The following is a 144,179-nucleotide window of genomic DNA, read 5'->3' as shown; positions in this document are numbered from 1 at the left end:
TCCAATTTTTCCAGAATTGCTTGATCCTTGTCATGTTTCAACTCTTCACATAAGACCTCTAATGTGGTATTATCTGGGCTTGCATGGTTTGTAAAGTGGTCATGAGCATCTGAAAATCTCCTGGACCAATCACCGATTGTTTTCCTTGAGTCTTTCCCTTTCCTTTGTCAGAATCTCCAGGTTTCCTATCAACGTCTTCTTCAACTTCCTGTGGAGCGGAGGCTTCCTTCCCTCTCATGTCCTTAATGGATGATTCCTGTATGGTTGTGGCTTGATTCTCCTTTTCCTTGTGGAGAGCTTCCCCCAAGTGTTGTGCATTCTCTAGCGACTCCTCGATCGCTACGTGGTGCTCTGTCTTAAATTTTCCTTTCTTACTCCTTTTTTGACCCATCTTCTTTAGTGAACTCTCAACACTTGGCTCTTGTTCCTCCCTTGGTCGTTTGTCCTTCAGTTGACCCATCTCAGCAACTGCGGGTGTCACCTGAAAGGGCTCGGAGAGTCCCAAGGCTGTGGTGATGACCTTAATGAGTGCACCACCATAATTTATCATGCATATCTTGGCCTCAGTAGTGGTGAGTCTCCCTTCAGGAGTTTTAGGAAGAGTCTCATGTGCCTTGGCAAGGGATTCACAAATCTGATCCATCCAAAACTTATTTAAATCCTCATCAAGTATCCTGTCTGATAAGATATCTTCCATGAAGCCCTTGGGTATTCTCCCTGCACGAGTGCTGGTTTTATTGTAGGTAAACAAATGGTGAAACACATGTGCAGTGGCTCTAAGATCCAACTCCTCAATGGCAGAGAATAATAGACCACCAGTAGTAACATTAGGCTTACCCTCCCACCTTTGATCCACTAGATGAGTTTTACTAGCTTTACCATGCCCTCTTGACCCTTGACAAAGACCTAAGGCTTGTTCTATCAGCTTAGAAGTAAGTGCTACCTCCCCAACTTTTTGCTCTTTTTCATCCCAGTAGCTCATCCTACTTGTTTTAGTCTTAGGATCGTAGTTTTGAACAAAGTTGTAGCAATTGGCAAAGTGAATAGGCCCAATGGTTGCTCTAATATAGTCGGTTAGCCCACATTTAGCCACCAACTCCCCAATTTTAGGATACTTGTTGACAATATTCTCCAAGTTGGTAAGTTGACAAAACTTCAAGGCCCCAAAACTCCATATGCTGGTCTCTAGACCAAACTCCTTGCATTGCTCCATAGTGAATACTCCCCTATCCTCATAATGATGATCCTTGACAGCCACCAATGTTGACATTGTAGACATTTCAAACTGTGAACCTGTCATCTGCTTAATCAAAAGATAAGACCACATCTTGAGAAATTTCTAGCTAACCATCACACAAAATATAAAAGTCAAACTATACCTTTGCCTTTTTATAAAAATAATGCCAAAATGGATTGCCAATTGCCCTCCTGCAACAAAAAGACCTAGCAAGCTTCCTAGCTTGCAGGGGTAAGCGACAAAGGACGGAAAAGATGACAGGGCAACACAAAAAGGAAAAAGAAAAAGAAGATGAAGTATGGACAAAGAAAATGGAAAGACAACTAGGTGGACGGGGAAAATGAAGGAAGGATGGACATCCACCAAGCGTAAAAGTTGGGGTTATACTCCAATTCCGCAAATGTATCAAGGTCAAATGGCCGCATAGCCAAACCACACAAATAAGTGGTAATATCTGTGAGGAGACATGGACCAGCAAAGCGACTAGCCACATGTAGTTCTTCCGCCGTTAGAATTTTATTAAACAGGGGATGGCGTTGCAAATTGGAAGGCACTTCTAGGTCACGAGCCAAAATGATGGCATGGAGTGAAACAGGAGAATGATATGTAGGATCAGACCGAAGGTTACTAATGGCGCGATGTTCCTCGGCAGTGGTCATCAGACGACTGCCAACCTGAGCAATCTCAAGCTGATGGTTATACCAGAGGCGTAAGAAAAGACTAGAAGTGGTTTGTTTGGTGGTAAGAGCTGCAAGCTCGGCGGAATCAACACATTTGGTCACTGGAGCATAAGAAGAGATTAATCGGGAGGACTGGAGATGCTTCTGAGGAAGAGTCTTGACGTACTCAGCCTGCACCAAGAGACTTTTGCGGAAGAGATGTTCATGCTCCTCCCACGTGGGATTCCATCGAGTAGCAAGTTCAAGTGCCTCATTGTCGGCAAGGCTAAGGTCAATCATAGCAAACAATTTCGCAAAGGTGGTAAACATAGAATCAAATTGGAGTAACCAACTAGCGTCGGAGGAGTTGTCCTTCGTGGCCAAGTCCGCAGCCATGCCACTAAGAGAGCGGTAAATGAGCAGATGTTTTAGACCAGAAGGGGGATCAGGAGCGGTGGAACTAATCTGAAGATGAGGTGGAACCGGGTCCCCGCGTTCATGTTGGAGTTTAGCTTGGGCTGCCTGATCCAACTGGTGGACTGGCCGAGAGAGATTGGAAGAGGAGGATGCCTCAGAGGAAGCTGAGGGCCCAAGGGAAGGTGTGAGAAGAGGGTCAGGAGGGGGTTCCGGAGTGAAAGATGGAGATGAGGAGACAGAGGAAGGTAGTGGAAATGACTTCTTATTAGGAGGTGGTTGGTTAAGGGAAGCGGAATGGGGCGTAGACTCTGACTCATCATGAGATGGGGTGACTGGAGGTAGGAAGGAATGAGAAACCCGCGGATAAGACATTCGGCGCTTCGAGCAGCCTAGAGGAACGGTGGACGAAGCCCAAGAAAAAGGGATAGATGAGAAGTTAGATCGTTTGGGAATCCAAATGTAGGTGTTACCCTGGTAATAGCCCTGAGCCTCCAAGAGAGCACATGCCACCCAACACAAGGAAATTGTGGGCTTTGGAGGAGTTCGACGACGTCGACTCGGTTGCCGATGCAACGGCTTTGAGGGTGGTGAAGGTGGAAATGGAGGTGGTGAGGGGAGGCGAGGTCGCCACTGGAAGTGAGGAAACTTCATAGGCATGGGTTTTGAGGCGCGACTAACAGGAGTAGCATGGTGATGTTGGGCTTGGAGCAACTGATGAAATAAGGAACTACTGGACTGAGAAGGGGTGGGAAGAGGAATTGGCATTGGCCCCGCAGAAAGATCCCCTTTACTGAAAGCAGAAACTACATGGGCACCTGGAAATTGCAATGTAATGCGCTGATCAACATAGTTGATAGTGCATGGAACCTGATACTTGAAAGGTCGGCCCAAGAAAAGTTCCTTGCCCACATCTTCGCGGTTCGAAAGAACATAAAAAAGAAGAGGGATGCTCTCAGTTGCAATAGTAAGCAAAAGCTTACATTTACCCAAGAGCGAGTAAGGTTGGCCACCATAGGGGTTAAGCTTAGTGTGAGTGGGTGTCAAGGTGGGTTGGCCCAAATCCATCCAGAGGTTATATGGAAGGGTGTTGAAGTCAGAACCTTCATCAATGAGAGCGTCAGTAGTGACCTCCTTGGCAGCAGTCAACTGGATTCGAAGGAAAGCCGGGGGAATGACAAGGTCATCCTCAGGGTCAAGTAAAGAAATGGAAACAGCTCGTACATTAAAAAATGAAGAGGAATTCTGTGTGGTGCTAGATGAAGCCAACTTATGAGCATCTGCCTTCTGCTCAAGTTGCTCATACCAGGTTTGTTCAGCCACCATGACCTCACTGACAGGAACATCAGGAGGGTGCATGGGGCGTTCATGCAAATAATGGTTTGGGGGGTAATACTTCTTAATGCGGCTGCCATTGAAATGTCCTATGCCTTCCCCCTCTAGGGTTTCAAGCTCAACATTGCCCGTCCTGCTAATTTGACGAACGCGATACGGTACTAGGCCGCGAAGTTTCAATTTCTGTTTATGGCCCTTAAGAGAATACAAGAGCACCAGGTCACCTTTATCAAAGGAACTCTATTGCACATGTCGATCAAACCAGGCCTTACATCGGGCCTTTTCAGCAAGGAGAGCATGTGTGGCCACATGCGGGTGCAACAAATATAACTACGGGTGATAAATACAATGTGCACGAGAGTGAGCCCGGCTCTCACAAAATAATACAACCATGATAGTCTGATGATGTCCATGAGTAAAAAGTAATACACAAGTGCCCAAAGTAATACAATGAAGCTCCACAAAATAGTAATCCACCAAAAAATAGTATCCAGCACTTGTGCTTTCTGCAGCCTTCTCAAAATATCGTTAACACTCTTGCAGGACTAGATGTGTTGGCTTTGTTGACCTTCAACATCTGTAGCTATTCTATGATCCCATCTATCAACTCCTTCTTTATGCTTGCAATTGAATTGGATAGGTAGTCCTTCAAGTTTTCACCTCCTGGAACAGTTGTAGTAGGGTTTTGGGAGGCCTCTATAATCACTACATAAACTAGCTGGGTTGATCTAGAGGGTCCTCTCTTCTAGTTTTGATTCAAAGCTCCTATTGAGACTAGGGATTGTTAGTTCCAATTGATAGGGTTCCACTGTTGTTGTTGAGTCGCCATAGGGGGAATTGTTTGAGGCCATTGTTGTTGTGGTTGAACCATCATTTGAGGCCATTGGTAGGGTTCCACCGTTGTTGTTGAGTTGCCATAGGGGGAATTGTTTGAGGCCATTGTTGTTGTGGTTGAACCATCATTTGAGGTATGCCATCTGCGGCCACTGTGGATTTCATGTACTGTACTACGGCATTGTTTGCATCTGGGGGTAGAGGTAGGGAATTGTCCCTAGGACTTCATTTTGTGGGTATATCATTCATGGCATGGGAGGAGGTAGGACTCCTCTTCTTGAGGTCATTGACAACCTTGCTTCAACTTCATCATACAGTCTCGCACCTTCCATTGTAGCTTGCAAATTGACTTAGTCTTCTCAATTCCACAAACTTGCGAACTTCTGAATGTAGGCCTCTAAGGAAAACTCCCTTCTGGATGCCTTCATCGAAATGATGATTTTGTCCCATGTGCCAAAAGTTCCTACTGCTTGTCTCCCATACCATTGAAATGCCGCGCCTTTGAAAGTGGCAGGAAATATTGGTAACCAATGCTCAGGGGTTTTGGCATTGTTAGCTACACACACTATCATAAACTTTGCTATATGAAGATCAGGGTCTTCATTGTACTCTCCCTTAAAGATGGGCAACGGGACTACATTTGCTAGCCTGTCACATTAATATTTCTAGGATGGATCAGACTAGGAAAGGTATCTTGAGTCGCCATGGGGACTTTTGTAAAGTGTGCTACTAGGGCATCAAAAGAGGCTTCTACTACTAGCTCATTCTCGGCTTTGATTTTTGCATTCTCTCTTCTCACATACCTCTAGACTCGTTCTAGTACTTGCCTCTTGATTGCATCATTCATCAGGGAGTTAGCTCCACCCAATTTGTCTGTGCTCAACAAAACAAAATCAGAGGGGGGTTTTAGTCTTCTCTGGAAGACGCTCTTGCCAACATCTCCTCTACTTCTTTCTTTTCAAAGTCTCTGAATTCAGCTTTCAGACCACTACAGAGGGGAAGATATTTCATTCTAAAGGTATCAAAACTCGTTCTTTTGAGGATCATTGTGGTGCCATCATCATAGTAATGCCAACTTCTAATGGTTTCAACAGTGTATGTTGTAAAGAACACTCTGTCCACCAACTTCTAGTGGGTTGCTAATTGGATAAACAATAGATTGTCAATGGACCATGCGTCCCATGTATCCTGCTGTTGAGCATCCACGGACAAATTCCAACTCTTTTCTTTCTTATTCTCGTGAACCTCCACTGGCCATGACTCTTGAAGTTTCTTCACGATCTCCCACTTGATGATGTCTGAAAACTTCTCAATGAATGCTAAATCTCCCATGGATAATCATTCTCTTTGTTTTTGCACTTCAATTTGCTCCCAAACAATTTGCTACCAAGATGCATGTCTCTGTTGCTTCAACATGAAGAGAAAATAGTCCACCACATAGAGTCTGCATTATGATGGTAATATATTTTTGCCATCATGGGATGAACTTCTTGTAAAAAGTGGCTTTGGCAATGAGATTCTCTGATTCTTTAGTGGTAGAAGGAACTTTGCAAGCATCCATTAAATTATTCTCCTCTTGGCAATGCCATTTCCTTCATTTTCAACCTCTTTTGATGCTTGTTGATGCTAGTTTTCCCTAGCTGTGTACCAAAAACATGGAGCCCCAAGAGAAAAACCAAGAAAATAGGGAATCTACTATAAGAAAATCTATCTTATATCATCAACAAATATCTTTTTCATATTTGGTATGTCCACAACAAGGAAAAGAACACCGAGAACAAGAAATCTTCACACAGCTTCATAGAAACAATTCTCCCACGGCTTTAACTTAAACCAAATTGATTATACTCTTCATATTCTTCATAGAATTCATCAAGAAACCACAAATATACGAGAGAATACACTACTTTGAATGGAAATCATCACATAGTATTCTTTTTCAAAAGTTCCATAGCTTTCTCTCATACTCTTTCACTCATAAATACATTATTTTGCATAGAATTGGCTATCTCACACACACTCTCTCTCTTTCATACATACTCTCTCTCAATAGCACAATGAGATAATCAAGAATAATATTTCATAACCCTTCTTTGTTCGTGGATACCCCTCCCAAGAGATATGTCCATTATGAAAGGTCGCCAGGACGAGCTCACAATTGTCATTGTCACTTCAGTCTTTACTTCAAGTCTTCATCAAGCTACTTTTTCAACTTCTTTGAGCTAATTTGAACTTATATTCATCTCTTCCCAAGATTGGAAAACTTTCCCAAGCTACACATTCATCCCATATCACACTTACAGAGGCATACAGAACATAACATAACAGAGGCTCTACTAAAGCTCAACAGAGGGTTTATAGAACCATATAGAAGGTCATGAGAAAGCCTTTAGCTCACTTAAATCACTCAAAACCATCAACAATAATTAATCAATAAGCTTCCAAAAACTCTCAAACTTCATCAACCATTATTCCAACCCCTCATACAAAAGGAAAACAAAGCAAAATAGAAGGTCAATAGACTCAAACAGGAACAATCTGACACTAATAAGACATCAATAGAACATGTCAAAACATCATACCTCCACTATAAACCATCATGAGCTCAAACATAATCAACCTCCTCCAAAACACTCCCAAACACTTCCAAAACAACTAAACATTATACAAAATCTATCAAAAATCAACCATTTAGTCAATAAAAACAACAAAAATTGACCAAAAAATCAAGTCATTTCAACCCTCAACAGAAGAAAATGCAAGGAAAAGGAAAAGAGTGAAGTATAGGAAAATAATGATGATCTCAGCATTGTGCTAGCAAGTCTAGCATTAAGATTAAGGAGATTAATGTGGTACAGCTTGATGTATCTGATGATCTTATATTGGTAGCCTCTTCTTTGGATGCTTCACAATTGACTATTGCTTTGTCAGGATATACTCAGTGTTGCTTGATAGATTTAGGGGCTTCCTTTCTTGTAATTCCCTATAAAGAGTGGTTTCACTTCTATTGTAATATGTCTAGATCTATCCATTTGGGTAATGACCTGGCATTGGAGATAGTTGGTATTGGCGATGTCGAGCTGCATTTTGGTTCATGCAACATGTTTATTCTTCATGATGTACGTCATGATACTAACTCTCATGAAGAGCCTTATCTCTACTGTCACCTTAGATGATGTAGCTTATGTTGTCTCCTTTGGTGTTTTTCAATGAGTGCTCAAGTCAGGGTTTGCTCATGATGTAAGGCTTTATATATGAACTGCCAAGGGAGTTGTAGGTAGGAAGGGATGACTAGTTTGAAAAGACCTCTCAATCAAGTGTAACAAAAAATCTACAACTGGTGAAGCATTTGGTGTTCATGTTTTCTAACAGGTTCAAACAATAAGTTGGTAGCATGGTGGCATGTAGAATGAGAGGGGCCATAGCATATTTGTCAATACTTGTGTTGATATCAAAGAACAAAGGGTGGAGTCCTTCCTCCCTAGTGCTCTCTTCTAGTTTAGTAAGATCAATAGGAGCTTGAGTTAGTTGCATATGGCAATGAAGTTTGCATCTGAGAAATTGTGGAATGTATCCACAAATTGTTGAAACTTCGGCATCAAGTCCCTTTCTTGGAACTTAAGATAGTCATCTAACCCTATGGCTCTTGCATTGTAGATCAATGGGTAGTGATATTTCCCATGGATGTCAAGGTCATAATCAACTCCATGCCTCCTAGGGTAAGGTAGAAAAGAGGAGTTTCCTCTTTTAGCTAATGTAGCATCGTAGAAAGCCATCCATGCCATGTTGCTAGTTTCTAGAATTGGATCTTCACCAGTGGTTTTTAGAAATTCTAGTCAATATAGCGATGTCTTAAGGCTTCCCAAGTTTGGATCACCTATTCCATGACATTGACAGGGAGGGTCCATTTGAGCTTCCTGCTTGTCATGTCAAATTTAAATTGCATGGGCATGTCCTCTAGCTTAGCTCTTCTCAAGGTGGCAATCTCATTCTCCTAATGATTTGAGGATTCCTCTTTCATCTTCTGAAAGGGGGTGTTCGATACCTCTTAGGTTGTCACCTTTTGCGCCATTCTCTAAGTTTAGTTATCCTTGCAAGTCTCTTCTACTTTGGGTCTAACAATGTTCCTGATCAAGTAGATTGATTTGACAAATTCCATATGGTAGGTTGGTCAAGAGGAGGGGTGTCTTTGATATCTGGCATATTGTACTCCTCCACATTTAGTGGCAAGGGTGAGAATGGTGATTGTTCTATCTCCAGGAAACCCTATTTGGTTAATTGCTCATCTGAGAAGTCATATGCCTCAAGTTGATGCACTACCTCATCTCTTGTGGGCTTGTACTTTGGTAACTATGGTAGAGGTCCCATAGTATTCTGAAGTGCCTCTCTAGCCATTTGTGCAATTTTCTTTTGAGGTCTTCTATAATGTCTTCTTCTATGGGTTCTATGACTTCAATCAATGTCTTCATGAAACTCCTCTACTAAATCTTCATTATTATCTATGCCACTTCTTCCCTATCCAAGGCCACTTTCTTATTGCCAGCTCTTGCATGGGTTCTTCACTTCTTGCATCTAGTTCTTCCATCTTCTTCTTGGCTTGTTCTAACCCTCTGTTTTGCCACTTCATTAAGGCTTCCAAAGTGGTAGTGTGATCCCCTATATTTTGCTAAAGTTCTTCTTTCTCCTTGTTGAGATCTTATATTCTTTGATCAAGGTTTTTCTTGTTCCTATTGGCTTCCTCCTGTTGCCCTTCCAACTAGAGCATCCTATCCTTCACCAGTATAATTTCTTCTCTATCTTGTTACAATTGGCTAATTTGGTCTTCTTGTTGCTTCACCTTCTCTTTTAGTTGAGCCATGATAGCCATGGCCTCCTTGTGCTACACTTCCCATTTTTCCTCACTCTTCTTCTCTTATTTGTGTTGCTATAGTACTTCTTTATACTTGTTATTGTCTACACCTCTCTTTGTTAGTGAAGCTATCTCCTATTGGGGGTAAAGGTGCCTCTGCTTAGCCGCCCGTGTATTACTACACTAACAGTTACCGCCAATGCACACTACAGGTGGTGGGCGCCTGTCACCATCACTTTATTCTTTATTCTTTTAGTAATAGTTTGAATAAAGGAAGGCCCGATCACACATTGTGAGTGTTGGAGTTCCCATTTGTGTCTCTCTCTGTTCTTGCTCTTGCTCTCCGCCATAGCTCACTTCCAAGCAAGCTTCGATCCTTCTCACTTTCAACTGGTATTAGAGCTTTGGATCAGAGCTTGATCATGGAGCTTGGCCTGGCATGGAGCTTCAATGCCAACCATGGCTTCTTCCCCCCAAGGTAAGATTTCATCTCTCACCTCTCTCCGGCCCTCATAGGCTCTTTGCAAGTGTTCCTTTGCTTCATTGGGCACCTTGTATGCCCCCATTCGTCCCCTTATTGACAACACCTAAAAACATGCCATTTATTGAAACAATTTTTTGGCAAAACTGTATACAATTGACACCTTATTACTAAATTTTTACATTAATTTAATGCAGATGCGGTGTTCGTTGTTGCTGTCTTTGGAAGCCATGTCCTTGCAATCTGGCCAGGGAATGTAGGTACAAAATTTAATCTTTTGGCCTATCTACAATCACAGGAAACTCTTATATCTCATTTAGGAGGCACAGGCTTTGGAGACCTAGAATTAGAGACTATAGGACTTTGCAAAATGGAATCCTTTGAGTTTATGCAATCCACATCCTTAGAGCCACTAGAAATCATGTCATTCATGGAAGATTATGCAGTTCTCTTTGAGCTTAATGAGCCTAGGTTACAACAAAGGAGAATTGTGTTAAAGTCCTCAATAGAAAATTGAGATGGCACTAAAGGTACAATAGCATTAAACAAAGATGATCCATCATTGTGGATTCCCACTCATAAGATGTCTGACCATTCCCTTAGCTTCTAAGGATATGAATAACGGCAAGAGAACCTAGAAGAACTAAAGAGAACTCACTAAAACTCAAAGTGTGCCAACTGTATGAACCATAGTAGTAGCACTAGCTAGCAATATCAACCAAGCCACTTAGTATTTACAAAGGGCCTTTTTGGAATGGATATATCCAGAGACGTAGCTGCAGTTGCACATGAAGTACACTGGGCAGCAAGATCATAGGATTCAAACATTGATTTGCAGAGGCCATTTGGTTCTTTAGGCAACATGAGTTTACATCCCACGGCAAAGGGGATCAAGTCAATAAATTTCTTCCAAAGCTTCAAACTCAGGCCATGGTATTTGTAAGCCATGCATGAGGGATTACCAAATGGCGTGGAAAGCAATTGCACAACCACAACTATCATGTACCATAACCTTTTGCAAGTTAAAATGCACAAAGGAGATTCCTTCTTTGCTAGGTAAAACACACCCCACATTTTCTCTTATTAAATTAGTGTTACTATCCTTGCTAGCTATGAATATGTACCACTTTGCCTCAATACTCCAATATTTACTATAGTGTGTGCATGAACTTCAACTCTATCTATATTAATTTCCTAAAATGTGTGTGCAAAAAGTTAAAATAAGATAGGTTGGGGCTTTCAAAAAAATGCTCTCTCTCAACCATTATTAGAGGGGACATAAGTTCAATATACAATAATTGACACTCTTTGCACTCCTTATGATCTACTCTCTCCTTTGTCTAATCCAAAGAGAAATACACATGATATAGAAGGCAAATATGACCCTTATCATAGGTCATAGAAGGCTACCAAGACTAGGCATACTATAATGAAAGCAACCTCTATATTGTCTATGATAATGCATTGGACTATTCATATGGGTGTGGTAGTTATGCATGGGAAAGGGGGGATGCGAACTACCGTGAGGAGAGAGAGGAGGTGCCGATTGATGAAGGAGGGGGAAACGGTTAAGAATGAGAAGAAGAAGGAGAGCGAGAGAGAGAGAGAGATCAACACTTCCCCCCTGCCTTAATGGCTGTCGTTGGACCTGCTGGGCCCGTCTCGTTCCCCCCGTGACATCCCCGAAGAGCCCACCAAGACCACCTCCTCCATCATTGAGAAAGCTGCAGGATTCCTTCAAGACTTCCAGCCCATCAAGAGAATCCATTCGCACCTCTGCGCATTTCACTTCTATGCCTACGACTTGAAAAGACAGAGCCTGTTATGCTGTCGGGCCAACGCATGCTTTGATTTCGAAAACTCGGAATATTATTGTTCCGATCTTCAGATATCCTTCAGTCCTGTAGATCATAAGTTACATCAGTTGAATCGAGTGCCTTAGAGACCCAAAAGAAATCTCAAGCTCACTCGAAAGGGCATGTCAGGTCGAGTTGAAGACACTGACGGAGAGAGAGAATTGATAGAGAGATATATATATATATTTATTCACTCTCTTGACATGTCAGTTCGTCTGACGCACGATGGCCACAGCAAGTCTATCTACTAATCTATCGCAGGAGCATTACCGGGTGGCTTGGAGCAGTGCATTGATGAGGATTGCATCATATATAGTGGGATTGGAAGCTTAGTCTGGTGCAGTTGGTGTTCAGGGCAGCGCAGATACACACAGAGAGAGAGAGTCTCTTGCGGCCTCACGCACCTATCTTCCAGCATCCTGGGGCTTATGCCAAGAATGAGCCTACAGCGGTGATCTATGGATATAATTGAGTTTCAAATTCAGAATGTCAAATCTGTATGACCTGCACATTTGACTGTTGACGATTTCTCAATTGGAGCTGAAACTCAGACAGAGAGAGAAGGCAAAAAATTGATGCCTCAAGGGGGGCACCATGTTGCCGTGGAGGGGAGAGAGATCATTCATTGACAGGGGAATGGCAATCCTCATCGTCATCTCTACCATCATCATTGCCTTCTCTTCCTTCCCATCATCGCTTGACCTCAATCGATCAGTGCTTGTCATTCTTGTGATCATTGCCTGCAATGGACTCGCGTAGATCATCATTCCTGGATCAAGGCAACAATAAACTCCATCGTTTTTCATCATTCTTGGAAGATAAGAAGATAATAGTTTATTACCTCTTCTACACCTTTGATTAAAAGGCTTAATTAAAAGAACTATAATATAATGCCAATCCATATGCGGGGGGAGTAGGATCATTCTAACATGAACAATGGTAATTCAAGCTAATGCAGTGGGATGTTTGGTAAGCTGATATCCCTTGTTGGACTGCGAAACGACCTCTTGGAGACAACGACTATGAACTCCCAAAGTTCCAAGTTAATGATGAGCCACACTTTATGAGAATGATTTTTAAAATCATGTACGCCATTGCTTATCACTTGAATGCATCGGAATTCCAAGAGAGTGTGATGGTTATTGTATAAAATACAATGGCTGGATAATGGCTAGACAGAAAGAGGACACGGTCTCCAAGGACGGGACGACCCGCGGTTTTGCACGTAAGTGTCTTAATTCGTTTATCTAAAGTAAATGATATGGCATGATAATTTCTTTAGTTTAATATTTTTAAAATATGTCTTCAAACCTGTTTTCTCATGCTACATGGTTGTTTGCATTTATTTGAACTGGTTTTTATTTATTAAAAATCAAAAATAGTCGAAAACACTAAAAAATGACTCAAAATTATCATAAATAAAATTTTATAAAATTACTGACTAAAAATTTATAAGTTATGATATTTTTCCTATAAAGCTTATGAGTCAGGGAATTTACTGAATTTCTATCAAGATTTTTAAAGATGTTTTGTTATATTTAAAAATTAGAAAAGAGTTATATTTAGGGAAAAAGCATAGTTTTCCTTTACGTAAAATGTGTTATTTATTGATATAAACTATGGATTCTTAGTCAGATATTGGAAAAAAAATCTTTGATTTGTTAGTGCATTTATGTTGTAAGGGTTAAAGTAAAGAAATAACAATTTAATAATATTTTACTAAAAAAAATGTTTGTATAAAGATATGGTGTTTTGGTTTTGATAAGAGGAATTACACATGTCGTGGACATTTATGAAACATGGGAGGGTACAAATAAATTAAAAAACTTAACAATACTTTATAATAATTAATAATGTTGTGTTGCTATTATAAAATTTAGTTTAAATTAAAACCAAAATAAAATCAAACAATTTGATGATTGGATGGCATGGGGGAAAAAGCCTCAGCATCTATTAAATTTTTACATGTTATTCATTTTACAACCAATTTCTTAAATACATGGAGTGGAGGGCCACTAGGATAATTTAAAGAAAACTAAGGGGATATACGGGATTTAAAATGAACGTTGTATGTGAACCATAAGAGTGTGGAAAGAACTTGTTTTATCATGCTTGATACTGGTTATAGAAGAGGAAAAGAAAGGACGTGATTTTCGCAGAACGAAAAAATTATTTAAAAATTAAAAGCAACGACGAAATTTATATACGGAGTGGGAAACGTCTACCAAGGGAGATTAAAATTTAAGGGTTTATGGTACGTCAGAAAATTTGATTTGAATGTTTGTTTAAAATCAAACAAATAAAAAGAATTAATTTTAATTAGGTGGAGAAAAACATAAAAAGAAATTTTAAACGGAGATATACAAATAGATCTAAGAGATCTATATCCCTGAAACAACCTTTCCAAAGTAAAACATTAAAAACATTTCCTGGATAAACCGCCACTAGCATGGCAGGAGAACATTATGAGGAGCTGCCCCTGAGAGATGGGGAGAAACCATAATCATCTTAGGTTTAGCAATTTAGTGCCTAGTATAATTTATTGAAGTTTAGAATCTTTGCAGTTGGACTACTACAAACAACGTTGTAGATATTAGGGAAGGTTAAGTCGAATTAAAACAATTAGTGCAATAATCACTTGTTTAGTGCAACAACTCTTAGGAGTTGGCTTGTTGACCTGGGTAAAAGTGGCTTGGTCTTTGGCCAGTCATTTTTTGGTGCGTCTACCGGGAGCCAAGTGCGCTCGAACGAGTGATAAATCTTCCGAGGGTATTTTAGATCCTAAGTGTTATTTATGAGTGAATACGCAGTCTCTTTTCTAAGGGACTATTTTCCTAATTTGCCCCAGGAGTGCCAAAGAAAAGTGCTAGACTGGGCGAGAGATACGGAGTTAGTAGAGGGAGGCACATATTTTGGGCCACAATTAACGGTGGACGTCGAACAATTATCCTCTTGGAGCTGGGGTTATAACGACTGTGCGCAAACCATAGTTCTATTAGCGACACACTTTGGGTTAATAGACGCAGTGGAGTTAAATACAATCAGTGTATCGTACCACTTTGATTGGTATCACCGCACAGCTTATCGGACGTTTAGAAGAGTAGTGTGGGATGATGTGTTGCCTTGGATACGTGTATCCAGAGGTTTAAAATTTGCTTTTGACACGAAAGACGTTAGAGAGGTTGCTGAAATTCTAGGCTTAATCCCCGAGCAAGAAGAAAAGTTACCTTTTGGGGAGATAGACCCAGAGTTGCCGACTATTTTGAACCTTCTAAGTGCGCATACAAGCGACAACCTAATTTTATAGCTTCCAATAAAACGAGCGTAATTTTGAAGTATGACAGTAAAAGCTAGTTTAGTACTCGTGGATGAATTCAGAAGAGAGACGGAAGCAGCAAAACGAAGCTAGGGATCAGCGAGTTAGAGAACGAGCAGTGCGACAAGAGACTTGGCTATTAGAAAGGCTAGAGAGGGTCAACGCATTGCTGAATTTGGGAGTAGACGCTGTGTCTAACTCAACGGTAGAACCTCTTCAGCCTAGCTTATCAACTGATAGAACACTATCAAAGGAAAGTGAAGCAGCTTCATATCAATGGGATCAAGTTGTGTCCAGTACTAGCAGTGTCACTAGGGAAAGAGGTAGGCAAAATAGTGAAAATAGGGAGAGTGAAGCTAATGCTACGGTCGGGAGTATTGAACTGCTCTTTGACTGGGATTTAGAGTCAAATTTCGGATTGCGTCAATTATTTAAGGAACCTCAAGAACCTCCGTGGTTTGATACTATCAACGATTTAGGGTTAGGGCTATTATTTAGAGAAACAATGGCTTGCAACCCAGTCAGATTAGCTGATTTCACGCAATTCGGGGGGCTATGGGACGAAGATCTCGATGCCCATTCGCAAAGATTTGAGGTGACTTGCGTCGCCAATGAGATAATAGATGACGACCAAAAGCCTCATATCTTCCCTGCAACATTAAAAGATGAAGCAGCGAAATGGTATGGGAATTTAGATGCTCAACATAAAGGGACCTATGATGCCTTATCAAGAGCTTTTCTAGAAAAATTTAGACGACAAGGTTTTCAAGATAGATTGGCTCTTCAACTGGATTATCTGTCCCAAGGAGCAACTGAAAGTGTTGAACATTATATTGAGCGCATGGAGACAATCATTCGTAAGATGAATCCTGCTCCTGACGATCCCATGCAAAAACGTAAGTTTACTGATGGACTTAATCCTGAAGTTCATCAGCATGTTAGTTTACAACGACCAGCTACGTTGGCAGATGCTAAAACACATGCTAGATGGTGGGAAGAAGTGCAGCTTAGTCAACAACGACGGAGAGATCTATTCAAAGAATCTCGAACAGAATATCCAAGCACTTCAGGTCGGGTACCTAAGAACGTGTCTTATGTGACCGTTCCTGTAAATCCCTCGGTAACCGCAAGCTCAAACATGTCAAGTGTACCCTTAAATCCATACACTTCAATTCCAGCCTATATGATGCAGACAGGAATGCCTTCTATGCCGCAATCTCAATCTCCTCTGGATGAAGCAAAAGTAGCAGATATTATTGCGAAATCTCTAGGAAAATTAAAGGAGGAAATTATGACTGCAGTTCAAGTGCCTTTGAAGGAAATTCGACTTCAAACCCACCTCGATCTAATATCTGGTGTGGTAAGTGTCATGGTTACGGCCATGTGGCTACAGAGTGTCCGACGCCTTCAAGGTTAATGCCCGATCATCCACCGTTTTGCTCTTTTTGCCACAAGACTGGTCATTTAGATATAAATTATTGGCATAAATTAGGTCAAGAGCAACAACAAGCTCGTTCAATGCAAACGAATTATAATTACATGGATCGTAATAATAGGACTTATGAGATTGGACCACCCAATCAACCTTTTAGGCCACGAGGATTGCCCACCCAGGGTAGACCCCCAGTGCCTCGAAACAATTACAACAGTGATGGCAATCGAGGGAGAAATTCTCCTTTTAGAAGAAATAATGGAAATTTTCGTAATCCAATGGGACAAGGTGGTCGACAAAGACCTAGGGGACCAGTAATTTGTTATCGATGCCAACAAGAAGGTCACATAGCCACATATTGTCCAAATGCGCGTAAAAATCAAGACTATACTCCTCTTTGCAGGAGGTGCAGTGGTGAAGGACACTATGAAGAGAATTGTCCTAAGCGAGAGGATAATAAAATGTCTGACAAAGGGAAACAAACCTCTAACGAACCTTCAACATCTCCTGCAAATTTAGTTGAAGTAGAAACAATAAGGAAAGATATTGGAGTTAAGTCAAAATTTATACCTCGCAAGGTGACTTTTAGAGCTGACCCGATGATTGGTGTTATTACTCGGGCACAAAAGCAACAGCAAAAGGAGCAAGGTTTAGAGGAAGAGAGTCCACAATTAAACGGAGCAGTGAAGGATAAGTCTAAGGACATAGATCCTAATATAGAACTACCTGAATCGGATTCTCCGCAGCATTCCTTTGACCATCCATTATTACCTGTGCCCTTAGTAAATCCTAAGATTCAAGTGGGAGTAGCTCCTTTTCCCGAAAGATTGGTTCCTCCTAAGGAAGGGAGTAAAGATTTTGTAGAATCCGTAAATAAGACCTATGATCTTTGGGTTGCATTAGAAGAAATATCATTGACTATTAACCTTCGGCAATTACTAGAAATAGCGCCTGTTTGTCGGAAACAACTTTACCATAAATCAGTTCGGCGTCGAAGGAAGAGGATTGAGATAAACGCTTCTAAAGTCAGTGAAAATTCTTCCAAAGGAAAAACAACTAAGGATGTAAAAATAGTAGATTTATTTGTGGACCCAGGAGCTTCAGTTATCGATACTACTATTAATGGCCACTTGCTACATGAAGTGCAGTTGGATGGCGGTTCAGCAGTTAATTTGATGACAGAACAAGCTATGCAAGAATTAGGGTTGAAGGATCTAGAACCTACTCATATTGTTTTACGTGTGGCTGATCAAAGGAAAGTAACTCCTTTGGGGTTACTACGAAATGTGAAATCTGTAGTAGCCGGATTAGAATTTCATGTGAACTATTTGATCGTTCGTTCGCAATAAATATTTCATCATATTCTGTCCTGTTGGGAAGACCTTGGTTATACCAAGCAAGATGCATTCAAGACTGGTATAAAGGTTCAATTGTGATTGGTCCTCGAAATGATAGGGTTAAAATACAAGTTATTTCAAAAGGATTTTTGAAAGATTCAGGAGATGAAGCAATTAGTGGAATGGATGAGAAATCCAACAGTGAGTTTTATGATTCAGAAATGGAGAGGACTGATCATGAAGGGCCTTATGCCTGGTTATTTAAAACACCACACCCAGCAGGAGCAGAGAAATTGGAGGTCAATATAGTAAATCAGCCTCACAAGGTAGAACAGACGGGTATTGGTGAATATGCCGTAGCGTTTTCATCTGACAATGATTCGGATAGCGATATTACTCAGTGGTTATCTACATCCGAAGATACAACCCTCGACTGCTTAATGCTTTCAGCAGAAGAAGCAGAATATCTTGATGATTCGCTTGAAACATGTTTTCAATTATCTACGGATCAAGAAGGAAATAATCAAGAAGATGTATTTTCTGCTTACAACAGGTCGGAAGTGATTTCTATGGATGAATTAGAGGAGGAAGAAATGCCTGAGTTAATGATATCTGATGTGGTTGACATTTCAATAACCTCTTCAGAAGGTATGGGAGAAGATGATGTTACTGATAATCATAATAGTATGCTTGAGAGTAGGATTTTAGAAGCTCTTCCTTATGGGGAAAATGCTTTACCCTTTGGATTTGGACAACTGCCAGATAGAGCTAAAAGGATTTATTACTATCAGCTAGAAGCGAAGGAAAGAGAAAGGAGAAGTAGGCATAGGTGCAAGCCCTTACAAAGACCACTATCTCGTGAGGATGAGGATGATTCAGCTTCGGCTTTTAACAGGTTTTCACAGACTTCTCGTGAACATCATGGTAATTACACTAGGATTATTAGAGAATTGGAAGAGGCATTGGAAGTAGAGCGTGAGGCAGCGTTGACTGCTGTAAATGAAGCAATGAAGAAGATTACTGAGTTGCAAAAGGAAAAGGCAGAGTTTCAGTTTAGAGAAAGGCGATATCTAGATGAAATCTCGCTTTTAGAATTTTATTTAGAAGAGGAGAAATCTAAATTCAGTAGGGGTGAGTTACAGATGGACCAAGCGTTATCTATGGATACAAATTATTGGGAAGAACATGAAGACACTGATAGGTTTTTGGGAAAAAATAAATTTAAGAATACTTTTGAACCAGAGACTCAAGAGAAAAACCCTACAAATGTTCCCTGGTTGTGTCATTCTTTTAGGCGTTCGACCAGAATTGCGCAGAAGATTTATCGCTGTTCTAGGGGACCGATAATTGGTTATCAACGAGTCCAATCTGAACCTACTAAGGTTAAATTGCACAATATGCAAGCGGTGGTGTTGCCTCATCCAAAAGAAAGAGTAATGGATTTTACTATTTATGGGGATGGGCAAGAGCCACAACTTAGATGGTTTGAACCTGCAGCACCTAGGAATTTTGTGGAACTGAAACAAGTTATACATTATTTGGGCTGTCGAATTCAGGGCGAGGAGGATGAGAATCTACATTCATTAATTCTCAAGCTTAAAGATAATCAATGGTTTTGGAGTTTAGATGATCAGGAATGTCTAGAAAAGAATAACGAAATTTTACGTCGATATCGCCATAGGTTACATGCTCAATATCCATGTAATTTAGAGCAGATACCTAGCGTAATTGACTCTGTAAGAACCTCATTTACCATGAAATCTCGTAAAAATGTAAATGTCAATAATTGTGATTTAGATAAATATGGGAAGAGATATACTGAAAAATCCTTTCTTGAGTTAGTAAATGTCTATGGAGTAGAAGTTGATGGTGCTACGCAAGATAACCTGGCTATTATTCCTTATAGGGCTTTACCCTTAGTAAATTCTGTGAATGTGGGAGAAGAAGCACTGGAATCAAGTACTAAGAATAACCTGCTTGAAAATGTATTGATGCAGATATCCGAAGATGTGCCCACAATTAAGCCACGAAGAATAGACTCTCTATTTATTGAAGAGCCTGAAGTTGAAGTAGTTAAGCTTAAAATGGCAGAAGGAAAATATTTAAATTTAGGAGACCAATTGGAATCGCCACATCGTGAAAGATTCGAAGAAGTCTTACAAGTGCATGTTGATGCTTTTGCTTGGTCATATAAGGACCTTAAGGGTATCAAAGCTGAATTATGTCAGCATTTTATTGATCTAGAACCAGGCACAAAACCTGTATGTCAACGTCAACGACGAACAAACCCTGTGTATGCAGAGTTAGTGAAAGCTGAAATTACTAAGCTTTTAGATGCTGGATTCATTTATCCTGTTGCATACAGTGAATGGTTATCTCCTATTGTGGTAGTACCCAAGAAGAATAGTAAGAAGATTCGCATTTGTGTCGATTATAGAAAGCTGAATAGCAAAACACGTAAAGATCATTTTTCTTTGCCATTTACTGATCAGGTACTTGATAAGGTTACTGGTCATGAGCTGTATTCTTTCATGGATGGATTTAGCGGTTACAACCAAGTACTAATTCATCCTGAAGATCAATCCAAAACTACATTTACTACTGAATGGGGTACATTTGCTTATAGAGTAATGCCTTTTGGTTTGTGCAATGCACCCGCAACATTTCAGAGAGTTATGATTTCAGCTTATCAAGATTTTCTACGTCAATGGATGGAAGTTTTCTTAGATGACTTTTGTGTTTATGGTACGGCAAAAGAAATGCCTGAGCTACTAACGCAAGTATTTGAACGTAGTGATGAAGTAGGTATATCCTTGAATCCTGATAAATGTGTTTTTGGAGTACCAAAAGGAACCTTATTGGGGCATATCGTTTCTAAAGAAGGTATTGCCATGGATCCAGCTAAAATTATTAAGATTTCTGCACTTCCACCTCCAACAAATCTTAAGCAATTGCGTGGATTTTTAGGACATCTAAATTATTATCGGAGATTTATTTCCGATTTTGCAAAGGTGGCATCACCTTTGACAAATCTACTACGAAAGGATACTCCTTTTATTTGGGATAATGTTTGCCAGAAAGCATTTGAATTTCTTAAACATAAGTTAATTGAAGGACCAGTACTCGCACCTCCAGATTGGACAAAAGAATTCCATATTCATGCTGATGCATCTATGTATGCTGTAGGAGCTGTTTTGTGCCAAGCAGATGATAATAAGGTGGATCATCCAATTTATTATGCGAGTCGAAATTTAAGTGATGCAGAAAGGAATTATACCACCACTGAGAAAGAATGCCTATCAATGGTATTTGCGGTGGAGAAATTTCGTCATTATTTATTAGGGAATAAGTTTACTATATATGTTGATCATGAGGCGTTAAAGCATTTGCTTAATAAAGCAGAACTTTCAGGACGTGTGATTCGTTGGATGTTGTTATTCCAACAGTTTGATTTTCAAATAGTTACTCGTCCTGGTAGAGCTCATGTGCTAGCAGATCATCTATCACGATTATTAACATCAGACAAGGAGGAAGGTGTGGAAGATGATTTGCCGGATGCATCACTTTTTACTGTGGAGACACAAGTTCCATGGTATGCTGATATTGCGAATTTTCTTAGTACTGCTCGATATCCACCTGGTGCTGATAAGCGCAGGAAACGTCAGATATTAATGCAATCACGCTCCTACGGATTATTAGGGGGTTACCTTTATAAATTTTTTCCACGCGAAGGTATCTATCGACGTTGTGTAAGGGAAGATGAAGTACCAGTGGTTCTTAAAGCATTGCATGATGAGCCGTGTGGTGGCCATTTTGCTGGTGAATTGACTGCAAGAAAAGTTCTATTAGCTGGTTATTGGTGGCCTACCCTATTTAAAGATACTTATTATTATTGTCGCAAATGCGATGTCTGTCAAAGGACTGGTCATCCTTCTAAGAGTTTTGCTACGCCTTTGACACCTATATTAGCATTAGCACCTTTTGAGAAATGGGGAATTGATTTTGTAGGCCCAATTGATCCGCCTACTAGATATCGATCGAATCGTTATATCTTAGTCTGTACTGACTATATTACAAAGTGGGTGGAAGCGAAAGCGCTTAAAACGGATAAAGCCATTGATGTGGCTAAGTTTATGTATGAGAATATTATTACGCGTTTTGGTTGCCCACTGGAATTAGTAAGTGACCGAGGTTCCCATTTCTTGAATGGTCTTATCAGCGAGCTAATGGAAATCTATAAAATTAAACATCGCAAATCAACACCTTATTATCCCAGAGCTAACGGTCAGGTTGAAGTAACCAATCGCATTATCTGTGGGATTTTAACTAAAACGGTTTCTTTCCACAGGCGAGATTGGGATGAACGTTTATATGAAGCGTTATGGGCCTATAGAACTACTTATAAGGTGACAGTGCAAAATACACCCTTCAATTTAGTTTATGGTACTAATGCTATATTCCCTATTGAGCAAGAGTTGCCCACTTTACGAGTAGCTCTATCATTACGACTAGGTGAGGTTGAATCTTTGAAACAACGGATTTTACAATTGGTAAAGTTGGATGAGGAAAGATTATTAGCTCTACAAAGTCTAGAAGCAATGCAAAAACGTCGTAAAGCATGGCACGACCAGAATATTAAAGTACGGGAGTTTAAAGAAGGCGATTTAGTTTTACTTTATGACAGTCGTTATTATAAATTTCCTGGGAAGCTTAAAATTCGTTGGTTGGGACCTTTTAAGGTGATTAATGTTTATGATAATGGTTCTCTTGATGTGCAGGATATTAATGCTGAAAATGAGATATTTAGGGTTAATGGCCTGCACCTTAAACATTTTGTGACTTAAGCTAGCTAGGTATAGTTAGGTTAGTAGTTACAATAATATTTTGACTAATCCACCCTTGGATGTCTTTTCTTTCTTGGGGGGTTTTTAAATGGGATGCAGGTATGGCCTTTTTGTGGATGGATGCGCTTTACCCTCGTATTGATGCCGATAGTACTGATCCTGTTCATGCTGGACCTTACGATATTCCGTGTTTTCAAACGCATGTCAGGTTTTTATATGCACCGAGAGGGGAGGCCTGTTGTGGTTCTTCTTTTGTGATTATTTTTTGTTTACAGTATCATCCACCTTTTGGTTGTAGGTCCTGTCAGCGGCATTTATTTGTGCGTACTCAGCTCTTGTGTTGGCAGTGTCGCACATACTTTTGACGCTATGGTACCACTGCCATGCAGGAAATGATTAGTTATATCTACCAGCATCATGATTATAATAGTGTTTTTTCTCCTGAGCGCGGCGCTGGTCAGTCAAGGGTAGGTAGAGAGCAGGCAGAATTTGCAAGATATCATTCGACTGTCTACCGCCTTACTCCATCTTACCATGATTTGCAGACTAGCGTTCCTTGTCCTTGTTGGGATTATATTTGTTGGTACATGGATGCGACCGAGGGGCATTCCTTAGATGCTTTACCAATGGCCCCTATGCCCTACTATGATGATGCAGCTTCGGCTTCGCTCCATGATGTGATGGAGGTTCTTAGCGATGCACCTGATAGCGGATCTGTGACTTTTGATATGTCTACGCTAGAGGCTATTCTTGAGCATCCTATAGATGATAGTTTAGTTAATAGGTTTGACTTAGATGGAGTTGATGATTTCGGATTAGGATTATTGTTTTTACTAGAAGATTTCAGAGACTTTGAAGATTTTAGTCTAGATATTTTGTTTTCTTAGTCTTTTATGTTTTTCTTTTATTCTACATTTTGAAAAAACAAACAAACAAACAAACAAATATATATCGGTTTTTTTAAATTAAAAAAACATACAATGCTTTGAGTTATTGATATCCTGTAGGTTTTCATGCACTTTAGTTTTATTTTCCACGTACTTAGGTAGTTAGTTGCACGCACGGTCAGGATATTCCTTTCAGTGCTGGAGTTTGGGATATTTAAGTTAGTAAGATGGACAGTTCTATATGCAAGAATGGTTATCAAGTGGAGAAATATACTGCTTCTTAAACAACCAAGCAGTGGAAGCGTTACGACAGTCTAGTTGATCGCGATTGTGACATGAGTATTTGACAATTCTTTTGTATAGGGAAAAGTTTTATTATTTATCTAACCCTTTAACATTGTACTGGCTAGTGTATGTTTCATGTGCAGATTTGACTATGATTGTGCGCTACACACTGTTGTATGCTTCTGTTGCTGATTCTTGGAGTTGCAATATCCACAAACATACAAGGTTGTTTCATACCTAAACTTTTTATTTCATATTCATTTTGAAAAAATACAAGAATAAAAAATTTATGGAACGAAATTAGAGATGTAAAAAGAAAGAAAAAGAAAAAAAACAAAAAAACCTTAGTAATTACAGAGGAATTATAAATAAATATTTTAAACAAATATGAATGATATATATATACAATTCTCTCTATATGAAGTCCACTCACAAGGGATGGGACTTAGCATTAGGGAGTGATTAAAAAGGGGGTGACATGTGTGCATAACATAGTGAATTTCATTGTATGGGTGTCCGATTAGGAATCCTATAGAGTTTTCCCCTATCTTTTGGTCGCTTTCCTAGCGATATGTGGGATAACTGAATAACAAGGTTCTCTCCACGAAATTTTGACTAGGAGTAGCGTGGAAGAAAGATGCTGAGCTGGTGAGTATTCTTTGCTTATCATTTGCCTAGGCAGAGTGACTAGTATTATGCGTTAGATTAGATTCCTCGAGCAAAGTTGTTGAGCTGAAATGTTTGACCGTTCAATTAAGTGATGTCTTCTTAGCTTTTTAGTTGATCCTTTTTTAAAAAAAACAACAAAACAATACTTAAAATCCAATCCAAATATTAAAAGTTCGGAAGAGTCTATATATTTATTCTTTTAAAGAAAGAAAGCAAGAAGAAAAAAAAAGAAAAGAAAAAAACACCCTGAGACTACAGGGTTTGAAAAAAAACAACCAAAAGAAAATAACCATCGCCTCTGAGGTCCTGGTAGGCTGTAGGGATTTCCTTGACGGGTGCCCTGCGTCCGATGCCTTGTATCTCTTTGGGGTGGGACCTTTTGGGAAAGAGAATCAATGTATATACTCTTTTGACATTTTTAAAAAAAACCCATTAAAACATAAACTTAAAAGAAGAGCCTTGGACAATTAGAAGTTACGAACCATTGGCTGGTTGTTCTAGTAGAACATGGAGGGTTAGCAGCTAAACCCTAGGAGTCCTATTTAGTGTTGTAGTATTAGTTTGCCTTGTTTGGGTTCTTTGCTAAGTAACGACCTTATCAGTGATGCTATTTCAGAAGCAATATTTTTAGTAGGATAGTAGTGTGGCAATTTATTGCCTAGAGGGATTATTGTTGTTTAGCGGCTCTAGACAGCTTCCTAGTTGGTATATTCTATGCAATGGATGAAGCTCTGTTATGCATTTCAGTGTGGAGAGTGAGTAAGGGAGAATGTTAGTTTGCACAAGTTTTTACATCATTTCATTGAAACATTTATATTGTTTGCATTTTAATATGACACAAATAAGTATTTTTTTTTCTACTTTTCCAGTGTCTACTAGTTGTCCATGTGCGGTTTTGCAGATCTTGTAGCTGTGCTCGCGAGGACGCTTCGCAATTAAGTGGAGGAGAGTATATTTTTCTTTCAAAGTTGCGTAGCAGTGCTCGTGGTAGCAATGTTCGTGATGCTGAATGTTCGTGATGTAGCTATGCTCGCGAGGACGCTTCGCATTTCAGTGGGGGAGAATGACAACACCTAAAAACATGCCATTTATTGCAACAATTTTTTGGCAAAACTGTATACAATTGACACCTTATTACTAAATTTTTACATTAATTTAATGCAGATGCGGTGTTCGTTGTTGCTGTCTTTGGAAGCCGTGTCCTTGCAATCTGGCCAGGGAATGTAGGTACAAAATTTAATCTTTTGGCCTATCTACAATCACAGGAAACTCTTATATCTCATTTAGGAGGCACAGGCTTTGGAGACCTAGAATTAGAGACTATAGGACTTTGCAAAATGGAATCCTTTGAGTTTATGCAATCCACATCCTTAGAGCCACTAGAAATCATGTCATTCATGGAAGATTATGCAGTTCTCTTTGAGCTTAATGAGCCTAGGTTACAACAAAGGAGAATTGTGTTAAAGTCCTCAATAGAAAATTGAGATGGCACTAAAGGTACAATATCATTAAACAAAGATGATCCATCATTGTGGATTCCCACTCATAAGATGTCTGACCATTCCCTTAGCTTCTAAGGATATGAATAACGGCAAGAGAACCTAGAAGAACTAAAGAGAACTCACTAAAACTCAAAGTGTGCCAACTGTATGAAGCATAGTAGTAGCACTAGCTAGCAATATCGACCAAGCCACTTAGTATTTACAAAGGGCCTTTTTGGAATGGATATATCCAGAGACGTAGCTGCAGTTGCACATGAAGTACACTGGGCAGCAAGATCATAGGATTCAAACATTGATTTGCAGAGGCCATTTGGTTCTTTAGGCAACATGAGTTTACATCCCATGGCAAAGGGGATCAAGTCAATAAATTTCTTCCAAAGCTTCAAACTCAGGCCATGGTATTTGTAAGCCATGCATGAGGGATTACCAAATGGCGTGGAAAGCAATTGCACAACCACAACTATCATGTACCGTAACCTTTTGCAAGTTAAAATGCACAAAGGAGATTCCTTCTTTGCTAGGTAAAACACACCCCACATTTTCTCTTATTAAATTAGTGTTACTATCCTTGCTAGCTATGAATATGTACCACTTTGCCTCAATACTCCAATATTTACTATAGTGTGTGCATGAACTTCAACTCTATCTATATTAATTTCCTAAAATGTGTGTGCAAAAAGTTAAAATAAGATAGGTTGGGGCTTTCAAAAAAATGCTCTCTCTCAACCATGTATTAGAGGGGACATAAGTTCAATATACAATAATTGACACTCTTTGCACTCCTTATGATCTACTCTCTCCTTTGTCTAATCCAAAGAGAAATACACATGATATAGAAGGCAAATATGACCCTTGTCATAGGTCATAGAAGGCTACCAAGACAAGGCATACTATAATGAAAGCAACCTCTATATTGTCTATGATAATGCATTGGACTATTCATATGGGTGTGGTAGTTATGCATGGGAAAGGGGGGATGCGAACTACCTTGAGGAGAGAGAGGAGGTGCCGATTGATGAAGGAGGGGGAAACGGTTAAGAATGAGAAGAAGAAGGAGAGCGAGAGAGAGAGAGAGATCAACACTTCCCCCCTGCCTTAATGGCTGTCGTTGGACCTGCTGGGCCCGTCTCGTTCCCCCCGTGACATCCCCGAAGAGCCCACCAAGACCACCTCCTCCATCATTGAGAAAGCTGCAGGATTCCTTCAAGACTTCCAGCCCATCAAGAGAATCCATTCGCACCTCTGCGCATTTCACTTCTATGCCTACGACTTGAAAAGACAGAGCCTGTTGTGCTGTCGGGCCAATGCATGCTTTGATTTCGAAAACTCGGAATATTATTGTTCCGATCTTCAGATATCCTTCAGTCCTGTAGATCATAAGTTACATCAGTTGAATCGAGTGCCTTAGAGACCCAAAAGAAATCTCAAGCTCACTCGAAAGGGCATGTCAGGTCGAGTTGAAGACACTGACGGAGAGAGAGAATTGATAGAGAGAGATATATATATATTTATTCACTCTGTTGACATGTCAGTTCGTCTGACGCACGATGGCCACAGCAAGTCTATCTACTAATCTATCGCAGGAGCATTACCGGGTGGCTTGGAGCAGTGCATTGATGAGGATTGCATCATATATAGTGGGATTGGAAGCTTAGTCTGGTGCAGTTGGTGTTCAGGGCAGCGCAGATACATACAGAGAGAGAGAGTCTCTTGCGGCCTCACGCACCTATCTTCCAGCATCCTGGGGCTTATGCCAAGAATGAGCCTACAGCGGTGATCTATGGATATAATTGAGTTTCAAATTCAGAATGTCAAATCTATATGACCTGCACATTTGACTGTTGACGATTTCTCAATTGGAGCTGAAACTCAGACAGAGAGAGAAGGCAACAAATTGATGCCTCAAGGGGGGCACCATGTTGCCGTGGAGGGGAGAGAGATCATTAATTGACAGGGGAATGGCAATCCTCATCATCATCTCTACCATCATCATTGCCTTCTCTTCCTTCCCATCATCGCTTGACCTCAATCGATCAGTGCTTGTCATTCTTGTGATCATTGCCTGCAATGGACTCGCGTAGATCATCATTCCTGGATCAAGGCAACAATAAACTCCATCGTTTTTCATCATTCTTGGAAGATAAGAAGATAATAGTTTATTACCTCTTCTACACCTTTGATTAAAAGGCTTAATTAAAAGAACTATAATATAATGCCAATCCATATGCGGGGGGAGTAGGATCATTCTAACATGAACAATGGTAATTCAAGCTAATGCAGTGGGATGTTTGGTAAGCTGATATCCCTTGTTGGACTGCGAAACGACCTCTTGGAGACAACGACTATGAACTCCCAAAGTTCCAAGTTAATGATGAGCCACACTTTATGAGAATGATTTTTAAAATCATGTACGCCATTGCTTATCACTTGAATGCATCGGAATTCCAAGAGAGTGTGATGGTTATTGTATAAAATACAATGGCTGGATAGTGGCTAGACAGAAAGAGGACACGGTCTCCAAGGACGGGACGACCCGCGGTTTTGCACGTAAGTGTCTTAATTCGTTTATCTAAAGTAAATGATATGGTATGATAATTTCTTTAGTTTAATATTTTTAAAATATGTCTTCAAACCTGTTTTCTCATGCTACATGGTTGTTTGCATTTATTTGAACTGGTTTTTATTTATTAAAAATCAAAAACAGTCGAAAACACTAAAAAATGACTCAAAATTATCATAAATAAAATTTTATAAAATTACTGACTGAAAATTTATAAGTTATGATATTTTTCCTATAAAGATTATGAGTCAGGGAATTTACTGAATTTCTATCAAGATTTTTAAAGATGTTTTGTTATATTTAAAAATTAGAAAAGAGTTATATTTAGGGAAAAAGCATAGTTTTCCTTTACGTAAAATGTGTTATTTATTGATATAAACTATGGATTCTTAGTCAGATATTGGAAAAAAAATCTTTGATTTGTTAGTGCATTTATGTTGTAAGGGTTAAAGTAAAGAAATAACAATTTAATAATATTTTACTAAAAAAAATGTTTGTATAAAGATATGGTGTTTTGGTTTTGATAAGAGGAATTACACATGTCGTGGACATTTATGAAACATGGGAGAGTACAAATAAATTAAAAAACTTAACAATACTTTATAATAATTAATAATGTTATGTGGCTATTATAAAATTTAGTTTAAATTAAAACCAAAATAAAATCAAACAATTTGATGATTGGATGGCATGGGGAAAAAAGCCTCAGCATCTATTAAATTTTTACATGTTATTCATTTTACAACCAATTTCTTAAATACATGGAGTGAAGGGCCACTAGGATAATTTAAAGAAAACTAAGGGGATATACGGGATTTAAAATGAACGTTGTATGTGAACCATAAGAGTGTGGAAAGAACTTGTTTTATCATGCTTGATACTGGTTATAGAAGAGAAAAAGAAAGGACGTGATTTTCGCAGAACGAAAAAATTATTTAAAAATTAAAAGCAACGACGAAATTTATATACGGAGTGGGAAACGTCTACCAAGGGAGATTAAAATTTAAGGGTTTATGGTACGTCAGAAAATTTGATTTGAATGTTTGTTTAAAATCAAACAAATAAAAAGAATTAATTTTAATCAGGTGGAGAAAAACATAAAAATGAATTTTAAACGGAGATATACAAATAGATCTAAGAGATTTATATCCCTGAAACAACCTTTCCAAAGTAAAACATTAAAAACATTTCCTGGATAAACCGCCACTAGCATGGCAGGAGAACATTATGAGGAGCTGCCCCTGAGAGATGGGGAGAAACCATAATCATCTTAGGTTTAGCAATTTAGTGCCTAGTATAATTTATTGAAATTTAGAATCTTTGCAGTTGGACTACTACAAACAACGTTGTAGATATTAGGGAAGGTTAAGTCGAATTAAAACAATTAGTGCAATAATCACTTGTTTAGTGCAACAACTCTTAGGAGTTGGCTTGTTGACCTGGGTAAAAGTGGCTTGATCTTTGGCCAGTCACTTATCCTCAATATAACTAGCAGACCCTACAATAGGAACTCACGTTTTTTTTGCGCATGTTTCAAAATCTGGCTCAAAAATCCCATTTTTTCTCATATCTCAGGCATCTAGAACTCGATTTAGGCAAGGTAAGAGTCTAACTTCGGGTTTTGGCACGCTTCAAACGCGATGGCAATGTTAGATTTGCCAAATTCTAATCACAACATTTTATTCAACAAATCTGAGTTGATTTACACCAAGAAAATGTCATGCTCTTAGCTTATGTGATGCTCTTGAGGCTTGATATTTAATGCCCAGATGTTTTGGGGATGTTTGCCCAATGTTTTGAGATGTCTTGGGACTTGGTTTGAGCTTCCATAGCTTGATTTATGCAGGGATTTACTGTTGTACATTGTTTGGGTAATAAGGTTTTATCAGGGGACGGCTTTGTTGAGATGGTAAGCTTAACACATGCGGACATTGATGATGGACCGCTTGGCTAGATGTATCTGCACATCTACACTTAGCACATTGGTGGTCATTATGATACTCACACGGCCACTGACTTATCACTTATTATATTTAGTTTGTTACACCTACCTACAGCTGGCAAAGACATAGCGCCAGTTGATTAGTGGAGTCTATTATGCACTGTTTGACTTAGTAGGTCACCTTTATTTATGTTGTATCTTATCTATACTTTGTGTACATTGTATAGTGTGTGAAAGAAGAAGAAGAAATCAGCAAGAAAACGTTTTGGCCTCCATCTCTCTTCTTGTGTTCTTGAGTGAGCTTCCTCCTGTGTATACAGTGTGTGTTTGGCGCGGCAGCTCAAGCAAATCCCCCCATCACACGATTCTTGACATGGTATCAGAGCCGTACCACTGAGAGAGGCTTGATTTTCAAGGCTGAAGTGAAGGAGAAGAAGCAAGGTTCAAGCAAGCAAACAACGGGTAAGAAGCTCTCCCATTCTTCCACTCTCTCTCTTGGATAGTGCATGTGTAGGCATCGAAAGCAGGGTAGAGCGAAAATCTCAGATTGTTGTGAGATTTGGTATGCGAGCAAAGCACTGTATATTATTTGCAGTTAGGCCCTTTAGGGCTTTCCCGTAGTGATTTTGGGCGTTTGAGGCCGTTTTAGACCTCGTTTTAGAGCCATAAGGTTGCGGACAACAGTTTCAGGGTACACTATGATTTCAGCTGTATTGACCGAAAGTGGGTGCATAGGTTAGAGATTTCGAATCTATAATTTTTGAGGTGTTTACAGGAAGGAAACATAAGGTTTATCTGCAAACAGGTTGTAGATTACATGTACTATTGAGCAATTAGTGAAAAAGATTGCTTGGTGTATTGTTGTGCACGTGTTGTGAAAGATTGCAAAAGACTAGCTTGTTGTGTTGTATCTTTGTTTGTGATAATGGCAGAGAATAGTGAAAATCCCATAATTGAGAACCTCGACAAGAACAACTACCTTCATGGAAGTTCCGTGTGACAAACTTTCTCATTGGAAAGGGTCTTTATGAGTTTGTTTCATGTGAAGAAAAGGAGCCAAAGCTGGGTATCCCTCCGACTGCAGATGAATTAAAAGCATGGAAAGAAGCCAGAGCTGGGTATCCCTCCGACTACAGATGAATTAAAAGCATGGAAAGAATGGAATGCGAAAGACAAAAAGGTGATGTACTAGTTATCTGCAATCACTGATAATACAATATTGGGGCATATCAGGAATGCAGAAACTTCACATGCAGCTTCGACAATTTTTGAAAACATGTTTTCGGTAAATACAAAGGCACGAAAGATTCAACTCAAGCAAGAGTTGAATGCCTTGAAGAAATGAAAAATGTATGTCCGCTAGTGAGTATATGTTGAAGGTGAGGAGCATTGTAGATGCTTTAGCAGCAATTGATGCAATGCCTAATGATGATCATTTGGTTTCATCCACTTTGAGTGGCCTTAATAATGAGAAGGCATTGAAATCATTTGTTACTTCAGTATATGTACGAAAGCCATTTTCAGATTTTGATGAGTTGATCTCTCTCATGATTATCGAACAAATCAATATGCAAGGTGATTCCTCTAAAAGAAATGGTAAATAGGTCCAAGCATTTTACTCAATTTCAGGAAGGGGATGTGGTAGATCCTCTTCGAGAGGCCGGGTATGGGACATGCTGGTGATAACCAGCAAAACAGGTTCAATCAGCAATTTAATGAAATGCAGGTTTCAAGAGGCCGAGGAAACTTTAGAGGCACGGGGAGCTCTAGAGGAAGAGGTGGATGGCAGAATAGAGGTTCTAGAAATTCTGCTATTGTTTGCCATTATTGTGGCAAAATAGGCCATATTGTAGCCCATTGCTATGCTAAGAAGGATGATATTCGTAGTGGTAAATTGGAGCAAGGAAACTATGCATCGTCTTCATGACAAAATGAAGAAAAAAATAAGCGTATGTTTGTTATGCAGCATATGATGAATGCAGTTACAGGAAAGGGGACACATGATGATGTGGTATGTCGATTCAGGTGCATCTAATCATATGACCAATCGTGTTGAATGGTTTGGAGAGATGCAGGACTTACAAAATCTAGGTTATGTGCAGACGGGTGATGATTCATGTCACCCAATTTCGCACATTGGAAAGGTTTCCTTATCCTTGCATGATGGCCAGACGAAGAGTTTGACAGATGTATTACATGTGCCATCAATCACAAAGAATCTAGTGTCTGTTGGACAAATGGTAGAGCAGGGGTTGCAGGTTCGATTCAATGCAAAAGGTTGTTTTGTAGACGACTTTAATGATAAATGTAAGTTGGTCGCAAAAGAACATAGAGTTGGCCGCACATTCACTTTAGATGCTAGAATTCCTGCAATGGATGCTACTATGTATGCTAAAGAAAAAGGAGTAGTTGCAGATATTGAAATATGGCATAAATGTATTGGACATGCAAATGTGCAAAGGCTGAAATTAATGCAGTCCAGAGGATTGGTTACAGGGTTGCCTTCTTTTAGAGTTGCAGAACTGCATAAAGTTTGTGAGGCATGCCACTTTGGTAAGCACGCAAGACAACCCTTCTCGCATGACAGAGAAGTGAGTAGAAAAATACTTGATGTAGTGCATACAGATGTTTGGGGGCCTACACAGAATGTATCTCTTGGTTACAACAAATACTTTGTCACATTTATTGATAACTATTCAAGGAAGCTCTGGGTATACTTCATGAAGGAAAAGAGTGATGTATTTGAGCACTTCAAATCTTTTAAGGTAGCTATTGAAACAAAAACTGGCTTAAAAGTGAAGTGCTTGAGATCAAATGGAGGGGGAGAGTACCTCTCTAATGAGTTTAGTGGCATCCTGAGGACTCATGGGATAAAGAGGCAATTTACTTGCAAGTATGCCCCACAAAAAAATGGGGTTGCAAAAAGAAAAAATAGGCATATTGCAGAAGTCGCACGAGCATTAATGGCTGAAAAGAATATACCCAAACATTTTTGGTCTGAGGTTGTCCATACTATTGTCTACATTATGAACAAAACCCCCATAGCTACAGTTCATGGGATGACTCCTAAAGAATACTTTAGTGGCAAGAGGCCCAATGTATCTCACTTAAAAGTATTTGGCTGTGTTGCATATGTTCATCTGTGAGATAAGCTATGGAAGAATCTTGATCCAAAGGTAGAAAAATGTATTTTTATTGAGTACTCTTTAGAGCAGAAAGGGTATCACTGTTATAACCCTGTCATAGGTGAGTTCAGAGTAAGCAAGGATGTTATCTTTGATGAGATGGACAGCTAGTATGCACCTGCTCCTGATGTATTAGATGATAATGATCAGGACAACTATGTTTAGAAAGAAAAACAAGAATCACGAAGTCTTAATGGACTAGAAACATCATCTGGTACTATACCTACAATGAGCCCTTGGTCTGGGAGACTAAGGAGTAGCCCCACATCTTCACGTGGATCTATAAGTGTTGCAGGGAAGGACAAAGGAAAGAAGAAAGTGATGGATGGTAATGATGCATCTACCAGTCATTTGGGACTTGATGGAGATTCTAGTGGTTCGGAGAGTTTGGATGATAAGCTTGGTATTCCTTCAGTCAGGACACCAGATGTACAGAGAGCTCGTAATAATGTAAAGGCTCCATTGAGTGATCTGGGGTACGCAGATCTAGCAGGGTCAGATACCCTGTTAAAAGATTTGGTTTTGAAGGTTATATAGCTCACCATTATGCTTATATGGTGAAACTAGTTGAGAATCTTGAGCCCACTTGTTTTGAGGATGCTGTTGGTCATGCTCATTGGGATGGAATAATGGATGATGAGATGGCTGCATTAGAAGCCAATAAGACTTGGGATTTGGTACCCTTACCTAAGGGTAAGAAAGCTATTGGCTATAAGTGGGTTTACAAAGTCAAGCATAATGCAGTTGGTTCAATTAGCAGGTATAAGGCTAGGCTAGTTGCAAAAGGCTATGCTCAAACATATGGCATAGATTATGAAGAGACATTCACTCCAATTGCTAGGATGGCAACTGTTAGATGTGTGATTTCCTTGGCAGCAGCCAAAGGTTGGAGCTTGCAGCAAATGGATGTTAAGAATGCCTTCTTGCATGGTGAATTGCAAGAAGAAGTGTATATAGAGCAGCCAGCAAGTTATGAGGATTTAGAGCATCCCACATATGTGTGCAGGTTAAAGAATGTGCTCTATGGGCTGAAGCAAGCACCTAGAGCATGGTTTGACAAGATTGGAGAGTATCTTGTCAATATTGGATTTTGTATTTCTAATGACAAATGGGATGAGCTTGATGAGTTATCCAAGTCCACCCTCATCCAGATATTGCATTTGCAGTTGGTGTTGTGGCATCCTATATGGCTACACTTGGCAAAAAGCATTGGGATGTCATAAAGGGTATCATGAGATACCTGAAGGGCACTGTAGATATGTGTATTTGCTATGGCAGCCAGGATACAGGAGTTGTGGGCTACACAGACTCCGATTATGTAGGACATGCAGATAGTAGGAAGTCCACTTCCTACGGCTATGTCTTTACCTATGCTGGAGATGATGTTTCTTGGATGTCCAGGGTTCAGAAGTGTCTGGCTCTCTCTACCACTCAGGCCGAGTATGTTGCGACCACTGAGGCTTGCAAGGAGGCCATATGGTTGGGCCATTTGGTTCATGACCTTGGGATTGATACTATACCTACGCTGCATTCAGATTCTATGAGTGCTATTCAGTTAGCCAAGAATTTGGTCTTCAATGCAAAGAAGAAACACATTGAGGTGAGGTATCACTTCATATGTGGGGTCATGGAGGACAAGTCTGTTGACCTTGTCAAGATCCCCATGTTGAGTGTTGAAATGACTTGTTTTTTTGGCTGATTTTTGTTGTTTTGGAGAGCTGAATGGTTGATTTTATGGGATGATTGGTTGATTTGGAAGTGGTTTGAGAGTGTTTTAGATGATATTGATTGTGTTTTGGAAGTTCATGATGTTTGTTGATGGTTCTGTGATGTTCTGATAGGTTCTGAATGGTTCTGTATACCTTCTGTTTTGTTCTGTTTTGGTCTGTTTTGTTCTGATTGTCTTCTGTAAGGAGGGATGAAGTATTGATTGATGAAGAATGAGATATTGTGAAAGTTTATTGAATGGTTTGTGAGAGTTTAAAATGGTTTGAGAGTGAGTTATGTGGTTTTGATGATCTTTTGTAGGTCTTCTGTAGCTGTTCTGGTACTGTTCTGTCTCTGTTCTATTCTGTACTGTAGCTGTTCTGGTACTGTTCTGTAGACTGTTCTGTATGCTTCTGTAAGTGTTCTGTAGAATGTATGTGTGACTTTTTGGGGAAAGTTTTCTAGCCTTGGAAAGAGGTGAATACAAGTGCAAAAGAGCTGAAAGAAGTGGAAGAAGTAGCTGCTGAAGACTCAAGTGAAGACTAGAGTGAAGTGACAGTAGTGAGCTGTGAAGAGACACTGTAGTGGCTCTGGTGACCCTTCATATCAGACATACCTCTTTGGAGGGGTATCCACGACCTAAGAGTGATTATTGAGAGTAATTTTGAGAGATTGTAGTAAGGATATGATGTATTATTGATGGAGTGAGAGAGAGAGAGTCTGAGATAGCCAATTTTACTGAAACAGAGTGATTGTATATGAGAGATTGAGAGAGAAGACTATGAAGATATTGAAGATGAATACTATGTGATGTATTTCCATTCCAAGATGGTGTACTTCTTTGCTTTCTTTGTTCTATGGATGGATTTTGTGAAGATATTGAAGAATATGGTTGATTCTATTAAAATCAGTGGGAGATCTACATGATGCTGCATGAAGATTTGTTGTGCCTGGTGTTCTTTTCTTCATTGTGATCATATGAAACATGATAAACAAGCTTGTTGATGTTACAAGATAGATTTTCTTGCAAGAGAATTCCCTTTTCCTTGGTGTTCCTTTCGGGACTCCATGTTTTTGGTGCGCAGCCGGGGAAACTTGCCATCAACAAGCACCAAAAGAGGCTGAAAATGAAGGAAATGGCATTGCCAAGAAGAGAAGAATTCAATGGATGTTTGTAAAGTTCCTTCTTCCACTGAAGAGTTGGAATTTCTCATAATCAAAGCCACTTTTCACAAGAAGTTCATCCCACAATGGCGGAAACACATCACCATCATGATGCATGCTCTATGTAGTGGACAGTTTCCTCTTCCTGTTGAAGCAGCAGAAACTTGTATCTTGGTGGCAAACTGTTTGGGAACAAACTGAAGAGCAGAAACAGAGAGAATGACCATCCATGGAAGATTTGGCATTCATTGAGAAGTTTCCAGACAACATCAAGTGGGAGATTGTGAAGAAGCTTCAGGAGTCTTGGTCTGTAGAGGTTCACAGGGACAAGAAGGAAAAGAGTTGGAATTTGTTCGTGGACGCTCAACAGTAAGATACATGGGATGCTTGGTGTACTGATAATCTTATGTTTGTTCAATTAGCAACCCACTGGAAGTTGGTAGACAGAGTGTTTTTCACAACATACACTATTGAAACCATCAGAAGTTGGCATTACTATGATGATGGCACCACCACAATGCTCAGACGTATGCATTTTGACACCTTCAGAACCGAATACCTTCCTCTGTGCAGTGGCATGAAAGCCGAATTCAGGGACGTTGAAAAGAAAGAAGTAGAAGAAATGTTGGCAAGAGAGTCCTCCAGAGACTGAAGCCGTCTGTTAACCTTCTGTGGAGCACTAACAACATAGTGGAGCCAACCCCCTGATGAATGACGCAATAAAGAGGCAAGCGTTAGAACGAGTCCAGAGGTACGTGAGAAGAGAGAAAGCAAGAATCAGAGCCGAGAGCAAGCTCGCAGCAGAAGCCGCCTTTGACGCCCTTGCGGAACTCTTTACAGAAGTCCCAATGGCACATCAAGCCCTTCCTCCTCCTGCTGGAGGTCCACTTCCAAGCCAGATCCATCCTGGAAATATTGATGACAGGCCAGCAAATATAGTCCCATTGCCAGTTTTTAAGGGAGAGTACAATGAAGACCCCGATCTTCATGTAGCAGAGTTTATGGTAGCGTGTGTGGCTAACAATGCCAGAACCCCTGAGCATTGGTTAGCAATATTCCCCGCCACTTTCAAGGGCGCGGCGTTTCAGTGGTATGAGAGACAAGCAGCAGGAACTTTTGGCACATGGGACGACCTGAAGTTGGCCTTCCTCACTAAATTCAGGCGTGAAGGTTTTGAAGAGCGGATGAGAGAGGAATTTATGAACCTAAGTCAAACCTCTGGAGAAAGAGTAGAAGCCTATGTCTCACGAATGGAATCCATCCTGAAGAGATGGACTAACCATAATCTAGATGATGGCATTCAGAAGGGAGTGTTTCTCAGAGGATTACAACCAGAAGTCCGTAAGTTTGTGGAGCTACAAAGACCAGCCACCCTGCAAGCTGCAACAGAAGGAGCAAGACTGTACGATAAAGTGGAAGCTAGATTAGCGATGAATACAGGAAGAGGAGTCCTACCTCCTCTGATGTCAAGAATGATGTATCCACCAAATGCAGTTCCAGGGACTGTTCCCTATCCCTACCAACAGATGCCCCCGGTATCACAGTACAGTGCACCAAATCCACAATGGCCACAATCCATGCCTCAAATGATGGCTCAACCACAACAACAATGGTCCCAATCAATTTCCTCAATGCCAAATCAGCAGCAACAGTGGAATCCTACCAACTGGAGCCAACAGCCAACAGTTCAAACAGGAGCTCTGAATCAGAACCAGAACAGAGACCCCTCTGTACCAGCCCAACCCGTTTATGCAGTAATTACAGAGACTCCTCAAAACCCTCCTGCCAGTACGTCCGGAGGAGAAAGCTTGAAGGATTATTTATCCAACTCAGTTGCAAACATTAAAAAGGAGTTGATGGATGTGATTACAGGGCAACTACAGACGTTGAAAGTGAATACTGCTAGCATATCCAACGTTGCAGGAGCAGGAAGAGATGTGATGCGATCAAACACTTGGTGTGGTAAGTGTCATCAAGCAGGCCATTTAGCCACTGAATGTACATGAAAACCAACCATCCCTGGGGCCTTCTATTCCTACTGTTTGCGGAAGAATCATACAGAGGACATTTGCTCTCTGAAGGAGATGCATGATAGGAGAATGAAGGAAGAAGACGCAAGATTCAACTTGCTGGAATCCAAAATGACAACACAAGATATTGGACCCAAGCCTAGAGAGTTTGGTCCTAATTTCGGACCCAGAAGATTTCCTTCTCAAAGTTACAGAGGAAGACAGTCTGGCGGTGGTCAGAGATCAGAAGTGGAGTGCTACAGATGCGGAGAAAAGGGACACATCTCACCAAATTGTCCAAATCCTCGAAGGTCAGTGGATTACAAGCCCTTATGCAGTCGATGCAAAGGAGAAGGCCACACTGCAAAAGACTGTCCAAGCCCAGCCCCAGTGAAAAACAGTGCTCCTGATAGTCCAGCTAAGGCCCAAGAGCCTACCTCCAATTTAGTGGAATTGGAAGTTGCTGCCATCACGCGTGCAAAGCAGAAGGAACCACCTATCCAGAAAGAAAATAACCCTCCTGCCAGAACAGTGAAGTTCAATCTTCCACCAGAAGAACAGAACAGAACAGAGCCTAACAGTGCCGTACAGAGCCCTACAGTGCCACAGAGAGTTACAGAGACAGTTACAGAGACAGGACCAGAGGTCCAGGAGACAGAAGAGGAGGACGTGCCACAATTGGCAGAAGAAGCTCCTGTAATTCCTCTGATGGAAGAAAGAGGGAAAATGAAAATGGGTGTTGCCCCATTCCCTAACCGATTAGAGAAGCCAGTGGATCCTATTAAGGAATACGATCTAGTTAGAGATCTAGATACCTTTAGACCAAACCTCACATTCCGACAATTATTGATGTTGTCCCCCAGTTGCCGAAAAAGGTTCAAAAGTATACTGACAAGACGACGTGGTTTAAGGATTGCTCCCTCAACAGTGACAAAGTCCAACAAGGCTCCAGAGCTTGTAAAAGAAGTGGATGTGGCTAATGCTTTCCTAGATCCAGGTACTCCAGAGACTGGCGTATGGATAGAAGGCTGCTTCATTGCAAACTCACTGATTGATGGTGGTTCATCAGTAAACATTATGACGGATGTGACAATGAAGGATCTAGGCCTACAAGGTGTGCAACCCACCCAATGGCTCATCAGACTGGTGGATCAGAGTAGAATCAAGCCTTTGGGCATTCTCCCATATGTGAAGACTACAGTGGCTGGAAAAGATTATTGGCTAACCTATCTGGTGGTGAAGCCAAACTCTTATGGTACATCCTATCCCCTGTTACTGGGCAGACCATGGCTTTTTGAAGCTCGAGCAAGGACGGATTGGTTTAAAGGAACTTTGACCTTGGGTAGAGGACCCAACAAAGTGGTGCTGAAACTGTATGGTTCTCAAAAAGGACATGGATCCACCTCCTTGGAATTATCTTCTGATTCCCCTAACGAGGCTACAGATGGAACGTCAGCAGACGAAGATGCTGTCAAACAGATCCTTCCCAAGAAAACAGTGGCACATTCCTTAACAGTGGAAACTGTAAGCCGACTTCCAAAAGATGCAAAGCCATTATCAATGGGTGAATACTTCCTGCCTGAATCAGGCATGACTTCTGAATCCACTTCTGACAGTGAGATAGAAGCATGGATGTACTGCTCTCCCTGTTACATGGCCATAGCGGAAACAGAGACAGAGACAGGAGAGGAACCAGAGAATCTATTCTTCTGTTACAGAGCTCCTACAGAAACAGAAGCAGAAACAGAGACAGAAACAGAAGCAGAAACAGAAACAGAGACAGAAGAGGATGGATATGATATGGACGAAGAAGATTATGAAAGTGAAATGGAAGGGTCTATCCCACCTGAAGAGGATACATTTGAGGAAGAAGTTCCAGAAGTATCAGAAGCCGATGAGCTCATGCTATGGGACAGAATGGTGATGGTACCATTCGGTCTGGTAAATGGATCTTCTCATATGCAAAACCTTTATAAGAAGTGGATTAAGAAGAACAAGCCGTCTTTCAGCAGTGGCTCATGCCGTCCTAACCCATCCTTGCTAAAGAAAGATGATGATGATGCACCGTGCCAACAAGCACTGTTTGCCTTGGAAAAGTTTCGCCACTACCTCCTATCTACCCACTTTAAATTTTATGTGGATCATGAGGCCCTGTCCTTCCTGATGAACAAAGCAGATGTGAAAGGACGAATGATGAGATGGCTCCTTCTATTCCAGGAGTTCGACTTTGAGGTGATTACTAAGCCCGGTCGTTCCCATGTTCTGGCTGATCATCTGTCGCGTATCCCACAAACTGCAGACGAGGAGTAGGATGATCCAGACCTCCCTGATGCTTCCCTATTCTTGGTAGAGACTGTAACTCCCTGGTATGCAGACATTGCCAATCTGCTAGCAACCCAACAGTACCCTCCTGGTATTTCTAGTCGGGAAAGGAAGAAGCTCATGCTAGAATCAGCCCCCTACACCCTGCTAGGTGGTGCATTGTACAAGAAAGGCAAAGATGAAGTACTCAGAAGATGTGTTGCAGGAGAAGAGATTGGGATTGTTCTGAAGGCTTGCCATGACGAGCCATGTGGAGGTCACTTTGCAGGAGAAGCTATAGCCAGGAAGGCTCTGCTAGCAGGATATTGGTGGCCTACCATTCACAAAGATTCCTATGATTACTATAAAAGATGTGATGCTTGTCAAAGAATGGGGAAACCCACCAAGACAAGTGCCATGCCATTGCAACCTATCCTTCCGTTGAAGCCGTTTGAGAAGTGGGGCATTGACTTCGTAAGTCCAATCGATCCTCCTACCAGAAGGAAACAGAACCGATACATCCTCGTATGTACGGATTATGTCACAAAGTGGTGTGAAGCTAAAGCCCTAAAGCGGGACGATGGTAACAGCGTGGCCCTGTTCATGTACGAGAATATCATCACCCGTTTTGGTAGTCCCTTAGAGCTTGTAAGTGATAGAGGCACTCATTTCCTCAACAAAGTCATGGAAGAGTTGACAGAGTTGTATAAGATCCGCCATCGCAAGTCCACTCCTTATTACCCCAGAGCCAACGGCCAAGTCGAAGTCACCAATCGTATCCTCTGCTCGATTCTGACAAGAACAATCGCCGCACATCGTCGTGATTGGGATGATCGACTTACAGAGGCCCTCTGGGCGTACAGAACCTCCCATAAAGCAGCAACAGGACAAACACCCTTCCAGCTGGTGTATGGAACAGAAGCTGTTTTTCCTGTTGAATTGGAACTACCCTCTTTGAGAGTGGCGATCAAAGAGCGTTTGGGGGATGATGATTCACTGCAATGCCGTCTCCTGCACTTGGAATGTCTGGACGAAATTCGTAGGATGGCTCTACAGTGCATGGAAGCCACGCAAGCTCGACGTAAGGCTTACCATGACAGTTTCATCAAGCACAAGGAGTTCAAAGAAGGTGATTTGGTCCTAGCCTATGATTCACGCTTTGGCAAGTTTCCTGGCAAGCTCCAACAGCGATGGATGGGCCCCTATAAGGTACTTGCAGTCAACGCTAATGGTTCTATCCAAGTGCAGACCGTTGACGCCTCTGATGATCCCTTTCTGATCAATGGATATCGCCTGAAGAAGTACTTCCCTCCTTGGGGATCTTGACAATTACGGACACTTGGTCCTTTCCCTCGTTGGCGTGGCATTGTACTTCTTATGATGCTACTTCTGATAGCCGTTCTTCAATCACTCCTGATGAAGTGGACGCAACCCTCTGTCCCCTCAAAACCCCTTTTCAGCCTTGATCTCTTATCCTCCATTTTCCACCAGCGACAGTGGCGAGGTTGGTCTTAACACATGGTTTTTCTACCATTCCCTTGCTCAATTTGCAGAAAAAAAAAAGAAGAAAAAAAGAAACAAAACAAAACATATCGGTCATGGGAGAAAAGGACTTAGGTCCCTGTCATGACGACCTATTCTTCGAGAAAAGGTGAAAACACCCTCGGGAATAGGGAAAAACAAGAAAAAGAAAAGAGAAAAAAAAAAACAACAACAAACAAACAAATCTGTTATGAGAGAAAAGGAAGCAATTCCCTGTCATAGCAGGCCTCGTTCCAAGAAAAGGTGGTAAACACCCTTGGGCGGGAAGCTGGCTGTGGAAAAGGTGGTAACACCCAGCAGTCCAGAAAGTGGATTCATTAATTGATATTCCTAGGATTCAATTCCGAAGATACCTCCCTTGGTACACTGTGTCATGGGTCTCTCTGCAAAGCGTCTAACTGTCCTCTAGCAGACAACATATTCCTATCCAATACAATAATCGATTTGATGGCTACCTCCCTGGGTACGCCTCTTTAACAACTGATGACGCGATCTTCATCGACAAACAATAGAGTGACGTGAGCTTTCATCCTAACCGGATGGGGAAGTGAGTATGGTTGCCCTCTGTATCTATCAACAACGAGTGAGACAGAGGGTGGGGCGAGAGACCAGTCTTTTCCCTTCAAATCAAATGAGAGGTGAGAAGTGTGAATGAAGTGTTGCATGCACAGGATGGGCCTCTCAAAGCACAACGCACAATTTGTTTTTGTGCACTGCACCATAAGGCTCCCTTGCCTTCCTTCTTGCACCGTATGCCGGCACAGGGCGGGATGCACAGTTGCACCATCAAATGCGCACAATGCATACAACCTTTACACAAGCGACTGTGAGGATTACATCAATGGGTTTCAGGAAAAGGCTGCCCTCCTGTATCTATCCACAGAGCGTGAGACAGAGGGTGGGTTGAGTGTGACTGGAGTTTCTTCAATCAATTACCGAGAGGTGAGATTGAGGGACGTTACGACACTTAGAGTCAGGTATGTTCCCGTTTCCCTATGCACCCACGGGATGGGTCTTTTCCGTCCTCACAAGACACATCACCCTATTCTGTACACTGCACTGTAAGGCTCCCTTGCCTTCCTCCTTGCACTTATGCCAGACGGGTTGGACGCACTAATGCACCATCAACTGTGCACCCTGGCATACTCCTTCTGCACCATTTTCCCCTTGTCGATTCCTCAACCGGGTATGAGATATGGATTTCACTCCTTTTTTTCTCGAGTGATATCAGTCATGGGGCGAGTGACTGTTCTTTCATTCCAATTGAGTGATTGCGAGTTGAGTGTAGTATTTCTCATCATCGACGAATTTCCTGTGATTCCTTCCATCAGCTACCTCCCTGGGTACTGCCGTGTGGTCCCTGCCATGACGAACGTGCGCTATAAAGATGCCTTGGTCCCTCCAGCGCCGACAACAACACTGAACGTGCCATCGATACTCAACCTTGATTCTTGACGAAACGGGCCAAGTTTTTCTAACCCTACAACTTCTGTTTCTTCGTGACGGTCATGTTTTAAGTGTGGGGAAGTTAGTGGATGGTCTGTGGCGTGGTCTTAGGTCCCTGTTGTTCTGTTAACCCTATCCGTTAAGGTCTTAAGTGTGGGGACGCGTCCCTGTGCGTCTACCGTGCATACCTTTCTGCATATGCCTTAACATGTTCATGCATGCATACCATGCCTTACTTTTACCCTAATGGGATCCCTTCCCACCCTTCCGGTTATGTTCCACCCACCCTTGGGGCTGTTCCCCTGCAGTTTTCCTTCATTCCTTGATTTTGAGGTTTTTCCATGTGAATGTACCCTACGTTCACTGAAGTCCAAATCCAACCTTATAGCCCTGTTTCCCCCATTGAACTGATCATTTTTCCTTTTTACCTACCCCTGTTCCGGTGCACGATTTTTGAGTTATTAATTTTTGAAGCATTTTGCGTAATTTAGTCGGTTTTCCATATGAACGCACTTTTCTTGCTTCGGAACCATGATCTAATGTCATAGCCCGGCCAACCACTTTTCCCCTGACATTTTTCCTTTTTATTCTGCATCATTCCGATACACGGTTTGTCCGTTATTAATTTTCCGGGTTTTCACGACTTTTTCGTGTGTATTTTTGACATTTTTCCATGTGAACCTGCCCTGTTTGCATCGGAATTCCAATTTGATTTGACATCCGTGTCCCCGGTGCCTTCCCCTACCTTTTTCCTTTTTCCTCCACCCTTTTTCGACTTTCGAATTTTTACTTATTAATTTTTAAATGAGTTTTCGGGAGTATTTTTGGAGTTTTTCACATGTGAACCCCTCCTACTTCCACTGGAATTGCGGTTTAACATGATAACTCTGTGCCACCCCTTCTTGCGGACATTTTTCCTTCTTACTGCATGTCTTTCCGGTGAACGGTTTGTTCGATATTAATTTCTGATCCCATTTTTGGGTTTTTTTTTTTGTTTTTCCCATGTGAACGCATCTCATCTCAGTCGGAATCCTGTTTTGATGTGATAGGATTGTCGGGCACATCTTTCTGCACGGTTTTCCTTTTTTCTGCACCTCATTCCGATGCACGGATTTTTCGACATTAATTTTTAATTGCGTTTTTTTTGTTTGTTTTTGTGTTTTTTGCACGTGACCGCCTTTATCCCTCCCGGAACCTCCTTCATATATTTTTCTTGTTTTCCCTCTGTCGTCCTGCCCACTTTTTATTTTTACGCTATTTCGTTTTGACGTCAGGATTGGGAGTTATTAATTTTTCTTTATTTTTACGTTTTTCTCGCGCCCGTTTTGAGCGTAAATGCGCCCTTTTTCGATTTTACGCATCTCCACGCGCCCCGGTCGTGTCCGCATGACCCGTCCCGTCATCTCAGCGCCATTTCAATCCCGTCACGGCAAATTTTTTTTACCCCGCCCCGCGCACGTGCGCGGGACGGAGGTACGCGCCCTTGCCCCCCACCCCTTCCCCCCACCTGCCCACCCCATGGCCCCCCCATGGGCCCCCCACCCCTTTCCCCTAACTGCCTACCCCTTCCCCCCAACCGCCCGTCTCTCTCCCTCTCTTTCTCTCTCTCTCTGTTTCTTTCTTTCTCTCTCTCCCTTTCTTTCTCTCTCTGTGCGTCTTCTCCTTCTTCTCCCTCCTCCCCCCAGCCCGCCAGCGACCACCTCCCTCTCCTTCTTCTCCTTCTCCATCTCCTCCCTCCCACGCGCCCTCTCTTCCTCCCTACCCCCCCACCAGCAGCGCCGCCTCCCCTCCTTCGCCTTCCTCCCTACCCCCCCCCCCCCCCCCGGTCGGCCTCCTTCTCAGCGCCCTCCCCTCCTTCGCCTTCCTCCCTACCCCCCCCCGTCGGCCTCCTTCTCAGCGCCTCCCCTCCTTCGCCTTCCTCCCTACCCCCCCCCCCCCCCCCCCCCCCGTCGGCCTCCTTCTCAGCGCCTCCCCTCCTTCGCCTTCCTCCCTACCCCCCCCCCCCGTCGGCCTCCTTCTCAGCGCCTCCCCTCCTTCGTTTCCCTCCCTACCCCCCCCGTCGGCCTCCTTCTCAGCGCCGCCTCCCCTCCTTCGCCTTCCTCCCTACCCCCCCCGTCTGCCTCCCTTCTCCCGCGCCTGCCTTCCCCCAGCGCCGCCGCCGTCCCCCGCCCTCTTCGCCCGCCTCTCCCCTCCTTGCTGCCCGCCGCCGTCCCCTGCCCTCTTCGCCCGCCTCTCCCCTCCTTGCTACCCGCCGCCGTCCCCCGCCCTCTTCGCCCGCCTCTCCCCTCTCCTTGCTGTCCTCCGCCGTTCCCCGCCGTGCTTCGCCAACGCCCCCCCGTCCTTCCGCTGCGCCGCGCCGTTGTCGCCAGGAGTCGCCGCCGTTGCCGCCAGGAGTCGCCGCCGCCGCCGCATCTGCCGCCACCACCTCCTCCTCTCCCCACCACCACCACTACCCTTAACTGCCTCAACTAACCCTATTCTGGTTAGTACCCTAACCTTAGTTAGTTTTAACCTAACTAAGAACCCTAACCTTAGTTAGTTTTAACCTAACTAACCTAACTAAGAACACTAACCTTAGTTAGTTTTAACCTAACTAACCTAACCTAACTTAGTTGACTAACCCTAACCTAGTTAACTTACCTTAGTTGACTAACCTAACTTAGTTAGCTAACCTAGCCTAGTTGACTAACCTAAGCAACCTAGACTAACCTGACTTGACTTAGGTAGACTAACATGACTTACCCCACTAACCAGACTTAATTGACTTATGCCTAACTGACTTATCTAATTAATGTGATTTAGGTGACTTAATTAATCACTACATTAATTTTTCCATAAAAAAATTTCAGAAAAATTTCTAAAAATTCCTTTTGCATTTTGCCAATTTGTGGGAATTTTTCCGCTGGAAATTGCCTACCCTATAATTTCTACAAATTCAATATTTCCTAATTTCACCTCCAAATTGCCGATAAATGTAGAAAATTCATTCAAAAAATTCTAAAAAATTCTAAAAAAATTCTAAAAAATTCCCCTCACCTCCCTTGCTCATTTTCCATTTATTCAACCATAAATAATCACAACTTAACACCAAAAAAAAAATAAAAAATAAGAAATAAAAAATTAAAAAAAAAAATAAACCTAAACAACCAACACCAACCAAATCCACACATCCGCTCAGGTGTTGTGTTTGTTGTTTCATCAGTGATCTTTACTTTTCCTTTACTGGATTCACTTCTTTTGGGAGACTCTTCCGTGCGCATTTCTGCATTACATACACACCCCTTCCAGGTATTTATTTTATGTGTTTTATTTTCATTTCCCCCTTAATCATAAATTAATTGTTAAAATGAACCCTTTCATTCACCCACAGTTTCCACGCGCATTCACGCTATACACACATACTTTTTAATTAAAATCAACCAGCCGTTCACTTAGCACGCGCTACGTGCGCTAAAGAGGCACTTTAAATTTTTTAATTAAAAAGAACCAGCCGTCACTTGAGCACGCGCTGGCAAAAAAGCGCTCCACATCACCTTAAATTGTGATTAATGAATTGCATTTAGAGACCCAGTCGGGAATCGAAGTCGGGAATCGAATTAATGCACCGTTTCACCTAATAATTGGTAATTAAATTTATAATAAGGAACCGCCGTTTTCTTGTTAAGGTTTATCACCTAATAAAAATTCACCCATTTTTAATAATTGATTAAAATCAACCCTTCATTAAATTAATTCCCCCCTCACTGCACTTAATTCCCCTTTTCAATGAACCGTTTCGTGGGATGGGTTTGCGCAGTCATTAGCGTTATTTTTCCATGGTCTAGTCCTGGTTTATCACAAATATAGTTTTGATATGTGTCGGATATGGTATGGTTTTGGTTTCCTGTCTTAGTTACGGTTACGGGTACGGTATGCAGTTTTTTTTTCTTTTGTTGCCTGATACGGGGTTCTGGGTGTTTGTCTGATGCATCGCATGAAGCTTTCGGTCGCATTTGTCTCAAGGTCATGTCGAATTTTTTCTAGGATGTGGTTTGCTTGGGGTTAGTTGGTCGTGTCACGTTTTATTGGTTATTCTCTTATCCTTGGTTTTTGTCTGTTGCTTTGCAGGCATTCTCCTTGATTGTCTATGTTTGTGGTGTGTGTGTAACCATCTGAATGGCGCCTTCTCATGCTCCTCCCCCTATCCAGTACGTCCCATTAGTTAGTAGGGATTACTCGTCCCTACTTACTTTTGAGCCCCTCACGAAGGCGGGACTTGCTGCTTTTGTGGCCACTCCTTTTCCGTTGCTTCCAGAGGATCCGTCGTTATGTGATGAGTTCCTGGCCTCTTACAGCAAGAAGACAGGCGTAGTCCAAGGAATGTCTATGACTTTGACATCTCGAGGCTTAGGGAAGGCTCTGTCTTTACCCTTCAAAGGAGAACCTTTTGTGACCACTCGTCAACTCTTCTCTAATGAAGAGATTCTCAAGCTGTTGCAGAAGCAGACAAGGGAAGTCCTTGATGTTAAGAAAGTGATAAACTCTTCAGGAGTTTCGTTTTCTATGATTACTGATTCCGTATGGAAGACGATGTGTCAGTTCCTTCAGGACAGGTTCATGCCTGCCAAAACGCCATCCCACTATTTGTCCAAAGAGCTTTTCACAGCTTCCAGGATGGTGCTGAAAGGAGTTGCTATTGATTGGAGCACATACCTCCTTACTAAAATGGATCAGCATTTTGTTAAAGTCACCAGGGGTAATGTTACCAATGTTACCTACGGATCATATTTGTCTGCCTTCTTGACCTATTCAGGTTTACAGAAGACTGTGCCTCCACCTCCTCCATCAGATCCAGTACCTCCTCCTCCACCTTCAGAAGAGTCAGCACCCATTGACATTGAGGATGATGATTCTCCGCCTCCCCTGGTCATACAACGCAAACGCTTAAAACGGGTAGCAGATAAAGCCCCTGCTGTACTTCCCTCAGTGCCTATCCCTGGTACTTCTAGCAGTGAACTCCCTGGGTATCTCACTTGCAATAACCTGTTCCGAGCACATAGAGAAGGATCTTTGGAGATCTCCGTTTCCTCCCTGAACAGTCTCGTTTCAGGAGATGCCATTCCTTTCCTCTGCAAGGATATTCAAAGTTCCATTGAGTTGTCAGTGACAGCCTGTGTTCAACAGCTGTACGCATCTTTCTATGAAGAACTCATGCAGTCCAAAGACCAGTTACATAAGGCAACATCTGAGTTAGCTTCTGCTAAGGATACCCTAGCAGATTTATTTAAGCAAATGGAACAACAAACCCAACTGGTTGCCACTCAAAGCGATGAGATTTCTTCATTGAAGACCCAGTTATTCGAGGCTCAGTCACAGGTTACTAGCCTTTCAGCAGAGAAGGAGAGGATGTCCAGCGAAGCGAAAGAATTCCAAGTTCTTTTAGATGACAAGCTTTCAGCTTTACAGATGGCTAATGACACAGTGGCCAACCAAGCCTCCCAAATCCAGCAGTTGCAAGATCAGCTTGCAAAGTCCCGCTCTGTTCCTCCAAGCCCTCCTGTTCCATTAATATCTTCTCTTTCCCAGCAGGACTTGGCTGCCTTACAGAGACAGGCTACTTTGTGCCCTCTATTCCAAGACAAAGTGGAAAGATTGCAGTCCAGAATGGACTTGTTATGGTCTACCTTTGAGCAGTTTCAGGAATATGTCTTACCCGACCATTCTTTCTTTGTCCACTACCACTTACAGAAGTTGGTCTTCTATATGAAGCTTTCCACGATGGATTTACCTTTTCCAGAGAATGGTTGGAGTGGGGCTTGGTCTGCTGAGTTGTTGACAGAGGTAGTCAGAATGGTCTTTGAAGATTCTGTCACGCCAGATACCATGTTGATGTCATACATGTATCTCCGAGGAGATTTGTTAATTCCAGATGAGGTAGATATTCATGTGAATGCATACTAGGTTTATCGAAATTGTAATCTGATCCTAGAATCATGATTGTCCCTTGAAATTGGCCACTTTTTCTTTTTATGGCCCTCAATTCCAAGCAAAGGTTCATGAGTTATTAATTTTTGAAGAATTTTACGTGATTAGGACGTATTTACATGTGAAGTATCTTTATTGCACCAAAACTGTAGTTTGATCTGATAGCCTTGATCTTTCCCTTTTTTGAGACACTTTTCCTTTTTACAACCCCTCTTTCCCATGCACAGATTGGCCATTATTTATTTTTGTGTATTTGCAGGTTTATTTTTACACGGTTTTTTATTTTTTCCATATGAATATGCTCTTTTCTCATCAAAGTGACATTTTGTTTGGATAATCTCAAGCTATTTGTCCCCCCAAATATCTTTTCCTTTTCCTCCCCCTCGTTCTGGCCATCTGATTTTTTGTTATTAATTTTTAATTGTGTTTTTTTCACCCTTTTTTCATGTGAATACCTCTTTCTTCTACTAGAATCGCATTTTGACTTGATACCCTTGTCGCCTACCATTCCTCAAACATTGTCCTTTTTGTTGCCCCTTGTTGTGACTTATGGATTGTTTGAAATTAATTTTTGTTCAGATTTTTGGGTGTGTTTTTATTGTTTTTTCTATGCGAACCACCATTTGCCACCCGAGCCATGTTTTGACTTGATAGCCCTCTCCAACTTATCTATCCAAACATTTTTCTTTCTTATTGCATTCCATTCTGACTTTTCAAATTTTTGTTATTAATTTTTTATTTTGTTTTTTTCCATGCGAACGGGTTTTGTTTTCATCAAAACTACATTCTAACATGACAGGCATGTCCAAATCCTCATTATGGATAATTTTTCTTCTTTCCATGTTTCGTTCCAATTGACAAATTTTGTGAAATTGATTTTCATGTGATTTTTAGTAGCTGATTCTTCGTATTTTTCCATGTGAACCCCATATTTGCTATCAAATGTGCTAGATGCATTGTCTGTGCCATTTCTCCCGTTGGCCTGCACAATTTTACTTTTTACGATCTGTTCATCCAATGCCCAAATCCCTCCGAATTACTTTTTCCGTCTAATTTTTTATTTTTTGCCCTCGTGTGTCATGTGTTCGGTTGGTTTTTGCCTTGAAATGTGTGCCATGTGTTCATTGTGTTGCATTTGGCCGCCCTGGGTTCTCCCCCACCCTGCCCGTGTTGGTGTGCGGGACGAGGGGCACGCTTTCATTTGTTAAAAATAAAATAGAAAACAAATTAAAAAACACAAAATTCAAACCGAAACTTTTTTTTAAAAATGGATCCCCCCTCTCCCAACCGACCCATTTCCCCCTCCCCTCTCTCCTTTTCTTGCTTCCATCTCTCTTTCGCTCTCCCTAACCCTCCTCTGTCCTCTCTCCTTCCCTTCCATCTTCTTCTCCTCCCCTCCTACCTTTTCCCTCCCCTCCCCTCCCTCCCCTCCTCCTTCTCCCCCCCCCCCTTTTTTTCTTCTCCCTCCTCCTTCTCCCCCTCGCTACTTCTCCTCCTCTCCCTCTTCCTTCCTCCCCCCTTCCTCCTTTATTGCCGCTCCGAATGTCGCCGCCACTTTGGTTCGACCCCCCATCCCCAGCCCCAGCCCCAGCCCCAGCCCCAGCCCACTATCCCACCTCGCCTACTCCCTACCCCCACCCATTGTCCCACCCTGCCCACAACCCCACCCCCTTGCCCACATCCATCCATCTCTCCCTTGACCCGCCCACCCCACCTTGAAACGCACCCACCCCTAAACTTGTCTGCCCCCCCCTCCCCCCTTTTTTACCCCCCATTCCCGTCCTTCTCCCTCCACCCCCCTCACACACCACACACACACACATCCACCCCTATTCCTACCCCTCCAATCGTGTTTTAGGTTTTATACTCAGGTGAACGCCCCTCCTGTAAGCCCCTATCATGCGCAAGGTGGTGTTTATCGTGCTTCCTCTTATTCGTGCAGGCATGTGCATGTTTGATCGCATTCGTGCGTGCATGTGTTGTATGCTCCCGTTGACGTGAGAGGATGTGCATTCTGTTTCGCCTGTGCCGCGGAGTTGCCATTCACACACAACCTTGCCAATGGATACATTGTTGTCCCAATCCTGATTATTTTAATCCTCCACACTTAAGAAATTAAAAAAACATTAAATAATTGAAAAATCATTTAAAAACCCTAAAATTTCCATGAAAAAAAATCATTAAATAATTTTTAAAACCCCTAAAATTTATTAAATTATTTAAAACCCCTAAAAATCATTAAATAATTGAAAATCCCTTAAAATTCTTTAAAAATCCAAGAAATTCTAAAAATTTTCTTCGTGATTATGGAAAACCACAAATACATAAAAATTTTAAAAAACACATTGAAAAATATTCATTTATATTTAAAAAAACAACTTATAAAATGATTTTTTTTAAATAGAGATTTTTTAAAATAGTTATTTAAATTCATAAAAATTCTTTTCACATTTCCAATGTTTGTTTAGTTGTTTGGCTACTCAAATTTATTTATTTAAAAACAAAAGAGCAAGAAAAACAAACAACAAACCCAATGGAAAACAAATCATCAAACAAACCAATCAAAATGCTTCAAGTCCCATTTACATCAAATGTGACATGACATCTAAAAATCAAATTTCCAACACATGATCACCCAAGTGACAAACCCTCCCTTTTTTTAAACCATGATATTAGTATTGGTTTTTTCGTACCTTACAGGAGGCTAATTGTCACCTAGTCGACGTGTTGTTTTCATATCTAGATTTTTCTATTCTAGTGCTTGTTTGGACATGGGATTTCACATATCAGACCTTGCGGGTGTTCACACACTGCCTTTTTTCCCCCCTCTTTCGCATACACCGTAACACATATATTATTGTAACTAAAAATCAGCTTACTGTTGCACCCACCAAACAAATAAATTACACCTCGTAAATTTTTAATTACAAGGAATCGATTGTTAATTTATAAAAGGAACCCTGCCATTGTACGCGCACATAGCACCATAACCCATTGAATTTTGTAAATTTAAAATCCATCCACAATGTATCCGCGCACGTGCTATACACACATTTAATTTGTAAATAATAATGAATCCCTCAAAGTCACCCATGCATGCGCTTTGCGCCATAGATTATCCAATTTTTAAAAATGAATTGCATTTGTAGAGACCCCTAGTCTAGTCCAGTCAAGTCAGTCTATGTAGGGGTTGAGATGCGAATACAACTCGTCGTGTATTAATGGGATAATTTAAAATGAGTCATATAGTTTTCACCCACCCACTTCATCGCACCATAGGTATACGCCATATGCTTATGGGGATTGGGGTTTGTTGGTCAACGACATTGGTCTTATCCATCTATATTTATTATCTAAGTCTATGGTTCAGTCCTGATTTCTAAATATTGTTTGGGATATGATATGCATGGCATTTTTCTTTTCTTTTGAGTGCTTGCCTATAAGGTTTTCGATTGCCTATATGTATGCATAGCATGAAGCTTTCGATTGCATATATGCGTAGTCATATCGAAATTTTCATAGGATGTGGACTGCTTGGGGAAGTCTAGTCTAGTCTATTCAAAATTTTTATTGTTTTTTTGTTTCCCTTTTATTTGTCTCAGTGGTGGTATGTGTGGGTTTTGCATGAATACTTTCACCTTTTCCTAGTTTTTGTGTGTGTGTGTGTGTGTTTGTGGGTGGGTGATCCAGTGTGGTCTAAATGGTACCTTCTTCTACACTTTTGCTTGTAATTCAGCATGTATAGTGATTACTCTCTCCTTTTGGATAATGATTGTATTTGCAATGCTGGTCTTCATCTCTTTGTGATCCTGAAATTCCCTTCGGTGGATGTGAAGCTCTATTACTCTTTTATGGAGACTTACAATAAGCTTTCGAGCTTAGTTTATGGCCATTGGTTCTGTTTATCCCTTGCTACTATCAGTGAGACATTGTTCCTACCTTTTACAACTTCCCATGTGCCTAGTGGCAATCATTTATTATCCACTACAGAGATCCTTTTCTTGCTGCAAAAGGAGACCTTTGCTCCTTTAGTAGTAGGGAATAAGTTTATCACCAATCTCAAGAGTAGGACCAGCCTCCTCCTTTTATTTATTCCCCTCCTTTGCAAGCCCATTCATATTTTGCAAATGTACCCCCTGTCAAGATCATTTGAAAGAAGCACCGCTCATAGAGTCCTTTTGATCCTCTCCCTGTTTCAATCCCTATGGTACAAATTCCGATACCTAAGGTGTCTGATAGCTCCCTTCCCTCATTTCTGTCTTGTGCTTGAAGGGAGGTGAGCCGTGAAGTGGAAGCACGTGGGAGCAAGAGACACACACAATGTGGAAACTCCAATAGCCACATGTGACCGGCCTTCCCTTTATTCAAATATCACTGAAAGAATAAAGAATGAAGTGATAGTGAATGGGCGCTCACCGGCTACAGTGTGTAGGTGTGGGTACTGTTAATGTAGTAATAGACGAGCGGCTAGGCAGAGGCGCCTTTACCCCATTACTTTGGGCACTTGTGTATTACTTTTTACTCATGGACATCATCAGACTATCATGGTTGTATTATTTTGTGAGAGCCGGGCTCACTCCTGTGCACATTGTATTTATCACCCGTAGTTGTATTTGTCGCACCCGCATGTGTTGCGTGGGTTGCGCACATGTAATTGTGATTAGAATAGTGTAGGCTTGGTCTATTTAGGCTAAGGTTCAAGCATGTTTCAAGGATTGACCGGCCTAAAGCCCACTATGTGGGTAGGATGCCCAAAGAGGGTGCAAACCCTAATTCACAGTTGTGGAAACCCTAAACGCAAAAGGGGCGCAAACCCTAACCCTAACCCTAAACGCAAAAGGGGCGTAAACCCTCACCCTAACCCTAATTCTATATTTATATAAGGGTGGGAGGTCTCAGTTGTATACACCCCTTTTTGGCACATTCATGCTGCGGAAGCTCTGTCAGTGCAACCATTCAATCTTTCTATTCTATCATCTTGCTTCCATTGTGTTGAGAGTGACTGAGAGGGAGAGAGTGAGAGGTGTGTTGAGCAAGGGATTGAGGGAAGGTGAAGCTCTTTGTCGTCTTCTTGCTTTTCTCGTCGTCTCTACTAGCTCTTCGACTCGTTGGTGTGCTTGGTGGTGGATGCGAAGGAGCAACAGCATTGGATTGTGTTGATCGTGGTCATGGAACTATCTTCGAGCCTTCGAAAGGTAAGTTAGGTGAGTTCACTACAACTCGAGCTAGTCTTGTGTTCTTGCTTCCTTGGGTTGGAGAGGAGAATGCTGGTTAGTTAGAGCGGAGCGTGAGAGACAAGGTGAGAGATTGTCACCAACGTGAGTTGCAGCTTCTGAAAGAATAGAAATCCGTCCAAAGTCCCAACTGTTGGTGCGTTTGCCTCAACAAAGAGGTGAAAGAGATGTGATGCGGTCTAATACATGGTGTGGAAAGTGCCATCGAGTGGGACATTTAGCCACTGAATGTACCTGAAAACCAACAATTCCTGGAGCCTTCTATTCATACTGTTTAAGGAAGAACCATACAAAGGATATTTGCTCTCTGAAGGAGATGCATAAAAGAAGGAAAAAAGACGAAGAAGCAAGATTCAACTTGCTGGAATCCAAAATGACAACCCAAGACATTGGACCAAAGCCTAGGGAGTTCAGTCCTAATTTCAGCCCAATGAGGTTTCCCTATCAAAGTTACAGAGGATGGCAATCTGGAGGTGGCCAATGATCAGAGGTGGAGTGTTATAGATGTGGAGAAAATGGGCATATCTTGCCAAACAATCCAAACCATAAAAGGTCCATGGACTACAAGCCCTTATGCAGTTGATGCAAAGGAGAAGGCCACATTGCAAAAGATTGTCCAAGTCCCGTTCTTGTAAAAGCTACTCCCGAGACTCAACAAAAGACCCAAGAACTTGCTTCCAATTTGGTGAAATTGGAGGTTTCCGCAATAATGTGTGCTAAGAAAGGAGAATCTACAGTTCCAAAGGAGAACATTCCCTCTTCTAAGATAGTGAAGTTCAACCTCCCTAGGGAGAAACAAAATAGTGCATCACAAAACAATGTAGTACAGAGTCCTCCAGTACCAAAGAGAGTTACAGAGATAGTTGTAGAGATAGTTGCAGAGATAGGACAAGAGGTCTAGGAGATAGAGGATACTGTACCTTCTGAAGGAGAAGAGGTGCATATGTTGCCACTCTTGGAGGAAAAAGGGAAGATAAAAGTGGGCGTGGCCCCATTCCCTAGCTGATTGCAAAAGTTCATAGATCCTATAAAAGAATATGACTTGGTCAAAGACCTAGACACCTTTAATCCTAATCTAACATTCCGACAGTTTATTGATGTTATTTCCTAGCTGTCGAAAGAAATTCAAAAGCATACTGATAAGAAGAAGAGGTCTAAGGATTGCTCCCTCAACAACAATCAAGTCCAACAAAGCCCTAGAGCCTGTGAAGGAAGTGGATGTGGCTAATGCCTTCTTGGATCCTAGAACCCTAGAAATTGGCATGTGGATTGAAGGATGCTCTATAGTAGTAGATGCATTGATTGATGGAGGTTCATCAGTAAACATAATGACAAATGTGACAATGAAAGATCTAGGCTTGCAAGGAATGCAGCCTGTGTAGTGGTTTATCCTATTGGCACACCAAAGTAGAATCGAGCCTTTGGCCATTCTCTTGTATGTGAAAACAACCCTCACAGTAGGAAGGGATTATTGGCAGACATATTTGGTGGTCAAACCAAACTCCTACAAGACCTCATACCCTCTACTACTGGGAAGACCATGGCTTTTTGAAGCAAGGGCATGGACGGATTGGTTCAAAGGAACCCTAACCCTAGGCAGAGGACTCAACAAAGTGGTGTTGAAGTTGAATGGATCGCAAAAAGGCACTAGGTCCACTTCCATTGAAGTCGCCATAGACTCTTCTAACGATATAATAGATGGCACATCATGAGACAAAGAAGCCCTCAAATAGATATTCCCTAAGAAAACAGAGGCACAGTCCCTAACAGTCCCTGTAAGCCAATTCACGAAAGAAGTAAAGTCTTTTTCAATGGGTGAATACCTCCTGCCTGAACGCAAATTGACTTCTAAAATCACCTTTGATAGTGAGATAGAAGCATGGATGCACTGCTCTCCCTGTTACATGACCATAGTAGAGACAAAGATAGAGACAGATGAAAAAGTAGAAGTAGAAGCAAAGGACCTAACATAGATTCTATTCTTCTCTTATAGATCCCCCGCAGAGGTAGAAACAGAGCTTGAAGAGGACGAAGATGACAATGAAGTAGAAGACTATGAAAGCAAGCTAGAAGAATCTATCCTACTCACAGAAGGCACAAATGAGGAAGAAGTTTGAGAAGCTCCAGAAATAGAAAACCCCATGCTGTTAGACAGAATAACTTTGGTACCTTTTGGATTGACTAATGAGTCACATCATGTGCAACATATCAATAAGAAATGGATTAAGAAGAACAAGCCTTCCTTCAACAGTGGTTCTTGCCACCCTAATCCACCCTTATCATGAGAAGATGATGATGATGTAGCTTGCCAACAACCACTAGTTCGGAAGCTCAAACAAAACTTAGAAAGCCTTTATGTTATGTGACATTCTTGGATGCATCCTCGAAAGATGAGTCTTCCAGCCAAGAAGTAACTAATCTCCAAACCAAACCCAAAACAACAATGATACCCTTCCAGTATCCCAAGGAGCAAGAAGATCCCTCATTGAAAGAGGACGTTAGTTCCAGTGAATCATTAGAAAAGGAGACTACTCCTTTGAAAGAGTCAGATCCTTACCCAAAAGAAGTCCACGGGATCTTCATCCGTGAAGTGGAAGGTGAAAAGAAATTAATGGTTGTGGATGCAGATGGTACCGAACATCACCTGAAGGTGGGTATCTAACACCCTGAATTACTAGCAGAACTCTTTTAGAAGAAGTTCCAAAGCTGTTGAGATGGCAAGCTCAACACGTGCGGACATTGATAATGGACCGCTTGGCTAGACGAGTCCGCATGTCTACACTTATCACGTTGGTGGTCATTATGATACTCACATGGCTACTTATCACTTATTATATTTAGTTTGTTCCACCTACCTACAGCTGGCAAAGATATAACGACAGTCGATTAGTATAGTCAGTCATGCACTGTTTGACTTAGAAGGCCACTTTCCTTTATGTTGTATCTTATCTATACTTTTTGTACATCATATAGTTTGTGGAAGAAGAAGAAGAAGAAGAAATTAGCAAGAAAACGTTTTGGCCTCCATCTCTCTTCTTGTGTTCTTGAGTGAGCTTCCTCTTGTGTATACAGTGTGTGTTTGGCGCAATAGCTCAAGCAAGTCCCCCACCACGCGATTCTTGACATGGTATCAGAGCCGCACCACTGAGAGAGGTTGATTTTTAAGACTGAAGTAAAGGAGAAGAAGCAAGGTTCGAGCAAGTAAGCAATGGGTAAGAAGCTCTCCCATTCTTCCTCTCTCTCTTGGATAGTGCCTGTGGAGGCACCGAAAGCAGGGTAGAGTGAAAATCTCAGATTGCTGCAAGATTTGGTGTGCGAGCAAAGCACTGTATATTCTACAAATAAGCCCTTTTAGGACTTTTTCGCAATTGTTTTGGGTGTCTGAGGCCGTTTTAGGCCCCGTTTTAGAGCCGCAAAGTTGCGGGCAGTAGTTTCAAGGTAGACTATGATTTCGGCTGTATTGACCAAGAGTGGATGCATAGGTTACAGATTTCGAATCTGTAATTTTTTGAGGTGTTTGCAGAAAGCAAACATAAGGTTTATCTGCAAACATGTTGTAGATTACATGTACTATTGAGCAATCAGTGAAAAAGATTGCTTTGGTTATTGCTGTGCACGTGTTGTGAAAGATTGCAGAAGACTAGCTTGCTATGTTGTATCCTTGTTTGTGATAATGGCAGAGAACAGTGGAAATCCCATTATTGAGAAGCTCAACAAGAACAACTATCCTTCATGGAAGTTCCGTGTGACAAACTTCCTCATTGGAAAGGGCCTTTATGAGTTTGTTTTAGGTGAAGAAAAGGAGCCAGAGCTGGGTATCCCTCCGACTGCAGATGAATTAAAAGCATGGAAAGAATGGAATATGAAAAAAAAAGGCGATGTACTGGTTATCTACAGTCATTGATAATGCAATGTTGGGACATATCAGGAATGCAAAAACTTCACATGCAGCTTGGACAATTTTTGAGAAAATATTTTCAGTAAATACAAAGGCACAAAAGATTCAACTCAAGAAAGAGTTGAATGCCTTGAAGAAAGGGAAAATGTCTTTCAATGAGTATGTGTTGAAGGTGAGAAGTGTTGCAGATGCTTTAGCAGTAATTGATGCAATGCCTGATGATGGTGATTTGGTTTCATCCACTTTGAGTGGCCTTAATAATGAGAAGGCATGGAAATCATTTGTTACTTCAGTATACGTACGGAAGCCATTTCCAGATTTTGATGAGCTGATCTCTCTCATGATTACTAAAGAGATCAATATGCAGGGTGACTCATCTGGAAAAAATGGTGAACAGGTTCAAGCATTTTACTCAAGCTCAGGAAGGGGACGTGCTAGATCCTCTTCGAGAGGCCGTGGTATGGGACGTGTTGGCGATAACAAGCAAAACATGTTCAATCAGTAATTTGGTGAAATGCAGGTTTCAGGAGGCCGAGGAAACTTTAGAGGGAGGGGGAGCTCTAGAGGAAGAGGTGGATGGAAAAATAGAGGTTCTAGAAATTCTGCTATTGTTTGCCATTATTATGGCAAAACAGGCCATAATGCAGCCCATTGCTATGCTAAGAAGGATGATATTCATAGTGGTAAATTGCAGCAAGAAAAATATGCATCGTCTTCACGACAGAATGAAGAAAAAAATGAGCGTCTATTTGTTATACAGCATATGATGAATGCAATCACAGGAAAGGGGACACATGATGATGTATGGTATGTCGATTCAGGTGCATCTAATCATATGACCAATCATGTTGAATGGTATCGAGAGATGCAGGACTTACAAAATCCAGGTTATGTGCAGACGGGTGATGATTCATGCCACCCAATTTCACACATTGGAAAGGTTCCCTTGTCCTTGTATGATGGCCAGACAAAGAGTTTGACATATGTATTACATGTGCCATCAATCACAAAGAATCTAGTGTCTATTGGCCAAATGGTAGAGCAGGGGTTGCAGGTCCGATTCAATGCAAAAGGTTGAATGTAGAAGACTTTAATGATAAGTGCAGGTTGGTCGCAAAAAGAAAGTAGAGTTGGCCGCATGTTCACTTTAGATGCTGGAATTCTTGCAATGGATGCTGCTATGTATGCTAAAGGAAAAGGAGTAGTTGCAGATATTGAAATATGGCATAAACATATTGGACATGCAAATGTGTAAAGGCTGAAATTAATGCAATCCAGAGGATTGGTTACAGGGTTGCCTTCATTTAGAGTTGTAGAATTGCATAAAGTTTGTGAAGCATGCCAGTTTGGTAAGCAGGCAAGACAACCCTTCTCGCATGATAGAGAAGTGAGTAGGAAAATACTTGATGTAGTGTATACAGAAAATGTATCTTTTGGTGGCAGCAAATACTTTGTCACATTTATTGATGACTATTCAAGGAAGTTATGGGTATACTTCATGAAGGAAAAGAGTGATGTGTTTGAGCACTTCAAATCTTTTAAGGCAGCTATTGAAATAGAAACTGGCTTAAAAGTGAAGTGCTTGAGATCAGATGGAGGGGGAGAGTACCTCTTTAATGAGTTTAGTGGCTTCTTGAGTACTCATGGGATAAAGATGCAATTTACTTGCAGGTATACCCCACAGCAAAATGGGATTGCAGAAAAAATATGCATATTGCAGAAGTTGCATGTGCATTAATGGCTGAAAAGAATATGCCAAAACATTTTTGGTCTGAGGCTGTCCATACTACTATCTATATTATGAACAGAACCCCCACAACTGCAGTTCATGGGATGACTCCTAAAGAATGCTTTACTGGTAAGAAGCTCGATGTATTGCACTTGAAGGTATTTGGAGCTTCAAGCCATAAAGGCTCTTTCTCAAAGACACTAGGCGTTCCCTGACAAGCTTTGCAAAGCCCTTAGGCTGCTCCATGTATATCTCATCATGTGAGTCCCTATGTAAGAAAGTCATCTTGACATCCAATTGATACAAGTCCAAGTTAAGATGTGCAGCTAAAGCCAAGATTGAGCATAGGGTGGTCATCTTAACCATAGAAGAGAAGACCTCATCAAAGCAACACCATCCTCCTGCTTAAAACCCACTTGTACACCCACTTGCAAGGCAAAGCCCTCTCTAGGCAAGGAAACCAAATCCCACGTGTGATTCTTATGCAAGGAATCAATCTCAGACTCCATAGCCCTCTCCCAGGAGTGACTGTCACTCCTACACATAGCCTCATCATAAGTGAGAGGCTTTCTTGCATCTGCAACCAAGACATAATTTATGGAGGGCTCATAACGATCAAGAGGTTGTCTATCTCTAGTAGAATGCCTCAATGTAGGCTACGCTACCTATCCAACATCCTGTCTAATATCATATCTAACATCATGGCCATGAAGATCGTGGTGCATGTTGTTTGGCTGGCTATGTAGGAGCAAAGGGATCCTCCTGAAAGATAACCCTATGTATCTCAACAACTTTCTCAGGCTGCATATGCGAATTGTCCTCATGGAACACAACATTATGGCTACGGATCACTTTTCGTGTTGCGAACCCCAAAGACGATATCCCATCTCGCCTACATCTCCATAGCCAATAAAAATACATTTCACACTTTTAGGATCTAGCTTATTGCATTTGTCATTGGGTACATGGCAGAAGGCCTTACATCCAAAGACACACAAATGAGCATATGAGGGAGGCTTTCCTGTCCATACCTCCATTGTAACCTAGAAGTCAATACCTCCATTGTAACCTGGAAGTCAATACCACTGCAAGGTGACCTATTAATGAGATGCATGGCAGTTGAGACTGCCTTAGCCCAAAAATGTTGTGGTAAGCCTACTTGGCTAAGCATACTACTGTGGACCCTTTCTTGGATAGTCCTATTCATATGCTCAGCCATACCATTTTGGGGAGGGGTGTAAGGGGCGGTCAACTGACACTTAATGCCCTGCTCATCACAAAACTTCTCAAAGGCACGTGAGATGTACTCACCCCCATTATTGGTCCTTAGGCATTTCAGTCTATGCCCAGATTGGTTCTCTGCTAAAGCAAGCCAACGCTGAAAGACTGCCAAGACATTAGATTTCTACTTTATGAGATAAGCCCAAACCTTACGTGAATAATCATCAATAAATGTGACAAAGTACTTTGCATCCCCTAATGACTGACATGGCATGGATCCACATACATCTGAATGCACAAGAGTTAAAGGCTCACCCATGCATGGAATACCACACTTTTTTATGTGAATTTCTAGTCTACCTACTGCCATATAAACAATGATCACATAACTCAAAATGTGAGTAGTCAAAAGGTGGAAGATACTGCAAAGCACTAAGCGCTTTCATTCCCTTAAGCAACATATGCCCAAGACGAGCATGCCAGAGAGATACGTGTGGGATAGAACTCACTAACAAAACATGGTCAATAGTACCAGATACAACAAAGGGGTAGAGGCTGCCAGACTTGGCACCTCTTGCAAGACCAAGTCTGCCACGAGTTATCTTCCATGTAGAATCACCAAAGCATATATGATAATCTGCATCATCAAGCTACCTAGCAGACACATAAGGCTTTTAGTCAGTGTGGGTACATGGCATACATTATGTAGAACAAAAGTGCTACTAGCGAAAAACTGTAGAGTGACATCACCAATGCCAACAATAGCAAGAGACAGATCATCACCTAGGCACATAGTACTAGATACACTACAATAAATATGAAACCACTCATGGTAGGGGGTCACATTATGCATGCATAGACTATGCCTCTGTTAGCTGAGAGGCATCACATGAAGAGGCTACTAAGATCTAGTCACCATCGGACTCCTCAGGAGGCTGCATGACATTTATCTGACCGTATGTGTAGTCCTCCTTTCCCACAATAATGGCATGTAAAATCAGACTTACATCCACCATAGGAATTGTTGCATCCACATGACTTAGACCGAGACTTCTGAGAGTCCTTCCCATGACGATCATTATCTTTCTTGCCACTTCTGCTACCTCTAATGGATCAGTCATGCGAACTGCAGAAAGCATCATTGTTTTTCCTGTTAATTTCTTCAGTCAAAATAGTACTCTCTACATCTTTCCATCCCATCCCATCAAGTTTGTTGGTGCAAATCGCAATGTGAAATATATCCCAAGACTTAGGTAAAGTGCCAAGCAAAAACAAAGGAAACAGATTATCTTGAAACTCAATACCTCGTTGAAACAAATTCTTGATGATAGAATGAAACTGGCTAAAGTGAGTAGATGATGGGGTCCCTTCCCTCATGCAGAGATCCATCAACTATTTAAGTCAATACATATGCAAAGTAGAGCTTTGCTTTGCATAAAGTTCTTGAATCTTTTCCCATAGATTACATGCACTCTGATCTTCATATTCAACAACATTATTGTGGACCTCTTTAGAGAGTGATAAAATGATAGTGGACTTGCATAGTGCATCTAAATCAGCCCAGACATCATCACCCATATTCTTGGGTTTAACACATTTGTTTCTTAGTGGCTTAATTTGCAATTTCTGCACCAAAACCTACCATATTTGAGACTTCCAGTAGCCACAATTGGTGCCATCTAACTTGGCAATGTTAAACAAAGCCATATATCTGAGATGACCAGCCATAATGAGTCAAATAGAGACAGAATATGCAAAAAATAACCTGTATAATTAGCAATAAACAGGCCAAAACCATTGCTGTCCACCAAATACTACCAAAAGTACATCAAAATGACATGATTAAGCTTAATAAATACATCACAGTCTGCATAAAATATATTGCTGTAATAAATCATAGTAGTGAGAAAAAAGAGAGCAAACAATGAGCTAATAATGATCCAAAGTTAAGTATGACTGCCAACTCAAATCCTGCATGAAGCGGGCATGTAACAAACACTATAGCAAGCAAGAACCATGAGCCAAACACCCAAATGTGTCCAAGCAATCGATTTTAGTAAGAGGATACAAGCCTTATCATAAAGAACTCAAAGAGTAAGCCAAGCTAGGTGTATGCCTAACTGATAGGACTTGACAAAGGTCGGTGTATGCTCAAATAGAACCGGATCAAATCATCCCAAAAGCATCCAATGCAAACAAGTATCTATCAAGAGCATAGACATGTAAGAGATCCCAATCTCATCTACTCAAGAAGCTCAACTGCATAAACCACAAGTTCTGCAAGATCGAAAGATAACATGAAGCTCTCACTGGCATAAACCACAAGTTCTGCAATATCCAAAGATAACATGAAGCTCGCACTGCCATAAAGATCGATGTCAATCGAGAAACCAATCTCAAAGATAGCATGTGAATACATAAGGCATCATGGAGCCAAGACCATATATCAATGGAGCATCCAAAGCAAGGGATCAGTCAAAGCATCACCTATAACATCTAGTACATCATTGTAATAGTCAATGTCAAATCTCTAACAACCCAAATAAGCATCCAAGAGCTCCAAAGTATGCAAACGAATGCTCAATTGAAGCTCCAAGTGGCAATCAAACAAAGATAATGTAAGGAGCATGCATTTTTGACATATGCGTCAAAGCATATACCAAAGGGCCAATCATAGACAATATGCATAATGACTTTCACAAAGCATACCACTGTAGACCAATGTCAATCAAGTGCCAACCATGACGAAGCTCAAAAGGCATTCTAGAGCAATATAAGACACGTGCCAACCTTCGTATACATCCATGTAGTCATATGAGTCACCCGAGAAGCACTAATGACTAATAGGTAGAGCATACACTGACCCAATAGGCTTTAACCTTGATTATTATAGCACTAAATTCACTGTCAAAATTGAGTAATCGGTCCTCAAATCAAGTTCAAAGCCACCTCAAATCATGGGCATATGATATACCAATGTACTAGCATCAATGGTACACATAAGTAGTGCATGTAGAACACCTGAATCATAGCCAGGAGCAATAAATCATAGCCATGTTGTATATAGTAGTGAATACACTATCAAACCAAGCTATTTTAGTACCAAAATCAGCTCCAAATCCAATCCATAACATAAGCATAACATTCCCATACATATAGGTATTACCCCAACATAACCGGACATCATAAGACCAACCATAGGAGCATCAAATAGAGTGTTGCCTTGTATTTCCAACCAACAAACCTCAACCAAAACAGAGTAAATGAAGTGGTTAAATCAATCCAAAACCAACTCCAAGTAATGACATAGCATCCCTGAATATATAAGCATCAATCGGGCAGAACCGGGCATTATCCAACCAATGACAATGAGCGTGGACATCAAAGATAAGTCTGCCATGTTTTATGATAGTCTGTGGATTGTTATAACAGTCCAAAACTTAAGCTTAGCACTCAAATCGAATGCCAAGAGTAGAAGGATCAATGCCAAGCATCAAAACCAAGTGTATCCGTGCTTGTATAGCTACCTAATGAAGAAGTTATGTTGTACGAGATGAAAAACATGAGCTGTTGCTAAAAAAAAAAAGGGCTTGTTCCACACAACGTGATGTTGCACCAGCAGGGTGAGGGCTATGGGGGGTTGCTCAACTTGCTCGAGAAGGCTCAAAGAGTGCCCAAGAAGAATGCAACCACCAATAGGAAACTCGAACAGAGTGGCTATGGCTACCAACAAAGAGATGACTGTTGTAGGTATTTGAATGAAAGTTGAGAATGTGCCAGGACCAAGCACTTGAGCTCGGGAAGAAGAAGGCTCTAATACCAATTGAAGGGAGGTGAGCCTTGAAGTGGAATCATGAGTGGGAGCAAGAGCTATGGTGGGAGGAGTAAAAGCAAGAGAGAGAGACACACACAATATGGGAACTCCAATAGTCACAATGTGTGACTGGCCTTCCCTTTATTCAAATGTCACTGAAAGAATAAAGAATGAAGTGAAAGTGATGGGCACTCACTGTCTATTGCAATGTGCAGGATATGGTCAGTGTAGTAATACACAGGCAGCTAGGCAAAGACACCTTTATCCCCAACAATGCCAACCTCTTTGTAGTACAATGAGAAGGATAACTAAATCTGTAGATTCCTCCTTCCTTGCAAATGGTGCTTTCTAGATCTATGCTTAGTCTTTGGTGTTCAGTCTGCTTTGGAGACCTCCATGACCTCCTGTCTTCAAACTATCTATACAAGAGTGTACACTTCATTGCAAGACAAAGTGGACTCTTTACCCAATCAACTTAGCAAGGCTCTGGAGAATTTAACTTTTGAGAAGGCTGCTTTGAGTGATATCCATAAACAAATGACAGCAGCTATAACTTTGATGGATTCACAAAAAGCCACAATTAAGGAGTTAGAAACCAAAGTGGCCACTTTAGAAGAAGAGAATGTGTCCTTAAATAGGGAGAAAAATGCAGCTCTTGAGGAAACGATAGAATTAGCTCGTAAGCTTGGTATATGTGAGGGCCAATTTTTGCAGCATTCCCAAGAAACTGTAGAGTCACAAAAGAAGCTTATTGAAGAACTTAACCAGAAAGTTGCTGCTCTTTCTGTTCCTCCTCCAGCCCCGGTGATGTCTTCTCTATTGTCTTCTAAGGAAGAGCTCAATCAATTTTGCAATAGAAGGCTAAATTGTGTGATGGATTGTATGCTAAGGTAGAGCTCCTTCAACAGTGTATGAATTGTGTTCAAGAAGATTTTGTCCACTATACTAAATTTGTGTCATCTCCACAATCCTTCTAGATTAAATATTGTCAACATCGCTTTACATTGTACATTTCCTTGAGTAATGTGGACTTAGAACCTCTAGAGGATGGATGGTAGGTGTAGTCTGTAAATTTACTTAAAGCGGTTTTTGATAGATTTATTGATGAGTTAATCTCTCATGAGGCCCAATTATTATATTTTATGTATCTTCAAGGAGATATGCACATCCTTGAGGAGGAGGACATGAATCTTTATGCAGGAGATGTGATTTTGTAGGTAGTCATGTATGCACATTTTACTAAGGCAACTTTGGTCGATGGCCTAAAGAATTATCATCAAACAGTAGACATTATGGTGTAGAGGCTATACTTGGCATCCTCATTTGGAGAATGATGTTCTGGATCCTTGCTGTCAATAGAGTGTCTTCCATAAGTTGAATATCTAGCCATTGCAATCCTAAGTGTTGAACCATATTGCTAACAATCCCTTGTTCAATGAGGATTTCTTTTCAACTTTTGGTTTTTGATGTTCCATCTACCCATATGAACCTCATGCTATCCTGTCTTATTCCCTAATTTCTTGTTGATTACCCTTGTATATTACGATCCTCACTTCCAATCCACATAGTATCCCTCCTCTTATCTTTTACCCCTACAATTTTATCTCAAATTTCAGTTTTTATTACTTTCGTTTATTGCTAATCCTATATCTTCACCTACTTCTATTGTCCCACCTATTCCCTTTGTTTTTCCAACAGAATTCCTTCAGAAATTTTTACTTAATTTTTATTCTTTCCCATCATCATTATCCCTTCAAATATTTTCATTTTATGATTTATCTTACCCGCCTCTTCACTATTCTCCTCTTATTTCCTTACCATCTCCATTTGATTGTATTATCCTTCCTCCACAATCTGTGATGGATACTCCTAGGTATGACAGTGATATTGTCTGTCAATGGCAATGGATATTGAATGGTTCTTTGACAAGTTCAGTGTTTAATTAGTCTATCATTCCTAGGGCCGGGGACACTTATCCACAATGTTCTACTTCTTATCTTCAATTTGCTAGAGCACATGCTCATTCTGAGGATACCTCAATATGTGTGGCATCTCATTTTTGTTGATATCTTGCTTTTATGCATCAATAATCTCATCTTAATATTTGGAAGAGTATTCCGAACTTGATAATTAATCCTAATGAGGATGTGACTATTGCTCAAATGGATGTCCTGTATTATTTTTCACAAGCATTTCCTACTAATTTATTATCCTGAAAAGGATGTGTTGTTTACAGTTTCTCGAGAATGTGCCTCTACATTTTATGGATGAGAATAAGAGTTTGGAACATCTCAAGCTGAGTATGAAGTTCAAGAAAAACTATCTTCATCCTACATAGCTTGTGGATACTCTCTAGGTTATACTGATCTTTTTAATGGAAATCTTTCTCTTTGCTCTCCACTTTTTCGGAGCATGTGCCATCTAGACTACATTCTCTTGTATTTGTGTGAGTCCTATGTATGTTATGTGATGTATATGTGGTGTTTAATCCTTCTTGCATGGAGTTAAAGATGAAGATAGAGCTGATCGAAAAGTTGATTGATGATGGTTCGTGATTCTATCTAATGGATGGATGCTTATTGCGAAAGCAACCTCATATATCCTTTAAAAGTTTGTCATGTTTTTCTATTTTTAACCTGTCTTAATAGATAAATGTGTTTTCTTTCATCACAATTCTTTATTTGATGCAAGCTATAAGTCCGGTGTTTCGTGAAGTTGTTGTGGATGATCACTCCGAGTTAAAATATTTTGAACTTCTATTCTCTTTTTCTAAAGTCGTGAGGATACTCCCTGGGTGGTTGTGTGAGGATATGTTGAGGGTTGATATGGTTGTGTTTTTTCTTGGATTTTTGGTTGATTTTTGAATGATTTGAATGATGATTTATTGATTTGAAAGCGTTTGAGAGAGTTTTGGATAAGGTTGAATAGGTTTAAGAAGCTCATGATGTTTTTCAATGGAGATATGATGTGCTAAAAGGTTCTGTTGAGTGCTTGATAGGTTTTGATTGGTTCTGTTAAGCTTTTGTTTGTTCACTTTTCTTTATGTATGAGGGGTTGGAATGATAATTGATGGAGTTTAAGAGTGTTTGGAAGCTAATTGAATGATTCTTGATGGTTTTGAATGGTTTTAGTTGAATTAAATGCTTTCTGATGACCTTCTATATAGTATTATAGACCTTCTGTTGAGCTTCTTAAGTTTTCTAATCTTAGAAATAGATGAATATAAGTTCAAAATAGCTCAAAGAAGTGGAAGAAGTAGCTACTGAAAACTCAAGTGAAGACTGAAGTGATAGTGACACTGTTGAGCTACAAAAGGACACTGTAGTGGCTCTAGTGACCTTCATATCAGACATGCCTCGTGGGAGGGGTATCCATGACCAAAGAGGGATTATGGATGATTATTCTTCATTATTGCAATGTACTATTGAGAGAGAGAGCGTGTGTGTGAGAGAGAGAGAGAGAGGGAGAGGGAGAGGGAGAGGGAGAGGGAGAGGGAGAGGGAGAGGGAGTGTGTGTGTGTGTGATAGCCAATTTTTTGTGTAAAACAATGTATCTATGAGTGAGACATTATGTGAGAGACTATGAAACTATTGAAAATGAATACTATGTGATGATTTCCATTCAAAGTGGAGCATTGCTTTGTATTCTCTTGTTCTTTTGATGAAGCATATGAAGAATGTGTCAAAGTTTTGTTGTGATAAATCTATTGCATAATTGTTATATGATGTTGCGTGAAAATTTGAGAAAATTTGTGTTGTTTTTATTCTTTTGGTTGATTAAAATATGAAGAACATGCTTGTTAATGATACAAGATCGATATTCTTGCAATACATTTTCCATTTTTCTTGGTGTCTCTCTTGGGGCTCCACTCAGGCTCTACCTTTCAACTAGTATTAGAGTAAGCATTCAAGGAGCTATTTCATCCTTTGCTTTAGCTCGAATTCAAAGTTTCAGCTCAAGGTTTCATGGCAGTCATTGTTTCTTTCTCCTGATGTATGCATTGACTCTTCTCTCAGCTTATTAAGAGCTTCCCAATACTTAGTTTAGAGTTATTGAGTGCTTATTGAGCTGAGGGGTGACCATTCTATCCATTTTGAGTGGATACATAGCATGCTATAGAAGTTGTGGACAATTATGATAGCTTGACAACACTTTTGTATTTTGGCCATAACTTTTACATACAATATCGGATATAAGCATTCTATAGTTAGAAATGAAGAGCATGATGAGAGCTACAAATATCGAATATAGGCATTCTATAGTTAGAAATGAAAAGCATGATGAGAGCTACAAATCTTGACACTCATAGAGTTGATTCTATGCAGTTTTTAGTTCGTCGCTTTACACAAAATAGAATAGTTATGGTTTAGATAGCAAATAATAAATTCCATAATGCATGTGCTTGGATTTGTCCATACATATAAAATTTAATTTGATGCTTGGGGGATGCTATTTTGGTATTTGGATCATATGGTTATGCTTTGGAATATACTTGGGCTATTAGAGCTTGATCAACTTAGTCATTTAAGTATTTATTATTGTAGCCATAGTTTGAATAGCAACTATACAATAGTGAGCTTCATGCTTTGAATGCCTATTATGCTTACATGGTATTTTGGGTATGCTACATGTCTATGTTGATATGTGGCATTGATGAGAGCCTCCATATGGTTATGACATACTTTGGCACTTGGATTTGAGCTATATTTGATATAATTGGGCTTGTTTAGTTGCTTTGAGCTTCCGTGCTTACTTACTTATGAGTATCGAAGCTTTATTGGACACTTATGCTCCATATGTATTTGTGATGTGCTTGGGCTTTCCAAATGTTGTGATGTACATGTCTTGAGCTTTGCTTGCTCATTTGCATTCTAGATTCACTTTCAATGGGAGATGCTTGTACTTACTTAACAGAGCTTGGTTCTTTGAGATAGTGGGACTTTTGGTCCATGTATATACTCTCTTATATGCATTTGGACGCAGTTACCTCCGCTTGTAGGCTGATTTGATTTTGTATCCTTTCGAAACACCAGCACTTACCTTTGCTAATAGTTTGTTAGTGATGTATATACTTATGGGATGTATGGTTTACTAACACTTTGAGTTTGTGCAATCTTTGGTACCAATGGGCTATGCTTAGTCACTTCTAGTTTCATTATTTGTAGCTTGGTTGCTACTCAGATATCCTTGGCACGGGAGCTTTTTTTCTTAGCTATTTGCCCACATTTGGATTAACATATACTACCATCTTTATTGCAACATTGTTGCAATTACAATTTTCAATATTGTATTAGAGAGTAGACATTGTACTTTGGCAATCTATTGCTTGTAGTTGGTGGATAGCTCTACACTTTGGTATTCTCTCTTATTTTGCGCTTGTTTTGGGAGCAAATTTGCACTAATTTTTAGTAGCCCATTCTCTTGGATTTTGCATTGGTATATTGTCATTATAGCTAGCTCTTCCAATGATAGTGCTATTTTCAATATTAAAATGCTTGATGGCACAAATTTCACCTATTGTAAGACGTATATATGGCATGTATTGGTTCAAAAGAAGTAGGTTAGACTGTTGAAAACTAAGAGTGTAAAGATTCAAGGCATGGTTTAGGATGATTGGGATGAGTTGGATAAGCTGTGTAAATCCACCCTTATACTATCATTGTCTAAACATATTTACTTCAATGTTGTTGCACCTAAGGATAATGCTTGGTAGTTATGGGAAAATACATGCAATCTTTATGACAAGCAAAGTCATGTATCATAAATGTATTGATTGAGATAGCTTATGGACCTTCGCACGAAGGAACGGACCAATGTGTCCATGCATTTAAATGATTTTTATTTGATTTTCAGCCAATTGGCTTCACAGGTGTTAAGTTCAAGGATAACCTACCTCCCTTGTTCTTGCTTGTGATACTTTCTAAGTCATGGGACACTCTTCGTATAGCCATGCATGCTAACATGCCTAAGGATGGCTTGAAACTCTAGGATGTTGAGGGTGCTTTACTCACATAGAAAATAAACACAAAGAATATGGATGTGTCCCATATTTCTCGTGCCTTAATTATTAGGGGCAAACATGATTGTAAGAGTGGTAGTGACTATTGTGGTAGAGACTCACAAAGGTCTCAGTCTCGCACGTAGTCTCATAGAAAGTCTCGTGGCCATAAGCCCTCTTTGACACTTCATTACTATGGTAAGTAGGGTCATGTTTGACTATAGTTCCATAAGATGCACGATGATACGTGCAAAGAGAAAGGCAAGGGCAAAGTGTAAGAAAAGTCTAATGATCACAACATTGTCCCCAATAAGTCTAGTGTAATGTTTGAAGAGATAAATGTGGCATACCCTAAGTCAGATGATGAGTACATCTTAGTAGCTTCTTCTCTTGATGCTTCTCGATAGACCGATACTTCATTTACATATTCTCAGCACTGGCTGCTTGATTTTGGGGCTTTCTTTCATATGATGCTGCAAAGGGATTAGTTTTAGTCCTATCGCAGTATGACATGTTCTATATGACTAGAAAATGACTTGGCATTGGATATTATTGGCATTAGGGATGTAAGGCCATAGTTTTCTGAGGCAAATCCCTTACTCTACATAATGTATGTCATATACCAGCTTTGACCAAAAGTCTTCTATCTATTATACAATTGGATGATGCAAGCTATTATGTATTTTTTGGTGATTTTGCATGGAAGATTACTTGGCAATCTTGTGTTTGCTTGAGGTGATTTTGCATGGAAGATTACCCGTGGCAATCTTGTGTTTGCTCGAGGTGCCAAGTTTGGAAACCTCTATCATTTATTTGTATCGGGATCTCTTGACCATGTTTTGGTTGTGGTCGACATACCACATATATCTTTATGGCATCATCACCTTGGACACATGTCCTTTAAAGGGAATGAAAATGCTTTCTCGTTTATAGTATCTTCCATCTCTTGATTACAAATGTTTTTATTCTTGTGACCATTGTCTTTATGGCAAGCAACCCTGCAATTCTTAAGAAGTTTGGCATTACGCGCACAGGTGAGCCTCTAATTCTTGTGTATTTTGATGTATGTGGTCCCATGCCATATCAATCATTGGGTGGCATGAAGTACATTATTATTTTCATTGATTATTATTGGCATAAGGTCTAGGCATATCCTATTAAGTAGACATCATATATCTTATCTACCTTTCAATGTTGGTTTGCTCTTGTTGAGAACCAATCTAGATGTAGGCTAAAATGCCTAAGGTCTAACAATGGGGATGAGTATGTTTCTAAAGCATTTGAGCAATTTTGTGATGAGAGGGGTATTATGCATTAGTTGAATGCCCCATATACCCCACCTCAAAATAATATTGCCGAGCATGTGAACATGACCATTCAGGAAAGAGTCTGAAGTATGCTTAGTTAGATAGACTTACCATAGCATTTTTGGACTAAGGTAGTTACTGTTGTCATACATTCGATAAATAGATCCCCATGCACTGTTATTGGTTGTTAGATCATCCATCATATGCTCATCTTAGAGTATTTGGATGTGAGGCTTTCTACCATGTATCCAAGGACAAATATAATAAGCTGGATCATAAGTTAGTGAAATGCATCTTTCTTGGTTATGGGAATGCAGGTGAGATGGGATATCACCTATGGGATCCAAAGGCTTGGAAGGTTATCCACAGCCATGATGCTGTCTTCCATTAGGAGAAGATGCATAAGCAACTCGAGCAAGTAGTTGAGGTATGTAGTGTGATATTTTAGGAGGAGCCTCCTATTACCATACAACCAACTAGATAGCTTGCTGATGTTAGATAGGACGTACGGGCCCCATAGCCTATTTTGAGACTGTTTACTAGAGATAGATGTCATCCTAATTGATTTGTGTCCTCCCTGGACTATGTTATGGTGATTGATTTTGACGAGGTTCTTACTTATGAGGAGGCTATGTGCAGAGGTAATAGCCACTCTTTGAAGAGGCCCACGTAGTCTAAGTTTGATTCGTTGCAGAAAAATAATACATGGGATTTGGTTCCTTTGCCCAATGGAAAATATACATTGCCATACAAGTGGGTGTATAAGCTGAGGAGTACCCTTGGATGCCCCAAGCTAGCATATAAGGCTAGATTGGTTGCTAAGGGTTTTAAGCAGGAGCATTGTGTTGACTTTGATGAAGTCTCTTCGTTGAGCATCTACAGTTGCCTATCACCATAATTGAACTTGTTGAGCTCCATGGAAAACGGTTGGATGCATAATGCCTCTACCAAGAACATTGTGGCACGGAGCAACCTCTATCGGCAGTGTAGATGGCTTCCCTGCGTATCTTGTCTAAGAGCTTTCCGTTCGAGTTCATGGGATGGCTCCCCAGCCAACTCTAATGGCGATTGACATTCCAGAACATTGTCTTCCATCCTTGCATACTCAAGGCATGCTATGATGCGGTGCTTTTCTCATCTGCAAGCTCAGTCGAGGCCTCCTGCTTGAATATGGCGCCCTAATTGATGTGATTGTAGATTGCTCTGCCGCCTTGTGGAACAGATGATGGATTTGAACGAAGGATGATTTGCAACCACTCTACATGAGCAACGAACTCCTAGTTCACATTCGATGCTTCCAAGCTAGGGCACCCTGCTCCTAATCCTTGTCCTCCCTCTTGACCAGTCTGGAGCTCACGGCTCCCAAAAGTACGGAGCGTATAGTGCAGGTGGCGAGTGCAGGTGGCGAGCGCATCATTATCACTTTATTCTTTTAGTAACCATTGAATGAGGGAATGTTGGTCACACATCAGAGTTTCCATATATGGTCTCTCTCTCTCTCTTACTCTCTTGCTCCATCCACCATAACTCTTGCTTTGCTCTTACTTCCAACTATGTGCTTTCACTCGGGCTCTATCTTTCATGTATATATGCATACATGTGCATATGTGTCTGTATATATATGTGCACATATACATATGTCTACGAGTATATATTATTCATGTGTTTTTATAGTCTATGTGCATTTGTGTATGGTTTTGAACTATGTATACATTGTAGAAACATGTTCGACTATAAATATTAGTATCTCATCCCATATGTTCAATTGATTTTTTTTGACTCTTTTTTAATAGTATATGTGTGTTTGTGGATATTCTTAGAGTATTGCATGCATGTGTTCAACTATTAAATATCATTCCATTTCATATGTCTAATTAAAAAAGAAATCCATCTCTCTCTCTCTCTCTCTCTCTCTCTCTCTCTAATCACACACACACACACACACACACACACAATTATTTTTTCAAAGACTCTCATTTGCCATTTGTTGAATTGAAAAAGAGAAAAAGAGGGAGAGACAGTGTGCATGTACCCGTGTTAAATAGAGAGAGAGAGAGAGAGAGAGAGAGAGAGAGAGAGAGAGAGAGAGAGAGAGAGAGAGAGAGAGAGAGAGAGAGAGAGAGAGAGAGAGAGAGAGAGAGAGAGAGAGAGAGAATAAATATAACCCCTACTCGCCCTTTAAGAAAAAACTCTCTTTATATCGAATATTAAATTTAGTCTCCTTGTGCCACATAGGCTTGGGAGCTTTTCTGTTGGTTCAGGATCCCCAACGCAAAGCTCTAAATATTATATAGAATAAATTACAAAGTATATATTAATTTTTATCATTAAACATTGCTTATGGTACATACAACCTATGTTAACTAGGACGATAAAAAATAAATTCTATTTTTATAATGTTATGCCAACCTCAAATAGAAGATGTGAAGAGACAACGTTGAAGGCAGAAAATAACAAATGAAAATGAAGGGCATATGATGATGTACTTGGAGTTGTGCTTGACAGAGAATGCGAAGATGAAGATGGATGCTAATTTGGAGCCTACTAAATATGGAAGAGGACATTGCTTGCATTGGCTACTCTTGATGGCAAGAGGTTCTAGTGGTGACTAACAATTCCAAGGACGAAAATTTAAGGCCCTTGGATGGAAAAAATCATTCGTAAATCTAGTCTAGACACACGTGAAGTTGGGATTTTAATATTTCCCACCACCATAACTTTTCAAAAGCACCACTAAAATATGCCCATGTGAAGTCTCTCTTATTTGTTACCCTAGAGTGACCCATGTTCTCATTCCTACATACATACATACATACATACGTATACACGCACACACACCCATGCTCTCTCTCACATTTTGAGATATATACGTATACACACACACACACACATGTGTGTGTGCTCTCTCTCTCACCTTTTGAGATATTCTGAACCTATGGCCAAACTTGACACAAGCTTATGTGGCACTCATCCCAATAACCCTAAAGAGAAAAAAAGAAAAAATGGATTATTTAATAGTCTAGGTCAACTTGCTTCACACACACACACACACACACACACACACACACACACACACACACACTCACTCTCTTTGTGCGTGTGTCTCTCTCTCCCCCCATCACAATTTAATACTATGATCTTCCATAAATTGAACGGTTTACAATATAGATTGACTTGCTTGTGTGTGTGTGTGTGTGTTCTAAGTTCATACATGGTGAGGGTGAGTTATGCAAAGGCTAGATCACAATATTTATGCCTCAAATTTACTAAATGTCTATTCATATTGTGCAACTCACATGCAAATAGTCCACCTCCACATCCACCTTATCGTTGCATAAGAGGGAGTCTTATTAATGTCTACAAGGCTTGAGAGAGAGAGAGAGAGAGAGAGAGAGAGAGAGAGAGAGAGAGAGAGAGAGAGAGAGAGCATCTATGTATGCACCACAATCATGTAGATACATCAAGCACACAACCTCTTATACTATCAATAGATATGGGGGATAAATATAAGTGCACACACACTTGTGAGACCCATGCACACACACCTCTTGGTGGAAACACATCCAAATATAGTGAATGGAGTGCAAATACATAAAGCATATAGAGTCATTCTTTCCTATACAGAACATCATATAAAATACATGTTCATATGCACACGAGTAAAGCTATAATATGAGAGAGAGAGAGAGTGTGTGTGTGTGTAAGAACTATGGCCTTACCATGCATATGGAGTGTAGATGGGTTGTCTTTAGGCCTATGTGATAAACACAAAGTAGAGAGAGAAAAGATGAGTTCCAAATATAAGATCATGTTTTAGACCAGTCGTCAAGACTGACGCTTGTGTGGGTCCTAGTTGCGGAGCTCCTAGTATGTGTTCACGTGGTAATGGTTCTAATAATATTATTACCTCTCCAGCCCTCGAGTCTTAAAATTCCTTCTTGTATCCTTGAACACCTCCGAGCCTGCACATCGTTACGACGATTCCATAATGCTACCATGGTGCCTCCATGACTAGCGGGTCGCTACCTGCAGACCATTCCGATGGCAGGAAATGAATTATGGAAAGCGCACCTTGCTCTTGTTTTGGTGCAGCTCAACTACGGAGGTTACCATGTCATCAGCAAATTGGCTCTATCCGTGGGCATTAATCAGCTGGTTTTCTGCGTCTTCAGAGACCTCATAGCATTAGGGGTGCTTGTACCCGTAGCCTATCTGAAAGAGAAGTAAGTAATCTCGATCCTTTGGCGTTTCTGCTTGTCTGTCTGCACGAAAGTGTCTGTTCCGATCTCAGTCAAATGTAAAACTTGTATTGTAAAAACACCTTGCCAAGCTTTTAAGGTTTCTTATCTACACCATCATAGTTGCCCTATGCTTTGCCCTTTTCCGTGTCTCAGAGACTTGCCTGCATTGTGTTTGGGTGTGACAATCGTTCAGCACCATCAATTCAGGGGGTAAGGCTCTGGATCTTGTGCTTGATTTGAGGAGTCATATTGGGTGTAGGCAGCTATCATTGGCATGCAGCAAACTAGGTTTGATATCTTGTACAGATATTAGCAATAAAGCATAGTCACAAGTGATGCAAAACGGGATGGGGACAGGGACGCGGAGGAATTGCTGTCACTCAATGTGACTTTACAGTCACATAGAACGGAGCGTGCGATGGAAAGAAGCTACAGTCCCCACAATCCTCAAGTCCAAAAATGACCATCACTTCAGTAAAGTCAATTCAGCCCGGGCCGATTCAACAAGCCTCTTTCTATGTCATGCATCATGTCTCAGAGAAACAATTTGCCAGTCAGGAGCATGCTTGATCTCCAATCAAACATATTAATCAGTCGACATATTTTGAGCTTTTGCATTCTGGAAGTCAAGTGCATGTTTTAATGTCTACAGGAGAGTCCGCCCCCCATTGACTCGTCATGTATTGCTGGCATTCATTTTCCTGGGCCTTACAGGGTAAGTACTTCTGTTTTACCACTGTATTGGCGATGCCTCTTCCTTAATCCTCTTTCTTGATTGCCATTTATAATTCTGAATCTTTCTCACTCATGCAATTTTTTGATTCAGAATTTTTGCAAACCAACTTCTTTTTTTGGTTGGTCTCAAGTTTACTTCTCCAGCTTATGCAGCTGCACTACAACCAGCAATTCCTGTATTCACATTTATATTGGCAGGTTGCATGGGGTTAGTTTCACACATTTGGACTTAACATTGTCTCAGATTTGTAGATTTCTGCATTACCTATTTCTGTGATGTAAGGTGTTTGATATGTTGAACAGCACAGAACGAGTTGAATGGAATAGCTGGTCAGGTGTGGCAAAAGTTGGTGGTACCTGTATTTGCATATTTGGGGCAGTAACAATGGCAGTTTATAAAGGGCCAGTAATATGGGGTGATGGTTTTCTTGATATGCATATGCAAGGGGCTGTTATTGGTAAGCCCTCTCCAGAGCCAGTTGGTTGGCTTGCTGAAGGATTGTTGGACTTTGGTCTGGATACATGGCATATTGGTGTTTTCTGCTTGATAGGAAATTGTTTCTGTATGGCATTATATATTGCATTTCAGGTGCGTTGCTCCCTTGCTGTCCTGCTTAGTCATCTTACGTTCAAGCAGTATGTATCCTTAATTCATACCTAAGATTCAGGGTGATTTTTTTGTGGTTTCTGTTAGGCACCTTTGCTGGCAAGGTACCCAGCAGGCCTGTCTGTAACTGCATACTCATATTTCTTTGGTGCATCATTGATGGCCATTTCTGGTTTCTTTGGTGCAAATGATTGGGCAGACTGGGCCTTGACTGGGTCTGAAAAGCTGTCAGTTCTTTATGCGGTTTGTATGTTTACCTTGAATAGTAGAAAATTCATGTTTCAACTTTAAGATTAGATGATGATTGGTGGTAAATGTTATATGTCAAGCAGGGCCTTGTAGCGTCAGCTCTTAATTATGGACTTTTGACATGGTCAAACAAAGTTTTGGGCCCAGCACTTGTGGCACTCTACATGCCCCTGCAGCCTTTGTTTTCTTCAATTCTTGCTGGAATCTTTTTGAAGAGTTCACTTTATGTTGGGAGGTATGTTTTGTCTATGATCACATGGTGCTCCTTGTATGCTAGGTTACTATTGATTCTTGATGAAGGGGACTGTAGCAAACCAGCATTCATTTACCTTGGTGAAGTGTTACTTTTGAACATTGGACTTTTCACATAGATGCCTTGTTTTGTCTGGGTAGTTAGGTAGTCAAAGCACGTTTATGGTCAGAGAATTGCTTCAGTTGAGTTCCAGCTAAGAATCCCTAAACCAGAATTACAAGAATTCAAAATTTGTTGGTTCAATACATCAATCCAACTGGGTTGGGAAAATGTGATATGATACAAAATTTCTGATAGACATATTTGGCATATGGTGTGTACATACCTTTCCAGGATCTCTATGCTATGGGGGACGCATACCACAGATACTTTTGTATTCACTGTGGGTAAAACCGTTGTCTTCATCATTATTCTCAGTTCAGAAATATGGCTTCTCACTCTTAAGGGACAACTTGTTTTTGCATGCTAAAAGTAGTGTTCTCAAGATGTTGCAATCAAAAAATGATTTCCCCACTAGCGCTCTAAACCGCTAAATTAGATAAGCCATTCTCTAATATTCTGATGAACACTGGGTCATCTCTCAAAAATAAACAGCAAAGCAATCAGGTTGATACTTTGCCAACAGGTGTATCTTGGGAATTATGGTTATGAAAATGATGATCATCTCTCTATTGCTGTGGATATCTTTAGATTGATGATTAGGGAGCACTATCCATGAATGAACAACAAGCTTTGTACAAAAACTTGTGATGCTTTCGTGTAAGACTTGCAAAATCACCTCCATTGTCAGAAATATCCATTGGGCTCTCAAGAATGAGACCTCCTTACAGACCTCATGGTTGAGATTTGTCTTTTGAAACATCTTGTATTGGAAGTGCCTCTAAAAAACTCATATCAAGCCTCAGGCTGATCAATGCTGGAGAGGCTTGCTCAATCTTAAATGAGATAAAGCTCGTGGTGCCATCTAGGTTGTGCCAGCAGTACATGTTGTACGTCATCTCCTGGTTGTGAGTCCTATCATTGAGTTAGCTTTTATTATCTAGTTGCGGTTGTGGACCACAATTGACTCTATCTATAGACGATTTTGGAGCATTTATTTTATTGTTAAAAAATAAAACCATTTATTTTTGGCAATAAACAATTAATGCTCTTCGAGGCTGTTTTAAGGAGAATTAAATAGAGATTAGTGCGTTGTAATTGAGAATCAATGCAAAACTCAAAGTGGCTCAAGATCCCCTCTCAAACCCAAGAAGATGTGCCCAAGATGGTAAGTTACATCTCTACCATCTTTTATGTTTGAAAGGGCCAACCCCAAAGAAACCAAGGCATTTGAATGCCTTGATGGGCTGCCCAAGGGCCTATTATACTTGTAGAGGTGATGGATATCTTCTTTCAAGTAGCCCACTTGAATGGGTCTTAAATTTTATCTTTTCTTATGATGGTTGTAAATGAATAGTAAGACTCATTACTTTTATATGCTCCACAAAAGGCATTGTTGCAAGGCAAGGATGGGCAAACAAGTATAGATGAAGAAAGGGTGAGATAATGATGGGGATATGTTGCAATGTGCCATAGTATCAAAGTAATATGGGGCACCTATTTTCTAGCTTCTTATGCTAGTTCCATCCTATCCTTGTAGTATCCCATGCGAAGATATGTGTCACTAGAATGAGAAATGAGATTAATGATTTACTTTGCTACCAATATTTTTCATCAAGATGAACTTTAGTTTCGGTATTCCTAGCTCTTGGCATGATGACCATTGTGACTAGTGAAGGATTTTAAAGTGAAGTATAGGCTATGTGGTGGCATAGTAAAAGAATAAGGTGCAATGTCAAACTTTCATTAGATCAAAAGTTTGCACCTTAGATTTGAGTTACAGTGAAAGCTATATCCAATAAGCAACTCACTCATATTATAAAGTAGACCTTGAGCTTAAGTTGGGTCCCGTGAATAGCTTCCTTATGGTTAATGACCTAAGCACTAATTAGCCCTTGGACCTTAATCAAATTCGATAATTGATTAAATAGCAGTTGGTTACTCATTTAGAAAGTTGATCTTAGCTTTTTGGTTTCCTCCTTCTCTCTTATTTGAGCAGCCATTTGTGAGTAATTTCAAGCATACATAAAAAATCTAAAGTAATTCTGCAAGGGGCACTAAGCTTTGGCACCAAGGAGTGTTAGTGTGGTGTAGGAGCACTTTAGCTCCAGTTGTGTGTTGATTTGTCTTGCTGAATTTACTGTTATGCTGAACTAAGTGTTTACTAATTTACTGTTATGCTGAACTAAGTGTTTACTAAAGTGTGGTTTATTGACTTTTGGGGTTTCTAGAAAACACATAATCCTTAGGTCCTGATCCCTTGTTCCCCTCTTTGCTTTACCGACTACTTCTCTCCCTTGTGTGTCTTTGAGAGTTGTCGAGATGTCAGGGAGGGAGCTTTCTTTATGTGGTGAGGGGGAGTTGCTTACCCAAATATATGCATCATAGTTTGTGAAGGCCTCTAGGGCTTTGTCCCAAGAAGAGCTGTATTCAGCATTCTTTTGGAGTTCAATGCAGGTTTTCTCCTTTCGTTCTCTTCTTTCATTGCAGGCTCTCTCTTCCCTTCTTTCTCCATGTTCGCATTTCCTCTTCCATTGCGCACTCTCACATGGGATTAGAGCCAAAGTGAGGACTCAGAGATTCTATGGAGAGAAGACTATACTTACTGTGCTGTTTGGCACAGATCTGTTGCGAAGAATACAGAATTTTTACATTGTTCGAGCCTTCTATGCAGTATGTGGGGCATCTATAACTTCTCTTTGCAGGGTGTTGTTGATTTTCTCTCCATTTGGTCAGCTTGACCCCGAAATGTAGATTTCTTGTGTGTTTGCAGGTCTTGAAAAGTTATGGATTTCTACTAGCTCGATGCTTTTGATTGTTATGAGGGTGATAAGAACTTGGCAAGAACAAGGATTATTGCCTCACAACTTACAAGAGATTAACTTGAAGAAGAAGAATAGCTTATTTTTAAATTACAAAAAGATGAAGTACAACAATATATTTCTCGATACAAGATTGATGCAAGACAGGACCTTGATACAAGTCTTACCCTCTTCTTTAGTGACGAGTTCCATGAGAAGTGATGTGGTTTCTTGGTAAGGTTCTTAGCATCAATGGATGCTGTTGATGAAACTTCTTTCCTTTAGTAGATGTAAAGAAAATACCCTAACAGAGAAGCATAAGCAGAAACCATACAACAAAGCACAGACCGATAAAAAAACACAGTTAGGGTAACTCAGAGACAATGAACATAGTGAATAAATGAAATGATATGACTACTAATAATACGATGCTCATGCAACAAACACACTATGTAGTGAATGAATACTGAACCTTGAACTCCTGTATCTCAAGGATCAGGGCAGGGGTAATGAGTTGGAGAGTGTGTCGTACTCCGAACGGATCCCGAATCGCAGCAAGGCAGCCTCCGGATGTCGAACACCAGCAAACGCAGTAGTGTGAAGCTGGATTTGATGCGGACAGCAGTGAGGAGAGAGAAAGACTAAAAACGCAGGCAGGACAGCCTGCAGGAGAGAGAAAAATTGTAGCGACTGCAGCAAGAGAGAAAACTGTCAGGGCGGCAGTTGGGGCTTACAAACGCAACAGTTTGCTGACATGGCTGGTTGTATGACAACTGTGCAGATGATAAGCAGTCAGTCGCCAGGCAGAAACAACAACAATCAGCCTGTGGAGGACTGGAAACAGGCGCCAGACTATAGGGAACAGTGATGGTTAGCAAGGGCTGAGATGTCGTCTGCGAATTTACAGAAAATTAGGGTTTTAGATCCTCTCCCACTTAACTCTCTCGATCCGCTCTTTGTTTTAGGGTTTTGGCTAAAATAAGCCTAAAATAAGCATGTTTTGGGTTTGTTTAAGTGGCTAAGAGCAATCCTTAGTACAACACCTCCTCTTAGCCCCAAAATAGGGCGAGAAAAGTAAGCGAGTCTAAATTTTGATTGACCCCAAGGCGTCCCACCCCAAAGCAGCCAGGGCATCGAACAAAGGGTGCATGTCGGCTGCCCAATGGCCTACCAAAACTACAAAGGCGATGGTTATCTTACCAAGGGAGCCCAAGTGATCACCCTAGAGAAGCCAAGGCATCGGACCAAGGGTGCTCGACAGCTATCCAAGGGCCTACCAAGTCCTACAAAGGCGGATGGAATCAATGGATTTTTTTTTGATTTTTTTTTTTGGAAATGTTTTGAAAATACATAAGTAATATAGGGGCAGTGGCCGATTAAGTGACAGATAGGAAAAGATAAAGAGAGTTTTAAATCCAAGTCAAGCACAAAACTAGCAGACCAATCCCTCGCATTGACTAGGATAAGTGCCTAAGGATGAGAACAAGTGTGTGTATGTGCCAATTATGTGGTGAATATGTGGAAAGGCAAAAAAGAGGATGGTGGGCTTAGTAAGATAAGCAAAATAAGCAAGCAAGCAAGCAAGGGTAGGGAAACTAACCTGCCTTTAGGAGAACAGCCATGTGTTATGCTACGAATATGGTGGATCCTAGAGTAAACCACTTCAAAAGACCGAAAAGGGATAAATGTGCACATATGTATGTTGACATGAACAGAATGCCAATGCATGGGGTAATGCAAAGGGAGATGCAAGATGTCATGCTCATGCAGTATGCTATGCAACTGTGCCATTGGGACAGTGCACTCGCAGGGGAATTGTTCACTTGTCCAAGTGCCCTTTTACAATCAGGTTATCCTGACGGTGCGGATGAAGTTACAAATGCCCATAATACAATATAAAAGAATAAGTGAATGTAATGTCTAAAAATTGTAAGCATCATCACTGTTACGATCAAGAGTAGAAGCCGCCTCCTCTCAACTTGGAAGGGAAAGCCAGAGAGAAGCACTCTCTCCCCGTTAAAGTTGAAGAAGTAGGGGAGGGTATATCTAAGCTGATCTTGGGTAGCAGGTACTGAAGAATCGGCTAGTTGACCGCTTTGGCCAAGATATGTGCAAATTATCTAATGAAGGCATAAACTCTAGGTGAATAGTGCCTAGCTCAACCTGCTCTCTAGAAAAGTGGATGTGGACTCCCAGATTCCATGTCCGTGGTGTGATGATCGGATTGTCCGCAAGGGCAATGGCACTCTGATTGTCGTAGTAGACAACTGTGGGAGAGTCACATGGAAAATGAACCGCCGCCAGTAAACTCCTCAGATAGATGGCCTCGGTGGTGCCATCGAAGAGAGCCCAGTACTCAGTCTCGGCCATGGAAGCCGCCACCGTCTCTTGCTTACGGCTGGACCAAGAAATGGGGTGGAAGCCGCCACCGTCTCTTGCTTACGGCTGGACCAAGAAATGGGAGTTGTGCCCAAGGTAAAAAGGTAGCCACTATGGGAACGCTGGGTATCAGGATCTCCTGCCCAATCAAAATCAGTGTACCCCTGCAAACATAAACCAGAACCATGTGTCAAGCCATAAGAAAAGGTATACCGCAAATAACGCAACACACGAAGACATGCAATCCAATGTGATATCCTAGGTGCTGTGAAATACTGATTGAGTATGCTAACTGAGTAAGCGAAATCTGGCCTAGTGTGAATTAACTAAAGAAGTTTTCCTACAACAGAATGATAGGTGTGTGCATCGAAGGGCTGTCCTAGGGTATCCTTCGACAAGTGGACAATATGATCAAGAGGTGTGGCCACTGGCTGTGTTTGATCCGAAGTGTACTGTTCCACAAGCTAAAGTGCGTACTTTTGTTGTGACACACAAATACATCCTCCAAAACGAACTACCTCCATCCCCAAAAAATAGGATAACAAACCAAGGTCTGTCATTTCAAATGTAGCTTTAAGCTTAGCCTTAATTTCCGCTATGGCAGCAGAATCTGAACCTGTGATGAGTAAGTTATCAATGTATAGCAGGATATAGCTAACCCCCTATGGTGTGGATCGAACATATAAGTTTGGGTCATAAGGGATAGAATGAAATCCATGAGTCTGTAAAGAACTCATCTATTCTATGGAACCAAGGCTGCGGCACTTGCTTCAGCCCATGAAGAGCTTTTTGCAAGCGGAATACTTGATCCCTAGGGTTTCTTGAAGGAAAGCTTGGTGGCTGCTGTTGGTAATGTTAACCCCAACACGAAGAAACCAAAAGGAAGTGGAAGAGACACAGGGCAAAGGCGGAAAAAAGGTAGCCCGACTGAAGAAAGAAGAGGAGAAAAGACCAAAAGTGCAAGGGCAATCTTAAAAGTCCAAGGCAAATGCAAAAGGGGAAAGGTGCATTTTAAAATAAAAAGGCGCACCCTGAAATCTTGTAAAAGAGCGCCGGGTTCTCACTCCCGCAATTTGTAAATGTAGACAGGTGGTGGAAAGGAAGCTAGGAAGATAGAAGGACAATGAGAAAAGGGGCCTAGGCTAATGGCCGGCCATGTAAAAAAGGGGGATGACCGCCCATGGAAATTAGGGCATGTATATAAAGTTGAAAAGTGAATGGGAAGCTCATTCTTGGGTGTGGCAAAAGCTTCTTCTTCTTCTTCTCTTGTTTCTTGCCTTTTTTCTTGTGCTTGAGAGAGGGATTGAGAGAGTGTGAGGGAGTGATTGTGTGAGAGTGAGGGATCTTGGAGAAGAAGCTCTCCATCTTCTCTCTTCATCTTCTCCTCCTCTCTTCTCTCCTCTTGTCTCGCGCGTGGCTATGGAGGATGAAGCTCATGGGAGAGGGATTGAGGTTGCTTGAGCTTGCCTCAAGGATCGTGGAGCTACCGGTGTGCAAGAAAGAGGAGGGTACTCGATCGAGCATCAAGGTAAGCTCACTACACCCGTAGGATAGGCATTGCGCGTCGGCTATGTGAGAGGTAGCCATGGCCGCTCGGTTCGAAACACTTGAGCAATAAGTGGTCCGTAGGTCTCGGGGTAGAGCTCGAAGCTCCCCTACATTTTGGTTCCGTTGCCGGGACTGACGGAATCGAGCCTTGAGCGCCGCGCGCATCAGATCGAGCATGGAAGTAGGGTTTGCAGCCTGAACCAGTGCTCGAGATAACTAGGAGACTTAGGAGGTTTTAATCTGTGGAACAGGTAAGTATTTGGGTTTGTTGGAAGCATTAGATTAGGACTACTGTTCTGCATTTCTGTTTTTCATATTGGCTGTACTAGATTAAGGTTAGATTAGGGTAAGAACAGATAAAACAGAGGTTCTGGCTGTTGCTGGAAACAGGAAAACAGGGGATCAGATTCAAGTTTCTGGGTGAAACAGGGACAAGGAACTGGCTGTAAGGTTTTGCAATGCTGGGAAAGGACCTTAAGAGGCCTGGGAGGCCAGGACAGACCTCATTTCCTTAGCTGGCCCTGTTTGAGAGAGAGAGAGAGAGAGAGAGAGAGAGAGAGAGAGAGAGAGAGAGAGAGAGAGAGAGATTTTGGTTCACAGGACGAGGAAACTCGACCCCGATTCTAAGTGCATTCGATTCGTGCTGCTTCAGGTGAGTCCGGTGTGTTCCATTGGTGCTCTAATCGGTTATGAGAAGTTTGTGGTGATTGAGTGCAGCAGGCATTAGGAAGGATTCAAACGTGCCGGAATCGCGCCCGCCGTCGACGCAGTCGGACCAACCCGCAGTGGTCCGATCCCGAGAATCAGACCACCCTAGTTCTGGAGTCGGACCGTCCGACTCCCAAGATCGGACCGTCCGACTCCCAAGATCGGACCGTCCGACTGAGAGAGAGTCGGACCAGACTGGTCCAATTGCCAGAATCGGACCGTCCTCATCGGACGTGCCACGTGGCACTCGGACTGCCCCTTATAATCGGACGCTCGGACAACCGTCCGATTGGACCATCCTGTCCGATTGGACCACTCGGACCAGCCTGTCCGATTGGACACCTCGTCCGATCGAAGAAATCTGACCCACCCCTGTCCGAATCGAACCAGTCCGAAAATCAGACCACTTCAAAAATAGGACCATCCTCTCGGTCCGATTCCCAGAATCAGACCAACCTCGTCGGACTGTCAGAGTTGGACCAGATGGGTCCGATTGCCAGAATCGGACTGTCCGACTCCCAGAGTTGGACCAGCCCTGTCCGATTCTCAGAATCGGACCATCTTGCCAGAACAAAAAGATAAGGATCTTTTGCTGACCTTGCCACAGACCTGACCCCTGGACGCAACCCCGAACACCCCCAGAACCCAATTTGGCCATTAGAACCTCAGAAATTAATCGAACTCAGGGTGCGGAAGGACCATAGAATAGCTGGGAGCTGAGTTGAAAACTCAAATTAGACTAAGAATGGGGGTAGAAACAAGGTGGAGTTTGCATTAAACACTTTCTGCATCAGCACTTCACTCTTGTGCTCCACTAAACCTGCACAGCAAGAAAAGAGAAAAGCCTGTTTTCGCACCAAGCACCACGAAAGCACTAAGCACAACGTGTGAGTAAGGATCGACGCTGCTGTCAATTAACAAGGAACACATCTGGATACCTAATAACATTAAGGAACCCACTAGTAGGAGGAGATCCCAAGACTTAGACAGGTGCCTGAGCGCCCTACTAGTAGTACCTGGAGAAAACACAAAAACACAAAGACACGGGAAGCAACAAGATAGAAGAGTGGAAGCTGCCGGAGCTGATTGGATTTATCGACAATCTCGTGGAGCTGGAAGCAGAAACAATGTCGGGATCAAGAGGCGACCAAGGGGAAGACCAATTAGACTTAGGAGAATTTCCAACCTCGGTCCAGGAACTGGTACACGATTACGATCTGCTCACCAGGACTGAGATCCAAGGTAGACCTGTAGAGGAAGTGGTGGCTAACCTGGAAGAGGAGAGAAGAGCTATCAAGAGAGCGCTGGAAGGCATAATTGCCTACAACCATGAACAAAGGGCTAGAAGGCTGTAACAAGACGTGGATATGTACGAGGCTAGACGAGTACTAGACCTAGCTGGGGCAACCAAGTCCGGACCGAACGTAGAGAGGGAACGGGCAGCAGAGGCTGGCATGACGTTGAGTGAATTAGTGGCAAAGCGACTCATGGACAATACATCCGTGGAACAAAGTGCTATTGCCCTAGCCACCGTGCTACTGTCAGGATTGGGAGTCACGCAAGGGGCTAAAGGGCAGGCTAGAATCCCCGTAGTAGCAAAACAACTAGCTCGATACGAACCTAGCAGTGACCCGTATAGCTTCATGGAGTAGTTCGAGCAAGTGTGTGAGGCGAACGGTCTTACTGACCCTGCGCAGCGAGCTCAAGCCTTCGGCCTGTGCTTAGGCGACAAGGGGAGGACCTGGTACTCTAGTCTGGATGACGCAGAACGCAAAAACTTTGCTCGCCTTAAGGGCCTCTTCATCAAGAGGTTTTCGGAGGCAGGGTATTCGGACAACCTCATTGTTAGGTTGATGAATATCAGTCAAAGGGAGAAGGAGGACGTTAGGGATTACGTTACTCAGGTATGTAGTCTCTATAAGAGAATCCCTGCCAATGAGTGACCTACCGAGAGGGCAGTGTCTACAGTATTCATGAACGGGATTCGAAGCAAGGAGCTTTACAAGGCTTTGGTCAGTAACTCCACCTTACAACGAGATGTGCTAGCTCGAGTCTTCGAGGAGGCAATACGCGTAGATGATCAACTCAGGGAACGTAGCATGAGGATTACCAACCGAGATAATGCAAGCCAGAGGGACCCTGAGAGATCAACCATCTTAGGGGAAAAAGTAACTGCTAGTGCGTAGGACAAGGGAAAGGGTGTAGACCACGACCAAGGGATTGCAGAGATGAGAATGGAGATTGCGCGATTGCAAGAGCTCGTTAGAAAGCCTATGAGATCGCATGTGCAATGTGTGTACTGCGGCGGCAATCACCTCCCAGTGGAGTGTCAAGATCCTAGATCTCGGCCGTGCTCAAACTGCGGTAGATTCGGACATGATGTAGCGCATTGCAGAATGCCGAGGAGGTTCCTATACACACAGCAATACAACCCTCCATACTTAGGTAATAGGCCACCTAATTTCTTTGGCAGGGGAACCCAGTTAGCTCTTCCAGCACCAACTGACCCAAGACCTGTCATGCCTAGGCTAGAAATGAACCCAATTGGTATACCCTGGCCACCAGGGCCTTTTGCGACTCACCCACCTAGCGATGCTCCTGTTCACTTCGTGGAAGAGCCTAATGAGGAAGAGATATATGTCAATCCGTACATATCCTACGACGAGGAGGGCAACCCAGTCCTGATGGACTATCGGCCAGTGGGTGATGGCTTTAGGAAGAGAACGAGGCAGAGGCTTTGGAGAGCCTAGCCAGGATCCAGTCACATGCTAGACTTGCGGCCACCCAGGCCATATTTCATCACGCTGCCCAGAGCGAGAACAAGTTAACAAGGACAAAGCAGATCTCCGATGCACAGAGTGTGGAATCACACATCTGTTCCCTGACAGTCCTAGGCGGAAGCCATCAACGAGCGTTGCCAACATGCCATCGGTGCCTTTGGGGCTCTTTGGAGTTGAAACTTTTGATAGTGAGGATACGCCCATCCCACTACATGCTATGACGCGAGCTCAGATGAAACAAGCAGGCATCTCCTTGCCAGGGCCAAGTAACCTTGATGCAACCTCAATAGGGAAGAGAAGTCGGAGGAGACGGAAAAAGAGAACCGATGCGAAGATAACCCTTAAAACTGAGGAAACGACTACGCTGGTAACGGGAAAGAAAGTCACAGACGCAGAGGCAAAGATCTTGGCTCCTAAGACAGCAGAGCTAGGGAGTGCCAAGGTAGGGGAATATCCCCACCCCAAACGGCAACTTGAAGCTATAGCCAAGGTTAAGGAGTGGGTCAAGGACGCCCAAAAGCACCTCAAGGATGCTGAACCCATGTTGGAAGACCCTATGAACGACTTCTCCAGTGTTAGCATACCGGTCTCACCCTCAAAACCACAGGCTGGGAGCATACCTGCACCACTAGGAGCAACTCAGCAGCAAGACCGGGAAAAAGCTCACCAGGGCAGACAGAATGCATGGCCTAGAACTGCTAGCTTCAGAGGAAGACAAGGGTCCAGTAGCCTCCTCACAACCTTGCTGTCCACTCCAGTAACTCTAAGCTTGGAGGATCTGCTTAGGCAAAATCACTCCTTGTGGCAGGAATTAAAAGACTCGATCGAGGGACACGCAAAACTTGCGGGTACTGAACGGCAAGATCATGATGTAGTTACACGGATCCCAAGTCTAACTCTACACTCAGATCCTAAGTCTTTGCATATCAATGCTTTTTGGGAAGGCACTGAAATGCACGTAGTTTTGCCCGTCCTAGCCTTAGGAGACATGACTCGGAAAGGAATTGTAGACACATGCGCCGGTGTTAGTGTGCTAAACCATGCGGTCCTAGAGGCATGGGGAAACCCTCCTGTAGAGACTGCTAGATTCAATGTCATGCTAGCAAACGGAATGAAGGTAAGACCATTTGGGGTCTTAAAGAATTGGCCGGTAAAGATTGCCGGTGTGCAATTTTCGGTAAACTTCATTGTCATGAAGGGAGTGGATTACGACATACTATTAGGCCGACCTTGGATGAGGAATGCACGAGTCATAGAGGATTGGGGCAATGGACTGATTTTCCTAGGGAACAGAACAAGTGCAGTGAGGGTAGAGATGGACACTTGGACGACGACACCTGTTGACCTGGCTGCCATCTCAGCCATGCTAAAAGGCAACACTCAAATGACCAAACCTTATGAATCTCTCACTAGATATATTTCTTGCCCTGAGGATGAGAGGGATTGGATGCACGTTTTGGCAACCATTGACCTACCATTCTCGAACGAGGAAGGACCACGTCAGCAGGCTGCTAAAGCCGCAACCGTGCCGACTGAGGAGCCAGTGGTGCCGCTCTGCATGATGGCAGGAAGCTCACTCAACCCAGGCAAACCAGCCTCGTCCCGCACCCCCAACAATAAATTAGAGCTTCAGGAAATCGTAGAGTATCTGACTGATAAATTGAACGGCAATTTGGCTGCTAACTTAAAACCTCTACGTTACCTTTTAGCTAAACTAGAATGGAAATGGACCAAGGTCCATGACCTGAACTTGTTATATAACTGGGCTTTAGTTACTGACGACAAGGAGATTGAAGAGGGAAGCTTAGGGGATGATGAGCAGTTAGAAGGACAGGATCCGGATGATGAGGAGTATGAGGACTGTCACTCTACGGGAGAAGAGAGTGAAGAAGAGGTAGACACAATAGAGTACGACACGGAGGAAAAAGCGATAGAACAAATCAGGGCAGACTTGAGGCCTAGGAGAGAAGGGATCAGTCGGAATGAAAAAGGAGTCTTGCTAATAGAGTGTGACAGATCCTGGCTAGAACGAATAGGATCCATAGATTACGAGCAAGCCGGAGTGGCACAACCATGGGTAATCCCAGTGTTCAAGACAGATTCACCTTCGGAACTACGACCCCCTGGGGAAACACCTTCCTCAAGTGAGGGATGCGAGTTCAACTCAGAGTCGGAAGTTAGCACTGAGAGTGATCCCGAGATACCGCTACCCTCTAAGGTCAAACGCACCAAGGGAGACTTGCCAGTCCACGTGAGGCGCAGGAGGCTAAAAGAGGAGGCCAGGAAGCAAGCAAGGGACACAGAATCGGAAAGGCAGAGGAAACCATAGGATCTACCCAAACGGTTTACAAAATTCAAAAAGGGAAACAGAGTGGTGGTCCTGTTAGGTGCAAAAAGACAGACTAGTGAACCGATCGAGGGGCCCGCCAAAGTCAAAGAGGTTAACTTGGCTGGGAAAGGTGAAAAACCAAGACTGGTGTTCGTTGCAGATGACTTGGGGGAGGAGGAGACCAAACTCGTTGCGCTCTTGCAAGAGTACGTTGACGTGTTTGCCTGGACATAGGACGAACTTAAGGGAGTCGGCCCTAGGGTCGTGACTCATAACATCCCAATGGTTCCAGATGCAGTGCCAACAAAACAACGACCTTACCCCATGAATCCCAAACACGCCCATGCAGTGAAGGAGGAGATTGATAAACTCATGAGGGCAAGTTTCATATATGAGATCTAGCACACGGACTGGGTGTCACCTATCGTGATTGTCATGAAGAAAAATGGAAAAATCCGAGTGTGCGTAAACTACAAAAAGGTGAATGCCGCTACGAAAAGGGATAACTATCCTTTATCTTACACCGAGCACATGCTGAAGAGGGTAGCAGGGAAGGAAGCCTACAGTTTTCTGGATGGTTTCTCGAGTTACAATCAAGTGCAAGTGCACCCCGATGATAGGCACAAGACTGCCTTTGCCACGGAATGGGGTGTGTTTGCCTACATTGTCATGCCTTTTGGGCTAATGAACGCACCTGCAACTTTCCAACGCCTAATGTGCACTATCTTTAAGGACATGCTTAGGCGCGAACTGGAAGTGTTCGTAGACGACCTATGTTTACACTCTAGGTGGGCTGAACACTTGAAGAAATTGAGAGCTGTCTTTGAAAGGTGTAGGTTGTACCACCTCTCGCTAAACCCCTTAAAGTGCCAGTTCTGGGTAAAACACGGATGCATCTTGGGGCACGTAGTGTCAAGGAACGGCATTGCTACTGACTTTTCCAAAGTCAGAGTCATTGTTGACCTACCGCCACCCGACAACTACAAGGGAGTTCAGTGCTTCTTGGGACACACTGGATATTATCGATGATTTGTGCTAAATTATGCATTAATAGCTAGACCTTTGTACAAGCTATTGATAGTGTTTGAGTGGACGGAGGAATGCCAGCGTGCATATGAAGAATTGAAAAAGGCTCTCATGACTGCACCAATCTTGCGAGTCCCAGACTGGAACGTACGTTCCATGTGCACATAGACGCCTCTAAGTTCGCTATTGGAGCTGTGTTATGCCAGCTTGGTGAGCATAACTTGGATTACCCGGTGAGTTTTGCCAGCAGGCAGCTCACAGAGACCGAGATGAACTACTCCACGACGGAAAGGGAGGGGTTGGCCATGGTATTTGTGGTAAAGAAATTTAGGCATTACCTGTTGGCCACTCCCTTTGTCTTCTTTGTTGACCATCAGGCCCTACTGTATCTTGTGAACAAGCCTTGTGCTACGGGGCGCATAGCTAGATGGTTACTCCTTTTACTGGAGTTTGACTTCTCTGTGGTTGTACGCAAAGGAAAGCAACACTACATGGTTGACCACATGTCCTGCATACCCACAGGAAAAGCTGCTGGACAAGGCGTGTCTGACGATTTGCCGGACGCCCATCTTTTTAACTTGTCTAGTGAACGAGAATTATTTAGAGCGGATCTGACGCCATATTGGGCCGATGACATAGTGCAAGTGCTAGAAAATGAACTACCAGAGCGACCCATTGAGAAGGCCAGGCTGAAGAGACTTATCTTGAAAATTCAGCCATACCAACTGATAGCTGGCCAACTCTACAAGTTGGGACAAGACGGTTTATTGCACAAATGCGTGTGTGAGCACGAGATGCACGACGCATTAAACGAAGCACATGGCGGAATAGCTGGAGGACACTTTAGTGGGGACACAACAGCTCGAAAGGTGCTACAATCCCAGCTATGGTGGCCCACCCTATTCCGCGATGCAACTAAATTTGTAAAGCACTGCGATGAGCCCAAAGGACCAAAGTGCCTGTGCGAAAGGACAAGATGGAGTTGACCCCTGTCATAGCCCGACAACCCTTTGAAAATTGGGGCATCGATTTTATTGGACCTGTCAGTCCTGCAGCACAATATTCCCAAGCTCAATACATCATAGTGGCGACCGACTATCTAACGAAATGGGCAGAGGCACGAGCCACGAGGAAGAACGATGCTAGGACCACCGCAAAGTTCTTGTGAGAGCAGGTCATTTCACGGTTTGGTTGTCCAATCGAACTTGTAAGCGACCAAGGCACACACTTCATTAATGAAGTGATTGCCCACTTGCTCTCTACCTTCCTAATAATTCATCGGAAATCCTCTCCCTATTACCCTCAGGCTAATGGCCAAGCCGAATCCACAAATAAAATCCTATTCAATGTGCTTACAAAAGTCGTGTCTACTTCAAGAAGTGACTGGGACAACAAGCTAATGGTGGCCTTGTGGGCCTATCGCACAGCTTATAAAACGGCTGTAGGACAGATGCCCTTTAGGCTGACGTACGGAACTGAAGCCAATTTGCCCTTAGAATTCTTCATCCCTAGTTTGAGGCTAGCAGTCTAGGAGCGTTGGGAGGGAAGAGAGGCTTGGACCAACCGCTTAGTGGAACTCGAACGCTTAACGGAGACCCGACTCCTCGCCACTCACTCTCTGATTTGTGAAAAGGCTCGATGAAAGATGTGGTTTGACAAGCATGTCAAGCAGCGAGACTTCGAACAAGGGGATCTTGTTCTGCTATACTCGGTAAAAGGACATAAACAGAAGATGAAGTTTCGGGGGCTAGGGCCTTTCAGAGTACGCATGATCGGTAGGACCGGGAATGTCGAGTTGGAGACGCTTGACGGTGAAGGAATAGGCTTTTTTAACGGCAGCCGCATTAAGAAGTACTATCCTCCTTCACATCCATTACATGAGCCACCCATGCTAGAACCCCCACTTAATGTCCGCATGGCTACTGTAACTGACCTTACAGATCAGGACGAAGAAGCAATGGCACCAGCGTACCTGCGGATCACAGTCGCAGCAGGAGTGGTGTATTCTTTCGAGGCCTTCATTGATGAAGGTGCCGACTACAATATCTTGACGCATGACCATTGGACACGTATTGGTCAACCGCAACTACAGTCCACTAACGCTAAACTCACCCCGTTTGGGGGCACCGCTTACCCACTCCTAGGGAAGTGCAAGGTGGTGGTTTCCATCGAGTCTGAGAGTTTATCAGCCTTCTTTCATGTGTTACTTGACAATAAAGGAGCTGGTAATGTGTCGCTATTGGGTCGCACTTTCAAGAAGCAAACCAACTGTAATGTGGATTACAACCTAAACCGCATACATCTTGCTATCGGCAATGTGCGCATAGTGACAACCTTCAGCAAGGGTTGTCTTAATCCCCCCACTTCTACGAAGCCACCGGTAGAAACCCCTACGACTATGCTTTAGACCGAGTTTGAACAGACGGAAACTACGGCCTCGTGGCGGGCTCCCAACCCAGGCCCAAACCCACCAAGAGCACTCACAAGGCCAAAGAGTCCAAGTTTCTATGGGTGTCAAAACAACAAAAACCATATCCGAGGAGACCACCCAAGTATGATCCTAAACGTTAAAATTATCAACCGTCCTGACCTAAAAGGCAATCTAGGTGCTATCGCCGTAGACATACAACCACGCCGCGGTGGATCCCCAAAGATCTCTTGCGGGCACAAGGATACTACGAGGACAACCCCTGGATTTGGGTACCTAAAAATGGCCAGCTAAGAAGCTCATCTACAAGCAATCTCACCCTAACGAGAGAGGCTTGCACAAGTGGCGCCCAGAACATAGTTAGCAGGCCATGGCCAGCTGTGGCTAGCAAGCCTCAGCTCATCTATCGACCAAAGTAAATGCCACAGGCCTTAAACCCACCTAATCCAGAGAACTTACAAACCACCATGACTGCTCACCCACAACCTAGCTCAACCCCCATGCCTACGGATCTTCCTGTAGCACCTCAAAGTGCTTCAGAGTGCAAGGCCCAACCCGTGACACCGATGAGGGAGTCACAACTATCTAGTCGAGTTGCACCACCCCCGCCAGCGGGTCTTAAGCCTTCATACGCAATACGACCTTTCCTCTCTTTGGCTAAGGACCTTGCCGCAACTTCTGGAGATGACTTAATAACCTGCATTAAAATATTAGACGAAACTTTCACTACATTCGCTAGAAGCTACGAGAGGCTAGACCTAGGACTTCTTGATGAAACGCTTGCTTCGGATGTTCGTGCATTACTATGCACTTGGGAGGAATACGAACTTATGACCACTAAAGTCCCCAAAATTGCTGCCAAACTGATAGCAAACGATGAAATCTTGAAGGATCAAGCTGCCCCCAGAAGACTTATCACTTCGTATCGTAAGCCTCCTCGTTCTGCCCCTGAACAGGAGTTACAAGAGCTCATGCAAATGGCAAGCTCACCTTCCACGTTCTTGCAGCAATGGTTTACGCTAAGGATTCAATGGGAGAAAAAAGGTTGTCACATAATGACCAATGCTGAGCAACGCAGGGCAATTAAAACTATCGAATATGACCCTACTTATGTGGCACCTATCTCCTTTAGGGTCTTGGTCATCACCCGTAATCAGCATTTGGACGACCATGTGCTCGCCCACCCCTACATTGACCAATTCCTCACCAAAGAGGAATTGCATGTTGCCAATCGCCTCAATACCGGAGATCTCTTCCACGACGTTTTGACCTACATTTCCCAAGTCTCCATCCAACCATCTACTCTGGATTGTCATGCCCAACTCGAATACAATCCAAGCTTCTATGATTGGCTATTGGCTAGGTAAGTCAACCTACGCGAAAACAGCGCTTACCTGGTCCTTCCCATGCTAATCCTAGGAAGGATTCTTTGAAAGATCCCCGACGGAGGGGGGAGCAATGTGAGCAAGAGCAGAGCAAAAATGAAAAGTTATGCTATCTAGCTAGTGGATTGTTATAATTAAGAAAGTTTCTATGGAAGAATATTGCAGAGTAAAACAATAGCAATGGTCAAGCCTCTAAGCAAGTGTACCCATTTTGGGTCCATATACTTTTCTCTCAAACTTAGTTCTAATTAGAAATAAGCCGATTGTTAGGCATTAATGTTGGCATGGTGTGTTGACAGGTCACCACCATGGCAGGACAGGACAGGACAAAGGAGGCAAACTATCATTCTCTGAAGAGGAAATGACCAAATTCGGCATCAGTATCGAGACGCGCGGATTCAGTCAGTTCACTTTCAAGCACACACTGAATCTGGACGAGGCCATCTTGGAGGAACCCGTGATCAAAGACTTAGTGGACAGATGCCACCTCCACAAGTATGTGGAGAAGGTGGGGCAGGTTGTGGATTATAGCATGTGCGCAGATTTCTTGAGGAATTTCGACAAAAGCAGGAACTGTGGCACCGTCACAGTAAGGACAGGGGAGCAAGAAAGAAGAATCGAAGTGCTCCTCAATGCAACAATCATAGAAAAGGCCCTAGGGCTTGTGCCAAAGAAAGAGAGAAGGCCGAGACGAGATGTTTACACCATACTGGGGGTCAAGAAAGAAGTGATGCATACTGTGGATGGAATCAGCTTGGCTAACATCTCGGACCCAACGGTGAAATTACAAGCAAAGACGATCCATACCCTCTTCTCGGGCTAACGTTACAATGCGTTGATGAACAGGATCGAGGTCCCACTATTGGAAAGCATAGCAGTAGGAGTCCCTGAAGAAATAGACTGGAATGGATTCGTACAGAAGACCATTCAAAGTTCAGCTGCCCTCCTCACTCCGGCGGAAGCACCAGCAGGAGGAGAATCCCCTGCCTCAACCGCGCGCTCTGCAAGGAAGAAACCCGCGTCAAAAGCAGCTACAATCAGATACGGTGGCATCCTGACAGCCATCATAGACGAAGCAATAAAGAACGAGGGCGTCATGGATGAGGAAGCTGCGCATCAAAGCCTGCCTCACCACGAAGGAGGGGAATTAAGCGAGAGAACAGTAAGCGACAAGGGAGAGCAGGAAGTGCCACCTCCACGAGCGAGCAAACCCGAGAAACAAAGCAAAAGTGATAGGAGACAGAAGGAGAAGAAAGAGAAATTAAGGAAGGAAGAACGAGCTGACATCAAAAAAGCTAAAAAAGAATCTCGAAGGGCCGAGGAAGAAAGGAGGAGGAAAGAGGAGGAGCTTGCTAGAATAGGAGAGGAGTCGAAGAAGGCAGAAGAGGACAGGAAAAGGAGGGCGGAGGAAGAAGCCGAGGAGCAGCGGCTCAAGGAACTAGCCGAATTGGCGGAAGCTACACGAAGGTCGGTGGAAGAGACCCATGGGGGTGGAGAACTCGAACCCACAAGCCCTGGCCATAAAGTCGAAGCCAGCGCAAGTGTGGAAGCAGCACCGGTGGTCGTAGGCAAGGGCAAGTCCCTCCTACATCCACTCCCTCTCTCCTTTGTGCCAACAACAGTTGAAACTACGACCGCAACTACTGCACAATCCACACCTCCCCTCGACACGGCACAGCTCATGACCATGGTGCAGATGCTCGTGAGCAAGGTGGCTGAAATTGTCCCTAAAACTAGATTGAAAAGGCCCACCGCCGCAGATGCAGAGTCACGGCAAGACCCCAAACGACAAAGGTTGGAGGCATCGACCACCACGCCCAATACTCCCATACTTGCCACAGACTATGACGCATATGTGGCCGAGTTACTGACACAACTGGACAAGGCAAAAGAAGAAAAGAAGGTGGCCCTGCTGGAACTAGAGAGAGAAAAGGAGACGTCAGCGGCCCTCAGGCTAGAGGTCTCAAGGCAGGAAGCCGATAGACAGAGAGAGATAAAGGCCCTGCAGGACCAGCTAGCAGAAAAAACGAAGGAAGCCCAAAACAATGAAAGCCGCCTTAGGCAAAGGCTGAAGGACGAGGAGCAAAGCCTGGTGGCGGAACAAAGGAACCTAAAACTGCTGATGCAGCAATACAGTGATCTCCAGCAAAGGGTGGCCCAAGTGGAAAAGCTCTACCGGGAGGTTCAGGAAGGCGAAGCCACTGTTCCACAAGAACATGCCGCGGAGCCCCAGTCATGGCAGGAGCAAGAAGAACAGAACAGGCTAATAAGGGAAATCGAATTCCTGAAAAATGAAGGGCCGGGGGTCTCAGCAGCCGAAGCAAAACGACTACAGGATGAAGTGCAGAGATTGCAAGATGCGCTGGAGACCTCCCAGGAAGACGTGGAAGCCCTCATGGCCATGACCTTTAATCAAAAGAGGCTATTCCTTGCCGAAATCCAGAGCCAAGAACAGTTGGTACAAGAGAAATCAGAAATCCTGGCCGAAGCGCACCACAGGCTCAGCATTGTTGATCAAGCAAGAGGGATTGCTGAAGAACAACTCGCTCAGAAACTAAGAGAAAGAAACCAGTTATGGTTTTTATCAAATGAGCAGCAACAGGTAGTAACCACCCTGGCGGGCCAGCTAGAGGAACAAAGGCAAAGGATGGAGGAGAGAGCCATGGAGTGGGAAAGAAAAAACTTTGACAGGGTAAGGGACTTAACAGAACACCTGGCGGTGGCAGAATGTGAAAGAATGCTGGCCGAAGCCAGGGTTAAGGCTGCAGAGATAACCACTAAGACCCAGCGACAGGCCTTTCTCAACACGGTGCTCCACGTGACGCAAGCGGAGGGCGATGATACAGTGGAACAGGTAAAAAGAAAGTTGGAGCTAAGCACCCGGGCGCTAAGATACGGTCTTCAAGAGCGGGAGCTTCCAACAAGTACATGAATAACTAAAGAGCAACAATTCTACTACCTGCGCGGTATGGGCCTTTCCACTGCGGAGCTCAAGGAGTTCGGTTTTCAGGAGCAGGATCAGCCACCGCCACCACCACCAGTCATTCCTTCTGTGGTAGAGCGAAATGTCGAAGAGGGCCCGGACTTCGAGCAAGATGATGACGAAGAGCCACAAAGGATGCCGAGTCTGCCTCAACCCGAGATCCCATAGGAGGAACTTGCCGATGCCGAGCTATTTGAACACATAATTGCAGCAAGGAGAAGGAGGCAAGAGTTAGCAGAGGAGGCCCAACGCCGAGCACGCATACTTCCATGACAACTCCCTGAGGAGCCCATACCACTGAGAAATGATACACATCCGGTAGATTGGCCCCAGGAGTTGGTCATCTGGCGCGAGAGAGAGCTACATAAGAGGCCATTCGAGCTTTCATTCGCTTTTCTATGCTCCCTAGACCGGGCCCTGCCCTTAGGAGTCGTAGCCAAGATCAAAGATCTGGCTAACGAACTTGCAAACAGATGGATGGAAGAAAGAAGTATGATAATGACTAGGTGGAGACAAGAGCCACGAGAGTACTGGGAAGACAAGGTCAATCTGGTTCCCAAATCCGTCCAAGGCTATGAGGCACAACCGAAATGGCGGAGGAGGATTTGGGACACCAATTTTGATGCTTGGACCGCATTTTGTAGCTCCCTCCCCGAAGAGTGTAAAGATCCCATCTACATTCCCTACCCCCGTAGGCATGGAGTGGATTACGACAGAGATTTACATGGGGATTTTGACTTCCCGAAAATCTATAATGTAAATGCTAGAAGCCCGGAGGAGTGCTTAGTATTTAGGGTAGAAGACATACTTCCCTCCATAAATCGTTTTCTTGTAGATTTCTCTTCCTGCCCCGATCCAGCATTCTTAACCACTTGTAATTACCTCCGACTTCTCAAATTCCTGCTACTCCAGAAACCTGCGGCAGAGGAAGTCCATCTCCCTCCACTCTTTTTTGATCTTAACCTAGGAATAGATAGTAGAGCCATAACGAGGTTGATGATGCGCCTACTCTCCTCCTTGCCTTCTGCTTAGAGCTATTAGAAAATATGAGTGACACCCGTTTTGCAAGGTGTAATCACCCCTTTTTGTCTACCACTTCTCTAAGAGCTAGAGCCGGTATTAAGGAATATCTACAAAGTTGCGCATTTTTATTACAATGCCTGCGACCGCCCGGTGACTAAATAGGTGTCCCATACCTTGCCCAATGTACTCTCTTTCATTCCAAAAAAAGAAAAAAAGGAAAAAAAGAAAATAAAAAAAAAGAGAAAAAAGAAAAGAAAGTGCTTGTAGTTTTTCTTCACTATTATGGTGCACCATACTCACTACATCTAGAGTTCTCTCTAGCCCCTCCCCCACTTCGCACTTAGGGCACATCAAGGGCAGGACTTTCAGACCTGTCACCCTGAGTTTTGCACCGCACCTCCAACGCCGCACAAACTGGGTCCTCAAGTGTGGGACATTACCAAGGGCTTGCTCAAGGTTAGATTCATCTCCCAGTTCCACTGGCACGGGCACCATGCACTAACAGTGAGACAGACACACCCCCTAGGAAGTGCACCACTTTTCTTGCAGGTTATGTTCGTGTTTCAAGAACGGGCTGCTTGGTTGAAGGAGATCATTCACTATATCCTCCAATGGCAAGGAATTTTTCCAGGAGTCGGACATGACCCTATTACTGCAACTTCAGGAGCTTTGCTATGAAGGTTTAAATGGCTCAACAGATTTCATGCTGCCAATCATCCGCCTACTGATGGCTGCAATGATTGAACCAAATCAAACAGAAGGAAAACCCAGTGATGGAGCTGCCATTGGCATAGATCTTGGAACCTCATCGTCCAATGATCCATGCCCAACGCCTCAAGATCTACGGATCGCTTATTGATACCACAAGCCTGAAGAATTTCAACTCAAACGTGAAGACCCTCGGCTCATAGACAAGGGTTTTCAGCCCAGGCCACGGCTTTTCAAGGCAAACAACGTTCGGGGGGTTTCTCCAGAATAAATCCCTCCAATACCATCCTCCTAAGGGACTGCTTATTGCTTCAAGCATTTCGAATCCTCAAAAGACGACCGGCAGCATAGGGGTGCCAGAACAGTGTGGAAGCTGCCGAGAATCTTCAGGAAGCCTAAAGCACGCCGGAATCTCTACGGTTCGTGGTCATCCAACTCCATCACCTCTCATTCACAAGCATCAGTGTCATCTACCCACCCGTTCCATCTAGCAATAGCATCATCTATCCCACTACTTCCCACCACAGTGCCATGGGACTGGCACTCGTCTAGGAGGGGGGTAATGTTAACCCCAACACGAAGAAAGCAAAAGGAAGTGGAAGAGACGCAGGGCAAAGGCAGAAAAAAGGTAGTTTGACTGAAGAAAGAAGAGGAGAAAAGGTCAAAAGTGCAAGGGTAACCTTAAAAGTCCAAGGCAAATGCATAAGGGAAATGCGCATTTTAAAATAAAAAGGCACACCCTGAAATCTTGTAAAAGAGCGCCGGGCTCTCACCCGTGCAATTTGTAAATGTAGACAAGCGGTGGAAAGGAAGCTAGGAAGATAGAAGGACAATGAGAAAAGGGGCCTAGGCTAATGGCCGGCCATGTAAAAAAGGGGGATGACCGCCCATGGAAATTAGGGCATGTATATAAAGTTGAAAAGTGAATGGGAAGCTCATTCTTGGGTGTGGCAAAAGCTTCTTCTTCTTCTTCTCTTGTTTCTTGCCTTCTTGCTTGTGCTTGAGAGAGGGATTGAGAGTGTGAGGGAGTGAGGGAGCGATTGTGTGAGAGTGAGGGATCTTGGAGAAAAAGCTCTCCATCTTCTCTCTTCATCTTCTCCTCCTCTCTTCTCTCTTCTTGTCTCGCACGTGGCTATGGAGGATGAAGCTCATGGGAGAGGGATTGAGGTTGCTTGAGCTTGCCTCAAGGATCGTGGAGCTACCGGTGTGCAAGAAAGAGGAGGGTACTCGATCGAGCATCAAGGTAAGCTCACTACACCCGTAAGGTAGGCATTGCGCGTCGGTTATGTGAGAGGTAGCCATGGCCGCTCGGTTCGAAACACTTGAGCAATAAGTGGTCCGTAGGTCTCGGGGTAGAGCTCGAAGCTCCCCTATAGCTGTTCCACATAGACTTCCTCCTCCAAGTATGCGTTCCGAAAGGTACTCTTGACATCCATCTGATGTATTGGCCAGCCATGGTGAGCGGCGAGTGCGAGTAGCAACTGAAAGGAAGTCAACCGAGCAGTAGGGGCAAAGGTCTCTTCATAATCAATGCCGTGCTTTTGTCGAAACCCTTGCACTACAAGGCGAGCCTTGTACTTGTCTAAAGTCCCATCGGCTTTTAGATTTGTCCTAAAAATCCAATTTGTCCCGATGACTTTCTTGTGGCTCGAACGATCCACCAATGTCCAAGTCTCATTTCGATCAATACTCTCTAGCTCCTTTTCCATGGTCTCTCGCCATTGAGGATGTTGAAGAGTCTCCTGCCATGTATCCAGCTCAAAATGTGCTATGTAATCAGTTGTAAACAACGTTGCAAATGATGCCTGAGGAGCAAGCTGGGTGGATCTTCTAGGTCCTTCGGAGAGGAATCCGGTGGTAGGATCCTCGAATCCCGCACGGTCTGCTAGTACCAGCGAGGTAACAGATCTCGCGAAGGGGGCCTGGGAGCTGAAGAAACTGCAGGAATATTAGGAGCGGGAAGTAGACCAGGCTCAGTAGGCACGATCTCGGATGATGTGGAAGAAGGAAACAGATCCAAATCGGGTGTAGAAAACTGCACAATATCCCTCTTGTCAAAAACATCCCGCCTAACGATCACCTTGTTTGTTCGAGGATTGAACAAATGATAGGTTTTTGCTTCAGAGGAATATCCCACAAAAATAAGAAGATCAGCTCGGGGAGTAAGCTTACCTATCTTGTCATTAGGCGTATGCGTATACCCACGACACGTATGCCTATACCCACGACACCCAAAGACTCTGAAATGGGAAATAACAGGCCAAGAGCCAAAAAATGCCTCATATGGGGTCTTCTGAGGAAGAGCCACAGTCGGGCACCGGTTAAGGATGTACACCGAAGTGTTAACAGCCTCGACCCAAAGGCACTTAGGAAGCTCTGCTGCGAACAGCATAGAGCGTGCCATTTCCATGATTGTGCGGTTCCTATGCTCTACGACTCCATTCTGAGAGGGGGAGTTGGCACAGGTGAGCTGGCGAGAAATGCCATGCTTCTGTAGAAACTCGAAAAACTCGTGTTAGATAAACTCACCACCGCTATCATTTCTCATGCACTCGACACAACGACCAGTCTGGTTATGAACAAGCAGCACCCAAGCTGAAAAATATGTGAAAGTATCTGACTTATACTTGAGGAAGTACACCCACATGTATCGAGAATGATCAACCACCATAAAAAAGAAGTGCAGCGTGCTGTTCAAAGCGGCAATGGATGTTGGCTTGCAAAGATCAACGTGAATCAATCTAAGAGGCTCCTCAGCTCTATGTGTAGACTGTTGAGAAAATGGGGTACGGTGTTGCTTCCCGAGCCGACATGCTTGACAGACATCTCGAGCTAGCTTTAGGTGTGGAAGGCCCTCAACCAGCTCACGGTGTGACAAAACATGGAGCCCTCGGTAGTTGGCTCGGTGAGAAAATGAGTCATGTGGTATAGGCCATTAGACTGTGCCTCACTGCGAGCAATCACTAAACCAGTTTGAGAGTCAAGAATCTCGATTGTGGTCGCTGTAAATAAAAATGCTCGTCCCAACTGGCAAAGCTGTTGAACAGATAACAAGTTCACCCCAAGTTGAGGGACATGATATACATTGTCCAACAAAACCAGATCCGGACCCTTGTCAGTGGAGCTCGGGTACGCAAAATATCCTCTATAGGAGTCATGTGAAGGGTAGCTCCACTGTCCACAATCCAAACTAGAGTTGAAGTGCTTGGCTGTGACGAGTGGGTCTCTGCAGTAACCTTGTTAGGAGGCAACTCACAGATGTGAATGAGACTCGTATCGGATGTCTGTACGGAGACTATGTGGGCCTTTGCAGACCAGCCAGACAAGCCCTCTGGAGTTGAGAACGTTGTCGACTGAGATGGTTGTGCAGTGGCAGTGTGAGTCATCTTTAAACTGCCCCTTGCCATCACCTTGGCTCCCCTACTGGGGGTTGCTCGACTGAGGGGTGGGGTCTGAGACCTATTCTTTTTAGGTACATTTTGCCACCCTGGTTTAAGTTGTGACTGGGAGTTTCCTTGAGAATCCCTAGATTGATTTAGCTTTTGAGTTTGATTTTGATTTTGAGTGGAGGTTTGGTTTGGTTTGCCCTTTCCTTGTTGCCCTTTCTGAGAATGAGCAAGAAGAGCCCCCTCTGAAGAGGAATTCATATGAAACTAATCGAACAGCTGTGCGTAACGCAACAGTTGACACTCAAATTCATAGAATGTAGACATGGTAGGCTTTGAAACTATTCCTTGCACAAAATTGAAATATTTCTTGGAGAGTTTATTTAGGAACAATATGATCTGATCGTCAGAGAACTTGGGAGTGCCCATAGTGGAGAATTCAGCGAGGAGACGCCGATACTCAGCCAACTTGACTTTCAAGTCATCCCGATCAGTGATTTTGAAAAGCTGAAGCTCATGGTCGAGATTAATATGACGGGTCCTATCCTGAGCTGCATACCAGTCAGCCAAGTGTGCCCATCGCTCTGACACTAAGTCAAAATGCTGAAGCCGAGAATGAAACTCAGGCAATAAGCCCTGCATCAGCTCGACAATAGCGGAGGCATTTCTAGCCTTCCATGAGTGGACGACCTCGTATGGAACAAATGCGGGATCAGGTTGGGGTTCCAACCCCTGCACAAGATCCCATAGTTTCTATGAGTCAAGGACATGTCTTATCAAATTCGACCAAGTAGTAAAATTTAACCTGTTAAAACGAGTCTTGTCATTAAATGCATTCTTGGCAGAAGATGAGCTAGAACCATGAGGTGTCGGGTAGGTGGTGTAAGATGATGGTGGGAAAGATGATAGAGGTGGGTGTGTCTGATACGAGAAAGAGGGAGGGGGAAGAGATGGGTAGGCAGAAGTAGGCTGTGAGTATCCAATGAGTGCTGATTGATGCGGAGGCACTGGAACATGAATGTTTCCATAAGGTGCCGGTGTAGGTGGAGGCACTAGGACACGGTAGCCTTGTCCAAAGTGAGGCTCGGACACAACAGTATGACTAGAAGGTCCACTAGGCAATGCCATGGAGGCAAACTGTGGAGGCAACTGATTCACACTTGGGAGAGACTGAGTGGGATACCCAGGCTGCAATGAACCCGAAAGTGTGTATAAGGTAGGTGGAACACCACCCGACTGAGGGAAGGATGAGGTCCTAAAGGATGTGCCTATGTTTCCATAACCCCTCGATGTGATGTGCGGTGCGACATGAGGTGTCTGAAATGGAAATGTAAATGGTGTAAATGGAAGTGGTGAAGCAGCGGAAGAATGTGGTGGGATGGGTGGGTTTTGAAAGTGAGGTGTATGAGGTGCAGATTCTTTTTGTTCATTTTTATTATTTAAAGACTGAAAATGAAACTGTAAAGATGATGATGCACCATGTAATGAAGTGAAAGAAACACCAAATTCATTCTGATTATGTGAAGTAGACGGAAAAGAAGGAAGGGCAGAAGAAGAGGTACCTGGCTTTTTCTTATAATCCCCTCGACGTGTGTTAACATACAAGAATTGGACCTCAAGAGGACCTTTTCCGTAGTCAACAAATTGGACTCTTTCTTCCACATGGTCTCTACCAGTATATTGCAAAATAGAAGAGGTAAAAGAAGAAGGCACAAAAGATGAATCAAAAGTACCTTGCACCGGAGAGGACGGAAGAGTCTAAAAAAATGGAAAATACTCTGGATCTTGCTCTCCAAGAGGGGGGTCCATCCCTGATGGAGGTCTCGACGGCCTTGCAACATCATTAGACTTACGCGTAGCATCTGAAGAGTGAAAATCATGCATATCTTCATTTAGAAGCTTTTCTTGAAGGGCAATCCTTTGGTTGAGCTCCTCAATCTTCTTTCGTCGATAGGCTATGATCAATTTATATTCTTTAGAGGTTAGCTTGCCTATCTTTTCTTCATGTACTCAGATGTGTCTTCCACCATGTCGGAACTTCGTGAAGTAAGCTAATCGGCCCACTCTTGCTCGGTTCTCAGGATAGGCTGTTCTGGAGACAGAATCGGTGTTGATGTGTTCGAAGTCATTTGAACCTACTGTTGTTCTTGCTTCTTGCGAAGAGCTCTTAGATCAAAGGCCTAGGTTTCTCAAAGAGTACTAGGCTCTGATACCATGTAAAGAAAATACCCTAACACAAGCATAAACAGAAACTATACGACAAAGCACAGACTGATAAAAGAACACAGTTAGGGTTAGGGTTAGGGTAACTCAGAGACAATGAACACAATGAATAAATGAAATGATATGACTACTAATAATATGATGCTCATGCAGGAAACACACTATGCAGTGAATGAATACTGAACCTTGAACTCCTGTATCTCAAGGATCAGGGCAAGGGTAATGAGCTGAAGAGTGTGTCATACTCTGAACGGATCCCGAATTGCAGCAAGGCAGCCTCCGGATGTCGAACACCAGCAAACGCAGCAATGTGAAGCTGGATCTGATGTGGACAGCAGTGAGGAGATAGAAAGACTAAAAATGCAGGCAGGACAGCCTGCAGAAGATAGAAAAATTGCAGCGATTGCAGTAGGAGAGAGAAAACTGTCAGGGCGGCAGCTGGGGCCTGCAAATGCAGCAATTTGTTGATGTGGCAGGTTGTATGATAGTAGTGCAAATGATCAGCAGTTGCCAGGCAAAAACAGCAGCAATCAGCCCGTGGAGGGCTGGAAACAGACGCCAGACTGTAGGGAATAGTGATGGACAGCAAGGGCTGAGATGTCCTCTGCGACGAACAAGGTGCGGGCAACAAGCTGATAACACCTGAAACCTGCAAAAACGAGATTCAGGAAAAGAGTGGAGGGCTGGCTGCCAATTTATAGAAAATTAGGGTTCTAGTCTCCCACTTAACTCTCTCGATCCGCTCCCCGTTTTAGCGTTTTGGCTAGCCTAAAATAAGCATGTTTTGGGGTTGTTTAAGTGGCTAAGAGCAATCCTTAGCACAATAGTAGGCACTTAGCGAAGATGAGATGCTAGTTTCCATGTTTGCTGACTAGCATCATAGCCCTTCCAATGAACAAGGTATTCAAGTCTTCCACGAGAGATTCTGGAATCAAGGATAGTCTCTATTTTGTACTCTAGGTGACCTTCGATTTCAACAGGTAGTGGTTGTTATAAGTTTCTTCCCCTTATTGTGAGGATGTATGGCAAGGCTCGAAGATTGAGATATGGAATATTGGCGGAATTCTCATGGATTGTGGTAGCTGGAGACAATAAGTGACTAGATTCACTTGGCCAATGATCTTGAACATTATAAGTCTTTGATTATTCAGCTTCTGGGAGGGGTGAGAAAAACATAGACCTTGCCATAAAAGCCAAACTTGATCTCCAATGTTGTAAGTTGGATGTTGCATCCGTTGTTGATTAGCATTGTCTTTATATCTTTCTTGGGCTTGTTGAATACATGACTTTAACTCATTATGGATCTTTGACAGGTGTTCATCTAAATTCATAGTTGTTGGATTCTTTACTAGGTCACTCATATAAATGTCCATTTTAGGGCATCTTCCATAGTTGGCAAAGAATGGAGTTTGCCTAGTAAAGATATGACTAGCATTATTGTAGGTGAATTCAGCCAAATGAAATAAATCCATTCGATTATCTTGATGTTAATTGATTGTAATTAAAGATATTGTTCCAAGACTTGATTTACTTTCTTTGTTTGCTCATTAGTTTGAGGATGGTAGGCCAAAGAGAGATCAGTTTGGATGCCTAGGAACTTGAGGAGACTTTGCAAAAACTTGACACAAATTGTGGCCCTCGATTTGAAACAATGTCTTTTGGTAACCCATGATAATGATAGATATGTTCATGGAAAAGTTGAGCCATGCCTTCACCAATAATTGTCTTGTGGGTGGGGATAAAGTGTGTTATCTTGGTGAATGTATCAACCACAATAAGAATGGTATTGAATCCTTTGGATGAAGGTAGATTGGTGGTGAATTCCATTGACATAGATGACCAAGGGTGATTAGGAATAGGCAAGAGGTGAAGTAACTGTTAGGAGGACCTGAAATTTTTTTGCTTAGCATTTGATTAAGCATTAATCAAATTTGCAAATGCGAGGTGCACGTGATGAAGCTAGGTATTTTACAATGACGAGCCAAGAACCTTGAGAAATCAATGGGGTTGTTAAAGGCAAACTTTGTAACAAGTTTTATTAGTCAGTACTAGGTGGTACACATTGTTAGATTTTGGCTGAGAAGATTTTGTTAGCCATTAATGTGAGTGGTGACATTGGAAACTAGACACCTAGTGTTAGGTTTTAGCTTAGAAGATTTTATTAGCAGTTGTAACATTGGGGACTTGGCATCAATTAATTAGTTAATGCCAATTCAAGGGCTAATAAATGCTCAAGTTTGCTTGGATGACAAATTGGCTTAGCCAATTTAATTGTTGGTTGGTATAGTTAATTTTTTGAGCAAGAAATAATAATTAAATTAAATTTTTAATTTTTAATTTTGCCATTGGAGGCAAGTGATAGCCCTTTTAGACTGTCTATAGATAGGTGACAACAAAGTTGGGGCCCACAAGGGCAAGCAACTACATGTGGAGCTTCTATTGATGGTGGGCTGTTGTTAATTAGCAATTCATAGTAGGAAAGCATTAGATTTCAGCCAATTTTGGTGATGAAACTTTGAAAAAGTTCTCTCTCCATCTTCCTCTTTATTCTCTCAGCCAATTCACAGCTTTCCTCAAGAGCTCTTAGTCCCAAGAGGGTGCAATTGAAAAATTTATGTTTCTAAATTTTAATTTTTGTCTAAACTTTAATTTACAATAGAAATAAGGGTGTATTAGTCTCGGAAAGAGTGCTTAGAATTTAGGGTCTAATATCTAAAATTCAATAGCTAAAATTTGTGGATTTTAGAGAATTTCAAGAGGTCAGCAAGCCAACATTAAGTTTGGGGCAGAATTTGTCATCCAAGGAGTGAAATTGAAGGCCAATCCCCAAGCAAACCAAGGGGCAAATTGGTTGAAGGCTTGCTTGTTGCTATGGATTGTAAGATGTATTAAAGATGGAAGGAGATTAGGCTAGGTCTTAGTGTATGTTACGGGGATGTAAAATTTTGAGATGCTTTAATCATGTTAGTAGCATTTAATTAAGTTCTTAGTCAAATAAGCAAGGTTGTTTAGTACATGTGATGGACATGACAATTATTTTATGATAAGAAGCCAAGGACCCTGAAGATGCAATGGGTGTCAAAGGTAAAAGTTGTGATAAGTTATGCCGACTCGGGTTTGTTGGTTAGTTGGTGTCAATTTCAACCCTAGGATAGGTGTTTGAACAATAAGTATCAGTGGTGACATTAGGGACTAGCATTAATTAATTAATTAATGCTAGTTCCTAATAGAGGTTGATAGACTACTCCAAGTTACAAATGGACTAGTCAATTTAATTATGGATGGACACATTTAATTTTGGGCAAGGTCAAAAGGGTTGAAATCAATTTACAGAATTATTTAATTTTGGGCAAGGTCAAAAGGGTTAAAGATTAATTTAATGGTTGGATAATATTGAAAAAAGGGTTTAAAAGATTGCCACTTGGCAAAGATGCCTATGCAAAATGAGAAAACGTTTTTGGGGCTAGGCCTTAGCCATTCAGCCAGTTTTCAGCTTGGGAGAGAGGGAGAAGGTGCTATTGGTCAGATGTCAGACCTGTTCTCAGCCATTGGAGGCAATAGACAGTAGCCAGGAGGTTAGGAGTAGTAATCGACAACAATTTTGGCACCACGAGTTGTTGACGATAGCATTTAATGTAGACGACAACATATTGGAGGACTCTAGGCAGTAGGCAACAACATTAAATGCTGATTGGTGTAGACTATAGGTTGATTCAGGGGCTTTTTTGCGTGAAATTTTGAATTTTTTCTCTATGGCATTCTCTTACCTATTCCAACCCATTATTAGGAAATCTTAGTATTTCTTAGCCATTTGGAGCAGAGCTCAGCCATATTTGGTGAATAGCAGAGGGCTTTCTGTTGTACGACCTAAATTTTTGTGGAATTTAGAGTTTAGTAGTCACCTTGGGACCCATGCCAACAAGAGAAGGTATCATACAGTGAAATTTGCACTTGCAATTTGCTATATTGTCAGGGATTTCAAATGCCTTGTAAGCATGGGGAAGAATATGAGAATGACAATACTTTGAACTTAACCAACTTGATCAATTGTCATCATGAAATTTAGAACACACACACACACACACACACACACACACATATACATATATATATATATATATATATATATATAGAGAGAGAGAGAGAGAGAGAGAGAGAGAGAGAGAGAGAGAGAGAGAGTCAATACTATATTAAGAGGGGAACCGTCCCCTCCCCCTTTATAGGAATTTATTGAAACAAACCACGGACATTGAGTGTTTTAATCATAAATAGATAGGTTGATTTGTTGTAATTATGGAATTTAGGGTTTTGAAACCCTAATTTTTGCAAACTTCGGGTAGCAAGCTAATTTTCTTGTTTAGTACTTGGATTAGATCAAGCTTAGTAGAAAGTGCTTCTTGGATGATAGATAGATAGAAGAGTATAAATCATGTGGCTGATTTTTTAATATAAGAGCTTATACAATACGAAGAGAGCTTATACAATACGAAGAGAGAGACCTCCAATATATAGGTGTGGGGCTTGGGTGCTAAAAAGTGAAAAGTAGAGATTATAAATGACAAGTGTTTGTTGAAAATGATGAGTGTCGGGATATTTGTCTCTTTTAAATGACACATGTCTCATTTTAGATGTTACATGTCACTTTTTTAGAGAAAGAAACTTCTAAATTTTCTACTTTAAAAATCTCTTAAGTGGTTAATATTTGAGATAGCTGTTGAAAAGAAAATTGTTTCTTGCAAAATTTTGAAGCCTTTGAGATGAATAAAATTTCCATTTGAGTAACTTTGAAAAATAGGAGTAGCTAAATTTAGATCATAGAGAGCTTCATTGTATAGGTTCATTGGTTCATGGTTTGTTTTTTTGATCATGAGCATCTAGTTTCACTTTTTGAGACTACTCATTATGTAGACTTTTAGTCAATGTGATTGTTTGAGCGTAAAAGTTTGTCATTTGAGCTCTCTAGTCAATTTGATCGCCTGATTAAACTTTTAATTTCTCTTGGGCATCTTGTCAATGTCGATTTAAGTATGATTATAGATCATTTTATCCATTGGTCACTCTTAAATAGAAAGATGAATATTTAATTATATTTTTAAACAATCCAATAATAATACAAATCGCCTTTTAACGTATATGAGCATCAGATTAATTTGAATCATTGAGCTAATATGTCTTGGTAGCAATTGATATATAAAAGATTGGTTATATTTCATTCTCTAGAAATCTGTACTTCTGATACTATAGCTTATTCATAAGCTGCAAGTATTTTTGGATAGAATCCACGTACAAGCTAAACGAGAGTAATTTTTAAGTTTCAAAAGGAATTTTCTAAAAATGTTTTTTTTTTGTTTTTTGATAATATGAAAGACTATTTGCTCTGGTTAAAGTATCTCCTCCTGTTTATGTACTTCAGGTGGATCCTCTATTATAGGTTCCAATGGTGGAAGCCCTTTAGAAGATTTTAGAAGATGGATATGAAAAACGTTGTGAATTTTTCAATTCTTTAGAAGTTGTGACGTGTAACAAACATGATTAATCTTTTTAGTGATTTGAAATGACCCATAATTTTTTGTTGCGAGCTTACTTACTTGGGATGAGGGCTTGTTAGAGCTTAAAATAAGTGCCTTCGATGCTTATTTAATGCTATCTTTTTTTTTCTTGAGATCTTTGGATAGCTTGTCTAACTTGGGTAAAAGTTGTATCCATATCTTATACGAACTTATCGGCATGAAGTATCTCCTTCTTCGTTTTGAGAATAGATAGTAAGAGTGGTTTTTCATACATGATCTCAAACGGTGCTTTACTTGTAGAAGTAAGAACTATGTTGTTATAGGCATATTCTACCAAATGTAAATACTTTTTCCATTGTTGATTGGCTTCATGACAATAGCACTTTAGCATATCTAATATTGTGAGATTGGCTATCTCACTTTGACCATTTGTTTGAGATGATAAGAAGAAGAAAAATTAGGCTTTGTACTCAAATTTTTAAAAAGGGCTTGCTAGAAGAGAATAGTGGTTCATAGATTTTTATCATCCATGATGAATTGTAGTAACCCATGATACTTAAAGATTTGTTGAATAAATATTCTAGCTATATGTTGAGACTTAATAGGCTTCTTGACTGGAATGAAACGAGTATGTTTGCTAAACCTGTTAATAATAGTCCATGTGTTATCATTGCAATTTGCTAATTTTGGCAAGCCAAAAATAAAATCCATGGCAATGCTTTTCCGAGATTAGCTTGGAATTGGTAACGGTTGCAAAATTTGTGTAAGCTTTAGGTGATCATACTTAATCTTTTGGTATATAAGACATTCTTTGATAAATCATTCAATGTCTTTTTAAAGACTTAGCCAAAAGAAATACATTTCAAGCACCTTCATTGTGGCTAAAATACCAAGATGAGCCATGTAAAGAACCCCATGACATTCTTCCATTACTCTAGGCTTGATAATGCATAATTTATTCTCCATTTAAAAAAATCCATCTTTAATGACATAAAAAATTATCCTTTTACCAAGTTGTAAACTCTTCTAGTGAAATGTGTATAAGGAATCATGAATATTGCATGAATCTAAGGCCTTCTTGACAGGGGATGAGCTATCTTATTTTGCTTCCTAGGAGTATGCAGTATTTGAAAGTTAAATTGAGCTAAATAATTGGCCTATCGAATACGCTTCTTAGAAATCTTTGGTTGGTTGAGAAAACATCTCAGATTGTCATGGTTCATCTTCATGAGAAATTCTCCGCCTAAAAGATAGTGTCCCCAATCTTTTGAAGCTTGAATGATGGCCACTAACTCCTTTTCATAGATAGTTGAAATCAGTCTTTCTCTTCGGATAGGGTGGTAAAACCTGATCAAGCACTTAATTACAACAATTAATGACCGAGCATAAATTGAAGTGCACAGATTACCTTAATAGTCTTGGATAATAGACACCTTGTTGGTATCATGAGGACGTAAAAATTTATTGCTTTGCTTAGTATTTCATTAAAAGTTAGTCAAATATGCTAATGCGACTTGCAAATGTGAGGTGCAAGTCAATTATTTGATAATGTGGGACCTAGGACCTTGAGATATTAGTTGGTACCAAAGGTACAATTGTAATTAGTTATGTCTAATAGGTACTATGTGGTACTCGGTGTTAGATTTTGGGCCTAGACTAATTTTTTGGCTACTAATGTCAGTGGTGGTGACATTAGAGACTAGGCATTAATCAATTAATTAATATTGGTCTAAAAGTCAATAATTGCTCATGGATACTTGGAAGACAGATTGGCTTAGCCAATTTAATTATTGATTGGTGAAATTGATTTTCTGAGCACTAAAATAATTATTTCAAAAATTAATTTAATAAGTTGGATAATGTTGAAAATGATATTAGAAGGTTACCACTTGGAAAAACTTGCCCATGCAAGTGGGAAAAACGTTTTTAGAGATTGATGGAAGTCTATTTTAGCCATTGTGAGAGAGGAGACTATTAGAGAGGAAGGAGATGTTGCTGATGTGAGTTTTAGCCACCATAGACCAGTCTTGTAGCAGGTGACAACAAAACAATAGGAAAATTGTATTTTGATGCTTTTTGGGTCATACCGATACCATTTGTGCTCATTTTCACTAGTTCGTATTGGATAACTAATGTCTGACAAATGGGCATGATGTATAGGTATATGTGATAGTATTTAGATATATATATGACCGCCATAGTAGTGGACCTCAAAATCGTCATGTTCTTTCTGATGAGGTGGTCTCGTTCTGCTAGCTCCTCATCGTTGCCTCCCATCCCTATTGAATATCACCTTGGTTGTCCAAAACTGACTCATCTTGATTGATGACCAAGGATTTGATGTAGGAACATTCGAGACTAGACGCTAGTATAAAGCTTTGGCTTACAATCAAGTGTCTTGGGTCCCACCAAATCAAGGGATTAACTGAAACCATGAAATGAGCATTCCCCTTCGGCTAGGGCGGTTAAATTTAGCATAAATTGAAATGCACACATTACCTTAATAATCTTGGACAATAGACACCCAGTTGGCCCTAAAATTGGTATTCCTTTTGGTATTTCTTTAACTTTGATTGCTAATGGACAATGTATAAGTTGAGATTCCACAATCTCCTTTGTTGATCCAAAGGCCCCTTGCTATATATACAATCAACAAGCAATTTGGGCCAATCGTCCCTTGATTTTCACCCAAAGACTTGTACAAATGGAATCACCAACTGGCCAAATGCTGCCCCGATTTACAATGGATTCCTGTCAATTTCAGAAATTTCAGGTGTTGATTTCAGTGTGCGATGCCTTCTCCTGTTGGCATGGGTCTCAAGGTGGCTACCGAACTCTAATTTTTGTAGAAATTTAGGGTTTACAGCAGGAATCCTCCTGCTGTCGACCAAATTTGGCTGAGATCTGCTGAGAATGACTGAGATCTTTTGAGAAACTACTGGAGAAGGTGAGAGAAAGCCAAGATGAGAGAGAAACCTACTTTTCTTCGCAAGAAAACCTTAAAATATGCCTACTGTTTGCTCTAGTCCGCATTCAATGCAGTCACCTATTGCTACACATCTCCAAAATTTTGTCACCTAATCAACAATGCTGTTGCCAGCCCCTAGAAGGTGTCTCCTTGATGTCCTCTGCCTGCTTTGCTTGCTGAGGTCCTCAGATGGCTATCTTTTGCAGCAAATTGCTGTGATTTGATCAGAAAATGGACCAGCAACTCCCTCACTCTCTCTCCCAGGCTGTAAACTAACTAAATGGTTGAGACCTAGCCCCTTAAAACGTTTTCTTAGTTTGCATGAGCATTTTTGTAGCAGCCTTCTAAACCCATTTTTCAGCATTATCCAGCCATTTAATTAAATTTCAAAAATAGTCTTGAAAATTAATTTCAACCCTTTTGACACAGCTCAAAATTAAATATACCCATCCATAATTAAATTGGCCAGGCCATTTCCAACTTGGAGTGGTCCCTAACCTTTGTTGACCTTTAGACTGATATTAATTAATTGATTAATGCTATTCCCTACTGTCACCATTGATACTTATTGGCCAAACAACTGTCTTAGGGTTAAAATTGATAGCAATTGACCCCAAAAGCCCAATTGGCTTAAAATATCACAACTTTTGTTTTTAACACCCATTGCATCCTGGGGGTCCTTGGCTTGTTACCATGAAATGATAATTTCTATATGCATCACATGTGCTAAACAACCTTGTACATTTGATTAATAACTTAATCAAATGTTATTGGCAAGATTAAAGTAACTTCAAATTTCACATTCTAGTGACAATAGTAGCATTTTTTTCTACATTTTGCAACCTTTTGCTTATGTAAGTAACTTCATATTCTACTTGGTTTAAGATTGCACCAACGCAATTTCCTATTTCACATAGAAAGGTTTTGACAAATAAGGTATAACCAAAACATACCCTTTTGTTGATATAGAACTTTAGAGCTTCAAAAGCTTCATTCTCTAGTTTCGTCCATCGGAATGCTATTGCTTTCTTAGTTAAATTATGCACTGGTCCAACAACCAATGTAAATTATTTAATGAATCTCGTGTAATAAGAGAATAATCCCAAGAAACTAGTCAATTTTGGCCATTCTACAATAGCCTTGGTTTTTTCTAAATCCATATGAATCCCATCTTTGGATACAATATGGTCCAAGCAGTGAATCTCTTTTGAGAGAAATTCACTATTTTTGCCATTCACATAAAGTTTGTGTTTGTAGAGTTCTTGAAACACTATTTTCAAGTATTGGCTTATGATCTCCTTCATCTTTTGAATGAACCAAAATATCATCAAAGAAAGTACTTAAAGGTGAGGAACTAGGTCTTATTAGACCCTTCTTTAAGAGCTCATTCACTTGCTTCATAATCTTCTTTTGTTGTGTTGGATTCCCTCGATAGGGTGACCTATTTGGAGATAAGCTCCCAAGAATGAGATCAATGTGATGATCTTTTAGGCTCTCTGATGGTAACTCGTCTAGTAAAGTATCTATAAAACAATCTTTATACTTCTTTAAGAAACTCATTTGCTCCTCATTCATATTTGAGATGTACCTCTTCAATTCTAGACTCTTTGTTAGAAATCAAGTGCAAGGAAATAGACTTTTTCATTGCTTGACAAATTTGTACATGGAATAAGATGGGAATAGAGTTTTCTTCCACTCCCATATCAAAAGATACATTTTTACCCTTGAAAGGAAATTCAAATTTATTTTGATTCCAATCAATGATTGGATCTATTCTTCTTTGCCAAGGTATTTCTAATACAACATTACAACAACCAAGATCTCCCATGACAAAACTCTCACGATCTACATAATCTCTTATCTCAATTCATAGTTTTCCAAGAACGTGAGTAACTTCAGACTCAGTTCCTTGAAAAGCAGCTCATGACATTTTTAGTGTTCCAAATCTCTCCTTTGGTAGATGTAGAGCTTCAATAATTCGAGGATGGATATAATGGTATGTAGCCCTTGTATGAAAATGAATGTGAATATGTTGATTAGCAATCTTATTCTAAGCCATAAAAAGCTTTATTTTGTTTTACGGAGTTTCATCCTGTTGCAAGTATTTCTTAGGTACAACATTCGCTTGAGGTGTCTTTTGGGGTTGGTTTTCTTCTTTGCTTTATTGGGACATTGATCAACCATGTTTTCTCTTACTCCATAAGAGGAACATTGTTCTTCTCTTATATATTCTACTAACTGTTGATATGTTAGCTTCTTTTTGGATAGCAAAGGTGGTGTACCTCTATCCTTATGCTTTGGTTTTTGTTTATTTGACTTCTTTTGGTCAAACATCTTGGTCTTTTTCTTTTGTGGTTCTTCTTTTGAGGCTTTACCAAGCATCCATGGCATATGCAGTTCTTCAGCGTTTAGGACCGCATCTTGGGCTGCTTTCAAAGTATCAGGCTTTGTCATCTTGACAGCTTGCCATATCATTCGATGTAATCTATGGATAAACTTTCTTATCTCCATATTATAAAGAACTTCATTAAGAGATGTAAATTTAAGAGAAACAACTGCAAACCCGTTGATATGTGTTTCAATATTGTCTCTATGGCTTTGCTTCAGCTCATTCCATTCTTGTTGTATATCGGCTTCAAAGGATGAGGACAAAAACTTCTTGTTGAACATCTTGTTAAACTCTTTCCAAGACTTGGTTCCTTTCCCTCTTGAACAACTTTGAGCCATCAATTTAAAGGGGCATCCTTCGTATACATTTTATTCATTCTAATATTTGATTTTTTTGTATAGTCTTCACCATCAAAAGTAGCATAAAATTGTATAGTAAAAGACACAGCTTTTTGAGAATCTCTCTTACGATAGAAAACGTCAAACTTGATGCTCTTCTCTCTAGGATTAAAGTCTCTTTTAGCATCCTTTTTCTTTGTTAAAAGCATCTTTGGAGATTCAACTGCCATACGAATAGCCGGTTCTTTGTCTTTCTCCTTGCACTTCTCAATGGAGGGATTCTTGGAACAAGAGGAGGCAACTTGTATATGATGAGACTTGGAAGTCACGGCTTGGGTGGATCCTTGAATGATAGGTGATATTTTATCTTCATAAACTTAGTTATAACTTATATCAATAACATTGATACCTTTCATGTTGAGGTAGGCCTTCATATCTGTAATACTGTCTGTCTCAAGAGCCTTCTCGATAAGGAAATCTTCAAAGACCTTTGCTTTAGCTCGTGCTTTAGCCCTTCTCTCCATCAAAGCTTAAATTTGTAGATTGGCTTCAATTTCTTGTATCTTTGTATCTTCTCATAATCAGACAAGCATGTAGATAGATAGTGTTGGGAGCCTTTTGGTTGTTCACCAAAATTTTCCTCTTTGCCTCTTGACATGGTAAGAAAGTTGGGCGCAAAGTTCTTGTTATCCTAGAAAAGTTCTTGCAAAGAATAAGTCCTTACTTTGATACCAATATAAGTGTGGGAAAAAACGTGAGAATGACAATACTTTGAACTTAACCAACTCGATCAATTATCACCATGAAAATTAGAAAACACACACACACACACACATACACACACACACACACACACACAGAGTTGACACCATATTAAGAGGAAAACCGGCCCTTTTTCCTTACATGAATTTATTGAATCAAACCATGGGCACTGAGTGCTTGAACCATATACAAAAGAGCTGATTTACTGCAATTCTAAAAATTAGGGTTTTTAAGTTTTGTAAACTCTAGGCAGGAAGCTAATTTTTTCTTTAGTACTTGGATTAGATTAAGCTAAGTAGAAGTGCTTCTTGGATAACAAATAGATAGGATAGTACAAAGCATATGGTTGAAATTTCAGCATTAGAGATTATACGATATGAAGAGAGAGACCTCTAATATATAGGTGTGGGGCTTGGAGCTCAAGAGTAGAAAGTAGAGGTTATAAATGATAAGTGTTTGTTGAAAATGATAAGTGTAGGGATACTTGTCTCTTCTAAATGACACATGTTCCATTATTCTAGATATTACATGTTACTTTTCTAGAGAAAGAAGCTTTTAAACCTTCTACTCTAAAAATCTCTCAAATGGTTAAGATTCGAGATAGCCGTTGAAGACAAAATTGTTCATTGCGAAATTTTGAAGCCTTTGAGACGAATAGAATTTCCATTTAAGCAACTTCCAAAAATTGTTCATTGTGAAATTTTGAAGCCTTTGAGACGAACATAATTTCTATTTAAGTAACTTTCAAAAATAGCAACCTCCTAAATTTTAGGAGTTGCAAAATTTAAATTTTGAAGAGCTTCATTGTATAGGTTCATTGATTCATGGTTTGTTTCTTTGATCATGAGCACTTGGTTTCACTTTTTGAGACCACTCATTATATGGACTTCTAGTCAATGTGACTATCTGAGTGTAAAAGTCTTAGTCATCTGAGCTTTCTAGTTAATTTGACCGCCTGACTAAACTTTTAATCTCTCTTGGGTATCTCGTCAATGATGATCCATGTATGATTATAGGGCGTTTTGGCCATTGGCCACCCTTAAATAGAAAGATGAGAACGTTTAATTATATTTTAAACTCTCAAATAATAATGTAAATCGCCTTTCAATGTATATGAGCATCATATTAATTTGAAAATGGACCCAATATGTCTTGGTCGCAATTGATATACAAAAGATTGGTTACATACCCAGCTATGCATTGTAGACTTGGGGTAGCATTTGGCTAGTTGGGGTCCAATTAGACTAAGTCGTGGGTGAAAGTCAAGTCGTAAATTGCCCAATTTGTTTGCTAATTGTTAAAATAACAAAGAGCTTTTGAATTAGCCAAAGAAATCATGGAATCTCGGCTTATATTTAATCTATTGGCAATTGAAGTCAAAGTACTGAAAGAGACACCATGTTTGGAGCCAACAAGGTGTTCGATGTCCAAGATTGTTAAGATGAAGCGTATATTTCAATTTATGTTTGTTTATTGATTGCTATAATTAAGTGCTTGATCATGGAATTACTATTCTCTATGAGAAGAAAGGATGGTTTCATCGTACTTGAACCTTTAGTAATACAAGTTAAAGAATTACCGCAAGGGGAACTAGTTTTGGGCCAATCGAGTGTGCAGCGTCCAAGATTAAGTAGTGATTTGCATTTTCAGTTTATGTGAATTTCATGTTTCATATAATTAGTATTAAATTAGGTCACCCTATTCAAGAAGAAAGATTGGTTTTAGTAACTTGTGAGGTCGATGGCAATTGATTTTGACTCTATTGCACATGTTATATGTGCATACAAATTCTTTAATTAGTTTCCATATTTGAGACTACCAATAGTCTTGAGAGAGGAGCTTTATTCTTGTATTGATCCTAGAATATTGCGTAGTTGGAAGGTCATGCATTTTTTGCATTATATGTATCTGAAGTGATCCGGGTGGTATATATAGCCCTTGATAATAGAGTAGACCTTCAACATCTTGAAAGTCTTCAACACATGTATATCCTTTTTGGACTTGTAGAACGAAAATTGAATTTTCTAGGGCTTTATTTGTTATTGTACAAAGTTGGAATTGTCATGGTTACAAAAAAATAGTCTATTGGTCATGAACTACATCTTTTTTTTCAGGTGTTAGATAGGAATGTTGAGATAATGCCTTTGGCTTTCCTTGTTAGTTTTCAAGTCAGTATGTTATGACAAAATTAAATCTAGAAAGAAAGATGTTGCATCTTGTCGATTTAAGACTCCAGAACTCATGAAATACTCTAGATTTTTATAGTCTATAGAGATTGTGATTTTGTGGGGTACATTTTCTAGGAGATGCCTCTATGTTTCAAAAGAGTCAATACTAGCCAAAAGTTTCTTATCATGATTTTCTATTTATTTCAACAGCTGAGAATTTTCTAGAATGAAAAGCTATTGGATGTACTCGGCCATCATTGCCAACTTGGGAAAGGATAACATCAAGAGAAAAATCTGATGTATCAGTCTTCAAGAAGAAAGGCTTAGATTTACATATATCAATATGGGATCCGTGTAGTGAAGGCTTGCTTAAAGTGTTTGAAAAGCCTTCTTTGTAATAGAGTTCCACATAAATTTATCATTTTGTGTTGATCGCATAAATGACATAGTAATCTCAGAATAATCCTTAATGAAGATTCGGTAAAAGTTTGTGAATGCTAAGAAGTATTGTGCATATCAAACTAATCTTAGTGTTTTCCACTTAAGAATAGTTTTTACTTTCTTTCCATCCACTGAGATTTCATTTTAAGAGACAATATATCCAAGTAATTTTACTTTTAGTTGATAAAAAGAGCACTTTTTCAATTTGGTATATAAGTCTTTTTCACGTAGCTTATTAAGAACTAACTACATGCGATGCTCATACTTCTTTTGATTCTTGGAAAATAGTAAAATGTCATCTAGTGGCCATATCTTATTCCAAGTCGCTTCAAGAGTTTGAGATCAAGGGAAGTGGATAATGATTCTTAATGGTTATCTTGTTGAGTTCTCTGTAGTTTAGATAATAGATGGAGAGAGTCATCATTCTTCTTGACAAATAATATTGAAGCTCTTGTTGGTGATTTCGATTGCCATATGAGACCATTGATTAGATTCTTATCAATATATTTTTGTAGTTCTGCCAATTCATCTTGAGACAACTTGTAGATTGGACTAAAGGGTGGTTGAGCTTCCTCTTGTAACTTTATGGCACAATCATAAGGTCGGTACTTGGAAAGTATATATGCTTTCTTCTTTTCAAACACATCTTGATAATCGTGATATTGGAGTGGGAGAGCTTGCATGCCTTTATCAGCCATTGATTTGGTTGGCAAATCATATATTAGAAAACTAGGATTTTTCTTGGTTTCTCTTATAAAAACCTTTCTTGCATTCTCTCTTTGAGTAAATTATGCTGGCCTTGGCTCAACTTTATAGTTTTCCAATTGATATTGGGATTGTGTAGTTTAAGGCAAGGTAGACTAATGGTAACTAGATTACTTGGGTAATATATGATATTGAATGCTGTGCTTATTACAAAGTCTCTCGATGTTACTTTTATAGGATGAGTTTCGTACTTGATATCACTTGAAGTAAGAGGATGGCGGTCTATGACTTTTGTTGAAACTAGGCGCTAGATTTCTTCATGATTGTGATACCATGCCGCGTAGCAAACCTAGATGTTGATGCGGTGTATAAACTCTTATCAACGATATAAAACTTGAAGTAGCCTCAATAGACAAGGAGAGGCATTTTAAGAGTTCTTGATTTTCATCTAGCCACATAACTCCTATTGTGGCTAGGTATCCATGTTTTCCAAAAATAAGGGTACAATAAAGCTTCGCATTTGTAGTCTCTTGTTAGCGCAACGCTGAGCAATATGCCTAAGTCCTCCACAATATGAACGTTAATCTTTGAGAGCATTGTTATTGCTTCTCTTGAGCTGACAATGGTTTGAATGGGGTCGAATCAATCTGTATATGCTTGATATTGATTCTTGTTTTCCTTGGGAGGCTATTGTTGGCGTGACATGCTGACTTAATGAAGCCCTATGGTGCTTCTCTTAATGTCCCTCAAATGGTGATTATCACATTCTGTTGTTTGAGAAATGAAGTCACTTAATGTGTGAGTATTTAGCATTGTCAATAAAAGATCTTTCACATTATCATTCAATCCATACGAAATTGACTAATAAAATAATCTTTATGCGAAGTCAAATTACAAGTGAGTTGTTGGAGTTGAGATATATAAATTAATGCCAGTCTAGATCCTTGATGGAGACTTTTTATTTTGGCCTTGTCAACTCTAGCTTTATTAGTGTCTTCGAAGATAGTTGAGAATTCTTGAACAAAAGCTTTCAAAACATAAAGTAGAGAGGATTCCTTCAAAAGTAAGTGTGCGATTCAAGAGAGGACTATGCTTAAGAGGAGTGTGCTAGTAAGCCTCATCAGAGAAGCACCATCCATAGCTCTTAGGTTGGATGCGGATGAGCAACCACACTAGTTGCAAAAGGGCGAAACTTTGATCTTGTTTTATTGAACTTTTCAGGTATGCTAACCTTTGGCTCCTTCCTATAACTAGCAGGGTGGCTATAAGATGTCAAAATGCCTTTTTCATATAGATTTGTCTTTCGGAGTTCTTAAAGTTGATTTAGAAGGCCTTGGATGGCTAATCCCAAAGCTTGGGATTTCTTTGCTTGTAATCATGTATTACTCTCATGAAGTTCTTGAATTTGTTTATGAATACTTTGTAAAGTGATGATGGCACTTTTCATCACCCATCCATCATGACTAGGCAAGATCAAGTATGAAGTCTTGCCAAACTATTATGAGGGTGATAAGAATTTGGCAAGGATAAGGATAGTCACCTCACAACTTACAAGAGAATAACTTGAAAAAAAAAAACTTATTCTTTGTTACGAAAGGATAAAGTACAACAATATATTTCTTGATACAAATTGACACAAGACAAGACCTTGTTAGAGATTTGGATTGGCATTGTCAGGCTACAGTTGGTACAATCAGTTATCTTGGGCGTAGTTACGTATTTCTAATCAGTCTTCGGGAGTTTTCATTACTCGCCAAGTGTGGGCACCTTTTACTAGGCAAGGGTAGTGCCACGTAGTAGTACAGCAGCTGATCGTTGTATTTTGGCATTTATTGCAGCCAATTGGCCAAATGTGGTTGCTAGTTGACCAATTTTGGCTAGCTATCTTGATCAGTTTTTGGCTATTTTAATGAGAGGCATCATCCTTGCTTGATCCCATCTCACTGTTTGAAGACATTCTTGCTGTAATGGCTAGCTAAATACAACTTTAGCGCTAGAGCAAAGCTTTTGACCTTCAATTAGGTGTCTTAGGCCCACCAAGGGGCAAGGGAACCATGAAACTAGCCTTCCTCCTCAGATAGGGTGGTAAATAACTTGATTTAACACTAATTACAGTAAGCATAAAATTTATATAAATTGAAATGCACACTTTACCACTTTAATCTTGAACAATGGACAGTCTATTGGCCTTAAAACTTGCACCTCTTGTGGCAATTCTTTAACTTTTATTACAAATGGATGGAATATAATTGAGATTCTTTGATCTCCTTCGTTAATCCAAATGCCTCTTGTTGTCAAAACTGACCGGTAAGCCTCCAAACCAATTGGCCCCTTGGTTTGCTTTGAGAAGGGTCTTCACCCTACTCCTTACGAGACAAATTTAGCCTCGAATTCAAGATTGGCTGTTGAAACTCTAAATTTTGTTGTAAATTAGGGTTACAAAAGAAAGATTTTTCAATATCTCCACCTCTGATGAATCAAATGGTTAGATTTTGTTGAGATAAATTGAGAGATGGATGTAGGATGAGAGAGAATACTAAAGAGATAGAATTTCAGTGTTTCATCGTGAGAAAGGCTAAAAAACTGCTGCTGCCTTGCTCAAAAAGCCATGAAAGCTGTCATCTATAGTTTAGGATCACTAGAAAGGCGATTGGCTCCTTTGTATGTTGTCATGTGCATTGGAAGGACCTTGGGTTGTTGTTATCTATACTTGGAAGGGTCCAAATTACTGTAACTTGTTGGAGAACTAGTCCTTGGTGTTTGCAAATCACATTAGCAGCATCTCCTTGCTCTCTAATACTCTCTTTCTCTCTCATAATGTCTAGTTTTCCTACTCATGTGGGTAAGTTTTGCCAAGTGACAGCCTTCTAATCCCATTTTTCAACTTTATCTAGTTTATTATATTAATTTTTAGAATATTAATTTAAAAATTAATTTAATCATTATTTTGGCGCCTAGAAAACAAAATCCACCAGCTAATAATTAAATTGGCCAGGCCAATTTGTTTCCCAAGTGTTCTCAAGTAGTGATCGACCCTTAGATCAACATTACTTGATTGGCCATGAATGCCTAGTCTCTAATATTACTAGTGACATTAGTGGCCAATAAATTAGTCTAGGCCAAAATTTAACACTTGGCACTGCCTAGTATCTATTAGGCATAACTTATTACTACTTTTATCTTTGGCACCGACTAATATGTCACGGTCTTGTGTCATGAGGACATGTATTTTTGCAAGCCTTACTTAACATATGGATTAGTTTTTAATTATACATTTAAGTAAATGTTGCACATATGAGGTACAATTGAGGTTAGTGCAAATAGATGAGCTTGGGACCCAAGGGAATCAATGGATGTCAAAGGTAAAAGTTGCGGCTAGTTATGTCGCATAGATACTAGGTGTAATCTAGTGCCATTGATTGACTTAAGTCATTTATTTGGCCATAAGTGTTAGTTTTGGTGGCACTTGAGATGTGGTGCTTAATTGTTCTAAATGCTGTTCTGATGGTCAGAATGGGCACAAGGATACTCCAGAGATGAAGTGGCCCAGCCAATTTAATTACTGGCTGGTCAAATTATTTTATTGGGCACAAAAATAAGCATTTAATTAATTTTTAGGATTTATATTTTGAAAATTAATTTAATGGGCTGGATAATGCAAGAAATTCAATTTAGAAGGCTGCTAGTTAGCAAAACTTGCCATGCAAGTTTGGGAAAGTTAAATTGGAGCTGAAGGGAGAAGCAAATCTCGTTTTGGCATTTTAGAGCTATTGGGAAGAGAGATTTGGCTGCACCTGCCTGTGTTTGGGGCTATTTCTCAGCCATTGGAGGCCATTTTGTTGAACATAGTTGTATGCTCTTGACCAGAGGAAGTTGGTAATCACGACTGATGAACTTTCTCTTGAAGATTACTACCTCTAATTCTCCCTTTGTTGTTGGTGAATCCATTTGGGACTTGAAAATTGGGTCAGTAGCTCAATTTCATTAAATTCTTGTGACAAATCTTTGAATTTTCTCTCTACAGCATTCTCTCTCTTTCTCCGGTCATTTTTCACATTTGCTCAAAGTTTTACAGCAATCCAACCATTGGAGGTGGAGATTTTGGGTGAATCCTTGCTGTAAACCTTAATTTACAGTAGAAATGAGGGTTTAGCAGTTGCCTCGGGAAGCATGCCAAACATTGAAGACTCCAAGACCTGAATTATTTAGGGCTGAAGGAGATTTTCAGCTGAAATTAGATGGACTAGCTAGCTATCAAATTTGGAGCATTTTCACTTTTCTCGAAGTGGGTGAAGACCAATTGATTGTCGAATCAAGGGGTAAATTGGATTGAAGACTAGCAAGGGGAGTTAGGATTGTGAAGGGGATTGGGAGAATCCCATCGTAAGTCAACTTCTACTTTAATAAAGCTAAATAAATATTAAAGGGGCATCACTTTTGGGGCCAACTAGGTGTCTATTATCCAAAGATTAGTAAGTAAATTTGTATTTCAGTTTTGCAATAAATGCTTGGTGTTGTAATTAAGTTGTAATTAGTGAATTACCACCCATCCATTGAAGGAAGGCTGATTTCATCTTGGGTCCATATTGTGAAATAATTCACTTACACCTCACATGTGCAAGTCACATTTGTACATTTGATTAACTTTTAATCAAATGTTAAGTAAAGTAATAAAATTTCATGTCCTCGTGACATCCTGCTGTTAGAAGATGACGTACCAGCGAGACAATAGGGTTGGCGGGGAGGAACACAGAGTGAACTCGGCAAACATGGAGAAGAGAAGAGTAGAGAGAAGAAACCCTGATGAATGGAATGATGAAGACCATGAAGTGAATGTGATACAAGGGAACAAGGGTGCCGTAGCACAAGGAAGATGATGAAGACAGCCACGAACCATGAACCGCAATGTTCTCTTGAAGGGGTGTGAGGGTAGTGGAGAGGCTGGAGAGAAGAGGTGATAGACTGAATGAATTAGCCGTAAGGAATGAATGAGAAAGTGGCCTATAAATAGGCACAGTCAGTCTAGGATGGCGCCCCTTTTTGGGGCTGCAAATCCTAAACGCAAAACACAGAAACACAAAAATGCAAACTGTGGGTGAAGGGTTTCTCAACACCCCCTCTCAGGCCCAAAAATGGAACAAGAGAAGAGTGAGGTGGAGATGCAATGGTACATGCTGAAGAATGCTCATGCAGCAAGTGTCACTTGGACAGTGCCTCTCGTGGGGAAAATTTTCACTTGCCCAAGGGCGCTTGTACAAAGATGATAAAAACATGCAATGCATAGGGGGAATGTTAGACTTTGTGTGGTGCCAAGAACCATAAGGATCTGCTCGTACTCGATCTCGGGAGGTGGCTCCATGCTAACCAAGTGACCAATGCAAGAAGAGAAGAGGACCCCTAAGATCCAAGATTTCCACCGCAAAGGGAACATGTAGTAAAGAACAGTAGATAGAGTGAAGTGGAGATCCCGAAACTCAACCTTGGGAGAGAAGCCACTAGCTCTGTGCATCCATGCTGGAAGGAATACGAAGGCCTCGTCACTAAGTCGCGGCTGAACCTCCGAGGTCCCGATCTAGGTGGTACTTGAAGATCCTGGGTATTAGTAGAAGAGATGACTGGTCAAAGACAGTCACCCCAAGAAAGTAGAGGATGGGTGAAGAACTTCATGTGGATTATTTCATTGTTGTTGATCTATCAACCAGCATTTTTGGCCCTTGTAGAAAGCGATCTGTCATTTTTGGCATATTTTAGCTATTTATTCACAGATTCATTTTTGTGGGTTTTAGCACATTTCAATGTACAATGATTCTTTTCTATCTTTTGGTGCTGCCTTTTGTCATCAGTTTGATCTGGTGTCCTCATTGATACCCTGGCTTATGTGTAGGGAGTTCTCTTTGTATCCAATATTCATTTGGAGTTCAGTGCAAATTTTCTCATTCCATTCTCTTTATTCATTGTAGTCTTTCTCTTCCCTTTTCTCTTTGTGTTCGTATTTCCTTTTGCATTGCACTCTCTCACAATGCTCTATGTGGATGGTCTTATCTTGATAGATAGCCACACATAGTAGGTGGACCATAAGTGGGACATTTTATGAGAGTGCACAATAGAAAGGAAAGTGAACACAGAGAGGAGGAGGAATTTGACTGTTATGGTTGAAGGATACAAGGCTGCAATAGTTAGCCCTGACACATAACTCTATGTGTTAGTGTGGGTGCCATACAGTAGCAGGGGGATGAGAGAATGAGGAGGGTTGGCTGGTCACAAAGGATCGGTTGGTCACTAAGGATTGATGATGGATAATGAGAATGAAAGGGCCACCTATATATGGACAAATTGGGGCCATAATTGGCAATAGAGTGGCCATGCCCAAAATATGGGTACCTAGGAGAACCTAAAGTGCTAAAAAAGAAATGCACTAATGTGCCCTCTATGTAAAGTCCCTAAAGCACATAAAATGATAGACAAAGACAATGCTAGAGCTCCTAAGGTCCTTGTTTGACTCATAATGAGGTGCGTAGGTAGGAGATGAACACACGACACACATGATTGCTAACACCCCCTCTCAGATCCTAGATGTGGCTGAAGGAGATGCGGATTCAAGGGTGGCAATGCCTAAAGTGCATTAAATGATAGACAAAGACAATGTTAGTAAAGCTCCTAAGGTCCTCGTTTGACTCAAACTGAGGCTCATAGCTAAGAGATGAACACACAAGATAGACAAATGCTAATACCCCCTCTTAGATCCTGGATGTGGCTGAAGGGGAAGCGGATCTGAAGGTGATAGAAAGAGTGTCAATATCAATGAAGTCCATTGATAAAGCATGCTAGCCAAGAAGCAAGACTCCCTCATTAGATAAAAACCCGATCAAATGGAAGGCCTCTAGAGGCCAGTGGAAGCGGAGAGGCCTCGAATGGATCATTCCTAAAAACTCAAGGTAGATACGGGTGAGCCAAGCTTTTGATCCAACTGTAAGACAATGGCGAGGAACTATCGAAGGTGCCATAAGCTGCATAGAAATAACAAGGACCAAGGAAAGAGGTTACCGCATGAAAGAAAGGCCCAAAGTAGATTGGAAGGTGCAAAGAAACTCCTCACAATCTCGGGCAACACCCTTTGAAACACAAAGGGCCAGAGAATCCATAGCTGCATCACCGATATCCTTCCCCTTTTAGGAAACCACTAGAGGAAATGGTGGGGGATGGGATGGAACTTGTGGGGTAAATTGTGCACAAATGGAAATGGGTGTGGCGATAGAAATCTGCCTCAGAGGGCCCTGCACAATGCAAGGGGAATGGAGCACATATAGCCCCCTCTCTTGCCAACCTGTCACAAGAGTGGATGTTGGTGAAGAATCCTCAACAAAGATAGCCTGCTTAGTGAAGCCAATAGAGGCAACGTGCCAACACCATCAATAGGCATTGAAGAGATGGCACTAATAGTGATGATACCCTCCTAACAGACGGAGAACTTGTAACAAATCACCTAAAACATTGTGCATAATGCCCTTAGCCTTTATGAAACCATGTTGCCTTGGAGAATCAACTTTGGAAAGATTTTGTGAAGCTTGTTAGTGATGATCTTGGAGAATTTTTTAAAATGATGACCCCATGACAAAAACCACTTCAATGCACGAGGGGAGGGAATTTCAGGCAATAATTGAAGCACTATGGTCTTCTTTCTTCCCCGTTGGTTGGCCTCTCCCAAGGGGCCTATAAAGAAATACTCGAGCACAGAAGATAAACACACGTGTACGACAAAATGCAAAGTGATATACAATAGAGCTTAAAGGTGAAGAGTAACTCAGAGATGAGAGAAGAATGAATGCTAAATGCAGTAAACACACCATGCAAGAGTAAATTCAAAACCTTGAACCTGCATGTCTCAAAATGGAAAAGGGCAGGGATGAATTGGAGAGTGTATCATATCTGAATGAATCCCAAATCATGACAGGCAGCGTTTTTATGCAATCAGTTGCTGCAAACACAGATCAGTATGGGGAAACAAGTGTGGATCAGGCTGATCAGATGCAGTGGCAGCAGGGCAGCCTGCACAGAAGCAAAAGTGCCAGAGAACAGCTCAAAAATTCAGGGCAGGCTGAAAACACAACCCTTGGCTGCAAGGCGATAGCTGCAGAAGAGTGTGTGTTCTGGGCGGCAGCTGGAAGCAGTAAACTCAGCCCAGGCAATGCATTCGACAAGCACACTGATGATGCCCGCTGCTATTTGGCCAGGGCAGATCAAAATGTATGACTGTTGCTAATTGCTGAATGCTATGGATAGGCAGCAGACAGGGCTCGTGCAGCAAATGTGGGCTGGAATAGATGGCTGGTCAGGTCGCCTTGTTGCAGGAGAGGCTGGGCAGCACCATGAATTGAGATATTTGCTAGTGAGAGGTGTGGACAGCAGTGGATTAGGGTGCCAGCTGATGGATAAATCTGCAAAACAGGATATAGCAAAGTGGCTGGGCAGCCTCCTATTCATAGATATGGATCCTCCTAAAGTTTCGGTGTTGGCTTATGGGACACAAACACTTGGATAGTTTTTTGAGTTTTGGGGCTGTTTAAAGAGCTAATTGAGGTTTTAAGTTTGTAATGCACCTTTTTAGCTTAACACTGCGCACCCAACTCAAAAAGACAAGAAAAGGAAAAATTTCAGGGCATGTTGTGCCCTCTTGTTTCTCTTTTTCTAAGTTTGGCTTTGTTGCAGAGTTTTTGTGACTTGTAGTGAGCATTTGCATTCTTAATTTATTGAGTAAATAGACAATGGCCACCATTAAACTTAATTCTTGTATAGTAGACAAGCATGTTGTAATATTGGGTTTCCATGGCTGTACTTTTTTGAGTGAAAGGGAGGTATTTCACATGAATTTCTGTTCTTTGAAGGTCATTATGGTTCATACTTCACATGTATATCTTTACAGTGTCCTTGGTGGTGGTCTTATTGTTGGTGGCCTTTATTGTGTCACTTGGGGTCGGATGAAAGCAGAAAAGCCTCATCTTTCTGTTCCTAATCGGCGAATATCAAGGCTTTTAGATTGTGAAGATGGGGACTTGAGTGCGAACAAGAAGGATCCTCAGGTCAAGGTGCTTCATCATAGGAACTATGTGCAGTTGGCAAGCTTGTTTTTGCCCATCTCTCAAACCAAAGAAGAGAAATTATGAACACATCATGCCATCTGTGTAATTCCTGAAGTGTCAAAAAATATATGCTGTTCCAAGGCTGCATGCATAATAAGTAGTGCTATCTTTGAAAAGCATGTCGGTTAGCAGAAGTATTACCCTCAATGGTGGGAGAAGTGTGCCCATTTTTTGGACTGGGTATTATTCAAAAGCTTGATCACTTATTTTGGTAACTTTTAATTTTTCTGTTTTAATATTTGTTAAATCAAAGTTAACGAATGAACATTAAACATGCTGCGGTTTGTTTGTTCAATTCAATTTCTTCTATAAAACGTAACTGGGGTTCACAAATTTATCTGGTGTATGAATGTATGGATGTTGCAGGGATCTAAGGAGTAAACCTCAAAAAACAGATTGATCTAGGTGCTGGAGACTGGTTCACTAGTCTAAATGAAGCCAGTTTTGGCTCTGGAAAGCTCGACATTTATCCAGTGTGTTTGGTGTATACAACTGCTTACTAAAAAACCTGTAAAAATAGTGAATTTCCTTGAAGAAGTTGCCATCACCATGGCTGCTGGATAAAGCAACTGCACAGCTATTTTGAGCTGTAGCTTTGTAAGGCTTCAGTACATCTGTATCTTATGAAATGCTGCTGCAGCCAGGCCTTACATTCATCCTGGTTCATTAGTACAGATAAGAGGGTATGATGTTTTTCAATAGATATGTTGTTAATGTGTTTGATTGTATGATGCAAAAGAGTCTCATTTTGTAATAACCATTCAATTCTAATAAAAATTTCACATTACATAAAAAGAGAAGTGGTACATACAATTTATTGGTCCTTGTAATGCAGAGGTGCAACAAGAGTATAAGTTACTGTGGATAGTCTCAAATTTAGTCATCTCCATTATTTACATTAATGTTGGAAGGGTGCATAGTAACATTGATAACATGGCTGTGGCATTTGAAAGACTTCTTCTCACTTACACATATTGGCCCTATTTTGTGAAGGACAATGATGGTATGAATTTCTTATGTGCAGTGTTTTCTCCTCCAATATGAAATATTGTTTTATGTACTGCTGGTGGCTTCTAGAAGGCTCAGTGGTGCAATCAGGTTGCATGTACTATTGAAGTATAATGTTCATGCTAGGTGGATGTTGACACACCAATCTCTTTGTAGTTACTACGGTGACTATCAAACTTACAAGTAGTGAACTATAATTGCTTGCATTCATGTGTGAGCCAATCACCCTTGTATACCTTGGATATTTATGTGCCTGGAGCCTGAAATACGGGGACTTCACAAGACACAATCAAGAACATGTATGGTTCAATGGAGCAGATATTTCAATAGAATGCTAAACATGGATAAGGGTGTTTGACTTTGTAAATGGTGTTGTGTTGGAGACATCAAAGTATTTATAAGCAAAACCAAACTTAGGCAGTTATAGTTTTTCGTGATTCCTTATAGGTGGTTGAATGATTGATATTAATGAATGTGATATATTCTTCATGCGTCTAGTAGATTGGGGGAGCTCTCCACGAGTTCAAAATTGTGTGCGTATGCATATCAATGAATAAACATTGTTTCCTTCACTCTAGTGTTTTACTATCTTAGCTGTGAGCATTTATTGAAACAAATCCGTTGGAAATAGCGTTAAAAATGTTCTAAAATGATTGGGATGTGTTAGGGCGTTAGTGGTTTGGTCAATTGAGGGATGATAAATTAGAATTAGTGTTTACTATTTCTCAATGCAATTTTTATCAACACTAGCATGAGCATGATTTTTAAGAATATATCGAAATATGAGGGTCAAGGGATCAATAACAAGGTGGGGTCAAATAGCAAGGCATGTGCAACACCAATCTTTGTGGAAAGAAAGCTTGTGATAGAATCTTCGTGAGGTGTCATTACATGAATTTTTTGAAGTGTCATATACAATCTTAGAATGCAACATAGCTCTTAAGTTTTGCAAAAATACAACATAGATTTATGTAGTGTAATACAATGATAAAATTTCGATGCAATGTAGCTCTCAAGTGTTGTAAAAATCCATCATATGATAGTTAATTTTGTATAATTCAATTATAAACTTTTGGTGTGTCCAATAAGCATTAGTCTCACAAGTTTAACCATATGCTCAAATTTTGAATTGATCTCAAAAATGCAAAATTTTCAAAACTTTTTCCTTAAAATGCCATAAGATTGGCTTGCTTGCCTTATGAATTGAAATTGCTATTTACTGCAAGAACCCATAAAGGGGTGAAGAATTTACAGTTCTAAGATGTTTTTGGATGGTATGGTTAAACCTTTGACATCGTTATTATGCAGCTGTTATGATAGAAGTGTAGCAGGATGAGATATTTATTGTAAAGAGATGAGGATATGCAAATGTGGACAAAAGAATCCTATAATGATCCTCATTATAAATATCTTAGACACTAAAGAAAAGGGGAAAAGAGGCCCCATCTATCCCATTTATTGTATCATGTATATATAAAATTGCAAGTAATGAAATAAGCAATTTGAGTTTGCTTTACTTTTTATACTCGTGCTCTCCAAACATTGTGCACAATGTCTTTTTATCATTTTATCTTCTAGCTTATTATTTTCACTTCATGGTATCATAGCACTAGTTGTAATCATTTAGCCCATCATTTTTTTCTCGCTCTTTTCAAAGCCACAAATTCATTCCTTATCTTGTTTTATTCTTATTACTCTAATCCAATGGCTCTTGTAAATGCCATTACTTTTTACAATTGCCATATCAAGGTAGAAAAACTCAATTGCAATGACTATCAAGTTTGGAAGTTGACGATGGAACACTACCTATCTCAAGCCAATCTTTGGAACATCATCAATGGAAAATAAGAATGCATTGAATAATAACTATCAAGTTTGAAAGATGAGGATGGAATGCTACCTATCTCAAGCCAACCTCTGGAACATCGTCAATGGAAAATAAGAATGCATTGAATAACAAGAAATAGACCAAGATAATTGGATGCAAAGAGATGTAGTTGCAAGGATGGAGATTCTAATCCATTATGGAGATTGACAAGTGCAACTAGTAAGAACAACACCCATTGCAAAAGGTATTTGAAAAATCTTCAAAAAAATATATTATTGTATATTGAAATGACCATGTTTAGAAAGTTAGCCACTGCTACTATGCATGAAGATCAATCTGTCATCAATTTCTTAGAGTAGTGGTAGTCCTTGTTGAATATAATATTTGCTTTAGTCATTTTTGAAGAACTATAAGCTATGTTCCTTCTCTCCTCTTTGCCTTTATCCTTGAGAGTCTTCATCACCACTCAAACCTCCAGTGATAAACTCAAGCTTTAGCTTCTCATCAATCAAATCAAATAAGAACAAGTCATGAGGGATACTCTTTCCACTTTGTCTATGCAAGAAACCAAAGCTTTAGCTATAACTGCCCATTATCCAAAATATATTCACCAAAGGCCTTAGATCTTTCATCAAAAGCCCAAAATATCTCCCCATTCTAACTTCAAAGGAATCCTTGGAAATCCTCATCATAAACCCAATTTTAATCACTCATTTCAATCTTCATCAATTCTTAGAAATCCTCACTACCAGTTCATATGCAATATTTGTAAAAGACAATGTCATATAGAGAAAGATTGTCAATAAAGAGACATGTTTAATAAGAATCACTCACAGGGGAAAACTCACTTTGATAGTGTTGGAAACTATGACATATAAGATCAAACACCATTATCAACCTAGCTATAAGTTTTTGGGTACCTCATTCATAGTCCAAAGAAGAATACACTTGGTTCCTCAACTTTGGAGCTACTCATCATCTGACCTTCCACAAAGAATGGTTAGTGAATTTCAAGGAGATATTCTCTCCACTCAATGTAGCCATAGGGGACAATATCATTCAACAAGCTAAAGGATATGATAGTTCAAGTGGGGATTTTATTCAACCACATTATTAAGGCACACAAACTTAATTATGTTTCAAATCTCAAGAAGAATCTTCTTAGCATCAGTGAGCTAACTTCTAAAGCCTCTCTCGCTTCTCACTTCTTTAAGGACAATTGTATCTTGCAACTAATGTCACCTTCTATCAAACTCTCTTTTCCCAAATTAGGACGGCTTTACACTCTTGGTTACTCAATCCTTAAACCTTTTGCTAATTCCATATCACTCTCTTCTATGGCATCCCCTTGACTTGGTCATGCCTCTTAACATGTTCTCTAACAACTTGTTCACACAAGGCTTGTCTTGGGCATCCCATCATCTCTCTCTCATCTTCCCTTCCATCAAGCTCTTATACTCTCAATAAAGCTACTCACCATTCTTATTCTACGGTATATTTTCTTACAAAGAAGTCACAAGTGTTTTCAAAGTTTCAAGACTACAACGAAGTGGTGGAGAATAAGCATGAGTTATGAATTAAGGCTCTATAGATAGATAACACAGGAGAGTACACCTCAAATAAGATTCATGTATACTACAAAGCTTTTGGGATTCATTATGAACTCACCATACCATATCATCCACAACAAAATAGATTCGGTGAATGGAAGAACCGTATCCTTTTAAATGTAGCAAGAGGCATGCTCTCTATGACCTATCTTGACAAAGAATATTGGAAAGATGCAATTGCCACAACAACTTATCTCCAAAATAGGTTGTACTCTACCTCTCTTTACAACCACACTCCATACGAATCATGGTTTGGCCCTACTATCTTGCCTTATCACATCTCAAGATTTTTGAATGCACAACTTTTCTAATTAATATTGACCACAAATCAAAATTTGGACTTAGAGCCACATAACTAGTCTTTATTGGATATGATGAGTGTTGAAACATCAAAGTGGCAACATAGAAATATGTGCACAATAGGGAGAAGAGAGCTTAAGTACAAGGAAAAGATCTTGCTTATTCAATTGCTCAAAGTACAACTGGAGTACACTCTCTAATCTATATTGAGAGTGACCTTTGGGTTGTTTATATAGCCATTGGAATCTAGGGTTAGGGTTTCCCCTATCCTCTAGTCCATTCACACTTCACCTTCCCTCATGCACCTTTGCTTACATAGGGTTCCCATACTATACTTAATATTAGAGTGGCAACATGGAAATCTGTGTACAAGAGAGAGAAGAGAGCTCAAGTACAAGAAAAAGATATCGGTTATTCAGTTGCTCAAAGTAGAGTATACTCTTTGTTCTACAATGAGAGTGACCTTTGGGCCGTTTATATAGCCATTGGAATCTAGGGTTAGAGTTTCCCCTGCCCTCTAGTTCATTCACACTTCACATTCCCTCTTGCGCCCTCGCTTACACAAGGTTCCCATGCTATACTTCTGACTCCCCCCTCTCAATGCCAAGGTAGCATTGGATTACATAGCATGTAAATGGTTTCTCTCCTCAATGAATTAATGAATGCATTTAGAAAGTAGGCTACAAGGATGTTAGTGGAAAGACGATACAACAGATACTAAAAAGGCGGCCATCAGAGGGTTTGGAGACATAGTTGGCCTCCAATTCTTTTGATGCTTTAGGGATTCTTCTCTCTTGCACCATACAATTTCTCGAGCTCATCCCATTTCTCCTTTGTAATTGCAAGTCCATCAATGTGGTGGATTAAGGATTCATCCACGTGCAACATTATTATGGCTTGGGCTCTTGCATCATCTTTGATATCTATAGGGTTGGTTGGGTCAATGGGTTTGGTCGCTTTGATGAAGGGCCAATAACCTCTCTCCATCATTCTATATTTCACTAATACATGCCATGGGTGAAAGTCTCTCCCATTAAACTTGCGGATTTGAGGCTTTACATTAACATAGGCTATGATAGGAAGGTCTTACCGATTGCACATGGCAATGGCAATGTTTAATCCTTTACAAGGCGGGCAATAAAAATGGAAGTAATGAAATGATGCGTAGATAGCATGCTAAAATTTATTTAGAACAATTTGATAAAGAGATGAAATAGTCTATGTGTTTATATTTGAGACACAACCTTACAATGATCAAGAGAGAGATGATGAGAGTTAAGCACTTAGTGAATATGCTTAAGGTCTAAAAACCTAATCTTCTCAAGACTAAGGTTTATCATAAAACATCTTCCACATATACTGATTGGAAACAAGATCATGACTGAGAAATGTAGCATCAATGCTTACAAGCACTCATCTCACATATATGCCTATGGGTGAATTCTGAATGAAGAAGGAGAGATATGCATAATGATATCGACCAATTGTATCTAGGCATGAGATGGAGCTTCCAAATCTACAATTAGTGCCAGAGATAGTTAATCAATGATTAAAATAATTGTTAGAGTTGAAATAATGATTGGGTTTAAGAAACCCTAAAGCTTGCAATGAAGCTTTCATGGCTGCCAGGACCCATAGTTAGGGTTTTTCTTTGTGTGAGCACCAGAGCAAGAATTAGGCCAAACCCTTTTAGGATTTGAAGGCCCACTTGGGGGCTTTCAATGGCCCATGGAATCTCGGATGATTGTACCCCTTGCAGCTTGTAGCATCATGCTATCCAATTTATGCCTTTTTTTGGGATTTCTACAATGCCGGGTTGTAGAACACACAATGTGGAGGTTTTAAGGGACATGCTAGTATGGCTTGGGATGGGGAAGAGATTTCCATAAGAACTCATAGGCTGAAATGGCCTCCTTTGCCCTCATTAGGTCCTCCATTGACTGCTAGTCCAGTTTGGGCTATGGAGGTTGAGTGGTTCAAGTGAGAAACCACAAACTTATGTGCACTTAGGTCAAGATGGAGTTAGAGGAAGCTTATTGGATTAGAGATAGCTTTGATACCATGTTGAAATATTAGAGTGGCAACATGGAAATGTGTGCACAAGAGGGATAAGAGAGCTCAAGTACAAGGAGATCTTACTTATTCAGTTGCTCAAAGTACAACTAGAGTACACTCTCTCATCTACATCGAGAGTGACCCAAGAGGTCAAAGTAGCAAAGGGGCATCCTCCTTAGTCCAACCTCCCAGAAGATCAGCTCGCATTGCTGTCATGTCTTCTACCAATAACACTACACCCCCTCTACTTCTCTCATTGTTAGACACATCTATCCTTCTTCACCTATTTTCTCATCTAAACCCATAACGATCTTTAGCTCATTAGATTAAGAAGAAGAAGAAGTGTTGTGAATACTTGCCCCATGCTTCAAACGCTTAGATGATCTTTCAATTCAGGAAAATCTTGTTTTTGGTTAAGCAAGAGATTCTCTCAATGCTAGTATACTTGAGCCTTCTATTTGCCTATAAGTAACTCAAGCTCTTTGAAGTCCTGAAGTTCATCATTGGCAAACTGCCATGTCTAAGGAATATTGGGTTCTACTCCAAAGTCACACTTGGACTTTGGTTCCTCTCCCTACTAGACATTCAAAAATAAGTTGCAAGTGGGTTCTTTGAAAGAAGCTCAAGTTGATGGGGACAATTGACAAGTACAAAGCCAGATTGGTAGCTTGAGGATTTGAAGAAATGGAAGGCTTGCATTATGGAGTACCTTCTCTCCAGTGCTATCCATGACCTCTTTACGGGTGCTTGTTTCCATGGTTGTTGAGTTCTATTTACTTTTTCATCATGTAGATGTTAAGACTGCATTTCTCCATGGCCATTTAGTAGCTTCACACATGTACACTATAGGTGGTAGGTTCCCATCACAATCACTTCATTTTTTATTCTTTTAGTGACTAATGAATAAGGGAAGGCTGGTCACATATTGTGATTTTTGAAGTTCCCACACCTTGAGTCTCTCTCTCTCTCTCTCTCTCTCTCTCTCTCTCTCTCTCTCTCTCTCTCTCTCTCTATCTACCATAGTTCACTCCTCTAGTGCTTCCACTTGCTTGTGTTGTCACTTAGGCTTCTCCCTTCAATTGATATTAGAGCCCTTGATCGATGGGCTTCATCAATGATTACTTTAGCCCGTGTCAATACCTACAGCTCAAGATTAGTGGTAGCCATGGTTTCTTCCATTTGAGGTGAGCATTGATCTCTTGCTTCTTCTAAGCTTCTTAAGGTTTGTCCAAGGGCTCCTTTGGAGTGTATTGAGCATTGTTATCATCACCATAGTGCTTAGCATAACGAATAGGCCATCAACATCTATTCACATTGTTTGTGCCATTATTTCAAGCATTTTGGACAGCACCGTTTAGTCCTTTTGCTAGTCTGCTACTCATTTTGGTTGATCTTGATACATTTGAATGATCATTGGGCAAGTTCCCAATACTCATAGCTAGTGTTTGAGATTCATTAGATGTGGCATTGATAAGCCATTGTTGGTTGTAGTAGGGTTGTAGTAGACATGTTTGCTATAATACTCTATGATAGCTTGTCTCTTAATGCTATGGCCCACACAATGCTTCTGTGATATGCTCTTGATGTTGGGAAGTTATGAGCATGTCCTAAGGGTGCCATTGGACTTATTTGAGATTTTATTGGTTCAATTGTAGTAGGGTTTTCATTGTTAGAATATAGTAACCACCAAGCTATACGACTGTGAAGGGCCTTTTCCTCAGAGGAGGCTGAAGCTTTCTTATGGTTCTATTCATGACAATTATTGCTAGGGTCATTGCTAGATGCTTGAAATGTTTTCTAGATGCATTGGGCTGATTTAACTCAGATTTTATAGGCTATTTTACTATTGTACACAATTGGCAACAAGATCTAGACAAGCGTATGCCTATTATGCTTTGAAGCTACATGTGTACACCAAATGTATTGGTGTCTATCATTCATGTATGCATCCCGATATGTCTATGGTGGTGACACTTGAGCTTGGCCACATGTCTTAGAGTTTTGGTTAGTTTTTATAGTGATCATTCACTTACGGGCTTGTAGATTTATTTGGGTTTTATACTTCCGGCTACGTACTTGATGTATCTTGGATGATTGGATGTCATACACATGATTTTTTGAGCTTGTTTTGCTCAATTGGCATTTGGTTTTGCTCTAGTGGGAGTCACTTGAGCTACTTCAAAATTTTGGATTTGAGCAAAGCTTTGGATTTATGCAGTTGAGCTTCAGTGTCTTTTCCATTCTTCATATCTTGGTCTCCTAGTGTCCATTTGAGCATTTTTCGATCCTAGATGGGAGTTTTGGACTATTCCAAATGCAATGGCACTACTAATTTTACCGAGTCCTCGACCCAAAATGTCAATTTGGAAGAACCCACACAGTGTGAGGGGGCTTGGTCTCCTAATGTCCATTTTGAGCATTACTCTTCATAAATTGGTCTCTTATTGTTCATTTTGAGTATTTTTTTACACCCAGTGGGGATGTTGAGCCTTTCTAGATATAACAATCAATTGACAGTGCCAAAATCAATATTTTGGGTGGAGAATTAGGCAAAATCGGTGGTGTCACTGTATCTAGACTGGCCTTAAACCTGCTCAAAACAGACACCAAGAGGCAAAGATATGAAGAAATGAAAAAGGCAACCGGTAGGATCCACATATATATTCGCCTCCCAATCTCTGTTTTGAGCATTTTTCAATCCTAGAGACGAGGGTTTAGGGTTTTTTTGAATGCAATGGCACCATCAATTTTACCCAATTTGCCACCCAAAATGTTGATTTTGGGAGGACCCACACAATGCAAGGGGGGGCTCCACTAATTTTGATTTGGAGGTAGGGGGGCTTGTGTTTTATGGGTCCTCCTTGGTATTTTTTACACTTTTTCATATCTTGATCTCCTAGTGTCCATTTTAAGTGTGTTTCAATTTTAGCTAGGGATTTTGGACCGTCCCAAACATAATGACATCATTAGTTTTACCCAAATTATCCATACAAAATGTCAATCTTGGAGGACCTACACAACCTAAGAAGGGCCCTCCCACTTTTTTTATTTTGGGGGGGGGGGGGGGGAAACTTGCATTGTACATGTCCTCCTAAATGTATTTTCTATTTCTTCATATCTTGGTCTCCTAGTGTCCATTTTGAGCATTTTTCAATCCTAGATGGGAGTCTTGGACCATTCCAAATGCAATGGCACCATCTAATTGATCCAATTCTCCAAGGAAAATGTCAATCCAGGAAGGCCAGCACAAGGTGAGGGGACCCCCAGTAAAATTCATGCCCCCTCAGTTGTATCCATTCTCCCAAGTACCTTTTCCAAATCCTCATATCTTAGTCTCCTAGTGTCCATTTTGAGCATTTTTCAATCCAAAGTGTTGGTTTTGGGTTGTTACAGATGTAGCCACACCATTGGTTTTGCATATTTCTACAAGCCCTAAACCCATATAACACAAGGAGGGGGGTACTCCAAAATATCGAGGGCCCCTCTTGCACTGTGTGGGTCCATATTGATGCTGTGTAGGTTTTGAACTCAAAAACTGCAAGGAGGGGTGACTGGAAAATCTCAAGGCTCCTCCCCTCCCCCTTCCACTGTGTAGTTCTAGAGGCACCCCATCCTCCCCCCTTTCCCCTCTTCCCCTTTCTTCCCTCGCCTCTCCTTCCCTCCTCCCTGCCCCCTTTTCTCCCTCCCTTCCCATTATGTTGGCACAATGTGAGGGATCCTTGCTCTAGCACAACACAAGAGAGTCCTCGGTAGCTTTGAGGGCCCCTTCTTACATTATGCTAGCCCAAGGTTCCCCTCATGTTATCTTGTTCCTCTTTGGTACCTTTATTATTTCTCGTATATTTGCCTATTTCTTTTTATCATGGGTACCTTCCTTATTTATTTTATTAGGTGTCAAAATACATGTGAAATGGACACTATATATCAAATTAAAAAGGATTTAGGAAAGTATCTATGTCGACCAACACAACATGGTAAAGTCTTTCCGAGCACTATCCTTGGTCCCTCTCTTATATTATGTTGGCTTTGGATCAAGACAATGCAAGGGGTTCTTGAAACTATCGAGGATATCCTCCCTCCTGTGTTATGTTGGCCCTACATGAGCATAAATGATCCAATATAAATGGAATATTTCTCATATAGGGAGATCACAAGAGCCTTTGAATCCTTCATCCATGAAGGTTAAGGAACAAAGTATTCCAACACGGAGTGATGATTTGCTTATACTTGAGAATGAATCAAAATGTTTTGATAGATTGGATTGTATGGTGATTTTAGTATCTATGCTATAATTAATTGCAAACATTTAAGTATCCATGAAGCTTATGAGGTTTTTAGAGGACTTTTGGTACAATTAATTGTATTGTGATTTTACAGCTTATGGTATATGGTGATAGCTCTATTGGATATAGAATTGATAAATAAAAGGGAGGTTAAGTACAAACATTGCATTCCCAAAATATAGTAAGGATGTATAATTACTACATTAGATTTATGCCAAGATTCCCTCGTTGCTTATCCTTTAAGTGTTGCATTATTTTCTTTTGGGTTGGCTCTATGCAACAAGCTTTCTATATGTTCACTAGTATAATTCCTCTAGAATATTAGCTTTCTCCACTCCATTACCTCTCATATGGCTAAATAGTATAAATGAGCTTGATACTATGGTTTCACTATCCCTTGAGTTGACCAAATTGATATACTATTATTTCTTTTAGAAGTCAAGGGATGTGATTGTATTTGCTATGTTGTCAAAGAGTTCAAAAATTTCAAATTTGTAAATCACTTTAAAATGTAAGGTTAAACTAGGTAAGTATATGACACTCTTTGTTTGATGGAACTAGATTTTTTATACAAGCAAAACTCGAATAAATAAGATTTCTATCTCAAAGGATTTGTTACTTTGACATATTCAATAACATTGTGATATATGCACTTGAATGTTTTTTATTGGATGGACATACTAGTTTTCAAAAATCTATTGTCAATTTCAATAAATCAAAGAAAATGTATTTGAGATACAAAAATAATGAGCATCGAGAGATGCTCAGAAAATATCTTTCTTTGTTATATGTATCCTCTTCTTTATACTGGCCTATTGCAACTTCATATCCTACATACCTCAAAGCTTTTTGTCATATTACAAAACCCTAATATTTCTTTAGAAGTGGAACACAAAAGATAAGGTTTATTTTCCTTGCTTAATGATTTTTACTCATAATCAAGATCATTATGAAAATAATGTACATCTCATATATGCCTCTCTCATGTAGATTCAGCCATCTTCTCAAACATCTGTATATATTAAGCTTGACGTGGAGCTGATACATATTTCTCTTCTATCTATTTGATAATTATTAGGTCTCATACATCTCCCTTTATGATGTTGATTCAACCTAAGTCATCCTCACAATCTTCTCTGTGTTATCTGAAGTTGCTTCTAAGAAATGAGAATACCTCAAACGAGAATGTGTCAAAACATAGCTCCATTCTTGGCAATGTATTTTGGCTCAAGTTTTGATAAAAAGAAAGTGAGCCATTATTTCAAATTGATCTAGATATGAGCTAGTAAATTCTAAGTGTTGACTAGTCTATTTTGAGTGTACATACATTTAGATTATCAATTATGTGTAATTGATATCTAAAAGCTTCATGCTCATTTTTACAATTTTAAGAAAATAAAAATTTTAATAAACAAATTTGTGTGTTATTTTTAATGATTTTTGAACTATCTCTCTCTATACTAAGGTGGAATTTCTTACAAGGCCCAAACTTGAGTCAAAATTCCCCCTAATGAGAGAATAAATTTCATAATCAACTAGTTTAGGATGGCCCATCTATAGCCTTGGTCTTGATAGGGGCATAACTCTTTGATGTAACAGGCATTGAAATGATGTAAATGGACTATTATGAACTTTCGTATCTACCTTTGCTACTTCTAACATATCCATTTTCATCATCTTTTACTTGCTATGGTGGCTATATACACATCTATGAATATCAACATGTCTTCTTCATTTTATACATAGGTTTTTGTAACTAAGATTAATGTGACAAGATGACAACTAGTGTGTTGAACTTCTATTGCTTCCATCCCATAATGATGGGTTC

General features: G+C 41.1%; 2 protein-coding genes across 8 annotated transcripts; both read left to right on the top strand.

The window, feature by feature from the left end:
• Window positions 1–76,854: 76,854 nt before the first annotated feature.
• Window positions 76,855–132,032, top strand: LOC148009528 (WAT1-related protein At4g19185-like). 7 transcript variants are annotated; one of them, XM_087672490.1, is made up of 8 exons: window positions 76,858–77,181; window positions 77,852–77,914; window positions 78,026–78,142; window positions 78,238–78,523; window positions 78,629–78,784; window positions 78,874–79,025; window positions 131,051–131,478; window positions 131,634–132,031. In XM_087672490.1, the coding sequence occupies exons 1-7, from the start codon at window positions 77,000–77,002 to the stop codon at window positions 131,289–131,291; spliced, it is 1,197 nt and encodes a 398-aa protein (XP_087528616.1). In that variant the 5' UTR covers window positions 76,858–76,999; the 3' UTR covers window positions 131,292–131,478; window positions 131,634–132,031. The 7 variants fall into 7 exon arrangements, with proteins under 7 accessions (XP_087528619.1, XP_087528620.1, XP_087528616.1 ...); XM_087672491.1 differs by having other exon boundaries at window positions 131,051–131,213; window positions 131,634–132,030; XM_087672492.1 differs by having other exon boundaries at window positions 131,051–131,207; window positions 131,634–132,029.
• Window positions 122,964–131,041, top strand: LOC148009529 (uncharacterized). The gene is made up of 2 exons (XM_087672498.1): window positions 122,964–124,152; window positions 124,773–131,041. The coding sequence occupies exon 2, from the start codon at window positions 130,018–130,020 to the stop codon at window positions 130,378–130,380; it is 363 nt and encodes a 120-aa protein (XP_087528624.1). The 5' UTR covers window positions 122,964–124,152; window positions 124,773–130,017; the 3' UTR covers window positions 130,381–131,041.
• Window positions 132,033–144,179: the final 12,147 nt, after the last annotated feature.

This window comes from Lygodium microphyllum, chromosome 30, assembly GCF_053477565.2.
Source record: "Lygodium microphyllum isolate KBCC chromosome 30, Lygodium_microphyllum_v1.1.10, whole genome shotgun sequence".
NCBI lineage: Eukaryota > Viridiplantae > Streptophyta > Polypodiopsida > Schizaeales > Lygodiaceae > Lygodium > Lygodium microphyllum.
This window is presented reverse-complemented; position numbering and strand designations above follow the sequence as displayed.

Excerpts from the sequence above, each read along its gene's own strand:
- LOC148009528 (XM_087672490.1), top strand. The coding sequence starts at position 77,000 with ATGGCAGGAAATGAATTATGGAAAGCGCACCTTGCTCTTGTTTTGGTG. Across the intron at positions 78,524-78,628 it reads CATTATATATTGCATTTCAG|GCACCTTTGCTGGCAAGGTA; the intron begins GTGCGTTGCTCC and ends GGTTTCTGTTAG. Across the intron at positions 78,785-78,873 it reads AGCTGTCAGTTCTTTATGCG|GGCCTTGTAGCGTCAGCTCT; the intron begins GTTTGTATGTTT and ends TATGTCAAGCAG.
- LOC148009529 (XM_087672498.1), top strand. The coding sequence starts at position 130,018 with ATGGAAAAGGGCAGGGATGAATTGGAGAGTGTATCATATCTGAATGAA.